Below are 144,179 nucleotides of genomic sequence, written 5' to 3' on the forward strand. Positions count from 1 at the left end.
TGGCAATGAGGTAACTGCTCCCCATTAGAATTCAGCGTTGTCAGAATTTTGATGCAATTAAAGCACAGGAAACTGCACAGGAAAGAGTGAATAAAAAAGAAAATGGCAAAGGAAACTTAAATATTTGAACTTTGGGCAAAAATAAAAAAAAATTTTGTTAGACCTTCTTAGAATAAGAGAAGAAAAAGGATGGATTACTAAACAATGAAACCAATTTAAACTAAGAATGATGCACTGATTATGCAATTGGTTGGATTAAAAACCCCTCACTACTAGGTACCCCAAGACTGAACTAGAGAACTACTGGGCATTCATGTGAATCCATTGGAGCGAACCGCATCTCAGATAAAAAGGACTAAAACTAGCCCAGAAGAACTCCACCACTGCATGAAAGTGACTGTAAGCATTCAAGCAGTACAGCATGACTGACTGTGTCAAAGGCAGCTCTGAGGTCAAACAGAACAGGGAGGCCATCTCAGTGCTATTGCTGGAGTGAAAACCAGACCAGATTGCTTCAAACAGAGTATTTAAATGCACATCATCCTGCACTTCCTCTGTCACAACATGTTCAAAGACTTGAGATCAAATAGGAAGTTGAGAAACAGGCCTATGGTTTCACAAGCACTCTGGATTAATGCCTGCTTTCTTTAAAACAACTCAAAGTGCAATCCTTTTTTAAACAGATGGTGCAAATCCAGAGGAAACAGAATTATTATCACTATTTACAGTGAGTTGAGGGGTCCATGGGGGATGAAGTCTGCTTCCACCTCCTAAGAACCTTTGTAATTTGAACTGCATCTGTGGTAGGAATCTAACCAAATGCTTAGCAACAGAGGGAGAATGTCTAAGAAGGCCACTAATAAACGTGCACATTAGTGTCATTTCCAAGGCCAAACACATGTATTTGCAAGCTTAGAGCAGCAATGCTATTTGTAAAGAAATTCAAATATTTAAAGGAAAGTTCTGAACTGGTAAAGGCAGAGGAATTATCATGGTATGAATGATTTCAGCAGTTATGGGAAAATAGAGAAAAACACAGAATTTGGGTTCCAGTTACATTATGATTCCAGGAGTTGTCACTGGTGTACTCTAAAGGTATTGCAATGTGCTGCACAGTTTATATATACTGTATATATATGTAAATATTTATATCTAGTGGTGTAGTAGGAGTAAAGACTGAGTTCAAATGGTGGGGTTCCATCTGGGTTGCTCTGCTTAATACCAGTGCAAATATGAAACAAATAGACCCTTGATGGTGCAGAATAATAGAACATAAATTAAATTACAGTTGTCCAGGTTCTAATTAAATAGCTCCGTTGAATGGGTTTGGATTGGTGGACCTCTGTTTTGTGGTGGATGTAACCAAAATGAGATGCATCCTTCCACAAACTTCCGGAGTTTATAGGGTTTGAACCATCTTCTAAGTGCTGTAGAGGAAGAAACAGACGATACAGTTAGCGACTGTGCCCCCCTATTAACCCGATGAGCCCTAAAGGTGATACTCCGATGTGCATGCGTGATTATATTGATACTAGCGACTGGGAGCCAGATCAAATCGGGCTACAAATTCTACGTTTGTGAAATCCATACTGCAAAGAATTATTTGTTTTTTTAAATCCTTGAAATGATTTTGTTATCATGGCACTGATTTGTGCTTAAAATGGACCTTCTCGGCCGATAAAATGAAGAGCTTCCTGTTTAAAAGGGGCTGCGAAACATGAACTCAGGTCTTCGGCGCACCTCATTTGATTTTTTCCAGCAAACCAATTTTCAAAACAAGTCGTATTTTACGACTCTAATCAGAGTCGGAGAAATAATTATGTTGCCGTGGTCATTTTAGATCTGAGATTGGCTAAAATTTAACCAATGACCATTGTTAATATCCAGTCATCATTATTCAGTTTGCCAATAGATGGCAGAAGGATGGATGCCAAAACCGAACGTTTATTATGAGGGAAAACGCTTCCCAATCTTTCCCCTCTGCAGCACAGTACAATAAAGCACCAGCAAGGCACAAAGCAACATAATACTTTCTTTTCTTATTCTTTTCTTGCTCTCTTTCTCTCCCTCTCTCTCTGTCTCTTTGCTTCCACTCCTCCTCTGGCAATCTTCATTCACCTCCTCCCGACTCTGGCTCCTGGAGTAGTGGCAGCTGGCTCCTTTTATTCAGGTACTTCTGGTGTCTGAACAGTGTGGTCCAGAAGCACTTCTGGGTAAGGCAGAAGCCCAACAAAGTAAGGCTCCACAGCCCCTGAAGCACCCCCTGGCGATACCCCCAGAACCCAACAGGGCTTACCCGAACTCCAACTCCCATGAACCCCTGCAGGAATCCATGGCACTGCAGCAAACTGGCGGGCTGCCACCTTGTGACCCAGGGGAGATAATGCCCTGTGCATACTCTCTCCCCCTGGTCCTTCCACTATAAATGCGTTCCAGCTGGGAAAGGGTCCTGGCCATATAATATTAGAAAAGCAAAACATCAAAACATTACAAAGGTATACTATTCAATCAAACACATAACAACCGAGCAGATACAACCATTTGCTTTAAAATCAATACAGAGAAAACAAAAGAAAATTAAAATATAGAAGAAAAAAAACCTAAACAAGATTCAACTCAAACCCCAATTTAAATTTTTTTTCCTTAGACACTCTGGTTCATTACTGAGATCTCAATGAGTGAACCTTTAACAACACCAAGGAAAGGAACAAAGAAAAGTAAAAGTAACATGTGATTTTGTTGCAGCTAAAGTTTCCAGGGAAAACGATAATAAGCTATTATACTTTTTTTTTACCGATACACAAGTTATTAGAGTGAAGCAAACTAATATAGCTTTCCAAAAGATCATAGATGTAACATCACATTGATGGCCCTGTTAGCCAAAACTTCTAAATCAATACCAACAAAATTTGTGACATTGTGCTCTGTAAGCACAAACAAAATGTAAAATGTGGCCTTCAGTATGAGAGGAGAAATAAATCAACTTCATGAGTTGAAAACCCTGTAATAATATTAAAAAAGAAGCTTTGAAAGTGCAAGAATGAGAATCATGAGGAATATTAAAGTCATCCAACAATGCAATTCGACACACAGAGATGTGATCAGTTCTGATAAATTAGATACAATTAAAAAAAGTAGAGCTTAGCAAGATGATGATGGAAACATAACTAACAAGAGGTCGTCCACACTGTTTAAACACCAGATGTGCCAATGGGGTAATAGCATGACTATACATTTCTTAAGTTAGAAATATAATGGCCAAACCACCACCACACCCAGAGGCATGTGGTTTCCCAATATAGGGATTAGCAGGTGGGGTGATTTAATTAAGTAAGAAAAAACTTGACAGAACAAAAAGCTTCTGTTGGCAGGTCAAAGCCACATGGATTAACACTTCTTCCTCACAGCTTTAGAGACCAGGGAGTGATTCCCAACATGGTCACAGTCTTTAGAGAGTGTGCACGCTCTTTCTATATCTGCATGGAGCAGTGCATGGTTTGCCTCAGTGAGAGTGGTGAGAGTGCATGTATACCATGAGTGTGCCCTGTGCTTGATGTGTGCCTGTCCTTTGGTTGGTTTCTGCCTGGTAGACATTGGTGTTGCAATTAATTTTCATTGCTTTGCATCCAGTGGTGGATCTACTATGAAAGTAATGAAGCTTAAGCATCAGGTCCACCTAATCCCAATACTATATGTAGTGGTTACATATTTTTTTGTAAATTGTGGTAAAATTTGCAGTGAATTGTCGTGGAACAACCACTTTGAAGAAGATAACAGTGGTTACCTAGAACTCTTTGCTGGTTACAAAGGGACCCCAAGCTTTAGTGCCCCTAAAATTTAGTTCTGCCACTGTTTGCCACCCTGAATGAATACCTGTAGAAAATACTTGGATGGAAAGATTAGTTTCCCTCCATTTCGGTCCTAAGTCATACTTATTGTGTGGTGTTACCAGCACATAGGTTTCCTAGAGTGCTTGCTTTTATCATCTGGTGTTGCATATAATGCATGTTAGCATAGTCGATGTCTGCTGTTGCTCTTCTACTGCTGTCACTAGCCTATGAGAGAGATGGGAGTGAGAATTTCATTGCACTTGAATTTGACCATAAACTTAATACTCTGGAGTGCTTTACATTTAAGGCTGATTTTATTATGGGTTTTAATTATTCTCACTGCCCAAGGTGCCCAAGAGTCCGGCGTATGCTTGGAAGAGTGTTATTTGTTAGTGATTGATAGTGCTTTACTGGATGGAGAAATCCAGATGTGGAATAATGAAAAGACCCATTCATTTCCACTGGGCTGCCTTTCTTTAGCTTCCTGAGGATTTAGACTTCAGCTGAGATGTTTCCTTAATGTTACATATGTAGTCAAGAACTGCTGTTCAGGTCTGAGAGCTGCAGCGAAAGGGCAATGTGCTTTGTCCTACATGGATAGATTTTACAGGCTCAAAGCTCGGAGAGCATTTTAAAATGTATGAGTCCATGTCTAGCATAAATAGAAAGAGGATATGTACTTTGAACAGCGGATTTACTTTTATTATCTGGGATTGTAAAGCTAAGCACTTTCTCCCAAAGTTAATTTAGCAGGCCTCAATGCAAACTGGTTTTTGTTTTTTGGTAAGATTTAACAAATTAATCATTGTCCATACAGTGGGTTAATAACTGCAAATCTATACAATAGTGGAAAGGAGGTATAGTAAATGAACAAAATCTGTAACTCACAGTAAATAAAGGTAATGCATCAGCTACAAATTGTGTTTATGACAAATTTGTTTGAAAAGTAAAAACGTCTTGTAATGTTGTGCTTCAGTGTCTTACCCATACCTGAATATTTTATGTGGACATTTCAAGACATGTTAAAATTACATTTGGCTTTGATAGTGCAGTTGACAATAAAACAGGCTCTAAATTCCATGCATAATAATGCCAGATCTTCATTCAAATCTGAACCACAAGTTTTTAATAAAGCTTAGGCATTTACATATTTCATATTTTGGGTTGATGTTATGTGTATTTTATGCTTTATTGTTGTTTCTGTAATGTATTTTTCTCAAGTCTATAAGTTTTTTTTGTTAATTTAGTATGTGATGTGTCTCTTTACATGTACTGATGTTCCATGTTCTTTGTTGTTGGAGCCCCCAATAAACAGGGCTACCCTGACGCCACCACTCCTGGGTCTTCCCTCTGGCTTAATAAAAGAGCTGAGCAGAGCTAGGAGTGAGAATTATTCATCTATTGTGGAGTTACATAGATTATTGTGTTTTCTGTCTTTCTGATTTTTCTTGATCTCTTTTTGGTCTGTTTAAAGGATATTGATTTGAATATACTGATAAATGTTTCGGATTGCATTTTAGGTAACTCCTGGTTCTCTTTTTGAATTTCGAGCCTTTCCTTGTATTTTTGATTTTTTGTTAATAATTTTTTTTAAAAGATTCCAAAATGCCCTTTTGTTGCACAAAGTAGGGGGTTATGGTTGTGCTACTCCTTTGATATCACTAGAATTCCTGAAGCCTACGAAAAAACGTGTAGTCCCAGCCCATCTTAAATCCCTTCACACCTTTCCATCAGCGTTTTTTGTTTTGTAAATCTGTCGATCAGCACAAGCAGCAAGCAGCCTGCTGTCCCATTCCCCACCTTGACAGAGCTCAACTTGGGCAAAACGTTCTCCCAGCTCAAGGCTCCTTATCTGCATGTGAGGTGAGGTTCCTGGAGTTGTATAGGTTAAATAATACAGTATATCGTTATTTGGAAAACATGTATTTCATGTGTGTTCCATGTCTACAACAATCTGGGTAAGTGTAGGATGAAAGGAAATGTGAGAAATGCAAGAAATGCTGAACAAATACCTAAAGCAGAAACTTTTTCCATGTTATACTAATAATGATGTGACGTGTATAATGTGTGAAGACTTTAATCCAAATATCAAATAAACCCGTGCGCTTATATTCAAGAATATAACCAAAGGAAAAAAAAGCATTCAATTTACTTACCTTACTTTACTTTTCATCAGCTTCAGGAATTCTAGTGATATATTTTGATATATATTATGTTATTTTGCCAGCTTTTTATTTTTGGGCTAGCTCTGGCTGAAGGTGAGCCTCTTCAGAGCAGTTTGGTAAAGATCTTGGTATGCTTGAGTAGCTTCTTTTGGAGACCTCAAGCCATTTTGCCATTGTAGAATATTTCACCTCATGACAACAGGCAGTTGCACACACAGAGCACTGACAAAGAAGAAGAGATTGCAGATTTCCTTTCTATAATAATCCATGTGAGGATCATTTGAGTGGTGTACACTTCTCAGTAAAATCCCATTGCCTGAATATTTCCTATCAAGTAACTGAAAGTCAAATAAAACTAGCTCACAATCTTTTTTGTATTTCATGTAAATGATAAAGTAAGGGTCTAAATACTAAAAGATACTGCTATGAAAAGGAGTTGGAAACATGACAAAAAGGGGTGTGAGGACTCCAAAATAGACACACAAACCCTAATCCCAAACTCCACAGGCAGATTTTGGACTACATAGGCCCAAAATCTGAATTTATCTTTAAAATTTTGAAAAACATTAAATGTTCCAAAATATAACAAAAATGCTGCTTACGGAGAGGAAAACCATAAAAACCTCTTGCTTGGAAGGATGTGGTCAATGAAGAATCTTTATAAACAAAAGATAAAGAAAAGAAATAATAGAAATAGGGCAGAAACATATTAGCATGAATGACAACCAGTTAACTAGTTTAAATCTAAAATCTAACACATTGAATCCAAAGATAATAGTAAAATTCAGGAAACCAAAAAAGTCTGCACAATACTCTCAAAGAGCATTTCTACACATTCCTCAATCAAGCACTAAGGGCCCCCTAAATTCCTAATATCTAGGCTCAGCAATGATGTAAAGGAGGGCCATCCTCCTGAGGAACAAAATACAAGGAACAACAGCAAAATACATACAAACATAATGCTTACAAATTAAAAAAATAATACCATATCAAGACAAAACAAGACCAAGAACAAAATGTATTACAACAATATAAAAACATACATGAGATAAACTTAAACCAGGGCAATGACTCTGATGGCTGAACCATAACAGATACAAGGTATATTGATGTGCATATACATATTCATCTTAACTGTAGTAATTCTTTTCATTATTCATCTCTCTATCCATCTGTGTTCAATTTCTAACGTGGTAAATCCAGCTGAGGAGCACAGGGGTAAGATCCTGCCTTAGCAGCATTGGGTGTAAGGCAAGAACCAACACTAGATGAGCATCAGTCTGTTTTAAGGCACTCTGATGTGCAAACCAACATTTGCACAGGCCAAATTAGATGTTCCTGTTGAGCTAGCATGTATGTTTTTGGAATGTGGGCGGACACCTGGACCACCTGGAGAAAACCCATGCAGACAGAAGAATTCTAATAACACAGATGTGGGTCCGGAATTGAAACCATAACAGAGTTTCTTCCCACTAGTTAGGGATGTACTGTGTATTGGACCAACTCGAAAGTCCTATTTGATGCTGTCTGGAGAGGGAGGTTGGGAGCATACACTTATTACAGGATGGGAAACATTTACTTGACTATAAACCTTGAACTAGAGGCACTAACATTTTAGGAAATTGATTGATTTTGAACCTATTTTTTTTATATTCAATTATTATCTGAAAGTGAATGTTCTGAGTTAGAAGTGTAAGATAGCATATGATCTTCATTAAGAATGTAATATTTTGAATTTTTCCCTCCAAAATGAGGTAAATAAGAAAGGATAACCATGTTTTGTAATTTGTTTGAATGAAGGCTTTGGAAGGGGTGTGAGTACATCTGTCTTATCCTGTCTATGAACCTAAGATTAAAGCCAAACTTATGCTGTCCAGCGGTTCTATCAAACCATTTCTGTGTCCAGGGATAATAATACTAAATTCACTGACCTAAATAAAAGTACAGTCATCCCTCTTTATCCAACTGTTCGTCATCTGCTTATATACCAAATGCAGATTAATGTGCAGAATTATACCCATCAATGATCTCATTCACAATTTTATTGATTGGACTGTTTTATATCATGAAGAAATCAATGGTTGTTGGTTATATGTGTTTAAAAGTATTCCAGTGATATTTGGGGAAATTGGTTGAAGATGTTCAGATAAGAGTACACTCCTATTTTTCTTATTTGGGAAATTGTTTTTTCAATATTTTTTAACTTTACAAGCCGTTTTCAGCTACAGATTAACACTGAATAATGAAGAATGACTATATATTATGCAAAAAGTGTTTTATATTGAAAGTTATAATGTAACATTTGTTCCACTCATCCATTCCTTACTCTAATATAGTCCTTTTAATTTAAGTGGGCATCTTGTAAAACAGAATTATCAGCTTTAGGATTACTGAGATGAGTTAAGTACTCATTTTATTTTACTGCACAAGTCAATCCTTTAACATTCCAAAAGATAAATGTTCTGTGGAAATTCAGATATATAGGACAGATCAAAAGTAGGTATACAGTATTATTCAGACTATTATTCAGACTTCTTTTTTAGGGGTGTTATAAAGGAGAAGGCTTTTGAGAGGAAGCTCCACACCATGACGCATTTGTGTGTTACTGTGTGTCACAGTGTCAGGGACAGGTTCCAGAAACGTTGAAAAATTCATGGGGGTCATTTTGAGAACCTAAGAGACTAAACATGACCCAATTAGTACTGCATACCTGCTCAATACCTGTAAAACAAAGATAGCAATAAAAAACTCTAATAAATACTGTATACCTACTTTTGGCCCACCCTGCATTCAATCCTTTAGTTCTGGGTATAACTGATGAAAATATTGCAGATTGGAGAGATTTCCTCTTCTTTTTAAAAAGTAAAATTACTTTTGTCCCTAAAGCAAGGCAGGTAAGCATTTTGCAGTAAAAAAAATTCTAGGAATGAATAGTACTAAAACTTATCCCACCCTCTAGCCTCCTAACCCCTAACCCAAAATGGATCAGTATTTTGTAAATTTAAAACTGCTGAGATAGTATTCTTCCTTTCTCCAATAACATGCAAATCTGCTTCTTTATAATTGACTTGGTAAACTCAGAAACTGGACTGAGATAAAATAGTCACACAAGTAAACTAAAATCCTCAAGGGAGCTTTTACCTTGGTGAGAAATAGCGATAATCTCTCATTCAGCTTATTTTATATTGTAAATAGTATTTTGTTTTTCCACTCAAAGAGAGACACAGCAGCACATTTTTTGTGAAAATTCTCAGCAGCCTTAGAGTTAGTGAAGAAGTTATGTTTTAGCCTTGAAAGTATTCTTTTGCTGAACAGCATACAGAATTGCTTATTAGATAGCTAGGCTCTGCATTTGCTTGTTAATTCCATTGCTTGCATACCAAATCTCCGCTCAAATTGGGGAATATGGGAATTCTGCTACTGTAAATCAGTGTTGCTTTCTTTTGTAAACCGTGGAGGATGTTCTCCTCATTTTGTGAGTAAACTATTCAAACCATTTATGAATATGGTCGTTGGCCTAGGCTCAGCTTCCCTGGCCATTGGACCTTACTCTTATTCTATGTTAATTAATGTTGACTTATTTTCTTTTCTTACTGTGTCTTTTATTTTTCTATTCTTCATTATGTAAAGCACTTTGAGCTACTTTTTGTATGAAAATGTGCTATATAAATAAATGTTATTGTTGTTGTTGTAGTGAGTCCTCTCCACTTTTGGATTTTCTGTAAAAACTGATCTAAAAAGCGTTATTCTACCTAATTTTTTAAGACAATGGGAATGTAGTGATAATTTTTAAGTAAACTTGAAAGATCTGGTAAAGTTTCTTCTATGACTTTCGTCATTTGTTAATTACTTATTTATAGCTTTTTGCCCAGTTGTTTATGTGTAGATTGATGTAATTTATTCTAATCTTAGCCAAATACTGTAATGCGATCCAAAAATAAATGCTTGATTCTCTCTTTGTGTCTTACACTTTCCACAGTGATTAATTCTACAGTACTGCTGACTTTATCATCTATAGAATATCTACTTGTTTGTTTGAAATAATTATTGATTCTGTTTTTGACAGATGTCAAATTAGCAGGATGTGTTCTACAGTAGAGGGCTTGGTAACACCATACAGATTTAAGTTAATTGAGAATAATGGAAAATTAAAGTAATATTGCAGTTGATCAGGAAGACTAGATGACAAAAGAGTAATCTATAAACAAGAACACATATTAGGACAGAAATAGATTTTAGGAATTTAGGGCTTAGTGAAGAAAAAGCGCAAGTCTCAAGGTGTCATGGAAAGATATGTCTTTAAATTAGCAGAGTGTAGGAGATTCTTATTCTGTCATTTAGGAGCAAGGAGTAAGAATTGGGGATCATATTCAGGGCTGTCAGGTATCATGGGTGCTTCTGATGAAGCAGGATTCAGCAGTGTACCAGGTATGAATCAAGGCAGCTTTTTGATTGACAAAAAATCAAGTCAAGAATGTAGCGATGAGCAAGGAGTCCATAGGACTAAGAAGTCACCATAAACTAGGGTGTGAAATAGTCTTATGGAAGACCGGAGAAGATTAGTGATCTTCAGTTATGACTTAAGGCTCATGAAGAAAACAGAGATGCTACTCTTGTGGAGTTCTATAAAAAGATCTACATTTCTTTCAGCAGACCCACAGGTTCTCACAAGCTACCTGAGAGTAAATACTTTAGTGGATAATGGAAGAAGGATCAAGTCAGAAGAGTTGGAGTTCTGCCCTCAAAGAAGTTGTGGTTATTAGGATTAAGATATGGCAGGAATGGAATGAGCAGTAGCAGAGAAAGCCATGAGTAATAAATACTATTCTCAAGCAGCAACAAACTCAATATGGCTAAAGATGTTAAACATGATGTTTGATAAAGCACACTGAGATATCCAATAATGGCAAAGGGTTACTTGATGAGCTGCTATTATTACTGATAATACCTCTTCATCTACTAGGTGAAAGGAAACCAATTCGAGAAACCAAGTAGACAACTTGCAGGGAAACAACACATATAAGAAGACCAAATGACAAACTAACACATATAGTGGTTGTTTTAGTTTATTTCTTTTAATTTTAAAACAAATGCAACACATAATGCTTGTTCTCTTTCACCACCAGTTTCTGCGATACCATATATTCCACTCAAGCAGAAAAAATACTACTTGCTTTATCAATTATAATGATGCTTATTTTTATTTTATTATAATCTTTTAAATGTTTTACAGGGAAAAGAACTAGAAGTAATAAAAAGTAACATTCTATTTTTTGCAGCTGATATATAATTATTCTACTCAGGGTAAGTTTCTGTTTGGCACCTCATTCATCTGAGAAAGGTGGCAACTCCCTACTATTGCTGATTCACCATTTTCAGAACTGTGGAGGCAAATATTTAATCTTAAACTATTTATAAATTCACTGGAACTGGTCCAAAGAGGGCAGCTCATGTGTCCTTATATATCTGTACAAGTAAAGGCTTTCCACAAGACCTAGTAAACAACCTGAGAACAACCTGATCAATATACATTATAAAAATAAGGCAAATAGCAACCAAATTTATAGGCAATAGGTGGTACTGATGGACATAAATGAGGCTCTCTGGGTCCATGATTCAGGTCAACCAACAGTGAGGAACTCAAATAAGTACATTAGTAATCCCGCAAGTCAATTTAGAACAGAGTGAAATCTCATTTCAATGGACTTGTGTTCCCATAAGCCATTTTGAGGACAACACTATCTGGGCTCCATCTGTTCCCTTTTGTGGTCCCAATATGAGGTTACAGGAGCGCCTAAGTCCATTAGCAGAAGTTCTAACAGTAAAACTCCATCTACAGTGTCTACTGTACAGAAGTTTTATGAGAGTTAAAGATGTCCTTCCAACCAAATGGACATAAAGGTTCGATTCATGATCTGGTGTTTACTTTAAATATTTTTGACAGTTTCTCATATAGTTACTAAAAACATACAGGACATTAGAGCATTTTAGAGAACAAGGATTTTGGCTGTCATGTTGTTTTTTGAATCTGACGCATTTATAATGTGTTGAAAAGTAAATACGTTCTCCCATAGTGCTATCTTTTTTTGTTATAGGTGCACTCATGAGGGACGTATTCACAGGCTACCGGGCAATGTCTCCAGTAACACTTCAAAAATGAAATCTAAAATGAAATGAAATGAATGAAGCCATTCAATCGTGTTTTCTTTTCTGTAAGATTTATTGACTTATCAAGAAATTTGTACTTAAGATGATTTAGATTATTGTAAGAAATCTTGTCAAATAAATTTACATAATTAGCAGCCTTCTATGGTAAATTAAAGCAAAACAACAATTTTATTTAGCATAAAATCTGCCATTGGGCTAACAAAAAATGTATTTGACAAGATATATACTCTCTGTATATAAAATCCTAAGCCTAAAAGTGCAACGATTTTATGTGACATTTTTATGTCACATTTTTGTCAAGCTTTCAATCTGGCTTATTTTAAAACTTACATATACAGTATATGTTTGGTATCATTCTTTTCAGAATTTATCCAACTTTAACGTCATGTTGTTAGATTTTCAGATTCTTATTCCATTTTTAAATTATAAACTAAAATATCAAGAAGGTCGAATTACCACTTTAGTTTTCACGTGACTTTTATTTTATAAAAAAAAGTTTTTGTATCTATTAGATTTTCAGTTAAAATAAATGGATCATTTGTTTAGTCTCTTATAAAAACTTATCAAGCATAGTGGACCTCAGTTTGACGGGAATTCTCCAATCGGTAAGAGAATAAATATTTTATTCTCATTTCATGATTTTTACTCCGTTAAATAATAATTAATTTTTCTTTTACATATTTATAGAATTTCATGATTCAGACTCCTATAAATAATAATTTTTCTTTTGTACATTTACCCATTTTACTAATATTCTGGCTGCAACTGGGGGTTGGGCGCCAAAGGCACCAGGGGGGCTTGGCCCCCCTAGTCTTAAAATAAGCAAAATCATCTGGAATATAAATGTCTTAAAAAGTCAATAAATATTGCGATAAGAAAAACAAGATTTAATGCTGTGACATAAAAACTTTTCTTTGCAGTAAGGAGACCAGAGTTTGTGGCCCGAGTCCTCCCTGTGTAGGATTTGAATGTCCTCTCCGTGTCTGTGTGGGTTTCCTCCGGGTGCTCTGGTTTCCTTCCACAGTCCAAAGACAGGCAGGTTAGGTGCATTGGCAATCGTGTTTGTCTGTGTGTGTGTTCGCCCTGTGATGGACTGGTGTCCTGTCCAGGGTTTGTTCCTGCCTTGCAGCCTATGTTGGCTGTGGTGGGCTCCAGCAGCCCCTGCAACCCTGGACTAAGCAGGTTAGAAAATGACTGACTGTTTATAAAAAATGTTCATTTCTTGGATTTGCTTAGATTTAATTTTTTACAGTGAAACCATAGCAAGTGACATCACCAGTGCAAACCGTTCATCCTCCAAGTTTGTGAGTACAACCTAATACCAGCGTTTGTGTTTGAGCATTTAAAAGAATGACTGTTTTTGACCTTTTCTGTCTCTAAACTAAAATTTACATCTAATGTTTTAGCTTTGGCCCTATTCACTATTTCAGGCATTCTTGTTATGATTCTCTACTTACAATTTAGTTAAACATCCTAGGCTTTGTTACTAAATCTTGTCTTACTGATTTGACCTTGGCTAGTTGTTTTTTATGATCCATCTCCTGATCTCCTCTCTATTTAAAATGACTGCTGCTCTGTGCAGTTAGTGTCAGGTAGTGTGTTAGTGGTAAGAGGTCAGCTAGTGGGAGGAGGAAAGGCACACAGGACCCTCCATGAGAAGTGGATCATCCACCCCGTGTGGTAGATAGGGACTGCCACATGTACAGAAAGGCCCCTTAGGCCTTACATATATACTGCATATATATATACTAGCAAAATACCTGCGCTTCGCAGCAGCGAAGTACTGCCTTAAAATTTTTGTTAAGAAGAAAATTAAACCTTTTTAAACTGAGGGAAAATATACCAATAATTATTTGTTAAGGATCTCTTTGTATACCACATTGTGAGTTCGGCCCTCCGGTTGTAATATGACCAAGTTGTGCGCTGAGCTTACTCTTGAGCATGCAACGTACAGTTGGCCATGTGAACAGTAATCTTGTTTCAAATCTCACAGCTTGGATTGCTGCTGTCATAATCGGTTTGAGTTTCATGGTTTGTTTCAATTACGACAGTATTTGTAGGACTTGTGTTGAAGTGACATTTGGCATCTGTCAAGCGTTGTAAGTATACAACCGGTTTCATCGATAACTTCACATCCAGCTTTTGAGAGTTTAAACATTCATAAGCATCAAAGTGTCCACTACTGAAATCGTCACCTGTCAATCTAAGATGTTTAAATGGCATTGGCGGTTGTCAAAAGGTGTAAAATATTTGGCCATTTCAGTACACTTGAAAGTGACAACCGAACAATTCAGTGGCAGCCATCAACTCACTTGCAGATGCATAGGTGAAGGGCTTAAGCATTTCATTCTTATAGTGCTCCTGTGTAGTATAATTATCTCCTGTACCGTCAGCAGTCCACACCTTGAACCTGTCCCAGTCATTCAATACATAAGACACAATGTTCCTCCGGATATCAAGAGTGAGCCTGATATGGCCGTGCAATATGTAACACAGAGAATGGAAAAGGCAGGTGCCATCTCCAGGCATGGAAACCACTCAGTAAGTGACAGTTCTTTGATCAATGGTGATCACCTCTATAGACATGTTAATGGGGGTACGGTTGGAATGATAAAGGAAATGGGTACCTGAACAATTTAAAGTAAGTCTAAAATACCTAAACAATAACTATACTCGTAATAAATGAACAATAAAACAGTGGAGAAGCCGTGGATTAAATAAAAAGGCTGTATCTATCAGCAGGGAGACGTGAATCTCGTGGCGAAGCAAGGAAGGGAATGTAGAGACTGGAGTGACGGACGGCCTTATATAGGTAGGCAGCCAACAACATGGGATGGGGGACCCAATGCCGCTTCACACGGTGACCGAGCTGCAGGCTATGCATGTATATATGTACGTAAGAAGGATTCAGTTAGAGTTGGGAACCCGCGTACCAAATTTCTTGAAGATGGGCCCATAAGTAACAAAGACTGTTGAAAAGTTCAAAATGGCAGCTAACAGTGGCATCATACCACCGAAATAAGTACGTACATTGGTTTCGGTTAGCGCAGAGAAGCCACCTACCAAATTTCGAGAAGATGGGGCCATAAATAAGAAAGTTCAACATGGCGGACTTTGTCGACCGTTATGGCCGTTACGTGTAGAATTTCAAAATGAAACCTGCTTAACTTTTGTAAGTAAGCTGTAAGGAATAAGCCTGCCAAATTTCAGCCTTCTACCTACACGGGAAGTTGGAAAATTACTGGCATTGAAAAGTTCAATATGGCGGCCGACAGTGGCGTCATACCACCGAAATAAGTACGTACAGCGGTTTCAGTTAGCGCAGGGAATCCGTCTACCAAATTTCATGAAGATGGGGCCATAAATAAGAAAGTTCAACATGGCGGACGTTGTCGACCGTTATCGACCGTTATGACCGTTACGTGTAGAATTTACTTTGCTTAATTTTGTAAGCCTGCCAAATTTCAGCCTTCTACCTACACAGGAAGTTGGAGAATTAGTCAGTGAGTGAGTCAGTGAGTGAGTCAGTCAGTCAGTGAGGGCTTTGCCTTTTATTAGTATAGATATATATTCACCTTTGTTGTTACTTTCATGTTCTCCCCAAGTTGAAACCACAATTTTTTTAATTAAAACCTCATTTTTGGTTATGGCCTTTCAGGTCTTTAACAGTAACTACTTTTACTCTTTTTCTGGTTGTTCTATTTGTGAACACTTTAAATGGTAAACCAGTTTATTGCAAGAAAACTGCATTTGGATAGTAACTGGGGGCTTAGAATGCTAGCTACAACAACATGTATTTATATAGCACATTTTCATACCAATAATGCAGCTCAAAGTGCTTTACATGACAAAGAAAGAGAAAAAAGACAAAATAAATAAGAATTAAAATAAGGGAACACTAATTAACATAGAATAAAGGTAACGTCCAGTGACCAGGGAGGACAAAAAAAGCCAAAAAAAAAACTCCAGGTGGCTGGAGAAAAAAAAATAAAATCTGCAGGGATTCCAAGGCCACGAGACCGCCTAGCCCCATCTAGGCATTCTACCTAACATAAATGATCAGTCCTCACTGTATCCAGGGTACGTGGTCCGCGGTCATGTGGACTTATGGCCTTTAATCCATTAAAGTAGGGACATCATGGTGCTTTGATTAAGTGGTGGTGGCGCAGGTCGCTACCACAGAAAACCGGAAAAAGAACAGGAGAGAAAGTAGGGGTTAGTACGGATTATGAATATGAATACCATGAATAATAATGATAATTAATTAAATATACAGAGCATCAGGATTGAACTAAGGTGAAGCTATGAGAAAGCCATGTTAAAGTAATGTGTTTTCAGCAGTGTTTTAAAGTGCTCCATCGTATCAGCCCGGTGAATTCCTATTGACAGGCTATTCCAGATTTTAGGTGCATAACAGCAGAAGGCCGCCTCACCACTTCTTTTAAGTTTAGCTTTTGGAATTCTAAGGAGACACTCATTTGAAGATCTAAGGTTACGATTTGGAGAGTAAAGTGTAAGGCATTCCGTAATATAAGATAGAGCGAGATTATTTAAGGCTTTGTAAACTATAAGCAGGATTTTAAAGTCAATTCTAAATGACACAGGTAACTAGAAGATGTGGACACAGAAAGAATAAAAAAAAACCAAGACAGCTGACCAATAAAGGTGACTGACAACACCGGCAGGGACATCTTGTGTTGGTACAGTACATGCAAGTGTTTTTACCCCTCAGCCTCTTTCTCATCTTGTAAAGACTGAACCAAATGGGATTCCATGTGTGTTGTTTTTCCCACTGTGATCAATTGAGCTGCTTCTCTCCACAGTTCCTGCTGACCCACTTAAAATGCACCATTGCAAAAGCGAAACTGCTCAGCCGGAGCTCCGGCTATGTGGAAGGCATAATTCATAGCTTTTGTTGCCTCAGTCGGCTGGTATTTAAAAAAGCCTTACCCAGTGAGTCCTGCCTACTGCCAAATATTTTCTGGATCATTCCTAGCATTGCACAGAGCACCTGTATCATTACAGAACTGTCAGAGTGCAGCTGTTCAAATGGGGGGAGCGTGCATTCGATGGCACTTGCTGGGGCAGCACACTGTTCAGTATTTTGTAACACTGTGAACACTGTGGAAGAAGTTTAATTCTACTGTGAAAATACTGAAAAATAGCTTTGTGTTCCTTTTCATGGCATTTACTTGGAAAAAAAAAATATGTTGACTAATAATCTGTGATTGGTATATTTAAATAGAGCCAAATAATTCTATTAATAATAGACATTTTTAAATTTGTATCTTTCTAACAATAATCTATCAATGGCTTCATTCTTTAAAAATGATCATCCAGGACCATTATGATACACACCATGAATGAAATGCAAGCCATAATTTAACATAATGTACACTGTTCAGTGCCTTCTGTTTCTTTGCATCTGAGGTAATACTTTTGTATTACTTTTAAGGTATTTTTATTTCAAAAGTCAGTCTAAGGCGAGAATAGACACCAAGACAGGAAACGAGTCAACGCTGATGCCAATATGATTATACAGTAAACCTCACTCATAAGAAACCAAGCTAAATACATCCATAAAGGTAACATACATGTGATTGGAAACCAGAGTACTCAAAAGAGGTCAGCGTGGACATGGGGAGGTCCTGTAAACCTCACACAGACGTGTGCAAGCAGAAATCAAACTGGGGGTTTTGGATTCATGCAGCAGAATTGCTAGCCACTGTGTGACCACAAATCATTTATATCATGTCAGTCATGAATCACTAGCCAAAAATCATTTATATTATATTATACAGTCGATTCCCGTTAATCGGACCACATCGGGACGCGATCATTTTGGTCCTAATAACCGGCTGGTCCGATTACACGAACATGCCCTATACATGTGCAACCAAGACGGGATGTGCTATAAGTAACATATTAAAATGTCATTATGACTTTTATTGTGCTGCACATGCGTATGGCGAACAAACAAACAAGAACTACGTACATGTACGGTTGCTTACAACTTTGTTTATTGAAAAAGAAATCTACAAATTCTTTGAAATGATCTACACGACACTCAGCATGCGAAGCACAATAAAAAAGGTTACATTACCAAATTCCAGTCAACGTTTGAAGAACTTGTCTAGTGTGATCTGACGCATTCTGTTTACACACTGCACTTGTTTATGCTCAACTTCATGTCCTAATGGACTAATGGACGGTCTGTTTTAGGAAAGAAAGGGCAGGCATGTTCACCCCCACTGGTTTGCACTTGGTACAAATTTTCCGACTTCCTGACCTTTGATAAAAGGATAAATTCTCCTGGGGAGCAAAGGTATCCTCCCGACGTCGCTGACCTGCTTTACATCCGCTTTCCGCGGGCGACTTGTGGCTTCTTTTTCTTATTCTCTGTCATGTTCTTTGGTCCGATTAAACAGAATTTTGGTCCAAATAAGTGAACAATATTAGGCTTTTGTAATATGATCTATTTCGGTTCTTTAGGATTCGGTCCGAATAAGCGGCTGGTCCGATTAACCGGTGGTCCAATTAACTGGAATCGACTGTATTATATTATCCATCCATCCATTATCCAACCTGCTATATCCTAACTACAGGGTCACGGGAGTCTGCTGGAGCCAATCCCAGTCACCACAGGGCTCAAGGCAGGGAACAAACCCCGGGCAGGGCGCCAGCCCACTGCATCACACACACACATACCAACCACACACTAGGGACAATTTAGGATCGCCAATCCACCTAATGTGCATGTCTTTGGACTGTGGGAGGAAACCGGAGCACCTGGAGGAAACCCACGCAGACATGGTGTCTGTGAGCTCACCATGCTGCCATGAACTGGCGCCCTGCCCAGGGGATTTCACTGTCTTTACTCCCTATGCTTGCTGGGATAGGCTCCAGACCCCTGTGACCCTGCACAGGATTAAGTGGGCTTAGAAAATGGTAAGGTACATTATATTATATTAGCCACATATACTTACTGTATATTATATAACTTATCACATATCACTTAAGTTTTCCAAATAGCTAGCTACCAAATATCACTTATATTATATCAGTCATATATATTATATTATATTATACAGTATTAGCCATCCATTAACCAACTTGCTATATCCTAACACAGGGTCATGGGGGTCTACTGGAGCCAATCCCAGTCAACACAGGGCACAAGGTAGGAAGCAAACCCCGGGCAGGGCGCCAGCCCACTGCAGTTATATTATATTATATTATATTATATTATATTATATTATATTATATTATATTATATTATATAACATACCAATATCACTTAATTCAGTCAGAACAGTACCTGTATCATTGCATTTCACTTTTATCAGTCATTGACCTCTATCAACATATTATATTATATTATATTATATTATATTATATTATATTATATTATATTATATTATATTATGTTATATTATATTATCCAACCTGCTATATCCTAACTACAGAGTCACGGGGGTCTGCTGGAGCCAATCCCAGCCAACACAGGGCGCAAGGCAGGAAACAAAACTCGAGCAGGGCGTCAGCCCACGGCAGGGCACACCCACACACCAAGAACACACTAGGGGCAATTTAGGATCGCCAATCCATCTAACCCAGTGTTTTTCAACCTTTTCGCTGAAGTGGAACCCTGCGCGAATGGTTACCTTGCTCACGGAACCCTGTGCAATTATCCACCAGTATGTCTTATATCATTAGGGCTTTTTTAGCGGAACCCTTGGCTAGCACTCACTGAAAAACATTGACCTAACCTTCATGTCTTTGGACTATGGAAGGAAACCGGAGTACCTGGAGGAAAGCCATGCAGACACTAGGAGAACATGCAAACTTCATGCAGGGAGGTCCCGGGAAGCAAACCCAGGTTTCCTAACTGTGAGGCAGCAGTTATTATCCATTCATCCATTATCCAACCCGCTATATCTTAACTACAGGGTCACGGAGGTCTGCTGGAGCCATTCCCAGCCAACACAGGGAGCAGGGCAGGAAACAGACCCCAGGCAGGACGCCAGCCCACCACAGGGCACACACACCAAACACACACTAGGGACAATTTAGAATCACCAATGCACCTAACCTGTATATTATATTATATTATGTTATATTATATTGGTCACCTATACTTACTGGATATTATACAACTTATCACTAATGTCAGAATAGCTAGCCACTGTGTCTTTGCATATAACTTATATAAGTCGTGAATTTATATCTACACATCACTTATACAGGTGAGCCAAAGTGAGGTACCACATTTCTCAAGGTCATTGCGCAAGGTAGATGCAGCTGAGTGGGTTGGGGTGGGGGTCCTTTGATAGGCCCTATGCAATGCACCTTCTGAAGACACTTCAGCATTCCCAATAACAATAATGTCCCAAATGGGAAAACAATTCTTCAGTGGGTGGCAAAATTTAGACAGAAAATCTCCAGGCCATACTTAAACTGTACAAATTCTTGAAAACATTGAAGCTGTAAGGGCATCAATTTTGTAGTCTCCTAAACATTCAGCGCCCAAACATGCTTCTGCCTTAAACATTTCCAACATGTCTTTGAGGAGGATTTTTTGCATGAGGACCTTAATTTCCATCTATACATAATGATGGTTGTGCAGGAACTCATTGAGAGAGACTGGGAGAGCCGCAGAGAGTTGTGTGCTAACATTGTGCAAACCGTTCATCGAGATACCATCACCATGTGCAGCAACGAGGCACATTTTCTTTTGAATAGTTATGTAAATAAGCAAAACTTTCGCTATTTGGCTGAAACTAACCCTCGTGAACTTCATCAGAGACCCCTACACAGTGATCATGTTGCAGTTTGGTGCACTGTTGCAGAATTTGGCATTGTAGGCCCTTACTTTTTTGAAGAGGAGGAGCAGTGGTCACCATCACTTCAGAATGTTACATTGAAATGCTACAGAACTTTTTGCAGTCCCAACTGGAAGAAATGGATGTGGTGGATGAAGCAACAGCTCATATGCCGCTGAGATCCATGCATGTTTTGTGGAGGATGTTTCTGGGAAAGCTGTTCTCCCTGCGCGGCATGGATTGTCCCATTCTTAGCACAATGAGAGAAGTTGCAAAATCAACCAGAATGTTCAAGCAAATTCCAGAAAAAAGCCCAATCTAAATCTGTTAACTAGTTCTCTCGTTCGCTAGCTAAGCAGATGTAAGATACACCACGAGGCTAGTGCGTGAGTGAGGAGGGCCCTGCCCCATTCCCCTTAGCACTCCCGCACAAATAAATTGGAATCGCAAGCGAACTATGATATTTAGCACGATGAGAGAGATCATAAAATCAACCGGAATGTTGAAGCAAATTATAGAAAAAAACCCAATCTGAATCCATTAAGTAGTTCTCTCATGAAAAGCGGACAGACATTATATTATATTATATTATCCATCCATTTTCCAACCCGCTGAATCCGAACACAGGGTCACGGGGGTCTGCTGGAGCCAATCCCAGCCAACACAGGGCATAAGGCAGGAACCAATCTTAGGCAGGGTGCCATCCCACCGCAGATATATTATATTATATTATATTATATTATATTATATTATATTATATTATATTATCCATCCATCCATTTTCCAACCTGCTGAATCCGAACGCAGGGACACAGGGGTCTGTTGGAGCCAATCCCAGCCAACACAGGGCACAAGGCAGGAACCAATCTCAGGCAGGGTGCCATCCCACCGCAGATATATTATATTATATTATATTATATTATATTATATTATATTATATTATATTATATTATATTATATTGGCCACATATACTTACTGGATATTACGTAACATCACATTATCACTTATGTCAGTCTGACTAGCTTGCCAACGTGTCCCCACATACCACTTCTATTACAGTATGTATATCAGTCATAAATTGCTGATGGACTTTTTTGTCTGTAATTATGTTGTGCTGAGTAAGTAGACACTGAAGTTGAGCTCACCTTTGTAAAATCGGCTCCACTCTGTAAGGCATTTCACCATTTAACAGAAACCTGAAGACAAGGCAGAGTCTGAGTTAAACACTTTAAATAAGATGTTATGCTTTCCCTGCACCTCCAAAAAACCAGCATTATTCTTAGTGCTCAAAACCAAACTAAACAGTCTACTTTTTCTTCTTTTGTCTTCAAACAAAGGTTTTTTTAGAGGAATTCTAAAAACACTACTTCTTCACATGAAACAGCCTTGGCGGTTTTCATGTTTCAATTAGGATTTTGCTTTTACATTGATGCTCAATGCTTTCTCTTTTGTGCCTTTGTTTGTGTAACTTGGTCCTTGATGTTTCTCCAAAGTATTTTGTAATTTGAGTTGAAAAGTGCATCACAAAATAAAATTTGGCACTGCATTTTGTGTGCTTTATGATTGAAATTGTTCAGTAGCCTTGTCAAAATTCAGTATCTTTGCTGCTCGGCATTCTTAAGAAGCTCTTCCTCAATATGGAGAATTATGTCTCATCTATAGCATATAATGAGTTATGTAATAAAATGGGATAATCTCCAGCTTCTTAAGCAGAGGGCCTGAATACAGTGAAGCTAAAGAAATTCTAGCACAGTTGACGTTCTTATTACAAGGTTCCTGCCACAGATGGCATGTGCTCTGTTTTTTGTAGAAAATTAGATCTTACATACTGCATATTTTCCTTAATTGTAATGCCTGGCATATTAAGATACCAAGTAGCAATGCAACCACACATCTGTACCAGTGCCATCTGTGTGCAGTCTAAAGACGTGCTGCTGGGTTGACTGGTAAATGACAATTGACCCAGTGGGGAGTGTTCCTCTGTGAATGTGCCCTACAGCCTCTCATCCTGGGATGGTTTGTGCCATCCATATCTTGTTGCTATGGTACAGTATGTTCTGACTTCCTGAAACCCTGCATTAAAAAAGCAGATTTAGAAAATGGATACATGGATTAAATGGACCTAAAAACAACTTGATACCATCAGTTATAACTCAGTTCCTGAGTGATCACCTTATTTTACTTAAACTGGAAGTCAGTTAATTTATTTGCAGCATATGTACACGTGTTGAATTTAAATGTTGGGTATTGATTCACTCCAGAAAGCACTGACTCAGTCAAAAGATTGTAGAAATCTGGAATAAAGTACCACATCTTATATTAAAATACCACTTGTATTATATCACCAGGAACAAAAGCTGGCCGTGGCTTGATAGTTATGACGTAGCAGCAAGATAATTTAAAAAAATGAATATGACGATGACTTGGGCAGTGCCCATCTTGGTCGTGGGCTGCTCCAAATCTCAAAATCACTTCCGGTAAAACTATTTCTATTTTCCTGTCTATTTGAAGATATCTTGAAATGGATTTGAAAAATGAGCAGGAAAATGGACTGGCTCTAGCTACTCCAATCTAGAACAAGGTTATGGAGAAGACAAGAGGATTGTCCTTTCAAGTCATGTGCCCTCTAATGGATATAAAAGGAGTGCAAGTCAGAGGAATGGTCATCTTTTTTAGAGAGTGATGTTCCTTTACCTGAGAGATTGCTTTAATCTCCTCAATTGGAACCTAATCTGTCTGTTAAGGAAAATATTAAATACCAGTAATGGCACACTGCACGATAATGTGCAGTGAATACACTTGACTTGAGCATTCCTAGTTTTCATCCTCTTTTTCTGTACATTTAGTATTTGTTTGCTCAGAGGCTGATGCGCTTGCTGCTTCCTGAGCAGCTCCCTAGCGGCCCACTTCTTCTCTTCTTTCGTCTGCATCTTTTTGCGTTAAAACCGATTAAGTCAGTGTTTGTGTTGCGTTTTCTTTAATTTTTCATTTAAGCTGGCACTTAAGTCTTCAATCTGCCTCAAGAATGATTTAAGATATGAAGAGGTAGAGAAAGTGACGGCGAAGGAGGTAGGGAATGAGAACGGCGCCTTGGAATAAGCTACAGTCCAAAGCAAATCCCTAATGCAGAATATTTTTTCATTGTTTTTTCACTATTTACTTTGTACTGAGTCCATATAAATTGAAAACAGGCCTAACAATATTATTTATGATTTGAAACCTACGGCTCTGCCATGCGCCGCACAGCCACCCTGCTGCCCGCTGCCGAGAGTTGATTCTACAATAAAATAAAATAAAAATAAAAAGAGGAATAATCTTGCAGGTCAATCATCACCCCAAAAGCGATAGTAGCCATCACATAATATATGTGTACCAAATTTCCGGTCAATAGGTCAAACGGTTTGCGAGCTGCAGGTGATTTCAAATCCTGGACAGACAAACAGACAACCACAGTAGCGTATTATATAAGAAGACAATGACTGACTCTTGCTGAGAAACACAGGTTGCTTTTGTTTTTTACAGCAGTAACTACAACGCCTGATTTTGGAAAACTGTCTTGAGTCTTGGTTGAGTGCCCTTTAACTATCAACTAACAAAAGTTATAAACTGTGATCCATGTAGCATATGAGAACGTCTGTGGATTTACCCAGTCTATTAGATTGGATGTTAATTTGGAAGAAGTAAGTGGATAGAACTGTCGAGCATTGTAGGGCTGAATGGCCTCTTCTCATGCAAATTGTTCTTTAAGAAAATGACTATGAGATGTACAAGTTTAGCAGCCATATTATAACAGCTCCAGTAGCTCATCTAACCATTGTTACAACCGCAGTGGAATCAACTCCATTCCAAGTGTTAAGGGGTGCAAATCCAGATTTTACTTAAGCTGGAAGTTAGTTCATTTATTTGCTGCATAATTACACATGTTGGTGTTACATGTTGGTCATTGGTTCACTCTAGAAAAAGTCGACTCCGTTGAAGGATTGTGGAAATGTGGAATAAAGGACCAAGTCATGTAGCTCTAGTCAATACTTTGAAAATTATTAAGGTGTCTGGAGGTGATATTGTGACAAGGTTAGTTACCTCAAGTCAACTTTATTGTCATTATGCAGTATACAGAACAAGGAAAATTGTACTTTTGAGATTCCTTGGTACAGTGGACAAAAATGATTAGAAAGTATACTGAGCATGCAACATGCAGCATATATACCCAGTAATATACAATATGTACATAGTTTTATGTATTTATACATGCTGTTTGTTATGTTTCAGTATTGTTTTTATAATTTACTGTTCATTGACCTTATGACTTGAGGGTGGAAGCAACCACTGAATCTGCTGGAACAAGTTCTAATGATCCAGCACCACTTACCAGAAGGAAGCAGTGAGGAAAGCAAAGTGCGGGACGGCTGAGGTCTTTAAACTGTTTGTTGTATACTTCCGTTTCATACTTTTTATCACAAGGGGGCTGAATTTCAAACACATGTGGAGTGGAGTTAACATCGCCTAGCAAGCAGTGAGTAGCAGTTAAGTCAGGACTACTTTATACGTGTGTTCAGACCCTCACACCTTATACCTTTTCTGACCAGACTGATTCAAGGGCAACATGGGCATGAGACAGAGAGCAATTCTGGATGGGGTGGCCCACTCACATAGACACACACACACTTAAACTGGGCCAGTGAACAGCCAGTGGTCCGCGTAATGTGCAAGTGTGGCTCACAGGAGGAAAAGCAGAATACAGAGAAGCATGAAAGATGGAGAATGAGAGCTGAGATGGGGCAGGGGGACACTACACAAACTACTATGTCACTGTGCTGCCCCCCACTACAACCACTGTAATATTTAAAAAGAACTATTCTTGGCTGTAGGGTGACATTTGTTTTTGCCTTGGAATAAGCTACAGTCCAAAGTAAATCCCTAATGCAGAACATTTTATCATTGTTTTATCACTATTTACTTTGTATTGAGTCCATATAAATTGAAAACAGGCTTAAGAATATTATTTAGGATTTGAAACCTAAGGTGCTGCCAGTGCTTTGGAAGCATTCTGATCTGTGTCTGTTCTATCGGATTGCCTGATTGTGACTAGCAGGCTTCCTGTTTGTGTTTTCTTTGACTCGAAAATCTGGAATTAGTGAATACTGAGGTTATTTTTTCCAATCAAACTGGAGTTAATGAATGTGTACATGCCTGATGCCTTGGATACCACTGTGGCCGTGCCTTTAATCTGATCACAAATTAGTGTTTTTGTTTCTCTTCTCAAATTTTTACCTGGCATAGTTTTGGAAAATTATCAGTTACATGATCCAGAATTCAAAAATGAACAATGCCATCCATTATTTTGTATTAAGTAAGGCACGCCAATATAAATATTTATAGCTGGCAAAGCTGCTGCTGCAGATTAGCGCGGTTAAATATTCTTTCAGAGCACACTTCACCGCACTGATGCTAAAATGAGGGGTAATATGGGCCTGAGAGCATCTGCTGCTCCGACTGGACGTGACTGTGAGTGTGATCCTGCATTGTTTATGTGTTATAGCACCACTGGGCCAGTGAACTCACCATATTTTATTTATGTCAATCTCTGTGTTAAGAGTATTTAAAGATTCTTATTTAAAAGTAATCTTTGACATTTTGCTTCTTCTTTTGTCTTTTTCTGCACCTTTAAATGTATTGCTTTTAAACTCATTGAATTAATTTTCTCGACATCCTTGTATTGTCATGGTATATGAACTGTCCTGGATGAGGCCAGTCCGTTGTAGGCCGCACTATACGCACATCCGCACAAAACAGGACTTAACCTAACATTCAAGTCTTTGTGATGTCGGTAGAAAACTCCAAATATACAGGGGGAAGAACTTAGCAACACCATACAGGCTGTGGCTAATCAAGAAATCAGATCCCTAAACCGCTAATCGTAACACTGCCATACTTCCATCGTCATTGCTATATTATTAAATACATACGTATTGTGCATTTGTTATTCATTATAATATGAAATATTGTACTGTGCTGTTTTGTGTATTGATTTGTTTTTTGTATGTTATTTATTCATTATTAGTCTTGACTGCTTTGATTTGTTCTTTCGTTTCTTGGAGCTTTTCCTTTGGATATCCGATAACGCACTTTGAGCTATGTCTCGTGTATGAAAATGTGCTATGGAAATCAATGTTATTGTGTTGACTGGGCCAGTGCTTTCCTCAAAAGAGGCTATCAGATGGCACAGTATTAGATCATTAATGAATCCTTCAACTGGAAGACACAGTGTGCCACAACTGCTTTTTTTTGGTCAAGAACACCCAGAATGCAAAGGCCAAACCAAGACTGAAGAGTCCTTTGGACTTTGACCGTGAGGGTAAACATGAATGGAAAACATGAGGGCCAGCCTTAGCACTCGCTGTGGCTCACATATACCCGTTGCTCAGAGTTGGGTGGAAGTTTGCATGGAGAAGGTTTTTCTTTAAGTGCTCCTCTGGCTTCAGTTAAACGACTGATGCATCTCATATTTTAACTCACTGCCCAGTTTTAGAATGAATTAATGCTAAGGAAAGGGCTGCATTGCTAAATCATTAGTCTTGTTTTGAGGACTTTAATTTACAATTTTACAATTGTAAATTACAATTTAATTTGCAATTTTCATCTGACCTTTTTTCCAGTTCGATATTTCATTTTAAGATAAGCTCTCCGTTAAAGACAGTTTAACACCCAACTGACTGCTCAATACAATATTAATCACTGGTGCGATTCTAAAAGCGTCTACCTGTATTGCTTTGGTTGCTTGTTTCAGTTTTTTGTTCACTTTATAGTTTGATACTGGGGGCCTCTTCTCAGTGGGAGTATCGTAATATATGCACATCTACTGCGGATATTCATGCCCAGTCCATAACAGCCTATTTGGCTCTTTAATTAAATACTAAAATACTTTTGGGGTCCTGATAAGCAGTGTTTCCTTTTTTCTGTTCAGAATCTGAGTTGCTGTTTGCAGCACATTTGTCTGGCACTCCTATAAAGATAGTGGAGTCATCTTAGCTCAGTCTTAGCACTAATTAGTCATATTTATCAAAGCACATTTAGCACTTGGCAATTGACACTTCTAAATGGGGATGCTTTTGCCATTACGGAGGCAGATAGGTGCCACACATCAGTCTGTGCCACTCTGGTGACTAATACTGCACATATTATAATGGATACTGCATTGTAACAGATGCACAGTCTACAGCCCGGCTGCTCTGTGTTACAGTTCTGAGGAGTTTAAAGAAACAGCAGAGCTGACGGTGCCATAATGGGGCTTATGTGATGGAGGAAGATATCCATTCTTCATCTGTTGCTGGACTGGACTGTACCCCTCTGTGTTTGTGGTTTGTTCTATACCCACAACATTTTCAGTAGGTAAAGTCACATACTGCAAGTCTTTTTATTGTCTCAGGGATGTCACAATGAGTGGAAAAAAAAGTGAGAGGATCATCAGGAACGCATTGATCGGCTGACTTTGGAGTAATCAGAATGTCGCTTTGGAGCATTTTTTGTTATTTTAATATGGTCAAGTATTATTTGTATATTTTTGCCTATTTATGGGCATTTATATGAAATTAGTTTCACGGTTCAAATTGAAAAGACAAACTTTATTTTTGTCACCATTGTATTTTTTTGTTTATGGCAAGTTGAGTTGATTCAAGTCATTGAGTCGAGTCACGTGACCACGTTTGTTGCATTGATGATATCGTGTTATATATCATATAAACGGGGCAACCTAAGTATTTGTCCATATCCCTCAGTGGAAAACATCAACTCTGTGAACTTCATATTGTTAGTTAGTTTCATTTTTCTAGTTGGCCCTAGCAGTAGGGTGTGTTGAATTCTGATTACGACTCCTTTTATGACTTTAAATTACAGTATAGTTGTGTCTTTTTTGCTTCCTGTTCACCTGGTTTAGTTTTGCCATTGCACCTTTGATCCTCTACTCTGTCTGATTTCATCTCTTGTCTTAGTAATCATCTCCCGGTCCTTTGCTTACTCACATTTATCCTCCAATACCTTACATGTCTGTAGCAGGTATGCACCCAACATCAAAAAATAAGAATGCCTATCATCTTTGGCTGAAGGACACCAATACGTCTGAAAAAAACAACCAAAACTTCACCAAAGAAGGAGTTCTTGTCTTGTAAGTTCAGATTTATTGACCTGTAATGTGTACACAAGTCTTACTTGGGTGCCTCCCTCAGACTAGTGCTAGTAGTATAATACCAAGTACAGAAAATAAATGCAACACAGGCATTAAATTAAGCTTCAGGTGTAATATGGTATGTAAGAAATACATTTGAGGCATAGGCCACAGTTTCAGGGTTTGTGCACCCTGACTTGTCAAGGCAAGGTTTAACATTATTGGCTGGGCTGAATGCATTTTAGATGCAACACCCATTCTTGTTGGAAACAACTGGCATCGAATTCTGAAATTGTTTTTCAAAGATAACTTTTGTTTTAATAATAATAAAAAAGTTAATAATAATACAGTAATAATGCATTTTATTCATATAGTACTTTTCCAATTGGTGGATTCACTTAGTTTTGGAAACCTAGGAATCTTTTATCATCCAGGAAGATTTTAAAAAGGAAAAATACGGACCAGAAACTGAGACTAGGAAATTGACTGATTTAGAATTGATATAAAATGCCCTGTGGCAATTAAGGGATCCTGTTTGTGCTCCTGTATTGGCAGAACACTGAATTCTTATGCTAATAAGGTGGAGTATACAATAAATTAGCTGTGCAGAAGGCTGTCACTTAGGATATGCTTATCTTAAGTAGGTGAATTGCATCTTACACGGATATGCGATCTGCAAACAAACGCCATGCCACTTTGTACTTCTGACTAAGCATACCTACTTAAATGCTGTGTACAAAGGTAAAATGGCCTCCTAATCATGCTAATGTGCCTTGATCTAATTTGCCACCCTGCCACAGACCAGCACAGCAACTCTGGTCAGTTAAGAGAGTGGAAGGCAGAAGCCTAACATCTCAATGACAAAGCAGTGTCAGGCTCCTGTTATCAGTTTTTTTCTGTAAAACGTCTCTTCTCTTTCCTCAGATCTTTTCCCAGTTCCCTTCCATGCCACACATACACCTGCCACTCTAGCCCCATCCAGAGCTAATGGACACTTACTGTACACCAAATGTCTGAACCTGCAGTTCCTCTACTACTGAGGAGGATTACAATTATGACAGCACATCACTGGTAGGGTACAGCTAACCTGCCTCATGACGGTCTAAACCCAGCTCAAGTTCCCTATTAGTGAGTGAACAACCCAACGCTTGGTGAAGTCTGCCTCAAAAAGATAAGAAGAGCCGACATCAAAATATCAATGTCGTTATGAATGCTTTGCCTCCACAGGCCAATTATCCCTGTTCTAACTTTTCTGACACCTCCTTCTTGAAAGTCAGAAATCCAGGAGGAATGTGAGGCCCCACTTTCCTGGTATGCACACGTACTGGAAAACAAGATCAAGCAAGCTTTTGCCCTTCTGCTCCACAGGAGGTTTCTGGCCTCACAGACAGCTTCTCCCTGTGAAGAAAATATTTTCTTGCAAAGTCTGCAAAGGCCACTGAGTGAGTTATCACACCATAATATTTTCTTTTTTGTTTAATTTCAAGGACCCAGACAACTCTTATTTTGAAGCTTATTTTGGACTGCCAATGGGTTAATTATGGAGACCCAGAGCCCTAGGACCCCCTCCCCCCAATATTTTCCGCCATCCCTGCTCCATTTATGGCCATTTATAGCGTACAGTTCTTACCTTATTTTTCAATTGGACATATGAACACAACTATAAGGAGGCATTTCCAGGAAAGTTAAGATGGCAAGTTCATCGCATGACCCAGTTCAGAAGGAATTCATTCTGCAGAATGGCTAATGGCAATTTATTGAGTGTGTAATGAGGAGTACGTGTGTGTGCATTTGGCATTGTTTATGGATTCTCTTTGACCTTGTCAACTAAAGATAAAGAGAAGAACTGCACATCATGTGCACAAATACTCCCTCTGAGGAGTCCCTTGCTTTATTCTTGCCTAGCGTATACTCAAATGAGCTAATATTTAAAAGTCAGGAAGAAAAAGTATGTTATTACAACCTCCTCTCAGAATAACTCATGGTCTAGTAAATATGTCAACATTGCTTTATTTGCTAAAGGAAATGAACTAATTTTCTTCTTGTGAGCTTATTAAACTGCTCAATTATATTATGTATCATAGTTAGTTTAAATATAGATTTCTGTGTACAGGATAGCACCACTCAGAGATTCTTTGGCCCCAGGCCATAGCTAGAAAATATAACTTCACTGTACCATTAAGAGGTGAAAGATCTAGACAGTTTGTAACCAATAATCTATACTAATGTTGTTTGTTCATAAAGTTTTAATAATAAGCTCATTAAATGTGCATATATGCATAGTATTCTCAATTAGGTAATTGATTGCTGGATTAGGCTCCTGCTGCCCCACAACACTACCCTGGATTAGCAGGTTAGGAAGATGGATGGATCAACACATAACTCAGCCTGGTGTTGCTGTGGTTGATGCGGCTGCCTAACAACTTCATGGGCGTAGGCTTAAATTGTGGCCCAACTAGGGTCATCACTTCCTCAAGTCCATGTGAGTTATTTCAGGTATTCAAAAGTTCTCCTTCATCCAAAGCATCTAATTGAATCAGAATTCACTTTATTGGCTAGTTATAAAAGTGTATACTAAGAACTTGCTTTGATAGTATTGGTGCAACATACAGTACAAGAACAACATAGAATACAGAAGATAAATATAAATTGATAAAATATGATGCAGCATACATGGGGCAATACAAAAATTAAGAGATAGAGTAGGATGAAAAAGTCCAGGTAGTCTAGGATGCAGCTATGTATAGATACTGAGTAGAAGCTCAGACCTTGCACATGGAGAAAAATAGTTAGGTGACAGGTTGTTTTAACCTTCACTGAACTGAGGTTTTAGCCAGAGGGAAGGCTTTGGAACAGGTGATGCCCTGGGTGAGTTGGATCAGCGTGCTTCCTTACACTGGACTCGTACAAGACTGGAATATATGGTAAGTTACAGCCCATGATTCTTTCACAGGCTCCGATGACGCGTTGCAGGTTGGCCTCAGCCTTAACAGAGGCAGCACCAAACCAGACAATAGATGAGATGATGATGGACTCGATGATGGCTGTGTAGAGAAGTGGACGGTATTGCTTGAGGGACGTTAAATTTCCACAGCTGACATAAAAAGAAGATTCTCTGATGGGCTTTCTTAATAATGCATGTGATGTTATTGTCCCACTTAAGGTTTTGTGACAGCACAGTGCCCAGAAATGTGCTATAAATAAACGTCTACACATGGAAATGTGTCTGTCCGTCTGTCAGGCCCGGAAGTGCGAGGCTACAGCATGACACTCAAAGAAAGTGACTCTGTCGCCAAAGTGAAACTGCCGAGGAAAGAGAACCTTGCTTAGCCACTAATGCACAACCGAGGAAATTGATTGAGTGACGTGCCAGAAACCAAGGTTTCTTTTTACAGCACAGGCTTACACAGCTAGTATACTATAAATGGCTTTGTCATTTTAAAGGCTGAGCCATTTATAGCAAGTGATAGGTGAGCAGGTGACTGCATCCTGCAATCCTGAGTTTTTTTAATGTTACGGTCCAAATTATTATGACTGCATCACAATGTCAGATGTTCCACCTCTTGTCTGCAGATGGACTTTTTGATTCGGCGTCACTGCACTGTGCAATATATACAGTAGGTGAAGCCTTCACGGTCTGCCTTATGCTGAGTAATTGAGTAAGTCAGTGGTTCTCAACATGTGGGGCGGGCCCCCGGGGGGGGCACGAAGTAACAAAAAGGGGGGAGCGAAGATGTGAAAAAAAGAAAACAAGAATCAAAATTATGAAAAAACATCTGTTGAAACCAAAACAAATAAACTTCTGATACTAGAACAATAAACATAGAGTTAGATAAATGTTGATAAAAGTTAAGTAGGTATAATAAAATATGCATCTACATTTCAAAAAAATGTTAGGGGGGGGCACGATTAAAACTGTTATGAAAACTCGGGTCGCAAATACTTAAAGGTTGAGAAACGCTGGAGTAAGGAACTGCAAGGTACCACAGAAAAATGTCAGGGTGCCAACCCGATTGTCCCTGTTTAATTCCAGGGTGAAACAAAAGCAAAAGTAACAAAAATGGGCCCCTACGCTTGCCAATGCAAGAAAGTTTGTTCAGAAACAAAAAAGCTGTCAAGCTTGATTAAGCTTGGAAGGGAGCTCCATCCTGCAGTGCGTTCGATACAAAAGTGACCGAAAAACGGGCAAAGTCAGTTGCCCTGACTGGGCGTCTTCTCTGTGTTGCTGTGTTAAAAAACAATTTAGAAAGCGCATGGATGGATAGCTAATTCACCTTGTGTATACAACATATGACTTTCTCATGAAGAACTGTGAAAAAGGGCTTCCAGAACTCGCCTACAGTAAGATGTTCAGGACAAATGTGATGTCTGAGTTCCATACAAGAGTATAACTCATGTAAAATTTTCTAATGTGTTCAATGCAGATTTACAAATGTACACACATACACACAGGGATAGAATTTCAACTTCCTGCACGAGATGAAAATTAATTTCTGCACCAAGGAATGTGGAGAGGAAATACAGGACAGGCATGACCAGACTCTGCTGTATTCATTAAATGAAATGTCAAATGTTTAGCAACGAAATGAGGTGAAGAACAAAGAACTCTGCTGAACAATCATCTTCCTCCACCCTTGACAGTAATAAAAGAGAAATTAATTTCATCACTTTGTAGCAATTGAAGCATTGATGTATCTTATAATCAGGGAACTGGGAGCTAATCAGATTCAGACTAGTAATGCTAAAACATTTGGTAGTTACTTTCATATAATTACAATTATATCGTTTAATTACATAAACACCTCTTTTTTGACCATTTTTTGCAAATTTCCTTGTGTTAACCTCAAATGTGACAATGTTTTCATTGCTGTCTCTTTTAAGGCTAAAATCTTAAGTCACACCATTTTAATGTTACTTCTAGTAAGTATCATCTCACCTCCCAGTACATGGCTCGAGTTTGATTGTCAACTGCCATGTTTTCAGCATTAATTTTGTGCTTCCCTTCTTTGTTCAGTGTGTAATTTCTCCATTAAGACATGGAATCAACATTTTTCTCCACCACCTTTAACCAGCAAGCAGGTCCTCCAACATACAGGGGAATCTTGGGGGTTGGTGGCAGGACTGCCACTCCAGCCACAGTGAAAAACCTCACGCTGTTCTAGTGTGGTGCTGAGGTGTCACCCACTGCACTCAGGTCCCAATCCAGGTGGTTTGTCGTGTGGTGGGCAGCTTATGCTCGCAGCCTCCTCCTCCTTCTTTGTTCACATGCTGCCTGCCACAGTCCAAAGTCACACGTGGCCAGTGTGGGTTGATGTAGGTGTGTGGTCATGTGCCCAGCGATGGGCTGGTGCTTGTCCACAGTTCATTCCTGCCTATCACTTGATGCTACCAGGAAGGTACCAGCACCTGCTTACACTAAAATGGAATAAGCAAGTTAGAATTAGATAGATAAATCCTGCAATAAAAAAAAACAAATTAACAAAATTATTTTAAAAACTCTTATTATTTGCATTGGTATTAAATGTTGGGTAACACTTCATCTTAAATACTACAAAAATCCATTGTGGAGGCTGGCCTGGACACAGACAGGCAGACACGTTCATGTTACCCACAAACACGTTTATTCACAAAATGCACCACAAAACCCCCAAAGTCCTGGCCACACAATGCCTTACTTCTCTTCTTCAGGCTGCCTCCTTGCCTCCTCCAGCAAGCTCAGTCCACTCCATTCCCGACTCTTCTTCCGAATGAAGGGAGGTGGCCCCTTTTATCCACACCCGGATGTGCTCCAGGTGCTCCCCGGCAATCTCCCACCGACACAAACCCGTGTGGCGGAAGTGCCGGCTGTATCCCCAGAAGCACTCCAGGTGTCCCTACTCCTCTTCCCCCCAGCACTTCCTGACGTGGCGGAAGTGCTGAGGTCCAGGGCTCCAAAGGCATGGGGGCACCCCCTGGCGGTGAACATGGGTCCCTACAGGGTGGAGCTTCAAAGTCGCCCCCAGATGGTCTGGGGAAGGCGCAAGTCCTCTTCTGGTCCTCCTGGGCGTCCCGGACGGGTCACCACCCCAGTCAACTCTGACAGCATCTATTACTCATTTATTATTATGAAACAAGACCTTAACATACTCTTTGTTGGGTCTTCATAACACTTACAAAGCATCAGTAAGAAATTAATTCATCTCTGTAGTGCTGCCAGTGTTGCAGGAGTCAATGTCTTCCTTTGATTTCAAAGTATATGAATTTTCTTCCCTTGATTTTCTTCTACTTTTTAATAAGCTCATTGTTTTTTGGCTGGCTCTGGGTCATCTGACGAGTGGAGCTCTGAGTTTTTCATAAGTGGATCCAGACATACCACCTCAGACATGCCTACGGATTTCTGACAAGACCTTAACAAATACTTCTTTAGGTTTTCATAACACCTACAAAAGCATCAGTGCTTATTTATCTCTGCAATGTGACCAACTAATGAAACTTCACTTTGGAGTGGTCTGAGGTGGCCTAACTGAGACACAAGTCTCTTGACATTCCATATTTAACTGAAGACCTGCGAATCTTTCATATTAACAAGTCATTTTACTATCATGTCAATACGCCACACTGCACAGAGATGTATAACCGATCTACTGATGTTTAATAAGCATTATGAAGACCAAGTGAAGCCTTTGTTAAGGTCTTGTTACAAACGGGTAATTGAGTAATTGATGTATTTCTGCAGTACCTAAACTAAAGTGCTGCCAAATGTTGTTTGAAAATAAAAGTCAAATCAGAGCAAAGCAGCTAATTGGTCATTTAATCAATATCCTTCTAAAACCATCTAAGTTGTATTATATTTGATAAATATCTTGTTTAGAAAGACGCATATGCAAGCTGCAGGTAACTAGAAATACAAATGTGAGGAGTTGTGTTCCATTTTTAACATAACACTAAAAAAATCCGAGAGCTATTCTTGGCTACAGCCCTCAATGTGTCCAATTGAAGTGAACTGTACTAAATGTATTGGCTAAATGGGTCTTTAATTCAGCTGAATGACACAGAAGCCAATATCTGCTTTAAAGTAAATTCATCATGTTTTGCATGACACACTTACAAAGGATCAGCTTCCCCTCTGGTAATGAGGTTTAGCTATTGCTAATCCCTATTACTGAGTTCACGTGTAATGCTTAGAGTGGTACTTACTGTACAATCATACATATGCCAGCAATAATTTTTGAGACTATAATATGCATTATATAGAGCACTTTTGTCATTCTCAGCACAGAACATTATTTTTGCTCATTTGTATGGTCTGTAAGGTGACACAGCTCCCTCCATGGATAGAGCGTTACATCAAAACAAATTGACATAATAAACTGCTGCTTTACAAAGGCTGCAGGAACTTTGCCTTATCATCTAACTTTGCACTATCATGTAGGCTGCTACTTCAAAACCTGCTCTGACCAATGGGCAAAGAGTGGCATCGTGCCAAGTGACCTCATGACAACCCCACCACACACGTTAGGAGGAAGTTAACAAGCAAAGTTGAGAACAATGAAAAGAAATATGGAAATGAAAATACATTCTTTTACTGTTGCCGCACAATTGCACATGTGCATATACTGTATATCTATGCAAAACATGTGAAATAGTGCAGGGCACTGTGTGACTAAAACCAGAGCCAGCTAACATCAGGTCACCTCTTCTAGCATAGGTTTGGGAGAGACATAGAGAATGCTCAGATAACTTATAGAAATATCTTGTTACACTCCAAATTTTCATCTATAACGCTGTATATTTTTGTAGTGCTTAATAAAAAAACACCATATATTCACTTATTCAATAACAGAATATGCTACAGTAACTACATTTCAGGAAATCCCCTTACTTAAAGCAAACCAATGACATTTGGCTGATCAGAGACCAGCAAGCCTAGGGTGAGGTAGATGGCAACTAACCTACCATGAAAGAGAGCAGTGCTGACCGAGACAGGAGCGAGTAGCACATCCTTGATCATCACTCTTAGTACATACAGTAGTATGAGAAGATAAATGCAAACGGAGTGTATGATGAAAAAAAAAAAGAAACATTTGTTTTCATAGACATGGAGCCGAAACTTGACTGACTCAAAATGGTGGAGTTGGTGGTTTTCAAGGTGGTGAAAGGGAAGGGATGGGCTCAGTAGACAGGAAAATGGCTGTGACATCATTGGAGACCAGTCTATCAATCATCTTTTCTACAGAGGGACGAAGAGAAGAGGCATTAAATGATAGTGCCAACCCCTGGTTTGGAGTGTAATTACAACTAAATGGGCACCGAGGTTGTCTCCCAAACGCACATGTGTGACAGTAGCCTTTGACCTGTCTTAACTCGAAAAAATTCAATGAGCTAGAGCAGTGATGGCGAACCATTTAGAAACCAAGTGCCCAAACTGCAATCCAAAACCCACTTATTTATTGCAAAGTGCCAACATGGCAATTTAACCTGAATACCACCTAAAACTGAACACCAGCATAACCAAGGAGCTGGTGGTGGATTTTAGGAGGCCCAGGCCCCTCATGGACCCCGTGATCATCAGAGGTGAGTGTGTGCAGAGGGTACAGACCTATAAATACCTGGGAGTGCAGCTGGATGATAAATTGGACTGAACTGCCAATACTGATGCTCTGTCTGTCTATCTACTGAGCTTTTAATTTAGAAAAGCAACTCATACATTAACATCTTTTGTCTTAAAAGAAAAACATAATAACAGAGCTTTCAATGATACAAACAACTTTTTGTTGAAAGGTAAAAGTTTGCATTCGGTATGCTTTTGAACAATTAATGTGCTTTTTGCTGTTGTATGCATGCTGATAATTTGTCTAACCTTGGCTCATACTTTGTAAGCTTGAGAGCAACACATGCAGCACTCAGGTCATCTGTTAGTCTGTTTCTGGTGTCAGATTTGATTTAATTCAAAGCTGAAAACAGCTGCACAAGCATAAGATGTTCCAAACAAAGTAAGGAAAGCAATCTCAAGTGCCTTCATTGACTTAAGATTATTTGGCAGAGAATTCCACACTTTAAGGATTTTCATTTTCATAACTAACTGTGCTGTCCTTTGTCATCCCTTCGATCCTTTAAGTGTTTCACGCAGGTCTTCCCTATTAAGCTCCGCCCCAAAGCTTCCATTATATATTACGGGGTCGTGGATCAGGTGTGGCGATTAGCAACTCCTGGCAATAATTACAGATGCGGACGACTCCTCACTTGTGCGCTTAAGCGAGGACTGCCCGCATCACAAAGCTCCCGGAAACCGCTCCGGCCACTCTACCATAACCCGCTTTAAGCCGCGAGTGCGGCAACTATCTGTTAAAACTGGCCTTTTCAATTTTGAGCTGTGGACCCGCTATACCACATCCCCTCCAACCCCACCACAAGAATCCAAGACTCAAAAAGCTGCAGTCCGTGCCGCACCCTCAAGCAGCATGTGTGCCGCCCGCCTTACCTCAGACAGGAGAGGAAGGAAGCGCTCCCATTGGGCTGCTGGGCAGAGGGGCGGGTGATGTGAGAAACGTCTTCCGGCACGCGTGAAGAGGGGGAGCGGTGATGGGAGCAGCCCGGCCGCCCGGCCCCGCATTCCTCTGGCTTTATAGTAACGAACTCTGTGCTCGGGCGATGCCGCGCGTGCCCACTGAGAGGGCTCTGAGTGCCCCCTTTGGCACGCGTGCCATAGGTTCGCCACCACTGAGCTAGAGCATCCAAATTTTCAAGACAGCTTCTTTACATTAATTCATTTGCCCATTTGTCTCTCTGTTCATAATGTGTATGGCTCAGGTGCAGAATAATGTTGGAAAGCATCTCTTACATTAAAAATGTGATTAAGGCAGGACCAGCAGTTGAGGATGAGTAATAAGTTGGTAAAATCTACTGTGAAGAAGAAGGTCGAAAACCAAAAGTGTAAGGAACAGCATACTGAGTCATTGGTACAAAGTAACGTGTTACTGTAATTTCATTACATTCCCAAAGTAGTATTCCATGGAACAGTTTAAATTGTTGTAATTGCATTACATTTACTAACTTAACTATAACTTTGTAATACATATGCTTCTAAGGAAATAATATATAAACGTAAATTTGTTGAAGGATAGGAATTCAATCTCACATAAGTCAGGGAACTGCGGTGGACTGACACCCTGCCCGGGATTTGTTTCCTGCCTTGCGCCCTGTGTTGGCTGGGATTGGCTCCAGCAGACCCCCGTGACCCTGTAGTTGGGATATAGCGGGTTGGATAATGGATGGATGGATGGATAAGTCAGGGGAGAGGAGCTAGTGTAGTGTAGTATCCTGACATGCATTTGAATTTATTCTGTAACATTTCTTCAAAGTCCCCTTAAAAACTGAGGAGATGTCTTTGTACAAGTAATTGAATCTTTGAGTTAATGGTTGGTAATACAAGATATAAGTGATTTTGTTTTGAGTACCACAAGCCTTTATAATAGTGTTAAAATAAGCAAGAGTAGAGAGTCACAGAGGCATAGACACCATTTTTTAAATGTACCCAATAAACACTGCTGGTCGCTCGTCCACCAATCAAAAACTGCTCTCGTCTGAGGGCTGAGATATCAGCAAGACTTTTACTGGTTACCAACTCCATGTTTGCAAGTGTTTGATTGGCTGTGCTTTTGGTTTTTAATTGCAAGGCTTTATTTTTAATAAAGAATTCTTTTTGTGAACTAAAGGACCATAGTTGATGGTTCATATGTATATTTAACTGCTGAATTCATATTCATTGTTATTGGCTATTTCTTCCTTATAGAAATGCTGAAAGAAAATGTGGGCGTCATCCTTGTAGTTTCCAATTGATACATATTTGCAAAGGCATAGAGAGTAAAATAAATTAAAGTGCAGGTCGTCCCTTGTGATTCATGGGTTACAATTTGCAGATCTTCCTATTCATGGCTTTGTCATCAATCGAAAATTATTTTGCAAGTTTTGTGAGCTATTACAGTAAACCACAGATGTATCTGTAGCAGTGCTACTTAAATAGACTGCAACTTCCAGCAGTACTACATCATTGGGCAGCTTTGTTGGTTGCTATGAGGGCTGTTGGGTGAAATATGAAGGCACTAGCTTTAAAAGTGAGCCATGACAAGCCAGCAGTATTGCAATTGGTGGTGTCTTTTTGTTTCAATGCTTCACTGCACAATTTTATTACAATCACATCCATCAAATTACAATTTTCTCCTGACTTATGTCCTTGTCCAGTGCCCACTTTTTTGTGTGAGTTCATCTGAGTTGGAAAACGTCTTTGTCTGGGAAGCACTCCCAGACAAACTTTCTACAAAACCTTACATACATCGCCATCCTGGTAGGGTTAAACTTTACATAACTTTCAGGAGGCTGTTCACAGGGGATTTTATTCCATAACTACACCAGCGATTCTCAACCTTAAAGTATTTGCAACCTGAGTTTTCATAACAGTTTTAATTGCCTCCCCCTTAACATTTTTTTGAAATGTAGATACATATTTTATTATACCTACTTAACTTTTATCGACATTTATCTAACTCTATATTTATTGTTCTAGTATCAGAATGTAGTTTAAGTTAATTTGTTTTGGTTTCAACAGATGATTTTTTCATATTTTTGATTCTTTTTTTCTTTTTTTCACATCTTCGCCCCCCCCTTTTTGTTACTTCGCGCCCCTAGGGAAGAGAACCACTGAACTACACCACCATTTATCTGCACTTGTGAAATTGAAATGAGTCGATTTTGTGCATAAAGTTTTGTTGGATTTCTTTTGAATCTGAAAAATTAATTCTTTTTGTCATTCACTATCATAAGTATACACAAATTTATTATAATTGAAATATTGTAAAAGGTTACAGTTCATTAAAGAACTGCTGAACTATGCACACTGTCTGGGGGAGGCCACACATTTTGTCTCGGCAGTCTTACGTGATTTGCTTGCAGATCGATTGTTTTATCTCATGTTCCTCAAAACTTTTTGCATCTTACTTAGTGCAATAAACTTAGAATATACAGTAATAATGGAACTAAAACATATTTGTGGAGTTTCACCATCACAGGGGTCCTGCACCCCTAACCCACATGAATTGCAAAGGCATTTTTTTGTAATTAGTGAATAATGTAATCCCATGATAATCTGAGAGAAGTAACTGAGAAATAACAACAAATTACTTTCTTTGAGTAACTACTCCAGCTGTGGCAGCACAGCACCCTGCCATGACTATAAACTGTATACAGTACATCAATCCACCTCTGAGGATATATATATCAGAATATTTTTAAACCTGTTTAATACATTTTAGAGTTGCAAGAAAATGTACAATAGACTTGCATCCACTGGTGCAAGAAAATCACGGCCCAGTCACATTAAGCCCATGCTCTTTGATGTGACAGAAAAGCTAGAGTGCCCGGAGGACAGCCATAGCAGACAGTGAGAGAACATGTAGACTTCATATGCACAACAACTGGGCACATAATTTGACCACTGGAAGCTGGATTTGTGAGGCAGCAGCATTAACAACTGTAGCACCAGGACACCCAATGGCAATATTGCTTTTTCTAAAGGAATCATTAATGTCATCACAGAACTTCAATTACCATATATACTCGTGTATAAGAAAAATAATAATAATAAAATCAGACCCTGACTTATATGCCCATTCAAAAATACGACACTTCATTTTTTTTTTCACATCTTCCTGCTTCCTCCAATCTCACTCCAGTTTCTCAGACTCATCGAATTTTGTTGCAGCAGCGCAGTTACCAATTTCTTTCGCCACTTTAATGACTTTTTATTTAAAACCAATTTCATATTTTCTTCTGATCGAATGCTCCATCGTAGATAAGGGATGCTGTTACGATAAAGGTGTATGAGGGTGTGAGATACAAAAAACACAAAACAGTGTAAACGTCGCTTCGGAATAGTTCAGATATTATTTTGTGGTCACGTAGGCACAATACATAGAAAAGAAAAAGGCAGTGTGCTCTATTGGTACTCTCTCAGGTGGGCGTTAGCATATCATAATCTTTTGGACCAATAGCGTGAGTTTTCCGCATTCAACTTATACGACCGGCATTATAAAATACTGGAAATTATACATTAAAATCAAGCCCCGACTTATCTGTGGGAGAACTTAAACGTGTATATGCGGTATTTCAACCATATTTCAAACCTCACAGTTTATTTCCACAACAGCGAAGCATTGTATTACAATGATATTTTCTTTTTTCACTTTCAGTATTTTTTCTTGTTACATTTTGGATGAACTAGCAGCCCACTCAGGGTTTATTCTTGTTTCCAGAATAGACTGGTAGTAGGATGGATAAATTCTATTTGTTCTTCAATACATGAAATTAATTTTAAAAACAGGATATCAAAAGCAAACATTAAGTTAAATAGCACCTTATTTGAATTACCTAGAAGTTCCTTCCTCACTTGTTTGTTTCTGAGAGAGTAATTTCCTACTTTTCATAACTAAGAACAACAAGAGAGCCCTTGGCGCTTCCCTCTGGTACAGTGTCGCTCAAATTCTCTGACTTGATGGCTTTTGCCTATTTCTCTTTCTTTTTTATGATATTTGCATCAGTCTCTTACCTGGAAGCTTTTTCTTCTCACTCTGTGGACACAAGACATGTCCTCTTCTTTCAGGTAATCCCAATAACAAGTTTATCTTATTTTGCAGTCCATGTTATGCAAGTGGGCGGCACGGTAGCGCTGCTGCCTCGCAGTAAGGAGACCTGAGTTCACCTCCCAGGTCCTCCCTGCGTGGAGTTTGCATGTTCACCCCGTGTCTGCGTGGGTTTCCTCCGGGTACTCCGGTTTCCTCCCACAGTCCAAAGACATGCAGGTTAGGTGCATTGGCGATCCTATGGTGTTGACACTTTTAGTGTTCATACAAATATTTACACATTAAGTTTACTGAAAGTAAAAACAGTTGAAAGTCAGAGGACGTTTCTTTTTTTGCTGAGTATATATATGTATATATCACAGTCCAAAGACATGCAGGTTAGGTGCCTTGGTGATCCTAAATTGTCCCTAGTGTGTGCTTGGTGTATGGGTGTGGGTGTGTGCACCCTGCAGTGGGCTGGTGCCCTGCCCGAGGTTTGTTCCTGCCTTGCACCCTGTGCTGGCTGGGATTGACTCCAGCAGACTCCCGTGACCCTGTGTTAGGATATATCTGGTTGGAAAATGACCGACTGACTGACTGACAGTTATGCAAGTTATTCTTCTCCATCGCCAAAATTCAAAGCCAAACAAGCTCTATGTTTAAGCCTTCTTTGTTCTTTATGAGAAGAAAAAGCACACTGAATGTTACTAGGAAATTATCAGCAGAATTTAACATTGGATGATAAGACCTCACTCACTGCAAGCTCCCATGACTATTTAAGTTAAGGACATGGATGGGTGGATGGAATGATGGAAGTCTTCATCTTCTCAGTAAATGAAAATGCCTGCATCGAGTGAATAAAATGTAGTCAATGTTCTAATTGACGTGGATTTTGATTTTAAAGAGTGAAGAGCCTCTAGATAATGGATGGAATATTTATTTGTTTGGAACTCACAGAATAAGTTTTACCCTGAAGAAACTGTCGGTGCCACCAGCCAAGAAGTCTGGCTTTGTGTGACCAGTTTTCAAATGTTGTCCTTATGGCATAGGGACGATGTATGCCTCACACATACACACACAAACACATGCAGACAAGTGGGCACACACATCCAGTAACAGAGAAGCGCTTATGATATTCATCCTTCTCTAATGTCGGCATCTTGCCGGTAGTGCTTGCTACTTTCATTAATCTTCACAGCACTTCATCAGAGTCTGTCAATATGTCTGCCAACAATTACTCACCTTCTGATCAAAATTCTGTTATATGCACTAATTTCTTGGTATACCAAGAGTAGTGGTACAGAATACCTGAGAAAAATGATGCCAAGACAAGATGATTCAACCTTCTGGTTTACCTAACTTTTCCAAAATACTGTCCAGAGATGAAGGCCATGTTCAAGTGCACTACCTAAAAATGTCTTTCCCACATGTACGGTTCACAGTGTGAACAAATGCATTCTAACCATTAGCTAAATTTACCCATAATCATCTGCTCTCACCCCCCCATGAAAAGTCTGAATAACACCTGACACCCACCTGACTCATCATAGCATCAAAGTGGATATAAAAATAAAAGTGCAAAGCCATGTTGCAGATTATTTCAAATGGATAGTCCCCCATCAGGCAAGGCACATCAGAACCAGCAGGATTTGTTACTGTCTGGCAGTTATCTGCTTTCACTGATCCAGATATTCTAAAACTGAATCCCAAGGAAATTAAACATTAACATACTCATTTTGTAATACATTAAATATTAATTAAAATGTTAAAGCAGTCAAACTAACAGGCTTCTTTCTTAATATGTGCCATTTTGATACAAAATTGAAAAAGGTACTTACTTGTACACTGCACTAAAATAGTTACTTTTTTACCTAATATGTACACAGTGTATTATGCCTAATAATGCTGCTTCTCGGGTTTTCTGACCTCTAGGCTTGACATGCTGCCTCTTTGGAATTTTACTTTTCATCCATTTGCCTTTCATACACCTTCTTTGTTTTGATTTCCTTAGCTGGCAGGGCCATTCCTGAACAGGACAGAATTTTTTTTTTTTACGGTAAGTAACCCCAATGAATATTTTCCCAACACATGTGTAGTGTTCAGTGAAGATGGAGCATAGCTGGAAATAGATCTTTCCTGTTTTTGGCTCAATGCTGATGAGATATGGTGTAGTTCTCATGATTCTTCAATGGGCTAACTGGGGTTCAGTAAATGAAGGAAAGGAAGGATGGTTCAGTTGTAAACCATACAGAGTTGTTTAAAATATACAACACATCACATCTCATTCTCAAACATGTTTAGTCCAATTAAGGATAATAGGGAAAAAGTCTTCATCCCTGATTCTTCTTCTTGGACATTTTGTCAATAGAATACAGAAGCTGTTAAGACTCCGGCAAATATATATTGAATTTATTGGTCAAAGATATCTCAGGAGCATACCATGGAAGATGTTATTCTTGTATTGTAATGACAGCTTTGCTAACAATTCTTGGTTCAGACAAAGATTTATACATATGAATATAAAAGAGCATCCTTAGCATATAGCTGATAGTATGCAAATTATAAGCAAATACCTTTACTTAAAAAGGTAAGGTAGAATGATCTAAACATGAATAATGGAATACTTTTGTACTGCTTAGACTCAAGGTCAGAGGCTGCTTCCCAGAGAAGCGTCTGCATACTTTAACCAGAGAGACAAAAGTCAATGGAAAGTGGCTTTGTTGTAATGGTAATGTTATGGCCTCATTTCAAGGATAAGTTCAACACAGCTGCATCACTTAGAACAATATTTACTTACTTAACACAGTTAGAAAAAATGATAAAGTATTATTAAAAAGGTTTTCTCAAAAAAGGTTCACAGCGGGCCAGAGCCTACCATGTTAATACTGGGAGCAAGGCAGGAATCAGCCTTGGAAGATGGTATAAGTCCATCGTAGGACCCATTCATGCATACCCCTCACTTGAGCCAATTTGAGGTTTGCTAATTAACCTTTAGGAATGTAGGGGGAAACACCCCAGAAATATAAGGAGAACATGCAAACTCTGTGCAAGGAATCACTTAGGGTCCACATGTCTCTGTGGATTTTTCTCCTACATTCCCCAATATCAGATAACTCCACTCTCTCTCAAGCCGTCCAACCTGAGATGGTATAAGTGGAACCCAAATCTGTGGGATTGCAAGCCACCTGTTCTACTTCTGCATTAAAGGAAATCTCCCTCAGGCTGTGGCTTATATGGCCACTTAGCATATGACAAGACTGCCCCTCAACAGCGACTCTCTCTTTCAGCTGCTCCTGTATGTGATGCGGTGTGAGAGTTGAACCCAAGACACTGCATCTTTGAGACAGTAATTGGGCCACCTTATACAATAATAATAAGGTTTTAGTTATATTTAGCTAATTATTAGCTAAGGAAAAGACAGCATCACTATTTTTAACTAGAGTCGTTACCTGAGCCGATTCTTTTTATTTAAAAAAAAACTATTATGATGATGATGATTATGAATCAGGTTAACGCAATACTCAAGGCCGTCTTAACGGGCACAGTAGTGTGCTGGGGTCCCAGTTTTGACACCAAACCAGAAACATAGATAGGCATGAGAAACTTCGTGGGCCTGTATGCTACTGGGGCCCCCAGCCAGCGCCCATACGTTAAGACGGTCCGACAATACTGTTATGTTTGATTTTCTTTTTTTGGCCACTGCAGAAATTAAACCAATGCCCCAGCAATGGCACTGCAGTTCAAATTATCCTGCAAGCCTCAACTTACTAAGTCTTAACTTTTTTCAGAATCTTCACACCACCCAGAGGCACAAGCAAATAGGTAGTTAATGTGAAGCAGAAGGTCAGTAAGACCTACAAATACTGTAGGTCTCATTTCAATTGATAAGTCACAAGTAAAATTTACCCTCGCTCAACGGCCTTAAGGAATTATTCTTCTCCAGAGAAATATACTGAACAACTCTTTAATACTTTGTCATTATTTCAGAATTATGATAAGCACACTCACAGTGAATATTTGGCCCTGCCATGTTGTCCCATTCAGGTATACAGTGCATCCAGAAAGTGTTCACAGCGCATCACTTTTTCCACATTTTGTTATGTTATAGTCTTATTCCAAAATGGATTAAATTCTTTTTTTCCTCAGAATTCTACACACAACACACCATAATGACAACGTGAAAAAAGTTTACTTGAGGTTTTTGCACATTTATTAAAAATAAAAAAACGGAGAAATCACATGTACATAAGTATTCACAGCCTTTACTCAATACTTTGTCGAGGCACCTTTGGCAGCAATTACAGCCTCAAGTCTTTTTGAATATGATGCCACAAGCTTGGCACACCTATCCTTGGCCAGTTTTGCCCATTCCTCTTTGCAGCACCTCTCAAGCTCCATCAGGTTGGATGGGAAGCGTCGGTGCACAGCCATTTTAAGATCTCTCCAGAGATGTTCAATCGGATTCAAGTCTGGGCTCTGGCTGGGCCACTCAAGGACATTCACAGAGTTGTCCTGAAGCCACTCCTTTGATATCTTGGCTGTGTGCTTAGGGTCATTGTACTGCTGAACGATGAACCGTCGCCCCAGTCTGAGGTCAAGAGCGCTCTGGAAGAGGTTTTCATCCAGGATGTCTCTGTACATTGCTGCAGTCATCTTTCCCTTTATCCTGACTAGTCTCCCAGTTCCTGCCGCTGAAAAACATCCCCACAGCATGATGCTGCCACCACCATGCTTCACTGTAGGGATGGTATTGGCCTGGAGATGAGTGGTGCCTGGTTTCCTCCAAACGTGACGCCTGGCATTCACACCAAAGAGTTCAATCTTTGTCTCATCAGACCAGAGAACTTTGTTTCTCATAGTCCGAGAGTCCTTCAGGTGCCTTTTGGCAAACTCCAGGCAGGCTGCCATGTGCCTTTTACTAAGGAGTGGCTTCCGTCTGGCCACTCTACCATACAGGCCTGATTGGTGGATTGCTGCAGAGATGGTGGTCCTTCTGGAAGGTTCTCCTCTCTCCACAGAGGACCTCTGGTGCTATGACAGAGTGACCATTGGGTTCTTGGCCACCTCCCTGACTAAGGCCCTTCTCCCCCGATCGCTATGTTTTGATGGCCGGCCAGCTCTAGGAAGAGTCCTGGTGGTTTTGAACTTCTTCCACTTATGGATGATGGAGGCCACTGTGCTCATTAGGACCTTCAAAGCAGCAGAAATATTTCTGTAACCTTCCCCAGATTTGTGCCTCAAGACAATCCTGTCTCGGAGGTCTACAGACAATTCCTTTGACTTCATGCTTGGTTTGTGCTCTGACATGAACTGTCAACTGTGGGACCTTATATAGACAGGTGTGTGCCTTTCCAAATCATGTCCAATCAACTGAATTTACCACAGGTGGACTCCAATTAAGCTGCAGTACCTTCTCAAGGATGATCAGGGGAAACGGGATGCACCTGAGCTCAATTTGGAGCTTCATAGCAAAGGCTGTGAATACTTATTGTTCATGTGCTTTCTCAATTTTTTTATTTTTAATAAATTTTCATAAATCTCACGTAAACTTTTTTCACGTTGTCATTTTGGGGTGTTGTGTGTAGAATTCTAAGGAAAAAAATTAATTTAATCTATTTTGGAATAAGGCTGTAACATAACAAAATGTGGAAAAAGTGATGCGCTGTGAATACTTTCCGGATGTACTGTAGTTCCTGCCTTACATCCAATGCTTCAGGCCCTGTAATACTGAACTCTGTGGGAGGATGGGAGGATGACAGATAGTTGAATAAAATGGATCATGTTAAATAAACAGGCTGCTGAAAAAGCATCTACATAAATATTTTACAGTTTGAGCAAAGTAAAGAATTTGATTACATGAAAATGTCTTTTGTGGGTTCTTTATCTAGACAAAAATAGAGCCACAGAAGGATATTTCCCTGTAACAAGTGCTAATTTGTCATAGAGTCCACATACATGTAGAAGTAATAATGCAGGATTTTTCTTGCCACTTCACCAAGCAGCATCTAATAAGCCATAAATTGAATTAAAATTCAGATTATCTTCTACCTGTAGTCAGTGGCATAAATTCTTTTCAACATATCAAAAGCCTCAAGCTTAACCTTAATGTGCAATTTTTTCAAAATCTTCTAACTAACCCGGTCTGGAATTTTCTTTCATTAGGCATTAGATGAGAAAGAGTCATCATGTACACATGACCTTTACATAAAGTTGTTAGTAACCAAAAGATTTTTTTTTCTTCCCCACCCTGTAAAGACGTCAATGGCTTGTGAATGCCTGCTGATAAAGTATGCATCCTTTTGTTCAGATGAACGACTTATGGCACTGACCTCTTTTTCACATGAAAAGACGACTTCTACAAGGCGGGGTGGTTCTTCAACTGTAACTCTTTTCACAGTCTTCCACCGTGGATAACAAAGCACTACTATATATTTCAACCCACTGCCACAGATATACCTGATCTTGGTTAGAAACTCACTAGGCTTCTATGCACAGGTCGTGTACAGTCCATAAATCACTGCAGTTTGGGCTTGGCTGTGAACCAATGTGTCATCACATAATCAGGTTATATTCTCTGAAGATCTTTCCATATGTGCTCATGAGGCTCAATTGATTATCCTTGTTATGAGGACCCAGCTCTTCTCAGTTATATTCAAACACTCCCATCCAAAACCGGCCACACGTACGATTTTTGTTCTATAATTTTTACCTGCATTTGCCTGTACCCATTACTCTATGATGGCATGGTGGCACACTGATTACTGCTGTCACCTCACAGATCCATCCTCCTGAGTTTAAATTCTATGCCTGATCTCAGTTGGTGTAGTGCTTGCATGTACACTTGTCTCTGTGGATTTTTCTCCTACATTCCCCAAAGGCTTGTGAAGTAGGCCGATCAGATAGTAACTCCACGGTTGTTTCAATATGAGTGTGAGTGAATAGGCTTTACGATGGACTGGATTCTTGTCCAGGATTGACTCTTGCTTTGTGTTACATGTTGGGATAGATTTTGATCTTCCATAACCCTGAATTGAATTAGGCAATTTTGGGAATATTAGTTTTACCCTTTTTGTACAGAATGTAAATGACTGACTAATTAATTACATGTATATAGAGCTTTTCTAATCTGCCCAAAGTGTTTTATATAGAGAGTGGGAAGCCATTTCAACCACTACCAATGTGCAAGATTCAGCTGGATGATGTGACAGCAGCCATTCTTTCACCAATATGCCCACAACTCATTAACTATTAGGTAGTGAAGAGGTAAGAGGAATAGTTAGCCAATAAGGGACAGGGGAAGATTTCCAGAGAGCAAGGTGTGAGGCCTCTAAACTAGGGCCAAAAACAGGCCAGCATCCAATCAAGCCTGACCACGGAAAGCTCACAAGTGACTACTCGAGGAATTAGCTTCCACCTCTACCTAGGTAATGGCACTTTGGCTTCAAAATGTTCAAAAATATCAGAATAGTCCCAAAAATAATCAAAATATCTGCAAGAGGAGAGGACAACCATCAACCTCTGGTTTGTAAAGAGCACAGCAAAAAATAATTTTTCTGAAAGAAGGCCTTATTAACAACAAATCAAAAATATCACAAATAGCACAAAAGAGCAAAAAGGATTTGCCAACAAGACAATCCCAAGTAAACAAATTACCAAAAAACATGATCCAAATGAAATCCAATTAAACAGAAATGAAAACTCAGCAAAACCAGTATATTCAGAGAACACAGAGATAATAATATTTAAAGTAAAGACAAAACCACCCTTACAAGAGAGCATTCGAATGAACTGCAAGGGACTGCAAAACCCATGAGCCTTTGCTTGGCTGGGAGCAGTCCCTCAAGAGACTGACAGGTGGCCCCACCTCTTGAGGAACTACCCACAAAACACAAAAACAAGACAGACTATACACACAACAAAACTAAACAGTAATCACAATTGAGAAAAAATTATATAATTATACAAATAATAAATCTAAATAACAATAAAAACATACTCAGTGATAATTACAAAATGTAAAATAAAAGAAAAAGGCATAAAAAGAAGTTTAAGATTTAAACATAACAGTCAGAATGACCAGGCTGTATTGGGCAGTTCAGCTAAGAGATTGGATTACATCTTACTCTTTTTGAAGGATGCCCAGAATCTTTTATGACCACTGAGACTTGGGGCCTCAGTTTTACAACTTATCTGAAGGACAGCATCATTTCTTCAGCACAGTATCCCTGTCACTGCACTGGGGCATTGGGATCCACATAAAGACCACAGGGATGAAACCCCTCGATAGCCTCACCAACACCTCTTCCATCAGCAACCCAAGCTCTTCCTAGTTGGTCTACCATCCAAGTAATGGCTGGGCCCCAACATGCTTAGCTAAAGATGGATGACCTGTTCTGAAGTTCACGTTAACAAAACATACCAATTTTCCGAGCTCACTTTTTCCATTGAGGTGGGTGGCATGGCAGGGTAGTAGATAATGCTTCTGCCTCCTAGCTCTAGGGACACTTCCTGAACTGTTTGCTATGGTGGAGTCCATGCATTCTCCCTTGACCTGTTTGGGTTTCATCATAGGACTTCTCATTTCCCCCAAAGCCCCAAAATGTTCATGTGTAGTTATTTGGAGATAACAATTGATCTGTCATGAGTGCATGTATGTGGATGAATGAGTGAGGTACTCTTATCTCATGGCAAATGCTTCTAGGGTGTACTTTGGGTCTCCACAATCCAGTAATGAAAAAGTACATTTAGAAAAAGTGATCTGAAGGAAAATCACTAACATCTTCCAGTCATTACCAAATTAAAATGATTTCATACCTGGAAACAACAAATACAAACAGTTGCACTCTTTGCTTTATAAGGTTTTAGTTTGCACTACACCACAGAATATGCATCACTGGTAACACAATCCCCCATAATTGAAATTACTTTTCTACATGTTTCAAGTCCCGCAGCCGTCTGTTAGCAGCCCTCTAAATTCTTTCTCTTAATAAGCACTGAGAAAATTCCCCAGCATTTTCTTCATTTAATCATACGTGAGGCCACAGGAACGTTGGCAGCTGTATGTCAGTTACACCCATTTTATGCTTGACTAAAATAACTATGTAAATTGCTAAAAAGTAAGTTTTTGTATTTTCCATAATGATGGAAACCACATGCTACAGAAAGCCAAATCTGTAAAATGTAATATAGATTTAAGAATCCCTGAGGATTATGCAGACATAATAATGTGGAATTTAAAAGCAGAATGGTAAACTTATTTGATTAGGTGAGCGCAGTAAATGTATTTTTTGTAAGTCATTATTAGTGGGCTCTGTGCTGAGGAAAACATTTTAAGCAGTATAACAGAGTAGGGAGGCTCAAGCAGAACTGCACGGGAACACAGTGGAGCTGAAAAGTCTGACTTTACTGTTCTTTAACTTTCCTTGTCCAGCTACTTTACTGTCCCAAAGCGAAAATATAAATACACTGATCAGCCACAATAAAACCACCTGCCTGATACTGTGCTGCCAAAATAGGTCTGGCTGGTCGAGGCATAGGCTCCACTACATCTCTGAAGATGTCCCGTGGTATCTGGCACCAAGACTTTAGCTGCAAATCCTGCAAGTCGTGTTGGGGCCTCCGTGGATCGGACTCGTTTTTCCAGCACATCCCACAGATGTTTGATCAATTGAGATCTGGGGAATTTGGAGCCCAAGTCAACATCTTAAATTCTTTTTCATGTTCCTTAAACCATTTTGTGGCAGGGTGCATTATCCTGGTGGAAGAGGACACTTCCATCAGGGAGTACCATTGCCATGAAGTGGGGTATGTGGTCTGCAGCAATCTATAGAACATTATAGAACATTAGAACACTCTAGACGAGAACAGGCCATTCAGCCCAACAAAGCTCACCAGTCTTATCCACTTATTTCTTCCAAAAAAACAGTCGAGTCGAGTCGAGTTTTGAAAGTCCCTAATGTCTTACTGTATACCACACTACTTGGTAGCTTATTCCAAATGTCTATGGTTCTTTGTGAAAAGAAAAACTTCCTAATGTTTGTGCGAAGTTTCCCGCTGTGTCCCTGTGTTCTTGATGAACTCATTTTATGATAACAGTCTCGATCCACAGTACTAATTCTCTTCATAATTTTAAACACTTCAATTATGTCACCTCTTAATCTTCTTTTGCTTAAACTGTGAAGGCTCAGCTCTTTTAATCTTTCCTCATAATTCAACCCCTGTAGTCCTGGAATCAGCCTAGTCGCTCTTCTCTGGACCTTTTCTAGCGCTGCTATGTCCTTTTTGTAGACCAAAACTGCACACAGTACTCAAGATGAGGCCTCACCAGTGCATTATAAAGCTTCAACATAACCTTCTTGGAGTTGTACTCCACACATCGTGCTATCTAACCTAACATTCTGTTAGCCTTCTTAATGGCTTCTGAACACTGTGGGGAAGTCGATAGCTTAGAGTCCACTATGACTCCTAAATCCTTCTCATAAGGTGTACTCTCGATTTTCTGACCGCCCATTGTGTATTCAAACCTAACATTTACTTCCTATGTGTAATACTTTACATTTTCCAACATTAAATTTTATCTGCCACAAATCTGCCCAAGCCTGTATGCTATCCAAGTCCTTCTGTAATGATATAACGGATTCCAAATTATCTGCTAATCCACCTATCTTGGTATCATCTGCAAACTTAACCAGCTTGTTACTTATATTCCTATCTAAGTCACTTATATACATTAAAAATAGCAGCGGCCCTAGCACTGACCCCTATAGAGCACCACTCTTAACATCGGCCAGTTCTGATGAGGTTCCTCACACCATCACCCTCTGCTTCCTGTGTCTGAGCCAATTCTGCACCTATCTAAAAACATCACCCTGAACTCCCACTTCTTTTAATTTGATACCCAACCTCTCATGTGGCACCTTATCAAATGCTTTCTGAAAGTCCAGATAAATAATATCATAAGCTCCACTTTGATCGTATCCTTTTCTTGCCTCCTCATAGAATTCCAGCATGTTAGTAAAACACAACCTCCCTCTTCTGAACCTATGCTGACTGTTCAGAATAACTCCTGTCCTTGCCATGTGTTGCTCAATCTTATCCTTAACACTAGAATTACCAGAGTCTACGAAAAAACTCAAAAATCCGTCCCACCTTAAATCACTTCTCACCTCTCCGTCAGCGTCCTTTGTCCTGTAAATGTGTGGATAAGCCCCAAACAGCAAGCAGTCTGCTATCACATCCCCCACCCCGCACAGTTTTTTTAGCTCAAGTCTGTTTACCTGCGTGTCAGTTGCTTAGAGTTGTATAGAGTGAGAAGTCAAGCAAAATGGCACCTTTTATAAATACTATATCGTTATTTGGAACACTTGCATTTCATGTGTGTTCAGTGTCTACAACGATCTATGCACAGTAAGCACATCTTTAAAACAGAAATGTTTTTCATGTTTTAGTAGTAATTGACAAAATGTAGACATGAAGTGTATAATGTGTGAAGCCTGAAGTCCAAATATCAAAGAAACACTTTCACAAAAGGTACAAATATAACAGAACAAGTGCACTTTTATTCAAAAATATAACTGTAGAAAAAAAACCCACGTTAGCATGTGACATTGATACACATTTACTATGACTGCCTCCGTAGTGCAATGGTATCAGCTGCTGACTGGGAATCAAAAAGGTCATGAGTTTGATCCCACACAACTCCGTTTTGAGAAGTGAACTGCTCTTATTCTTACTATTTTAGAATAAAAACATACATTTGATTTCAGTCTGTAACAGCCGGTGTAATTTATGATACTTGTAAAGGTTAGCCTTTTTTTTTTATTTTTATTCAGTTTCATTCTCTGCTGTTTTCACATAAAGACGCACTATAGCTCTGCAGTCTACTTGTGACTGCATTCTCGTACCAATGTTTGCAAACTGAAGTGTCTGCGTGCTGTTTTCGTGGCATTACATGTGTATTTTTTGAGCATGCCTGTGTCGGTAAATAACATTAGATCTGGCTTTTATGTAAGTAACATATAAATGTTAATGTTTTGGGCACATGCACCATCCTTTGTTACCTATTTACCTTTATTTATTTACTTACTTCCTAGAGCGTAAAGTCATGAGTGCAGAGCTTCCCATGTACATACACAAAGTACAGCGATGGCAAAAGTGCATTCTTGATCCGATGTAGAATCGTCGTCATGATTTGAGTTTACCTCTGTTATAGCTGAAAACAGCAGTACAAAAGAAACAGCACCATACAGCAACATGTGGGGACTGGCAAGATCGGGGAAAAAAAACACGCGGTCACTGATTACAAACCGCAAGATGTTATGCGAATGAATATGAATAATATGAATAATATTGCACCCATGCCACAAAGTTTTCCAAAATTTACTATACAGGTCATAAAATTAATAATTCCAAATATCATATATACCTATGTTTCTGTTTTTGTTTTTTTTGACATCATAGACCATAAGGTGCATACTAATTCAGCGTGAGCAGGACCACTCAATAAAACTGAATAAAAAAAATCAAGTGACGGTGAGATACGAAGAAGGCAGATTCGCCAGCATTTGTGTTGTCAGCTTTTATTACTCCAGATCAGAGAATGTCCAGTTCCATTGTCTCAAAACACCACTCACATCTCCAGTTATGGGTTCCTAGGGGGGACGGGGACGTTAGTATGTATCGTGACAAAAACATTAACTTTTACAAGTCCTATAAATGTACACTGTGTGTTACAGACGCAAACCAAATATACAGTATGTGTGTACTGTATAATAACAATAAGAGCGGCTCCCTACTGAAAACAGCAAATATAGGAGTGAGTCGGGATCGAACTAGGGACTTTTGATTACAAGTCAGCAAATCTTACCACTACCATGGAAGCTGTTGTCTTTTCCTTGAACCTTTTGTGAAAGTGTTTCTTTGCTATTTGGACTTCAGGCTTCATACATCATATAGTTTATGCCTACATTTTGTCATTTACTACTAAAATATGAAAAATGTTTCTGTTTTAAAAATGTGTTTACGCAGATTACTGTAGAAATGGAACAGACATGAAATGCATGTGTTCCAAATAACAATCTATTTTTTCCACTCTAAAACTCCACTTCACTCCCAGATAATCAATCAAGGCATGAGCTGGGAGAAGTTCGTGTACGTTCTAAGTCGGTGGGGGGATGGAACAGCCGGCTGCTTGCAGCTTGTCTTTCTCAGCACATTTAGAGGACAAAAGACGCTGGCGGAGAGGTGCGAACAGATTTAAGGTGGGCCGGATCTATGAGTTTTTTTGTAGGGTCTGGTAATTCTAGTGTTAATAATTCCTTCCATTAATTTTCCTGTGATGCATGTTAAGCTTACTGGCCTATAGTTGTTTGGATATGCCCTGTCACCCTTTTTATATAATGGAATGATATTTGCCATTTTCCAGTCCTTCGGAATTTCTCCAGTACACAGTGACTTCCTAAAAATGTGTCAAGGGTTTATATATGTACTCACTTGCCTCCTTAAGAACTCCAGGATAAATATTATCTGGTCCTGGTGATTTGTTTGATTTCAGCTTATTTATTCTGAGCAGTACTTCTCCCTCTACAATTTTCAAAACCCTCAGTACTTCCTTAGTACCTCTGGGAGGTTATCCACTTGCTCACTTGTAAACACCTCAGAAAAATGTAAGTTTAGTCTGTATTTTTTAATTCCCCTTTACTATTTCTGATGCACTTGACCTCATCCTTGGCTGTTCTTTTACTACTAAAATACTGAAAGAATCTCTTAGGGCTTCTTTCACTTTATCTGCTATATTCCTCACCAACTGTCTTTTAGCCTCCCTGATATCCTTCTTAATGGTTGCCCTCATGTTCTCATACGCTCTACAATTCACTTTGCAGTCATTAGTCTTATATGCCTTTTGAAGCAGTTTTTTCGTTTGCAAATTTTTTTAAATCTTTATTAATCCACCGTGGAGGTTTTGTTAGTTTCCTATTAATTCCAAATTTAGGTATGTATCTGTCCTGCATTACTTGTAAAACATTTTTAAACCTGTTCCACTGCTCCTCGACTATCTCCACACTTAAAAGCTTATCCCAGTCTATCCTACTTAGACAGTGTTGCATCTGCTCAAAATTAGCCCTACCAAAGTTCAACTTAACTTAGTCTTTGCATCTGTACTCTTACAAAATACTGAGAATTGTATTACATTATGGTCACTTGACCATAGGGGTTCAATCGCCTCTACACCCTCAATTCTATCCTGAGTTAGATGTTACATGTTAAAGTAGCATCCACATGAATGTCAGGAACCAAGGTTTCCCAGTAAAACATTGCTCAGAGCAACACTTCCTCCTCCAGCTTGCCTTCTTCAAATAGTGAATCCTGCTGCCACCTCCTACGTACACATGACCATCCACATGATCTACAATAATGGACAATAATGGACAAGGAACAGCATGAATAATCTAACTGGTCTTATAATCCTGAACACAGCAAGCTGTGATGCGCTGTCTGTTCTGATACCTTTCTCTCATGTCCAGCATTAAAGTTTTCAGCAGTTTGTGCTACAGTAGCTCTTCTATGGGATCAGACTCGACGGGCCAGCCTTTGCTCTCCATACACATCAATGAGCCTTGGGTGTTCATGACCTTGTCGCCAGTTCACTGGTTGTCCTTCCTTGGATGACTTTTGGTAGGTACTAACCACTGCATAATGGGAACACCCCACAAGACCTGCCATTTTGAAGATGCTCTGACCCCAGTCATCCAGCCATCACAATTTTGCCCTAATTTTGCCGTAGCTCAGATCCTTATGCTTGGCCATTTTTCCTGCTTCTGACAAATTCCTTCAAAAACTGACTGTTCAGGTGCCATTATAACAAGATAATCAATGTTATTCACGTTAGCTGCCCGTGGTTTTAAAGTTAGGGCTGATTGGTGTCTGAATTGAATACAATGACCTAAAGATTTAAATTAAAAACAGATAGTTGCATCTTCCTCTTACCACTGAGATGTTATGTTTCAGCAAGGGTGTTTTCCCTGGCTTCTGTCTATTTTCCATTTTTGTGTCTGCTTTATTTATTTTAAAATATTACTTTTCATATCTTTATTGTAATTCTGTTTTTTTGTTGCTTTTTTATTTATTACTAGGAAACTCTTGGTCCTTAAAGATAGTTGATTCATGCACTTTCACAAAGCACAGCACCCCAGGTCACTCTGCCAATGGTACCTTTGTCATCCCCTCATAGTGTGAATGACCGTCTTCTGTAGTTAGACTGTATGACTTCAATTTGTGTTGAAAATGTTTTTCACTGTCATTAGATGTCGCTGAGGTCATTTTCCTGTTGGCCACACCGCTACTTGCTGTGAAAAGAAACCGAAGCCCAATAACGTGGTGGAGCAAGTTTGAACCTCCAAATCATTGGTTGTGTATGATTTTCTGTTGCACTGTCAATGAAAACGATTAGTCGACCTGTGCAATGTGCTTCACTGTCAGCAGAGGTCACCACAGTTATTTTTCTGTCAGCAATCCTGTATGTCAGTGCTCCTGTTCTTTTCCTGTTAGCCCAATTATGCAGAAGAAGTGCCCATACCTCCAATTTGTGCATCATATTACACATATCACATCAAAAACTCTGGAAGGTTCAAGGGCCAGTGGGTAATGTGTTTTTGTGTGACAGACAGACAACTCTTAGCATTTTCTATGTATTTTGTATAGTCTCCTGTGGTCCTTGTACTTTGTGGGTGGGGCCACCCTGATGCCACAACTGAAAGACCACCCCCTGCCTTTACATTCCAAAGCTGAGAGCAGATCCTTCAGTGTCTCATTACTGTTTGGAAAGTGCTATTTGTTTTATAAATTGTATTGCTTTTATGGCTTTTTGGATTTTTTCTCCTGCTCTCAGATTTTGATGACTGGATTGTAGATTAAGATTTATTGCCGTGGGTTGCCTTGTGAGGCAAAAAATTTTTGCATTTGCATTTTTGCTACTTTTGTTCTTGTTTTGTTTATTTAAATACAAGGGGGTGTTCCCCCTGCTCGCTTTGCTCGCCATCCCCTCTTGCCTGCACTACATGCCAACCACTTCACATCTCTGCCACTGATGTTGTGAAGGTGGGGCTGAACGTACCCCAAGGAGACACGGATGCTCCACTGAAGCCCCCTCTTAAACGGTGATACAATGGGAAACAAATACAATTTTTTTTACCTCTCTCGATCAGCTGCTGGCTTGCTGCTTCTGCCATGCCATGTGATCTGCATCTCGCACAGTGCTTCAAACATTTAAAAGCCTGTACAGCAGCTGTCTTTTTTATTTCTGGCACAAAGTCCTGTCTTGCGAGACGTGAGTTCTTGAAATTTTTTAGTTTATAATTTAAAAACGGAATAAGAATCTGAAAATCTAACAACCTCACATTAAAGTTCGATAAATTCTGAAAAGAATGATACCAAACATATATATAGGTTTTGAAATAAGCCTGATTTAAAGTGTGACAAAAAAGTCACATAAAATCATTGCACTTCTAGGCGTTGGATTTTATATATATAGACATATTTATTTTATAAAAACTCTTTGTGGACAACATTTGTAGGGGTTTCCTTTCCTTTGAGAGGCATATTGATATATTTTGGGATATTTCAACTTTAAAATCCTGTTCCTCATTTTTAGGGCCTGGCCAGGCCCATGGCCTGTCTGTGGAGTTAGGAGCTCAGGCTGCCTAAGGTGAGGCCTTTTCTAGGCAGGCTAGGAAAGGCTTTGGTCTGGTTTTCTGAGCCTTTTAGAGACCTCATAGCATTTTTCTATTTTGTGTGTTGCTTCATCACAACTTGAGAGAATGCAATTTCTATCACCTAACCAGTTCTGTCTATTCTACTGCGAGATATGCTATCATACTGTCATGTGTCCTGTACAGGCTGGTGTGGGGTTAGATGCTCCAGGCAAAGTGGTCCAGGGTTTAGATTTGCTGTTACATGTTGCCTTTCACTCTACCTTTATTGCTTTCTCATGAGTATATCACTCAAAATGCCTTGTAAATTTAACAAAATCTTCCTCAGGTTTTAATAACATGCCAAGAACAGTATGGTTTCTTAATGTCTGACTTCCTCATTAGTAAAAATAAAAAAAAGTATGAAATGGCCATACATATGAGAATTAGGTCTTTGCAGCACAACATGTTCGAGCGTGTTGATTTCACAGAAAGGCAATTTGTATATATCACTGTTTGCTACAACTAAATCCCTTCATTTCTTTCAGGAAGAATATGTGTGAATTTGTTCTAATTTCTCGTGGGATGTGGTTTCTCATTGTTCTCATTTCTGCCAATTCACTAAGTGTTAGTTTCATTTTAGTTTCACAGAAATCATTATGCAGGAGCTGGGTTACAATCTGAAAGCATCCATTGCCTTCTGACACCCTTGACTAGGGATGGAGTCCTGGAGTGACCTGAGACAAGTCTGCACCCCCAATCCAACAGTGAGGGGGTCATTATTACTAGTCTACTACGGTAACTGCCAGCAAAACAAAAGAGACATACAACTCCTTAATCAGCTGGCTCTTGCTCTTTTCAATGCACTCATGTAGATGTTGGTGCAAGCAGACAAGCAACAAATTGCCATGGTCAAGAGTATTGTCTTGTAGAGTACACTTGTAGGTAGCATCAGCCTTAGTTAACTTCTTTCCATCTTCCTTTCATCTTTCCTTTCATCCCCCTCAGCTATGGTTGTCTCTTTCATGTACCAAGATGTACAACCCACTCTTGTCTATAGCACTGATCCTGCAGTTAAACTAACTTCCTCCCTTTCCACGCAGTCAGCCTACTCTTTAATACCAAAAAGATTAAATAATTATTAGGACTACTAGTATGTACTACCATGTACCATGACTAATTATAACTTTGCAATACATGATGCCTGTATGGCTATACTATATTATTGCATATCCTTCCATAGCTACTTTATTGATATCCTGCAGTCATTATAATGTTTCACACTGGTCATATAATTTCCTGTAATACTGAAAAATACCCACAAATCTCCAAGCTATCATCACACAGCGTCAACATCAGTCCTTGTGGCTGTCCTTTCTTTTGCCTCCTAGGCTTGCCTCATCAGCATTACTGAATTGATTCTCTGTGGCTACTAGTTGGAGCAGAACTGTGGAGCATGGGCACCATTTTGTTCTCATTGGACATTCCTAGCAGGTAGCATTTCAGTTGTTTAATATTTGCATTGTACACTCACTAACCATTTTCTTTTCTTACTAGTCTACACATCAACTAAATTCTAAAGCCTAAAGTTGCCAACGAAAGCAAGATAGTGGTATGATATTACGACTCAACTTGTGGGCCGCTAAGCTATTTACAGTAGTTGGCTGATGTTAATGGCGTCGTCATGTGAAACATCAATGTCAGTTAGACCTGGCATGTTATTAATGCTGGAAACTCTGTGCATTTAAAGCAATTTGGCAGTCTGTAGGGCCAATCACATTTGTTACTTTGCTGTCAACTAGTGCCACTGAAGTTGTGAACCAATGCCGTGTTGTAAAGCTAATGAATGACTACTTTTCTCACACAATACTAAACAAAGCTGAAGTTTTCATACATTACGTCACATCCTCCACCAGCACTGTTTTTTTCTTTTTTTTTTACCTCAGGTGTCCAGTATAAACTGGTTAAATGCAGGGAGCGAGTTATGAAAGTAAATGGTAGGGTAGATACCATTTGAGGAGGGGTCGGCTCCTTTTCCCCTGGAATGGATACCTGCATATAAAGTGGGGTTATACCACTTGAAGAGGGGCTCTCAGTTTTTTGGATTTAATAAATGTGTGTTCATTTATTTATGAGAATTTGAAAGGGTGTACATGGCAGCTCAGCTGTCTCAGAAACATCACCAGCCCACCGGGAAATCTTACAGTGTCCCAATGACTACTCCACTTCTGCCATTAAAGTTCATTAATCTGGAAGCCTCAGAATAGTATCAGCTTGTATTAAAGACAAAGGTGGTATTTGGATGATAAATATGTATGGGTCACTGATCAGCCCATGCACCAAGGAACTCACAACAGGTACTTTAGCGGCAGATCTACAGTAGATTGCTGTTATCCAGCTATGACCCCTTCTATTTTCACTTTATTAAGTGAATTATTTGATAACTTCTTGTATGAAACATTCTTATTGCTTGAAATCTCCTCTATATACAAATATAAAATCCTAAGCCTAAAAGTGCAACGATTTTGTGCAACGATATTATGTGACGTTTTGATGTCACGTTTTTTGTCACGCTTTAAATCGGGCTTATTGTAAAACATACATATGATTGGTGTCATTCTTTTCACAATTTATCGAACATTAATGTGATGTTGTTAGATTTTCAGATTCTTATTCCATTTTTGAATTATAAACTAAAAAATATCAAGAACTCACGTCTCTCAAGACAGGACTTTGTGCCAGAAATAAAAGACAAAGAGAAGATGAAAAAGGCAGCTGCTGTACAGGCTTTTAAATGTTTGAAGCACCGTGCGAGATGCAGATCACATGGCATGGCAGCAGCAGCAAGCCAGCAGCTGATCGAGAGAGGTAAAAAAAATTGTATTTGTTTCCCATTGTATCACCGTTTAAGAGGGGGCTAAAAGTTGTGGTTTTTATTTTTGATTGAGTAAACTTTCTTTCACAGGAACAAACCATTAAAAAAAATTATCTATTCATAACACCAATGTTTGTATTTAGGTCAGTAGTTCTCAGTCTGTGGGGCGGGCCCCCCTAGGGGGGGCGCGAAATAACAAAAAAGGGGTGAGAAGATATGGAAAAAGAAAACAAGAATCGAAAATATGAAAAATACATCTATTAAAACCAAAACAAATTAACTTAAACTACATTCTGATACTAGAAAAATAAACATAGAGTTAGTAAATGTCGAGAAAAGTTAAGTAGGTATAATAAAATATGCATCTATGATATACCATTAATTAAAAAAGAACAAATTGGTATTAGTGGGCTCCTTTCAAAAAAACGTTAGAGGGGCGCAATTAAAACTGTTATAAAATCTTGGGTAGCAAATACATAACGGTTGAGAAACACTGATTTAGGTGATTTAGTTAGCTGAAGGTCAAGGCGCCGAAAGCACCAGAGGGGCTTGCTCCCCTAGTAGTCTATGAAAGCTGAAGTATACATATGTTGACTGGCTAATTCTGTTTTTATTTATAAGCAAATTGACATTCACATATTATATATATATATATATATATATATATATATATATATATATATATATATATATATATATATATATATATATATATATATATATATATAAACTGACACAAGTATAAGGTGAATATCAAAAGTGTTTTCCTTAAAATAAACAGGTTATTTTTAAAGTAAATAGAACTGTTGCAAAATCTTTTTAAAGATGAAAAAAGACTGACATGGTTTATCTTAATGTCAACAATTCACAAATGTGACGAGACTTTTGATTCCCACTGGGTAAGAATTTTAGGAAAGCATCCATTCAGATGTGACGCTCTATGTGAAGAAACACAGTGAAATATATGAGGAGACAGTAAAGTACAAAAACCCGTTCAAACTCTTGCAACTGTTTTGATCTACATAAGTATAACAAGCTTGATAATATTCAATTAATTAATTTTACAATCATTTCTTTTCGTTGTAAAAACAGTAATCAAAGTCCTAAAACCCCCTTAACATTAAGTTAAATGTCTATTCTTGTCTAGACAATTCTCCCTTATATTTCTTTCTAAACTTTTATGTTGTTCTCCTTCGTTGCAGTTGATTTTTCAATTTTTTTCTTTTACTTTATGCTAAGTTTGGATTTCTCATTTATTTTACTGAACTCGTTCCCACTTGTTGTACTCTGTCTTAAAGCTTATGGCTTCTGTTCTCTTAAGCATTACAGTTAGATGTTAGCACCTATATATGTTTTCATCAGTTTAGTAGAAAGAAGTGTTTAAGTATACAATGCGTTGAAAAGCAAAAGTTGCTACGGTTTTTTACGTCTTCTTTACGGTTTACACTTTTCTCCAATATCAATTTGAGCTGCAGTGTGCTGTGCTTTTGCTGCCAGTAACACATTTTCAATTCCTCTTTTTAATGTATGTCCTTAATCCTACAACTTAACAAGCCAAGCTACAACCAGGAGGTTTCTGTTACTATACATAATCATGATAGTATGAATTGAAAGCCATCCAATCTACAGCTTAGGCAGCACATACCTGATAGAAGAATTTCATGAAAGGAAATGTGTGCTATTTGGCGAGAGCAGTGGCAGCGTAGGCATGTATTCATACGTAAGCTGAAGTCATGTAGAAGAGGACATCCTGGTAGTAAGGAGTGCAAGTCCAGATTCCACTCAGTCTGGAGCCACTGATCAATGTTACATTTGTTGGACAGCGACACAAAACATGACCTTGGAGAAACCCCTCTAAGCACACAGAGAGCACACACACTACAAGCCTGTCCCTGAGTTTCACCTACACGCTTTATACAGTAAACACAATGTGAATGCGCCAAAGGTATTTGGGATAACTTAATGACTTCAAGTGTCACTTCAGTCGTTGTTATGGTATGGTCTTGAATTGGTAGTAAACCTCTCTGTCTCTTTCATCATTCGCTAGAATCTGATTTTTTAAATCTGAAACAAAATATACCACATTGCAACAAAACATCAAACAGTATTAAAATTACTTCTATATTTTAATTTATGCAAATATATTTTAGCATATTGATGTAGGTGTGTTTGGTATCAATATTAATCTGTTCATTTTTATTACTTTTTAGGTTAACACCAACCCAAATCCAAACCCACAAACTTCATCATTTTCACCTGAGTCAATGTTAGGAAGTGAGTAAGGATAAACGTTTCATCATGAAACAATATCCTCTGAATACAAAGGTCACAACAATAAAATGTGAATGTCCACTGATAAAGGATTCCTGAAGAGGTCCCACACCTCCAAAGAGCGAACAGACTCCAGCATGGGAAACCTCAAAGACAACTGAGATTTGTCACAGTGGGTACCCTGCCATCATTTACTGGGCAAAATAATTTCTATTACAGAATTTTCAGTCATGGCACAGACATTTAAAATGACTTATTCAGGGTCACAGTTGTCAGATTTCATGGTCTGACCTTGTGGTTTCCAGTGCAGCGACTCATCAAACAGGTCACAATGCCTGCCCTTAACGTGAAATTCCACCAATTGTCTGATTCATCCTTTGAGAGCTAGTGATCCCCTTTTTGCAGCCATATATTAAAGTGGGGGACTTCCCTCCTCCTTCTCCTCCTGCTGTTCCTAACCATGTCCTGATCTTCACATCTGTGTCTGCGTTTTTAAATTTCATTCCTTACATTCTTGATCACACCTCCTGACCTCTCATACCCCCAGCCAGAGCAACGCTCTTCATTCAACACACCTCCCACCCCTCCACCCAACCCACTGAATGACATGTGCGACAGAGTAGCAAAGGCTTTGGAGCTCAGTAGCAGTAAAAAATGGTAAAACTAAAGCAATCAAGATAAATATTTTTGTTTCTTATTAGCAAGATTTCGTAAAATGTACATGTACCAGCATATATTTAGACACACTTTTATTATATGCTTAGGGCATACATAAAAATGTATTTTCCCAGCTTTGAAATTGGGTGGTATAGTGCTTTGTAAAATATTCAGATATGCACATTTTAAACACATTATATACAGCATATATCCATGCTTGTACGTTTTTGTGGGTAATTTATAAATAGTACCTGAATTCCCTTACTTCATCCAGGACATTTGCTAAGACAGTGGGCCTTAGTTCTAGTGCTGAGGGTTATACGATATTTGTGTGTGTGTGTTTTTTTTCCCATTAGTTCACTCAGGCTCTTTAGCCTTGAACATGCGACCCACATTTGCACGTCAGTAAAACATTCCTGCTGTAGATCAATTCTTGCTTTTCTAGTAACTCGACTTTTGTTGATAGTTATTGCAATTTTAGAGGAAAACATATTCATTTGAATTCAAACAGGTAATTAGTAGGAATAATAGGAATTTGGGTATAATTATTACACCCTGAAGCAGATCCTGTAAAAATGGTAGTTTCAATCAGATTTGAATATAATGCTTTGATCAGTAATCTTGTACCATTGCATTGTTTTGGAAGGTTATGATCAAAAGCAATATACACTGAATCGTGGTTTACTTTTTAACTTATTACATACAGCATTGATATTTATGGGCTGTACATTTATTTTTCCAGTGGAATGAAGTTAACATTTTAAGCATTGTACAGAAAAGAACAGGTGAAAAGAAATAATATAACTATGTACAGTACTCTGTCCACCTCCTCTATATTCTGCCCATGATGGACCCTTTCACTGAGCTGCGCAACTGTTTAAACTGACCAGGGTATGCTATCACCCTCATTTGTACTGTACTGTATTGAGGGCTTGAAATGGGCTGGTCCACCATACCAGCAGTTCTCTGTTTACTTTCTCATATACAAAGTATAAAGTAAAGAATTGTAATCGTCCTAAAATTTGACCTCAAGATTTTGATGAATCTCGTTTTGAACATTGCCCCGGACACAGACAGGCAGACATGCTCATGTCACCAAGCACACGTTTATTTTTCATCTCTGTTTACAAAAGTCTGTGCTCACCAGTCCCCAATACCCTTCAGTCCAGGCCAACACAATGCCTTCTCTCTCTCTTCTCTTCTTCAGGCCACCTCCTGCCTCCTCCAGAGACCTTGTCCACTCTTCCACCCGACTCTTGTTCCCCACTGAAGGGAGGCGGCCCCTTTAAATAAGCACCCGGATGTGCTCCAGGTGTGTTTCCAGCAATCTTCCACAGACACACCCCAGTGTGGCGGAAGTGTCAGCTGTCTCCCCGGAACCACTCCGGGTGTCCCTGTTCCACTTTCCCCCAGCACTTCCTGGTGTGGCAGAAGTGCTGAGGTCCAGGGTCTTCCAGGTATTGGGGTCCCCTTGGTGGTGACCCCGGGTCCCTACAGGGTCGACATTCCCAGCTCTTTACCCGCGGATTCCAGGGCGGTCGCCCCCTCGAGGTCTGGAGGAGGCACAAGCCCTCCTCCTGTTTTCTCTGGCTTCCCGGCTCGGTACCACCTCCATTCCTGTACCACACTCGACATTTTAGACCTCCCTGAGTCTGATTTACTTTCTCATAGGGAAAGTATTGTAATTGTCCAAAAATTTGATTTCGAGATTTTGATTAATCTCGATGTTTTAGACCATTTTTGGAATTATGTCCGTGCGTCTGTCTGTGTGTGTGTGTTTATGTAGACTTGAGTATGCTTACACTTAGGTCAACCAAATTTTACATACAAGTATTAAGTACAACACATAGATTTCTATCAACTTTTGGGCTATTTCCGCTAACTGGAAGTGGTACTTTTTTATTCATGCAGCTGCAGAGTCTGATTTATTCAATTTTACTTTTATAATAACTGTTCAATATATTATTCATTTGATTTGAATTGCTGTTGATGGTTCTTTAATTTACATAATATAAAAATATAATCATTGTCTTGCAGTTTACTCCTCGAATATCCATCCCCATATTTGAGTATACAAGAAAGTCTAGGGGAGACCACTCCCGATTTTTATTTTGCTTTGTGAACCACAGCATAGCAGCACATTGCGGCCTGACCTCCAAGAGGACACCCCAGTTCTCTACAATACTGCATGAATTTTACCATTAGGACCCCAACTCCCAACCCTATTCTTTGCAGTATAGAGTATGTATATAAGAAAAAACAATCCACTCCAGGTGGAATTTATATGTATATTATATCACATTGCAAGGAGAAAAAAGTCAACAGAATAGGGGGTTCCACATGTATCCAAGGGAGGCCACTTGCTAACCACGTCTTCTTTGAGTTTTTCCCAACTCGCTACAGCTTCATTAACCAAATATATTAAGAAATATATATATATTGTATAGGCCAGCCCTAACACAGACAGACGCAGGATACAAGTTCAAAGCACACATAGCTTTTATTTCCATTTTCTTCCTTTGTAAGGAACAGCTTCCCCATTCCCACAAGTACACAGCACTGTCCCAAACACAATACCACACAATAGCAATTATTTTCTCTTCTCTCCACCATTCCTCTCCAGCAAGCTTTGTCTCCCTCTCCCTGACTCTGGCTTACGGAGTTGTGACTGCTGGCTCCTTTTTTACAATCTGATGTGCTGCATTTTATTCACTACTACGGGGCTTCGCCCCCTGCTTGCTTTGCTCAATAAGACCCGGCCTGTGCTATGCGCCAGCTACTTTGCGTCTCTGCCGCTCGTGTTGTGAAAAGGCGAGCTGAACGCACCCCAAGGAGACGCGGTTGCTCCTCTGAAACCCGCTCTTAAATGGTGATACAATGGGAAACAAATTGTTTTTTTTTTTTAAACTCCTTTTTGCTCGATCACCTGCTGGCTTGCTGCTGGTGCTGTGCAATCTGCTTCTCGCACGGTGCTTTAAACATTTAAAAGCCGGTACAGCAGCTGTCCATTTGTCTCACTGCTTTGTCTCTCTTCTCCCCCAGACATCCTCTGCTCCTGTTGGGGGTCCCATTCCTGAGGCACACCCCTACGAAGAGAATGATTTTCTGTTATTTTAATAGAGAGATGGAACTGTCCCCTTCCGACTACACAAGGAGCTCGATTCAATCCTGATGGAGACTTATGTTTGTTTGAAGTGTCTGAATAACGTTTCTGTCTCTAAAACCTCCTGTGCATCTGTGTAACACTGTGAGCCAAATGTGACAGCGTATGTGGATTTCACTATCACCAATCAAGAAATCTTTTAATTCTCACAGGTACACATCTTCATTGGGAAGAAACACTATTTTTCCCCGATGGCAACGCGAATTGGATGATCTACAAGTCTCTGACTGAAAGTTTAAATCCGAACAATATATTCAATCTCTTTTCACTATTCCGTTATATAATTTTCGTTTGCAGTGGCACGGTGGGTAGCGTTGCTGCCTCACAGTTAGGAGACCAGGGTTTGCTTCCCGGGTCCTCCCTGCGTGGAGTTTGCATGTTCTCCCCGTGTCTGCGTGGGTTTCCTTCAGGAACTCCGGTTTCCTCCCACAGTCCAAAGACATGCAGGTTAGGTGCATTGGCGATTCTAAATTTTCCCTAGTGTGTGCTTGGTGTGTGGGTGTGTGTGCCCTGCGGTGGGCTGGCAGCCTGCCTGGGATTTGTTTCCTGCCTTGTGGCCTGTGTTGGCTGGGATTGGCTCCAGCAGATCCCTGTGACCCTGTAGTTAGGATATAGCGGGTTGGATAATGGATGGATGGATGGATGGATAATTTACATTTGTTTGCGCTAATGCGATCTTTACTATCATTTTTTTTGAGACTTCAGAATTTTCGTATTTCCATTATCTCTAACCTGCTCTGCATGTGTATCATGCCAACGTTTTTGAATTATTTACGACGTTCTACTTTGTCATCTACTCTTTGTCTTTTATTTCTGGCCCCAGGTGTAGTTAAATCTCTTGGCACAAAGTCTCGTCTCACAGGACGTGAATGTATCTCTCTGATAAAGTCATGTCTCGTCTCTCTTCCCAAGATTTTTTTATTATAATATAGAGAGATGTGGTAAAGTCACCCCTGCCACCAACAATGCTGTTACCTAGCAACTGTCTTGTCCTAGCTGAGGATATGCACACACCCAGTGACCTTTATTTAAATACTAAATGGCAGCAGGCCCTTGTAGAATTAATGCATGAAAACACTGACAGACAGGAACTAAATGCTTTGTTCTTTTGTGAATAGCAATAATTTCATTGCAGGCAAAACATAATTTATTTTTATTTATTTTTTTGATACAAAACATAGACTTTTGCAGCAAATGTAATTTAGCATGAATTGTTTCTCTCATTGCTAATTCAGTATAGAGGACTAGTGGAGGCAGACTCAGAAGTACATTTCTAAATACCATCAGAGTTTATTGTACAATAAAGGGCAAAAATAAATAAGTAACTGCAATTTAAAAATAGTCAGTCAGACATTCATCTTCCAACCTGCCATATCCTAACACAGGGTCACGGGGGTCTGCTGGAGCCAATCCAAGCCAGCACAGGGCACAAGGCTTTAAAACCAGTTCCAGGTTACTAACTGAAAAATAATACTGATACAAATCTCTTTTAAAATAGAACAAAAAAGAAAACACTATAATTTTTTTTTTCAAAAAGCTATGCACATGCGTATCTCAACAATTCTCCCAGAAGAACTGACACAAGCTTGAGCAGCCTCTGTAAATCATTCTTCCATATCACTCTAACCAATGAATTAACAGAGACAGATAGTTTTGTTATCACCCACACCATCAGGCAATCTTCCCAGTAAGAGAACTCTATAGACCCTATCTAAACCAACCAATATCTGACTGGAGGACCTTGTCCAACACTGTGCAGGAACCACCGGACGGTGTATGTCAACCACTGTCACATGCATGCGCCTCTCTTTAAATCTCAGGCAATCGGCATGTGCTCATGTACTGTATATACCGGTTCCCACACTCATCATTTTGTGTTCTTACACATGAATCTGACAACTGTACCATCGCAATGCCAAACACCCAACCAGGGTTGCCTGATGTGCAGGTTTGCCACTAAATTGGACTGCTTTTAAAAGCATTGTGTGGTTTTTAAGCTAATTTTAAAGTTCACCCATGCTGCCCAAGTTCCCCCCTTCACCGATCTTGAAGTATGCTTGAAACACCAAAGAGGACTAGCTCCAAACTCACTGAAAAAGAAAATATTGTATCAATGGTCTCAAAACTCCAAGGGGGACCTACTCACTCTTCATCACCAACAAAACTTAAATGGACACTCCCGACTCTTTAGTTTTATATTGTGTATTACAGCCTACACAAAACATACTGTATGTCATTCAATAAAAAGTGATATTAGGCAGTTTTTCAGACATCTCTGCCACCAGCTCATTACGACTTGCTTGTGTCTCTACATCATCAATACTGTCAATGATGTCAATGCTGACAGATAGAGAACAGATGTGAGGTGCAAACAGCTGAACTGTCCTCACACCCCCTCCTGAAATGCTCTGTTACTCCATAACACGTGGTGCTGTTGCCACATGTCCCAAACACATGCAAAGAAAGGTACTGAATAAAATAACCTGCTAAAGAAAAGTAAAACAAATACACCTTCACATCCACACAGAACAAGCCCAGTCAGGAACAGCCAGGCAGCAGCACTATTCACTGCACCACCATGCTACTCATAATAATGACTACAGCAGTATCGGCCCCAATATTTACTCTCACACTTTAGTTTAATTACTGCAAAAATGTGTCTATTATTAATTTACTATTATGTTATAAGACCTTAACAAACACCTATATAGGTTTTCATAACACTTACAAAGCATCAGCGTTTATTGATCTCTGCAATGTGACCGACTAACAAAACTTCACTTTGGAGTGGTCTGAGGTGGCTTAACAAAGACTAAGTTCTCTTGATATTCCATATTTAGTATATAACCTGTGAATCCTTCATATTAACAAGTCATTTTACTATCATATCAATACAACACACTGCACAGAGATGAATAACTGATGTACTGGTGTTTAATAAATGTTACAAAGACCAAAAGAAGCCTTTTTTAAGGTCTTGTTACATAAGAGGAAATGAGTAATAAATGCATTTCTGCAATAACTAAACTGTTACCCACTGTAAGTCAACAGACAGGCCGCAAATAAGGTGACCCCATATAACTGGAATGCTCCACACAATAATTGCAAAAATGTTTTTCCAGATACGAGTACCCCAAGATGGCAGAACTTCTGGTCTTTCCAGTAGGAAGAGGCGGATCCAGGCAGACAGACACCAGCAGTGACATCAGAGGTGTTACAACTGTCAATCATCTGGTCTTCAAGAGGAAGAAAGGGAAAAGGCATTAGGACACAGTGACAGGGAATTGCAATCACCAGAGCCCTTAAGCTGTCCCCTACATGACAACTAGAATACACAGATTGGAAAAATGAAGCAGTACCTTAATTTAGTTTGCCTGAAATGGACAGAAGGAATGTTGCTTGATCAGTTGTTCCTAGAATGGTTCACTTGTCTCAGATGTATTTTGCCATTATGTCATTAATTTACAATAATTTGCACTAGAATTCAAGAAAGTGCTCTTTCATGACACCCGTTCACTTATGTAGCTTGGCTTTTAAATAACAGTAAACAATTTCTCAGCAACATTCAGCAACAATGTAGATAGATAGATAGATAGATAGATAGATAGATAGATAGATAGATAGATAGATAGATAGATAGATAGAACTTTATTAATCCCCAACGGGAAATTGTAATAAACAGAAACCTCAGAGCTGTCAATGCATATACAGTATTTTGTATTAAATGTATGCAATTTTAGTTTTCCCAGCTATTGAACCAGAATATTTTTTTTCCTTGGCTTGAATGGAGTAGAATTTCTGTGTTTCAGAATCTGTCTACGTTACAGACACTTTTTAAATAGCTAACCTTACAAAACAAACATTGGGCTAGTCGCCCGAGTTGCTCAAGCTTATTTCGCTTGCATGAACATCAGCCTGCTGTATGTGATAGTGCCATGCCACGCTGTTTTAAGCTTTACCCTGCAATTTTCTGGCTTTGTTCACACAAAGAAATTCCTGGAAAATATACTAGACCTTGACCTGAGAAAGAGTTGACTTAACGTTTCTGGTATTCTAGATTGTGCTTTGTTTGTAAGTATTCTCGGTCCATGAATTTATGGGGCGGCCTGCATGCGTTCAAAGGGACTAGAGATTACAGATAACATAAAAATGAGGAGCGGTCATTGGTGGAGTACTTCAGGGGTCTGTGCCTAGACACTTGCACTAAAATCATTTGGATAATAAACACTGGGAAAGCAGCAAAACTAATTTAAAAAGGCATAAGCAGATAAAACAAGCATTCATTTAACTTGAATAATGCAAACAGAGAACAAGGTTAACTGAAAAGAGGTGTTCTGTTTTTAAAAAAACACACAAGGGAAAGATGTTGTGAGATAACTTCTTATAAATCTGCTGGGACATGCTGTCAGTAATGACCTGGGGTCATCAGGTTTTGGGTCTTTCAACATAATACATCCCACCCCAGGTTGAGCAGTCCCCAATTGGCCACCTGGTGGTGATTTTTGTGAATTCTGTAACTGATATAATGGCCTTCCTCTTCACCTTCCCTGTGATGCCTAGCAGTGTTAGGGCTTACACAATGAGTACCCTGCAAATCCCCTATAACCCTCCTCAATGGGCTGGCAGTTCACATTGTTTCACAAACTCCCGATACTTAAAATATTTCCCAAGGCACTGAGAGTTTCAACCATTTGCTTGCCGGCCTCTAAATAATAATTATCTACTTGGAAAGCTGTCATTGCAATATTTTCTGGGAATCTCAGCTGCTTTCCTAAGTCTACTGTCAGCTGTCAATCTAAAGCTGCAGCTGAAAAGCCTGTCTTTTCTCTAAACTGAGGGTGGCCCTTTTGGCCAGACTTAACAAGTAGATAGTATTCATTGTTGGGTGTTGATGCTTAATTTCAACGATGGCTTTAGCAACATGGTCCACAATTTCCATTAGTACCTGATTGTGCCAACAGTAGTAGTGAACTTCTCCAAGGTCTTTTGGGCAACTGCTCAGAACGTGTTCCAGGTAACTTTTCCTGGTTCTAAGGGGGCAGGAGGGTGATTCGCTCATCCCCCAAACATGAATGTTAGCTGGATATGTTGTATGCCACTTGGACCAGGAAATGGACCCTGTGAAAGTTAGACTGCCAGATGTTTGACCAGGTGATCCACCCAGTTTGTCCACACTCCTTTCAGCTTACTACTGGCTCTTTCTTCCTCCTTGCCTGTACATACTTTTTCCTGAATCATCTGATGTCTTTCTTTGCCATAGGCCTTTCCCACATGGGTCTTTGGTATGAGGCCTAGGCCTGCTTTCCCTATTGCCATTGTGCCCACCAATGGGTTCCTTTTCGTACATCAATAACACTTTGGGGGCCCTAAAGTCTCTGTACTGGAACTCTTCTTTTGTGCGTTACAACCTGAATTCTTGAAGAATGGGAGCTTCTGAGCATTACTCCTCCCATATAGGGCCATGCTGCTCAGACACTGAGGCAAGCCAAGCCACATGTAGAGGTAGCTGCAGACTTTCCTTTCCAGAGACTCAACTGTTGCTAGAGTGTGCATATTTATGGGGGCGACAGGATTCTAGGCTCTAAGTACTTGAATCTTACTTTGATAAGCTAGGCCTCCAGGTCTCCAAAGGTTCTCTGGATGGCTGCAGTATCTCTGAGGCTGTTGTCAAAAACATTCCATGACACTTCACTGGTAGTTCATTGATGGATGGGACGGTTGCTCAAAAGTATTCATCACTTTTCCTTAGTTCAGAAGTGTCTTTGTTTTTGTTGGTTTAAAGTTGATCCTTGCCCACTTGATGACATTCTCTAGGCGTTAAAGGATCCTCCTGCTGCCAGGCACAGATGCTGTAGTGACTGTGAGATTACTTATGAAAGCTCTTATTGGGGGTTGTTAAATGTCAATCTTTGTCACAGGTTCTCTGCATTGCACCTCCACTGATTTTACTACCATATTCATAGCAAGGGTGAAAAGTATAATAGAGATGGGAGCTGATGCCAGTCTGATGTGATAGACCCAGAAGTCTCTCACCTTAAAATTCATGGAGTAATCCAGGATGATGTCCCTGATGTTTCTGGGAATGTAGTATTGGGAAGAGCAGTCTCAAATACCTTGTATGGTATGGACCCAAAAGCATTGGCAAGATCCAGCCAAAACACAACCAGGTCCCCTTTTAACTTTCCAAGCTTCTCTGATGAGTTGTGTAACTACACCAGTGTTCTCCATACATCTAGGCCTTCCAGAAACACATAGAGTACACAGAGGTGCCTATGCCTCTGTTCTTCAAGAGAAACTTTGTCAGTTGCATTGAGAAGACACTCAGTATGCTGAAATGTGAGATGAGTGTAAGGTGATCAATCTTCTTTGAGTTCTCTTCCTTTGGAGATCCTAATGCTCTCTCCACTGGCTAGCAATTTTTCCCCTGCACAATATCACTTTCAAGATCTTACTCATTTGGTGAAGAATTGATGGGCAGTGCTTGTGAACAATGTAAGGCACTCCACTGGATCCAGGAGCTTTGGCTGATCTTGTTCCTTTCACAGAATCTTGAACTTCTTTTCAGCTACGCTAATTTGTAGTGAATTCAACAGTGGAGAAGGGCAAAAGAAAAAAAATATCAAGCAGACAAGCACAACCCTGCTGCTCCGTTGGAACTGGCTTCTTTTTGTTTCCTTGTTTTTCCATCAGACGGCTTCCCCACTCCCCAATCTCTCCAAGTTGTTTTAGTGGTGTCCTGATTTTTTTTTTTTTTTTTGCAATTACTTTATTTCAAGAAACACTCAAGTAAATACAAGATGCAGAACTTAATAAATAATTTCAAAAACCTAACAAAACAAAACACGAATTCAACCCTCACTCAAGAGGTGTTTAGAATGTGTAATGGCATGGCTGGAACCCTGGCTATTTTCCACCATGTGCCCAAGACTGCTGGTATAGACTCTGAATTGGATGAGGCAGGTTGGAGAGTGTTATGTATATATAAGCATGCTGTTGTTTGTTCTTGCAGTTTAATTTTATTTACAGAACACAACAGAATGGAAAGGAAGTACAAGAGATGCACTCAACACAGGCAAGCATTTTTTTTTCCCAGGCAGACACAATAATCCATGCTGCTTTCAATTAAACCTTTGGTTACATTGATTCTTTACCTTATAAGCAGTTTTTGTATAAGGAAAATATAGATAGAGATATCTAGTGATTTATCCACTTTTTCTGAAATATATAGTTTACTATAGAGATACTTTGTTCACACAGAAAAGTGGCTTTTCAACAGATAAACTCATTCATTTTTTTTTCTGTTCCTGCTGCGGTAAAACCGATGTCAACGCCAAGACAGGAAATAACTACAGATGGGGCGCTAGTACATTACAGAGCCCGCTCATTCATTCACACTGGTGAGAGGCTGTCCATTTAGTACCCCGAATCTTCCTAAACTGCAACAAGAACATGGAAAGAATGTGCAGACTTCACACAAGCAGTGATCAGGCAAGGATTTGAACCCATGTCTTGAAAAAAGTGAATCCAAGCTGCTAGCACATTTGTCTCTGTTAGATCCTCAGATAAACTTTCCAAGCATTTCTTTTCACTGTAATTTTATTTCATTTTTATTATTGAAAAGACTTATAATCTGTGGGAATAAATATGCAGAGATGGTGACATTTAAAATTCATCACATACTGCACTCAGCTCTTTGAAATCTGTTATGTCGGGGTTTTTTTTGCATCTAATTGCAATTTAGGATTATAATTGATCCTTCTTTTTTCTTTTTTGTTTTACTGTTTCAAAACAGAAAATATTCTGTAGGACAATAAGAAATAATAACTCTCCTAGTGAAAGAGACGCATAATGTACTCTCTGTTTCTGTAGGACTGTCTCATAGTATTTAACAAAGCAAGAGCTGTCTGTATTTTTAAAAGCCAGGAAAAGCATTTTTCAGAGCATGTCACACTGTACAGTTCACTCAAGCTCTAATACTCACACAGAGATGTTGGCTGAAGCATCGGTGCAGCATTGCAGTACATTTCACATTTGTCAAGGTATGTGTCTTGAACAGATTATAAGAAATACTTTAATTAAAATAATCATTCAGGAGATTATTAAAACATTTTTTCACGGCCATGACACACATTCCACAATAATAGGATATATGGGAAGAAATGTCCTAGAACTAACTGAAGCCAACTTCTGGTACATTTTAAACGGTTTCTGCTCATCCGGATTTGCATAGTAATATAATAAGAACAGTAAGACTTTTAGTTTTACTTGAACAAAGGAAGGGCCCACTCATGTCCACCCTCACACTCCAACAGGGTCAATTTAGACTCAGCAATCAAAACGACACACACATTTGTGGTCACCAGAAAAAAAGAAAAGAGGACAGGAAACAAGAGGTGTTGTAACATAATTATCAATCATTGTGTCCACAGAGGTAGAACGAGTCTAGCACCATTGGGTGGGGGTCTTCTACACACAACATGTCTTGAAAGAACATGGCAGTCTGCTCACTGCAAAGTATTAGTGCAAATTGCAGCCAGACAAAAGAAGTAGCAAAGACATTGACAGAGGAAATATTCAAAATTTTTAACAACTTCAAAATTCAAAAAGACTGATCAAAAATCAGAAGGTAAACACACAAGGAAAATCAGAGGAAAACAATTAACAAATCCAAAAGGGGCAAAAAAAACTGAACTGAACAGATACCAAAAACAAAAATCCAAAACACTTAATTTTAGACAGAAAGAAAGGCACACGCTGCTGAACATGGGAAGGTCAATATGAGATGTTGCAGGGGTATGAAATGCAGCAGTCAGACAAACCACCATCTGAGTGCCCCATTTTATGTCTTCTCACCCTCCATCACATTGCTGTGCATACATGGATGGGGTAGTGGGAAGCCAAATGGTGAGATGAAGAGACACAGGTCATTTCTAACTGTATGCCTCTGTTCACTGTCAATAAAAGCATAAGGTGGTTGTGTAAAGTACAACTGGAATATCTTGTCCATAGGCCTCGGATTTCAGGCTTTATCTGCTGGCCTTATCTGGTTGCTGAGTTCTTTCTTTGTTGGTTGGCTTTGTCTACTACCTACTGTTTTCTCTTTCTAGGGTGTGGCAGCAATTTAATAACTTCATTCAATACTTTGTTTCTTATCCAAGTAAACATGGCTACACCTCTGATTAAGCAGGTTTTATTCCTTCTCTCTCTTCATCTCCATCTCTGCTTGCTGCTGCTAATGTTCAAGCATGCCTTTGTCTTATTAAAAAATCTTAAATCAATTAACATGCTTAAATGTTTAACAAGCAAAGCATATTATATAGCTATGTATATGTATCTAAATGTCAGAAAGTTATATATATATATATATATATATATATATATATAGCAAAATACCTGCGCTTCGCAGCAGCGAAGTACTGCCTTAAAATTTTTATTAAGAAGAAAATTAAACCTTTTTAAACTGAGGGAGAATATACCAATAATTATTTGTTAAGGATCTCTTTGTATACCACATTGTGAGTTCGGCCCTCCGGTTGTAATATGACCAAGCTGTGCGCTGAGCTTACTCTTAAGCATGCAACATACAGTTGGCCATGTGAACAGTAAACTTGTTTCAAATCTCACAGCTTGGATTGCTGCTGTCAAAATCGGTTTGAGTTTCATGGTTTGTTTCAATTACGACAGTATTTGTAGGACTTGTGTTGAAGAGACATTCGGCATCTGTCAAGCGCTGTAAGTATACATCCAGTTTCATCGATAACTTCACATCCAGCTTTTGAGAGTTTAAACATTCATAAACATCAAAGTGTCCACTACTGAAATCGTCACTTGTGAATCTAAGATGTTTAAGAGGCATTGGCGGTTGTCGAAAGGTGTAAAATATTGGGCCATTTCGGGAAACTTGAAAGCGACAACCGAACAATTCAGCGGCAGCCATCAACTCACATGCAGAACCATAGGTGAAGGGCTTAAGCATTTCACTCTTATAGTGCTCCTGCGTAGTATAATTATCTCCTGTACCGTCATCGGTCCACACCTTGAACCTGTCCTAGTCATTCAATACATAAGACACAATGTTCCTCCGGATATCAAGAGTGAGCCTGATATGGCCGTGCAATATGTAACAAGGAGAATGGAAAAGGCAGGTGCCATCTCTGGGCATGGAAAGCACTCGGTAAGTGACAGTTGTTTGATTGATGGTGATCACCTCAATAGACATGTTAATGGGGGTACGGTTGGAATGATAAAGGAAATGTGTACCACCTGAGCAATGTAAAGTAAGTCTAAAATACCTAAACAATAACTATAATCGTAATAAATGAACAATAAAACAGCGGAGAAGCTGTGGATTAAATAAAAAGGCTGTAGTTATCAGCAGGGAGACGTGAATGCCGTGGTGAAGCAAGGAAGGGAATGTAGAGACTGGAGCGACGGACGGCCTTATATAGGCAGGCAGCCAACAACATGGGAGGTGTTGGGATGGGGGAACCAACGCCACCTCACGCGGTGACCAAGCTGAAAGCTATGGACGTATATATGTACGTAAGTAGGATTCAGTTAGCGTTGGGAACCCGCGTACCAAATTTGTTGAATATGGGCCCATAAGTAACAAAGACCGTTGAAAAGTTCAATATGACGGCCGACAGTGGCACCATACTACCGAAATAAGTACCAAATTTAAGCCTTCTACCTACACGGGAAGTTGGAGAATTAGTGATGTTGTAAATTTCAATATGGCGGCTGACAGTGGCGTCATACCATCAAAATAAGTACGTACATTGGTTTCGGTTAGTGCAGGGAAGCCGCCTACCAAATTTTGTGAAGATGGGGCCATGAATAAGAAAGTTCAACATGGCGGACGTTGTTGACCGTTATGACCGTTACGCGTAAAATTTCGAAATGAAACCTGCTTAACTTTTGTAAGTAAGATGTAAGGAATGAGCCTGCCAAGTTTCAGCCTTCTACCTACACGGGAAGTTGGAGAATTAGTGACATTGGAAACTTTAATATGGCGGCGGAGAGTGGCATCATACCACTGAAATAAGTATGTACATCGATTTTGGCTAGCGCAGCGAAGCCACCTACCAAATTTCGTGAAGATGGGGCCATAAATAAGAAAGTTCAACATGGCGGATATTGTTGACCGTTATCACCGTTACGCGTAGAATTTCGAAATGAAACCGGCTTAACTTTTGTAAGTAAGCTGTAAGGAATGTGCCTGCCAAATTTCAGCCTTCTACCTACACGGGAAGTTGGAGAATTAGTGACGTTGGAAAGTTCAATATGGCGGCCGACAGTGGCGTCATAGCACCGAAATAAGTACGTACATCGGTTTTGGTTAGCGCAGGGAAGCCACCTACCAAATTTCGTGAAGATGGGGTTAGCCTTCTACCTACACGGGAAGTTGGAAAATTAGTGACGTTGGAAAGTTCAATATGGCGGCCGACAGTGGCGTCATACCATCGAAATAAGTACGTACTGTACATTGGTTTCGGTTAGTGCAGGGAAGCCGCCTTTTAAATTTCGTGAAGATGGGGCCATAAATAAGAAAGTTCAACATGGCGGATGTTGTCGACCGTTATCGACCGTTATGACCGTTACGTGTAGAATTTCGAAATGAAACCTGCTCAACTTTGTAAGTAAGCTGTAAGGAATAAGCCTCCCAAATTTCAGCCTTCTACCTACATGGGAAGTTGGAGAATTAGTGATGAGTGAGTGAGTCAGTGAGGGCTTTGCCTTTTATTAGTATAGATATATATGTATACACACATTGCAAAAAATGTTTTGCTTTTATTTAGCAAAAATATCTACCAATGGGGAGATTTCTTAAAGTAAATTAAAATATCATAAATACACATTTTTGGTAAGTCATTAATTCTTACAATAAGGAAAACAAGATTTAATGTCATGATATGTATCATGGTATCAGCACACTATATATAGCAGACTGTCGGCGACACTCTTGCTTTGTCCCCAAATCCAAATGATGACCATAAAAGAACAAAACAAAAGGGTTTTATTACCTAAGCAGGTAGTACTAGGTTGTTGTACCGTGTTAGCCATTATGAATGTAGAGAAAAGCCAAGCAAAATGACACCTTTTATTGGCTAACTAAAAAGATTACAATATGTCAATATGTAATCTTTTTAGTTAGCCAATAAAAGGTGTCATTTTGCTTGGCTTTTCTTTACCTAAGCAGGTAAACAGTCAAAACAATTATCCCATAAATACATAAAGGCTTAAAGAAACCATAGCCTTCTGGTTCTTCTCGTTCACCTTTACACTCCTTTTACTCATCCAGCCACTTAGCAATGGCATCCTCCCACCTCCAAGGCCCCTTGCATACTGACTACAGGGGCCTTTTAGCCCAGATCAGGAAATCTTTCCACGTTACCCAACCCACACTCAGAGGTCTGTGGGTAGCCCTCAGGAGCTCCCTTTACTGGCATTAGGCTTTCCTGAAGACTTTTCAACTCACAGAGTGTGATGGTGGAGGGCCAGGCTGTTTGTCCTCCCAATAGTCCTGTGAATCTAAGCCCTAGTGTGCTCTAGTGGTCTGGGGGCAATAACCATTGTTGCCTGTCCTACTGCAATTTATACACTGTGGTCATTCTGGAATTTTCATCTACTGTGGGAAACTGTGAGATACTTCATTTAGGTATTGTTTGTAGGCCTTTATACACTTTTCTGCACCTTATTGGTTCAGTGGACAGTATTGCATTCGTAGATTTGTGACTGAGTGGGTCAAGTTGGTATTTTTAACCCATTTAATTTCATAATGAGCATATTAGATGGATAGGTGTTTCTTTATTTGCATAATATAATGAAGTGAGCATGGCAGTGAGTATGGTGGACTGTAGCTCCATCCAGGATTTGTCTCTGCCTTGTGCCTGAAGCTGCTCAGATATGTTCCACTCCATAGTAACATTCAACTGGAATAAGCAGACTCAGAAAACAAATAGATGGATGGATAGCTGGATGGACTCTAATTTTTGGAAACTTGTTATAAAGACCAAAACTAGAAACATCATACTACTATGGTCTTGTAAAGTTAGGCTTTAGTTAACAAAACCTCACAAAGCTGAAAGATGGCTTATTGAATGATGAGACATTGCTGGTTGGCTTACAGTCACTCAAGTTTAACCTGTCATCAGTCAAACATAATTAACCCAAAGAGCACAGACCACTGCAGGGTTTCAGCCCACTGAGCCCTGGACCCAAAGATATGTCTTATTTTGTTTATCCATGTCTATCAGCAGTATTGGCAGAATTTGTTAATATCATTTTTTTAATCTTTTTGGCAAGACTTTGCAAAGTACACAATTTGGAATTGCAGACAAATTGAAAGTAATTTGATTCTGATCTGTGTTGTATGCAGTGACATTTTCTGCTGCCTACACACAAAGTCACATTCCAGGAGAAGAGATTACTGTATCCCCCTTGGTTTTGAGATATAAAATAAGGGCAGAGTTTTTTTTTTCTTTTCTGAAAGGAGCTCAGAGCAGCAGATTAAACATATCACTTTTCTCCTGTTGTAAAAATAAACAGACATCCTTGATTTGTCTAGGTTTGTGAAGATAAATGACCTTTTAAAAGGATTTGTCATCAATAGCTCTTTATAGTATGTATGGTCGTCTTATTTTCTGTGTGTGTACATATGGTATTGTCCACATTCCACTTCAGAGAAAGCTACAGAGTCCATAGTTCTTTTTTTTTCTTTTATGTACCATTAATGATTTTCATTTTTTGTTATACAACCTTTTCCTCATTTTCTGTACTGTAACTTGTAGAGAACATTCCAGTATTGATATATATAACTTTCAACATTTTTGTGACACTCTTGATGTAGTTTTGTTCATTTACATATGGTGATGCATGTTGTTCCCCTCTAGATAGATAGATAGATAGATAGATAGATAGATAGATAGATAGATAGATAGATAGATAGATAGATAGATAGATAGATAGATAGATAGATAGATAGATAGATAGAACTACATCGAGGATATCACCAAAAGTCAAAAGTTACATCAATACCAGAATGTTAACTAAAGCTGCAGTTCATACTTGTATTCATAATTTCCATGGACATGATGTCAAGGCACAGAAGAAGCTGTGGAGTATCCAATTTAACAACCTAATATCCTTTTGGCCTCTTGACAAAGGTTGCCTAGAAATGGTTCAAAACTTGGTTAGGTGTTTTTGCATTGAGAATTAGCACCTCCATATATGAAGGTTTGCTCTTCTCTTGGAAAAGAGTGACTTGGTCCATAAATGTAAGGGATGAATAACTGCTCTAAGCACAGGAGGTTGAGTAATTACATTGATGTAATGTTCTCATGTAGCTGCAGAGACTGTTAAATCAGAACAATCAAATTGCAATTTTATGAACATTTTTCCATGGTCTTGAAGCAGGAGTAAAGTTAGACTTAGACAAATCATTCTATTTATTAGTAAATCTGCAACCCCTACAACCCCCTCATCATTGGAAGTTCTGCCTCGTGACCAAAACAAAGACTTCATAACTTTTGGCAGCCAGAATGAGGTTCCTGTGCAGGGTTGCTGAGTTTACTCTCTATAATAAGGTGAAGAACTTAACAGTATAGTTGGACCTCAGAATAGAACTGCTGCTTTTTTAAGTCAAGAGGGTTACAGTTTATAGGACTTGGGCATTTAGGAAGATTAAGGCATGTAACACGGACGACCAGCTGTGTGGAGATAAAGGTTTTGGTAGAAGGTGTATGTCTTTTAGCTGACCTGGCAGTGCCTTATAATTCTCTAGGAAAAACTGATTGAAGGGAAAAATCTGAGACTTGGAGACAGCACTTTGAAAAGTCTGACTTAAAGTTTTGCCACAGTGACCCTAATCTGGATGAGTCGATGAAAGCAAGGAAGTGAGTCAATGAGTGAATACTTACTCAAGGCGCTTTACAAGACCTGTTACACAATTATTTCCATTTTAATTTACATCTGAGGCACGGGCAGTCACAGGTCATGTCCCTCAAGGTCACACAATGACCCCAAAGCAGGAACAGGAGCAACAGCTTTATGGTTTAAAAGCAGTAGACTGCACAACCTGCATTTAACACTAGAATCCCTGAAGCCTATGAAAAAACTTGTAATCCTAGTCACCTTAAATTCCTTAGCAATTTTCCTCATCAACGTCTTTTGTTTTCCAAATGTGTGGATCAACACAAGCATCAAGCAGCCTGCTATCCCATCCTCCTCATCGACAGAGCTAAGTCCATCGCAAAATTCTCAGAGTTCAGGTCTCTTTATTTGGCAGTTTGGTGGTTTTAACTCATTGATGGCCACATGTAAATCAAATGATTTTATTTTTCTTTGGTTATATTCTTGAATAAAAGTGCACATGTTTATTTGATATTTGGACTAAAGTCTTCACACATTATACACTTCTCATCATTATCAGTATAACATGGAAAAAGTTTCTACTTTAGGTATGTGTTCAGAATTTCTTGCATTTCTCACATTTCCTTTTATCCTACACTTACCCAGATCATTGTAGACACGGAACACATACTGTATAAAATGATATACTCTATTATTTACCCTATACAACTCCAGGCACATCACATGCAGATAAGGAGCCTTGGCTTGAGCTGGGAGAACATTTTGCCCACAGGCTGAGCTCTGTCAATGGGACAGCAGGCTGCTTGTTGCTTGTGCAGATTGACACATTTATAAAACAGAAGACACTGATAGAGAGGTGTGAAGGGATTTAAGGTGGCCCGGGATTACAAGTTTTTTCGTAGGCTTCAGGAATTCTAATGTTAAGCACATATCTTTGCGTCTGGAGATGTTTTTAGTGTCTAAAATAGGCATGTGCAAACTGATCATGTGACTTTAAGGAAGATGAAGAACAATAAATGCTATAGTGAGAACAAAAGAAAGCAGAAGTATCCATAATGAGAGATGTTCCAACAGGAAATGTGATGCAATTGCTATTATGGATGTGTTAACAAGTGTGAATTGTAAAGCAGAATAAAAAGATTAGCTCAACTTTTGTGACACAGGTCACACATTTATCTGAAGCAGTATAACTGTCATTTGCATTAGCAACTGTTTAATCTAAGTGTCAATTAAAGCAGTGTGGGTGGCCAAAAATATTTTTTATTGAATTGAAGCAAGAAATCAACCTTTATTTAAAGATAAAAAACACGTTTTATGATATTCTGGGGGTAGTTACACAAAACTCTTCATATAAGGATAACACAGTAGAAGTCAAAGGCTCAAATGAGAAGCTACCTCAGCCCATGAACCAAGTTTTTTTCTTCTTTTTTATTGTTGCAATGTATAATTTACAATTGCAAATTGAATTCCTTAACTACTGCTTACCACATATTTAACATCCTTCCATTTTCTGAATGTTCTTTTTCTAGAGCAGCTGCACAGGGACTCAGGCCTGACCTTGGCAGAAAATGTGGCATTGACAACTCATGCACCCACTCTCACTAGCTCATACTTATTTAGCCAATAATAGAGCAGAGAAAAAGGCTATAGGACACAGCACCAACCCCTGGAGTGGCAAGTAATTGCAATCATCAGAGACCTTAAGCTATATCTTATGCACACACGTGTGACATCGTCTAGATTTTTCCATTTTATTTAAATGATATAGATGAAAGCACTAGTAGAGAATTCTGATGCAGGAATCACCCCAAGTGGTATTAAACATGTGTCATATGTAGCAGGATTTTTGAAAAGGCTTAAACTTGTCTGATATTCAAAGGAGACAGTAACTGATTAGATAGTGGATAACATTTCATTGTTACATTTAGGCTTTATCACTTTAAGTGACTCTTCCAGTGATTTTTTGTTGTAGCCTTCATTTACATAATCTTAGCAAGGTAGATGGTGGCACTCTGTCAATAAGGCAGTCACCTAATATGATATACCACACCACTTACCCCAACTAGTCTGTAACATGCTCCAATAAAATCGAACAGGACTGGTTTTGTCTTTAGTTGTAGGAATGGACTCTGTGTGCAAGAGAGCTGACAGCCAAAGAATGGTCATCCAAAAGTATAATACATAAAATACATGACCAGGAATATTAAACACAGGGGCTCACAAAGAGAGGAGGAGCTTGTATGTCTGCAGAACCATGACAGAACAGAATGAAAGGAAAAAGCAATAGTGATTGCAGCTGATTCTGGTGCAGCTGTTAACCCTTCATACAGTGCCGGCTCTGTCAGGCAGCATATATTCACTGTCAGAAAAAGGGGTGAGCAGGATTGTGCTAGGTGGTCAACATTCAGTTGGTAAATGTGACATGGGCTGTGCTTTTCAATGTAAATTGACAAGGTCCAGATACAAGATCAGGAATTGTGGTTGGTAAGTCTGACATACCTCAGATGTCGCTAGATGTCACGTGATGTGAAACCGGATATATCTACAAGAACAGCAACACAGCCTACTTGGCATGGGAGGACAGAAGTGACTGACCTATTTTACATTTATTAAATTTAACCATCAGATAACAATTCTTTTACATTGTTAAGTAAGTATGCAATCAGTTTACATTAAAATTGTTGTCTGTTGCATTTCCCGGCTGTTTTGGATGAAGAAGTTCTCTCTCATCCACAAAATGAATTTAAGTTACTCTTCATCACTTGCATTAAGCCAGCTTTGCACATTGGCTGTTTGTGTGCTCAGAGGACTCTGTGGTATTTGAAAAAGCAAGAGTATCCAGAGAAGGATTAGTACAAATAAACAGAGCAAGCGAGAATTAAAGGGAAAATACAAGCAGCTGAATACAAAGAAAATCATTAGACAGTTAGCCAAGGAGTGTAGCAATGTTAAAAAATACAGATACAAAGACTAAAAAGGCAATAAAATGAATGGATCAAAAATAAAGTGAACATCACAAGCCGGCTTGAATGCATTCACAAGCAAACAAAATGGCTTCAGGTGGGTGTAAAAGAGCAGCTGTCACGCAAATAAAACATGAGCTGTGGATGGGGGGCAATTCTGCACGTGGTTGGTGTTATCAATGGTGAACTTCACTTAGGGAGTGTAAGCAAAGGTGTAATGATGGCTGTGACAAACTGATCTTATTCTCTGTGATTTAAGTTACACTTAGTCCTATAAATGTGGCCCTAAAATCTCATACACATAATGTACCTTTTTGCTTAACCGGGATGTTCCAGCTCAGGATTGTAGGGAGCAGGAGTCTATCTCATTACAATCAGACACAAGGCAGGCAGGAAACCACCCGGAATGAAACATATGTCTGTCACAGAGCACAACAAGGATGAAATGGAGAATACCTGCTGCAGAAAGAAGGGAACAGCATGAGGTTATTTAAGGCTGGTTGCACAGACCAATTTACAATTTAACTCGCACATCTGTAGGATGAATGTGGAAAACCAGAGCACTCTGAGTAAAACTCACGTGGATATCTGAGAACATATAAATTCCATATACATGGTTACCAGGCCAGGATTTGAACTCAGGCTAAAGAAATCAGGAAGCAGCCTCACTAACCACTGTAGACCCCTGGGAGTTTGGAGCCTACCCCAGTAGCAAGGAGGGCATGTTGGCATCCAAGCCTGGAGAAGACACCATAGTCTTTCAAAGGCCCACTTACACATACTCATATTCACAACTTAAATGTGCATCTTGAAGACGTCGGAGGAAGACCGGAGTACCCATAGAAATACCCACACAGACACAGGAAGGACATAACCCAGCTCTGAGATTTGAACCCAAGACATTTGATCTGTGAGGCAGCAGCATTAATCAGTGCACTACCACACAGCCTAATAAATAATTAATAGATTTATATTTAAAGAAAACGGATGAGCTTAGTCGGATAAATGCCTTAACTAAACATAGATGTATTTAATATGAGGCCATTATTAAAAACAGTAACCGGGGTGTACAGCATGGCAGATTTGTACTGAGGTTGCCAAGCTGCTTGCTTCTTAAACAGCATGCAGAGGAAGCAGCTACTGCCTCTTGTCTTCTAAAATGAGCTTTTTTTTCTAAATGTTTAGAATGATGTCTTTACTATATAAAGGACCACCCAGCTGCAGAGAAATAATCTCCAGTAGTAATATGCCAGGATTGTGTTTTATTGCTCCTGTTAACCATTTGATGAAGCAGCTTTAATTAAATCATGCCTATTTTATTAAAATGCTGTACCTCTAGAAAGTGAAGACAGAGCGTCACACTGCAGGGCTGAAACAAAACCATTCCACATATTTTCCGCGCGTTCCAATTTTCCATGCGGCAGACTAAAAATAGGATGTGACCCTTTGATGTTGTTGCTCCAGTGTGCAGCCCTGTTTCCTAGTCTGTTCCTGAGACCATGTGGCCGCTCCCTTCCGAAACACTGAGAACATAAAAAAAAATGAATAAAGAGCTAAGTGTTATATAATGAAATAATAATGATAAAGCATGAAAAGAAAATAATTTTAAAGACGTCTCAAAAGAGGTGGAGCCCACTTTCATGTGCACAAACTTAAATACGCAGATGTCCTTGTTTAAGTGGTCTAGACTAGACTATGCTTTAGACTATAGCATGAAAATTATAAGGGCATGCAAACTATTTCAACTGTTTCATCGTTTATTGACAAGTTCATTTTTATGAATTTATTCTGTATATTATTGACTATTGGTGCACTTCCCAAATGTGAAGAACAGTAATAGAATTACAGGTTGAACTGAAATCTAGCCCAGCACCTGTACCATGCACCATGCAAACTTTTTTGGATTTTGTATGATGGTTTGTGTCCAGCATATCTGGCTAGGAAGAAGTTGTCAGGGCATCAGGTTAGTGTAGGACAGCCAAGAGTCCCATAGAGAACTACCTGAAGCTTCCAGAGAGAAGCCCAGGTTAAATGCACTTGTTTTTATTAAATAAGCCCTTTTTCACAAACAACAACAAAATTATTTATTTTCTTTCCCCCAACCATCTACTCCTCCAATCAGGCATTGTCCTCTTCTACCTAACTCTGCCTCACCAGGATGAGGTTGAGTGTCTTCTTTTATGCCAGACATGAGAGTACTTCCTGTGGCCTCATAATATATTCTGGAATCACTTCCAGGTTAGGTAGAACCTCCTTAAAATAAAGACTTCTCCTTTCTGCAGCACCCTAGAAGTCCAGTAGAACAGCTCATTGGAACTACAACTCCCATGTTGCCCTGCGGTTGTGCGTTTGGGAGGGATGCTGCTGTCTAACGTACTGGGGAAAGAATTATTCTGGACACACAATCTCCCCCTGTTCATCCCTAATGGCTTCATTACTAGGAAAGGTACCAGTAATCAGCCTGCCCATACACATCATTCCAATACAGCCTTCTGTCCAAACATGGAAGCACACTCCTTCCTGGCCAGGATGCCACTTCATCCACTCTGGCGCCTACATAAGGAAAATATAGTTTTCAGTTATGGACTAACAAGAGGCTAGGAGGAATCCTCTGATGCATTGGAGGGCATCCCACCAATTTTGACTGGAAGAATTTGGATTTTAGTGTATCTTTAAGAAAATGGAGAAACTCAGCAAGGTCGGTTGACATCTTGGGGGACAGGGATACCATGGGCTGCTGGTGGGAATCCAGGTATGATATCCCTGAGCTTGGCCAGAAGTTATCCCAACATTTGACACACTTTGAAATGTGACTCAGGAGGTGAGGTGTTGGTGATGGTAGGTGGGTAAGTGGGGAAACCATTCCATTAAGCACATCGGGGAGCAAAATGTGTTTCGCAAGACCTAAAGTGACGGAAAGATTTTGATTTCTGTCCTGTTAGATTTGTCTTTTGTGTATTCCCGGTAATTCTCCCTCCCTTGTGGTTATTTTGTTAATATAGTTGTTTTTTTTTTTTGCTTACTTTTCCTCAGCTATTCAGGTTCTGGAGCGATGATATGAGGGCCTTCTCCTATCACATATGTATTTTGCAACCTTGTACAGATTTCCTTTTTCAGTTTTATTTAAAAATAATCACACAGAAACAAAACGTTCATTTGCAGCTGCAGAGAAACCATTTCGTAAGAATGCATCTTGGTTTTTTGATTCAAAGATGAGTCAGCAAAGACACCGATGCAGCATTTGGTGTACGGTACACTCTGTTGAGGTTCACCACCAGTCATTTCTTTTTTAGAGCGTGCTAGACTTGTTCCCAGCCATCAATCCTTTAAACACTGCCCTCTGAATACCTGCTGTGGTGCTCCAGATACCAGCAGAAAAATAAAATCTCCTGAATAGCTGGTCTGTACTCTTCACACAGGCTAACAGTGTTTTAACATTTTAAACTGTTAAAGTCATAAGTACTTTGATGAATAAAGTGTCAGGCATTGTTATTGATCAGCCATATAATAATTAATAACACAAAACCATAGAAACATAAGGCTATATAACAACTCCAGTCTATGTCTGGTAGTTCAGACCACAACAACTTTAAAAACAGCATGGACAACATGGTGGGTCCAGGAGCCTGACCTGCTTTCCAGTCTCAGAAATTATAGAGTTTCCACCTTACAGGATTTGATAAGTACTCCAGTTAATTTTCAACTGTGTCCAGAACCAGCATGGGGAAGAGTAAGTGTGCTATCGATTGGTATTCCATCCTGATTAAGTTCCAGATTTATACTCCTTGCTGCCAGTTTTTTCTCCCTGTAATTCTTTCAGCTTTGTCCCATGTTCCATGAGCATCCTTAAGTAAATGTGCTGTGCTCTGTCTCTTCAATATTAAGGAATGTATTTCATTTCCATGCTGCACAAGGCGCCATGCAAGTACAGTAGTAAGACCATTGTTTTCCTATTTTAGCACTGTGAATTCTGTCTGGTTAAGTGACTCACTCAGGGCCACACAGTGAATCAGTGGCGAGGAGTCATCTCAGTTTATTCTTATTTAGTGCACCTCCAGTTCTATGCTCAGCACAATGTACAATATTATACCTATTGCATGGAATATTTAGATTTCTATAAATGTTGCAATAAAATGTATTAATGATAGTATCAATGTATAAAATGTATTAGTGTATTGCTGCTATATTTATGGTACCGAAGAAAATCGTGGAATGTGCTTTTGTTCAATATGGCAGTGATGTTTGAGCTACTCACCAGAACGTTTGGTAGTGTAATGCTCTTCTTCCAACTCTAATTCCTCCTGATTAGCAGATGTCATGATGACAGAAAAGAACAACAGGCAGAGGCGTCAATATTCTTTCCCCTTGAATTTTGGCTTTGTGACATACAGTTACACAGCCTTGCTACACATTACCTGCATCTCCTAACACCTGCCTGCCAACTCACTTTTATAACCCCTGTGTCATCACAGTGACCTTTAACCCCAACTTTCAGAAATTTTATATATATATCCATCCATCCATTATCCAACACATTATATCCTAACACAGGGTCACGGGGGTCTGCTGGAGCCAATCCCAGCCAACACAGGACACAAGGCAGGAACAAATCCCGGAGAGGGCGACAGCCCACCGCAGGGCACACACACCCACACCCATACACCAAGCACACACTAGGGACAATTTAGGATCACCAAGGCACCTAACCTGCATGTGCATGTCTTTGGACTGTGATATATACATATATATATATATATATACACAGTATATATTGTCACAAAGATGAGACATATTCCAGATAAAGATTTGGGGCAGCCACCCGTATAATCTCGTATCCCGGCTGCAAAGTCGTTCTTTTTATGAAAATACAGCACTAAAGTGCGTACAAATGAGTCCAAAACAAGACTGAGGGAAAAGGTAAAAGGGGCAGGCTTTTAAAGGGGAAGACAGGAAGTGAGGTCATAAGGATCAGGCACGTGGTCTTCAATCATTGGATCACACCCGGACATGACATCAGAGGGGCCAGAGCTGGTAAGGTCTACTTCCATTGGCTCGGTCCCGGAAGTGACGTCAAGAGAGCCAGGTGGAATCCCCCGGGAATAGTCTACAGGCAAGAGAGAAAAAGAGTCAGTGCACTCTGCCACATCCCAGGATGCCTCCGAACTGCCTTCACTCAAGCCCTTTAGCTGCCTCCAATGCACATGTGTGTGACAATATACACTCACCTAAAGGATTATTAGGAACACCATACTAATACGGTGTTTGACCCCCTTTCGCCTTCAGAACTGCCTTAATTCTACGTGACATTGATTCAACAAGGTGCTGAAAGCATTCTTCAGAAATGTTGGCCCATATTGATAGGATAGCATCTTGCAGTTGATGGAGATTTGTGGGATTCACATCCAGGGCACGAAGCTCCTGTTCCACTACATCCCAAAGATGCTCTATTGGGTTGAGATCTGGTGACTGTGGGGGCCATTTTAGTACAGTGAACTCATTGTCATGTTCAAGAAACCAATTTGAAATGATTCGAGCTTTGTGACATGGTGCATTATCCTGCTGGAAGTAGCCATCAGAGGATGGGTACATGGTGGTCATGAAGGGATGGACATGGTCAGAAACAATGCTCAGGTAGCCTGTGGCATTTAAACGATGCCCAATTGGCACTAAGGGACCTAAAGTGTGCCAAGAAAACATCCCCCACACCATTACACCACCACCACCAGCCTGCACAGTGGTAACAAGGCATGATGGATCCATGTTCTCATTCTGTTTACGCCAAATTCTGACTCTACCATTTGAATGTCTCAACAGAAATCGAGACTCATCAGACCAGGCAACATTTTTTCAGTCTTCAACTGTCCAATTTTGGTGAGCTTGTGCAAATTGTAGCCTCTTTTTCCTATTTGTAGTGGAGATGAGTGGTACCCGGTGGGGTCTTCTGCTGTTGTAGCCCATCCGCCTCAAGGTTGTGCGTGCTGTTGGCTTCACAAATGCTTTGCTGCATACCTCGGTTGTAACGAGTGGTTATTTCAGTTAAGTTGCTCTTCTATCAGCTTGAATCAGTCGACCCATTCTCCTCTGACCTCTAGCATCAACAAGGCATTTTCGCCCACAGGACTGCCGCATACTAGATGTTTTTTCCTTTTCACACCATTCTTGGTAAACCCTAGAAATGGTTGTGCGTGAAAATCCCAGTAACTGAGCAGATTGTGAAATACTCAGACCGGCCCGTCTGGCACCAACAACCATGCCACGCTCAAAATTGCTTAAATCACCTTTCTTTCTTATTCTGACATTCAGTTTGGAGTTCAGGAGATTGTCTTGACCAGGACCTCACCCCCAAATGCATTGAAGCAACTGCCATGTGATTGGTTGATTAGATAATTGCATTAATGAGAAATTGAACAGGTATTCCTAATAATCCTTTAGGTGAGTTTGTATATATATATATATATATATATATATATATATATATATATATATATATATATAGTGACGGACAGCCGGGTCCCATGCCCGGCTGCGACGCCCCTGCTGCATATGTTCTGGGGGAGCCACCATCGACAGCTCAATACCTCCCCCAGGACGCTTGGTGGCCGCCTCCCCGGCCGTTATTTGTTTCCCAGTCTCCCACGTGGCTCCATGGGACATGGAGTCCTCCACAGCCTGGTTGGGAGATGGGGTGGCCGCTAGGGGGTGCTGCCGAGAGACAACAACCAGGTTGGACAAGTTATCAGCCCCACCCGGAGGTGCAATCGGGGCCAGCTGGTCAAGCACCTGGAACACTTCAGGGTGGGCTATAAAACTGGCCAGCCTCCCTTCATTCATGGCCAGAATTGGGAGGAAGATGACGAGGTTGCCTGGGAGGAGTGGTGGTGCGAGGAAGGGTTGTTTGAGCTGTGTTTTGTGCTTTTGGAACTGTGCTGGGCCTGTGGGACACGGGGAAGACGTGCCCCACGGCTGAAGAAAACTAATAAAAGCCTGTTTGTTTTACACGTGCCTCTGCGTAAGTCTGTGCCGGGTCGGGCGCTATATAGCGCCTTTTACTATATATATATATATATATATATACAGTATATATATATATATATATACTGTGTATTCTTTTTTCTTCTAAACAATTTCTTACCGTAGTAGTATTATCACATATGCAGAGTACAGTGAAATTCTTGCACATCCGACCAACATGTAGCATATCACCACTCTCCATCAAAATGAAAAGCTGGAATGTATTAAAATACAGATGTTTAAACATAAACAAAGAAACTTCAAAAACAGAAATACTATATATTAAGTCCTGGGTAAGCAGCAGTCTGAAACAAGAACACAGGCAAATGATGACAATGTTATTAAGATAGAAAATATAAATTATAGCAGACAACATGGGAATAATAAATAGAGAAGTTAATAATGGCCAATCAAAACTTGAAATTCAGTAAAATAGAAAGCTATATTGCATCAAACTACACCAGCAAAATTACCTATTGGAGCAATGCAAAAATTTTCAGTATTGTTTTAAATGTTGAGATGTCTCTAATGTCGATTGTAGATCATTCCACAGGCTAAAGGCTCAAAACTCTAAACTAGAAACTTATACATTGCTGTCCAGCACCTTAGTAACCAAGCCACACTGTCCAAGACTCTATTTACCAAGATGAAGCTGATCCAAGCAGTCACACTGGAAAAGCCATCATGATAATATTCTAGCACTGTTGACTCACAAAATGAGTTCTGGGCTTGAAACCTTCACACAATTGCTGTCTGCAGGAAGCTTATACATTTTCCCTGTGTCTTATGGGTTTTTCCTCAGTGTACTCTTTCCACATCCAAAAGATGTAAGTGCTGGATTGATTGACCGGTCTTTTCTGCCTTTCACACAGAGCTACTGGTGTGTGCTCAAGCTCAAAAATTGAATTTAGCAGATTTTGTATATTCAGCTGGTAGGTTTGATGCAGAAGACAGGAAAACTTGAAAAAGACGATCCTAATGGGAGTAGCCAAAAAAGAAGAAGATGTTTTAAAATCAAGAATCCATGATATTTCACTGATTATGTAATCCTCAGTTGTTATTTTTGCATAGCAACAATTGCATATATGCCTAAGCTAGGGTTTCTTAAACTTTTTTTTTGTCATGACCCCATCTTGCCCTTTTCTATGCCTGGATGATTGGTAGTTCATCCACCTTGGAGAACTGTGGTTGATCATCAAAACTTAGGGATTGTCCTCCTTGGAGAATCATGGACAATTGAGGAAGATCGTCAGAGCAATGTTGATTACTTAATAAATCTGCTGCGACCCACCATGACCCAATTTGCAAACCATCCACAATCCATTGCCATTAAATACAACAGTAGCTCGCAACCCAAGACCAGTGACCCATAGTTTAAGAAACCCTAGTCTCAGCCAAAGCAAGGAAATACTGAAGCCGTTAAACATGAAGTGATAGAGTAAAGATTAATACAAATGTCTTTTTCCACCTGTTTGCTGTTATTGAAGAAACTTTGTTCTATGTTTTATCTTGTCATCTATATGTCCATTTGAAAAACATTACGACTTACCAGCCCTTTTCCGTTTTACAGTAAACACTTAAATGTTTCAGACTTTTTTGTTTTTCTTTGAAAGCAGTATGCCTTGGTTTTGAATGCTGCATTCATCAGGTTACTCTTAAAAGTCTTTGTAAGATGCTACAGTATATCAATTATATGTTGACCAATCTGATTAGGGTTTACTCCATTAAAAATATCACAAAAACATTAGGGGCGCAGTGTCTGTCCCATAGGTCCATGGACTGCAGATCACTTCCAGGCCAAACACTATGTGAAGGTCCCATGTTCTTCCCATTTTCACATGGATTATATCCAGTTGTCTTTACTTCTCTAAGCTGTCCCATATATGCATGAGGATGACTCAATCCACCCAGGTCTGATTCCTGGTCAATATTTTCATGGTTTCACATGCCATAATTTTATAATGGGATGATTGAGAAGACTGACAGTTGGTTTCATTTTTGTATATCACTTTTGAGGCTTATGTGAAGCACTATGCGAAAGTTTTGTAAAAGACACTATATACAATAACATGTAATTATTTCATTTGTTATTGTGTTCAGCAGTGAAGATTTTCTAATGACTGATTAACTTGCAGCAGCACTGCTTGAGCGCCTTGCTTGCTTGAGCGCCCGCCCTGGTCGATGTTTCATTATAGCGCATCTTACTTTATTTGTATTCCTATGGGATGCGAGTGCATAGGCAGAATCATAATGAAGTCGTATCCCACAATTCGGCACTTTTACAAAAGAGCACACAGGCTGTCATGAGCTGCAAGAAAAGAAACCCTCCAAGGGCTTCAGCAGCATTACAAACCACACTAATGATCCTTCAGGACTGGAACTGTTTTGTTGTAGGCCAATGTTAATTGATTAAAATTCAGAAATATTAAGAATGGTAATTTGCACTGTTGTGTGTGTTAGTTTTTTCAAGATTCTGATGAGTTCAACTTAAGACACAATGGATTGTGTTAGCTTCTCTCAAGGTCATTGTCTCAGTTTTATTATGCATAAAACACTGTTTGATTTTTTTTTTTTTTACTTTGATGTTTTTCTGATGTTATTCATTTTTCTGAATGTACAGAAAATGTTTTTTTCTTTTCTTCAAATAAAGCAAAGTCATCTTTAAGTTTCTCTAAATATGAGGTTTAAGACAGCCTTTAATATGTGCCACCTTGGAAGCCCAATACTTTTTCATTCTGATCAGATTATTGTACATCAACTATCATCTTAATGATTATTGTACATCCTTCTTCTTCTTTCGGCTGCTCCTGTTAGGGGTTGCCACAGCAGATCATCTTCTTCCATATCGTCCTGTCTTCTGCATCTTGCTCTGTTAGCCCCACCACCTGCATGTCCTCTCTCACCACATTCATCCTAATTTGATGTATTTCAACACAGAGTCTATCCCAACAGCAAGAAACTCTGGCTAAAATGCTGGCCCATTGCAAGAGACGCTTTCTCATGTTCTGCCAATTCAGTCACAAAAAACAGCCATTAAAGTTATGATCTTGGGATATGGAGAAAAACATGGTGAGAACATACAAAATCCAAAGAGACTTTCGATGGGCATGAAGCTGAACACAATCTCCTGGAGCTGTAAGGGAGCCGCACTAACCACAATGTTTCTGTGCTGCCCTCTTTGCTGTTCTTAAAAATGTGAGCAGTTGATTGGCATGTTTACGCTACAAGATATACATAAGTCCAAAGGATGTTATTCTGCCAGAGTTCAGAGGTCACAGACCTACACTGCTAATGGTCATGCAGATCTGTTTTACCACACTGCAGGGAAAATAACATTGGAAAAAGATACTCCAAATGAGGCAGGAAGAAGAACACAGACACTTGCCTCACAAACTTACAGACACTTTACTTCTGCAATGCCAAGAAAAAGAAAGGAGGAGTTCATTTTAGGTTTATCACTCCAATGCCAAGGAAAAGAAACTGACATGGAGGAGTTCAAAGTATATCTCACAAAGACTTTGAGAAAACACTTGGGAAGGTTGCAACTGATACCTTTCTTTTCCTGTCTCTGGATTTTCAATTATTGTAGAAAAATTAAAGTTTAAAAGAAAAGAAGCTGTGTGCCATGGTAAAAGATTGCCTTTTGGTTTGTGTGTGTTTGATAAATGACAGATTAAACTGCAGTTTGCAGCAGGAGAAACAACTTTACTATAGGACAAACTGTTGGGATTAGCATTTCTGCCAGCTGAGGTGCTTCTCAAGGCGCTTTACAGCAGCACTGTATAGACAGATAAAACAGCCGGTGTCCAATGTGTGACAGCATAAGGTGACTCAAAGAGACACCAAGGAGGTCTTTGTATACAGTATGCACAGACAACAACAGAACAGATCTGATGACGATCCAGACCTGCTCTCCGTCATGGTTGAAAGCAGCCAACAATTTTGCCTTAAGACTTAAACAAAAAGTTTAACTCTCCATTAGACACTTCTTTCAAAAAAGTTACATTAAAAAAAAATTAAACTACAGTTATTCACAGACCCTCCACAAGTAAGAATGACACATCAATAGATGCCTTTTTTACATTACCTGAATTAATATTTGCTGTTTATGAAAGTTTATGAGCCACTACGAGCCCACTTAGGCTACATTTTTAAATACATGACATTGGAAATGATTTTAAAGTGCATGTATTTAATGTAGTCTACTAACACATAAGTAAATTCTGTTCTAACTCTTATTTTTCAATACAGTCTGTGCCAGTCCATATAAAGCTCTAGGTGGAGGAAGGCCCTTCTCTTTGTCTGGAACATGCACCCCCTGAGTTATCCCCTTGGTTGTCCATAGTGTTTTGGAAAGGTCCAGAGCGAGTGCCACTTGAGTAACATAAACAGCACCCCTATATAGTGTTCATTCAGCATTATTAGATGAATGCTAACCCTAACTCTAACCCCCTGTGTCCAGAGGATGCACCGCTTGAATTACCAAAACAGAATCCTTCAGTGTCCACAGCACAGCAGTTATTGCTGAGTGTGTGCCACTTGAGCTACATAAATGGTGCCCTAGGTAGCTGCCAATGCTGCCTAATAGATTCACCAGCTCAGAATACGATTCATTGGCACAAAAATATTTAATAAATAAAAACTAAAAAAATTTAAAATACTCCAACTTTCACATTAATTTAATAAGTCAGTTAAACATACCTGAATGTTATGCCATGGATATATTTACTAACCTTTTTCCATTTTAGCAAAACACACATATCCATTTTCTGTCTACAGCCAGGAAGTATCTGACTCTGTGCACCTTGCAGTACTCTGCCTATCAGCCCACTTCTACTGCCCACTATAAAACACCAGTGGTCGCTTATTCTGCTGTCTTGCAAATCAATGCAACATCTACTGCTGAAGGCTGCAAAGGTGTGGTATTGAGTATATTATTTGCTGAAAACCCTCATAATCCTCCAACTAAATTGGCTTCCCTACCTGAGACCCAGCTCTTCATTGTTTTGTTTTTTCTTTTACAGTAGATAGATAGATAGATAGATAGATAGATAGATAGATAGATAGATAGATAGATAGATAGATAGATAGATAGATAGATAGATAGATAGATAGAATTGTTTATACCTAAAGGGAAATTATCTTTTCCCCCCAGCAACATAGAATATAAAGTCACAGTGCAAAACAAAAAAAAACTGCAACTATTAATGTAATAACAAGATCCATATATTATACAACAATACAAGAATTATTCTCATTTTGTCATTGTGTCTATCATATCTGTCTATGTTATAATAGGACAGGAGGAGATACTAAACAGTCTCATGGCTGCCGGCAAAAGAGAGCCCAAGTAGCTCCTCTTACCATGCTATGCTCGAATGAACTGCAGGCTAAATGTGCTCCAAGATAAGAAGTCATGAAGAGTATAGAAAGAGGTAAGCATACAGTAATGATCTCTTATTTTAGCATCATCCAGTTTGGTAGCCTAGAGTCAATCCTGTAATTCTTCTGGTGTTCATGATCAGTTTTATACATACATGTGTGTCCATCCATTTACTTAATTCACTCAGATACTATAAATATATATTTTACAACTGCAACGCAGAAAGGCTAAGCAATCACACAGTGTACCAGTATTGCAGAATGAACTAGCACCCTTGTGTTTTAAAGCCCAGGGCTTTAACCACTTGGCCACACTCTGTAAAAGGCAGTTCAAGGCTGACAATGGACGTTTTAAGCATTTATCAACCTTTACTGAACTCATTTAATTCAAAACCACCGGAGAGCCAATGGAATCAGGCCTGTTGGGGATTGGAACTGGTGTGGTATTGAGGTGTCACCCATTGCACGGTAGCACTTGGGTCCTCATCTGAGGTGGCCCATTGGGGTAGGAATGTGGAATGTCTCATCTCCCCAGCCTGATAACCATCTTCCTCTGCTGTTAGAGGAGCTTCATAAACTCCACATTTCAGTGGCAGCACTATCTGAGGTGCACAGACCTGGGACTGGCCAGATCTCTGAAGGTGGGGACATATTTTATTGGTCTGGTTGCTCTGATGGCTATCATGCTCAGTGAGTAGCTGCTTCTGTGGTGGATTGTGTCTGATGTCACTCCTTGCAAAAGTGTATTATAAGACTCAGATTAAGGCAGTCTCTGAGTGCCTTGTCTTTTGTCTCAATGTATGCTCCGACAGTGGTGAGTGATGTTTCGGTTAGGGAGACATTTTATTCAGAACTTTGCTCGGTGGTTGACAGGTGTCCACGACGCTAATCTGGTCATGGGTGACCTCAGTGTGACCACTGGCACTGACAGGGCTGGCTATGCAGATTGTGTCAGTCTCCATGTGTCTGGTGACCGTAGTGAAAGTGGCTCCATGCTCCTTGACTTTGCCAAAGGTCAGGGACTGTGGATCAATGGATCCTGGTTTCAACACCCTAAGCCGCATCCTTGGACTTGATACTCCAATACTGGTGGTGTGGTAAAGGAGATGATCATATCCTCATGGGTAGATGCTGGAGGCTCATACAGAACTGCAGGGTCTACAGAAGTGACCAGTTTGCTAATTCTAATCACAGACTTGGTTTTTTGGTACTCTGAAGATCCAGCTCAGTTCCAATAGGTTACCACCTACTAGGAGAATGAGGCTGAACCTGACCAGACTCTAAGATCAGACTGTTTCTAATAAGTGTGCACACATGTGACTACTGATTCTAATGTGATGTGGGAGACCTTCCGTGACAAGACCCTGAAGGTTGCTGAATCTGTGAGCAAGTGACACACCATCTATGGTCTAGCAACCAATATCCTGCTTACAGAGGAATCAAAGCATTACGCACATCCAAATCTGTTCCTCTGAGAATTACAGTCAGGGTGGGTGATGGAATGGTCCTTATGGATGCAGCTGCAGTTGTGACCTGCTGTCCTGGCTACTTTGAACAGCTGTTTAAAGCTAGGGTGTTAGACATCTTTGGGTCTGTGGTTCTTAGTGCTGATATTCTAATTAGCTGTGATCCGCCCAATCTCACAGAGATTGCACACGAGGTGAACCAGCTGAAGGTAGGGAAGGCTGTAGGGATCTGTGGTATCCAGGGTGAACTTCTCCAGGCTAGTGGTAAGGCTGTCCTCCTGGCATTGCAAGCAATCTTTTATTCCATTTGGGAGATGGGCATCATCCCAAATAACTGGAAAACAGGACTTGTTGTCCCTATCTGGAAAGGGAAGGTTGATCGCCTGGATTGCAGCAACTACATGGGGATAGCACTCCTCTCTAAGTGTCAGGTAAGGTACTTGCTAGGATAACTCTCAATGGGATTGCTCACATACCAGCAACCGGAGCAGTTTGGTTTCATGCCTAAGAAGTCTACAATCGACCACATCCTGGCACAGAGGGTTCTCATCAAATGCAAATGCGAATAACAGCAGAGTTTCTTTGCAGTCTTTTTCAATTTTTGTAAAGTGTTCGACTCAGTTGATCATGTTGCCATGTGGGACATCATAAGACTTTACAGCATCCCCCCAAAGTTGCTGGATGTCATGGCAGGCCTGTACATTGGTACTGTGAGTGTTATGCAGAGTGGAGGCAGAACCTCTGCATTCTTCTCAGTTGATTCTGGGGCTCATCAGGGGTGTATTCTTGCTCCTACCCTGTTCAATGCTTGCATGGACTGATTGCTGGGCAGGGTCATGGGGTCCAGCAGCTGTGGGGCATCTGTTGGTGAAGAACAGTTCACTGATTTTGACTTTGTCAATGATGCTGTGATCTTTGCAGAGTCAATGGAGGCTCTAATTGGGGTTCTCAAAAGACAGAGCAAGGAGTTTGAGTGTCAGGGGTTGCAAGTGTCCTGGATAAAAACTAAGATCTAGGTCTTTAACTCACAGTCATCAGCAGAGCGCCTGCCTGCATAGGCATTCATGTCTCTAGCGACTCTTCCTATGAAGTCAGTAGACAAATTGGGAGAGCACGGGGGTTCATGAGATCACTGGAAAGGGGTGTGTGGTGCTCCCAATATCTTTCCAAGAGGACAAAGGTCCAAGTCTTTAGAGTCCTGGTGCTTCCTGTTTTGCTATATGGTTGTGGGACATGGACACTATCCAGTGACCTGAGGTGAAGTCTCTTTAGGGAATCCTTGGGTACAGCTGAAATGAGCAATTGCTCACGGAGTCCCAAATGAGGCAAGTTGCATGCATTGTGAGGGTGCATCAGTTATGGTACTACAGCCATGTGGCACGATTCCCCAAGAATGATCCGGCTAACAGGATCTTCATTGGTGAGGACCCGGGCGGCTGGAACACCAGGCTGCAGCAGATGGATGACCATTTCTAGAGGGTGGGGCTGGACCAGGTGTCTGCCTGGGGGGGTTGACAACTGAAATCCTGATGTGTTTCATCATGTGGTGGGTGCAGCAATGTGCTGTACCAGCGCATCCATTTTATTAAGCACACAATATTACAAAAAAAAGCCAAGACAAAAAGGTGTCTTGTGTACTTGCTCTTTATTTGGCTGACTCCTTTACACAAGGTGACTACACTTCATTTTAAAATGATGCCTGTGGTCTAAATGTGATGTTTACTTCTCAAGGTCTAACCTTTTCTAAAAGTCTTATTTGTTAGGTTTAGTATTAAGTCTTTAATGCAATCCCCAAATCTGAGCCTTCAGTTACACTCCATTTAGACATCTAATCATGCATTTGCACATTTCCAGCTCTGATTCTTTTATTACCTTTATCTGGCTTACATTTTGATGGTTTTGACAGAATCCAAGCGCTTCCTCGTAGTTTGCACATTTAACAGACGTTTCTACTGTAAGTATGTGGTTGTGGGATTTTAAATTCTTAATTTTATTTATTCATATTTAAATGCTGTCAATGAAAGCAGATTTCTGTGGTGTGCATAACTCAAGTGCTGAGCCTGCATTTATTAAAAAAAATGTGCACACGAAACAGATTCCAACAAGATTCATGTTGCATTCCCTTAACACTTTAATGCTTGAGAAGATCATTTTTGGCTATAGTCTGGCTTGCAGCACCAACTTATCCCTCTCTCTGTCCATCTGTCTGTCACACTCTGTCTTCAATGCACTAGGCTGACAATCCTGGTAACCAAAAGACCTAAGAATGTGTGGGCTTATCCCATTACCCTTTGCCTTCTTTTCTCAAACAGGGTCCCTATTTATAAACGTAAAAGTGGACTTGTACAAGGGAGCTGTGGGAGTCCCTTGTCAAGGTGATGTCAGTGGAGACCTCTGTTAATAATAAAAATAATAATTCATTACATTTATATAGTGCTTTTCTCAATACTCAAAGCGCTATCCACACAGGGATGAACCGGGAGGTGAACCCACAATCTTCCACAGTCTCCTTACTGCAAAGCAGCAGCAGCACTACCACTGTGCCACACACCGCATCATAAGGTAATGCTTGTTTGAATTGGGTGCCCATATGCTTGAAATTCTTCATTTTTATTTATTTTTTAACAGGGTTCAGTGAAGAGTATTTGAAATTTAAAAAGTGTTTAGGCCCTTAATTAGTAAGCTAATAGCCATATGCTTAGAGTTTATGTGTGTGGGCTGCAGGAGGCAACAGAAGGTTAAGAAAGAAGCCCAACAGGGGAGAGAAAAGAAAAGTTCCCTGGCATAAGTGGAAGTGAGGCCCTGTTTGGTGTAGCTCGATATACCTGTAGTTGGTTTAATTTCCACTTCTGCCACATTGTGCCACTGTGGTTGGCAAACAGTGCAGAAGCAGCTAAAAAACAGAGACAAAGGGAGTCACTATATATGGAAAGAATGCTGTTTCACAGGCTACGTGGTCATATCACCCACTGCCTTTTTGGAGATTTCCCTTTAGTTCAAAGTACAGTTTAAGCAAAAGAAGATTAAGAGGTGACATGATTGAAGTGTTTAAAATTATGAAAGGAATTAGTACAGTGGATCGAGACTGGTATTTTAAAATGAGCTCATCAAGAACACGGGGACACAATTGGAAACTTGTTAAGGGTAAATTTCGCACAAACATTAGGAAGATTTTCTTTACACAAAGAACGACACTTGGAATAAGCTACCAAGTAGTGTGGTAGACAGTAAGACATTAGGGACTTTCAAAACTCGACTTGATGTTTTCTTGGAGGAAACAAGTGGATAGGACTGGCGAGCTTTGTTGGGCTGAATGGCCTGCTCTCGTCTAGAGTGTTCTAATAGTTGGCAACTTATAAACCCAATGTTGTTAATTTGCATCCCACCTTAGGGTGGGCAGCTCAAGAGCAAGAGTGAGAGCATTGTCCTCACTAATGACAGTCACCAACAGTTACTTACCTACCTGTGCTATAACTGGAAAAAAAATCTGTAAACAGTTTTAAAGTATTCTGATGTTACATGTCACCTTGGACAAGGGTGTCAGCCAGGTATACAATAATAAGAGCAATTCACTGAATTAGATGTGATTGTTTTACTTTCACCATTTCATTGTTTGAACTACAATTAGTGCACAAAAAACTGGAATGAGGGGCATGAAGTATGATGAAAACAGGAGCTGAGATCTGAATTAATAAAATAATTTGCACAGTCAGGTAGGAAAATGTCAGGCAGGGCTTAAAAGAGCTCCACTATTGGAGCTTCAGGAACAAAGACTGGTCAGGTTGTCATTTTAATAAAGAGCACTATTTAAAGTGACAGTAACTATGGTCAAAAGCACATAATACATGAACCTGGGATTCATTGGTGCAAGTGGAAAAGCTCAGCTGTTGTGAACAGCTAAAATCCAACTGGCTGAAGGGTTTGCTCAGCAGGTAGGATACTCATATGGTGAAGGTGCCAGCAGTCAGAACTCACCTGCCTATTCAAGATGCAACATAAAATAAGGGAGCAACATTTTTGTCTTGAGTGTCAGCAGGCTATCCATTGAGAACTCCTGGGTTCAAAATGGCCATAATGGTACAGGACAGCTTTCTCAAGAAACACACAAAGTTTTTTTTGCAGAATTAATCCATGTAACAGATTGCCAAGAAACCAAAGATTTCATACAGAGGTGTTTGTTACTGTCTCAAGAGAAGATGGCCAACTACAACTAATCAGGATAGAAGGAGAAAGGGAAGGCCCAGATGCATAACTTCATATGAGTATAAAAATATCAGAGTGAGTGATTTGAGAACTAAACACATTGCTGGTCCTCAGTTGACTTCTTTCTTAAAAACCAGTGTCTGCAAAAGAGAAAAGATGACCCCAGGATGTTCACCATAATGTTCTTTTCCCATCAACGTCTGTGTTCTTTTGCTCATTTTAACCTTTTCTTTTTATTTTCAGATATAGCTTTCTCTTTGAAACGCTTCCTGTAAGGCTGGCAGTTATACCCATTTGCAGGTCTAGTAATGTCTTGGCTGTATTTTGAAATCAATTTAATGGTAGAAAACGTATCAATTTCTATCAAAAACATGAAAATTCCTGGGTGTTTGCAAACATTTGACTGGTAGTGTATACAATACATACTCCTAATATTCCCAGAACAGACACCAGCTCTCTGTGCCCCTGAACTGGATGAACACATTATTCAGTGGATGAACGGATGGAGAGACAGACAGATGGATGAATGGATGGATGGACGGATGGGTATACTATACATATTCTTCTGCACTGGTTTGCAACCTTGGCTGTCCAGTCTGTATGATAGTTTATAATAATTCTTGACCTTTGAGGGAAGTTATCTGAAGCTTAATTTATATTCTTTGTTTCAGTAATAATGTATGCTAATATGCAGCCTTTTAAATTAACATGCAGTGAAAATGCAGGCTCACAAAACCTTCATGTGAAGTGAAACGCCAGTTTAAAAAAAGCCAGCAGAATCCATTGAGTGTAAATGACTAAATTTAAAGATCAGCACTGCTGTGCATTACAAACAGCTCCTCCCCTGTCCTTGATCTCTGGACCCCAAATTCAGATATTTTCAGTTTTCTAATACTGCACATTATGTAATTTGGAGGGTTTAACATTACTGATGATTTATGGAAACGCGTCATTTTGCAGCCCTGACCCATTTCCCTTTTGTTATTGCTCTTAATGTTCGCTCCCTAGTCTGTTTGGCTAGCTTTAAATAGAGCTTCCCTAGTAACTGCTGTTGCTAAGAGGCGCTGGAAATTCCAACACATCTGACTGCTCTCCCTTAGGTCCTTAATGCAGCCGAGTTTGTTTATTTGAAGCTCAACGCTGTAACTAGTCAGTTTCTCGGTAATGGCTATTTTTGAATTGATTAAATAAGTTTAGGAGCATTATGGTAGCACAGTGGTTAGCACTGATGTCTCCCAGCTACACACACTTCAGTTCACTTCACAATGGAGTCGCTTTGGTTGTAGAGTTTGCACATTATTCTTACACCTAAGTGGATTTCACAGGTGCTAAGATGCTTCCATATTCTAAACAAGTGTGTGGCAGGCCAACTGGTTTATTTAAATTAATTTAAATTAGATTGAGTGAGTAATAATTGTAATAATATTGTCAGGTGTTCCTGGTAAAGAGCTGGTATCCATCCATTATCCAACCCGCTATGTCCTAACTACAGGGTCGCAGGGGTCTGCTGGAGCCAATCCCAGCCAACACAGGGCGCAAGGCAGGAACAAACCCTGGGCAGGGTATCTCCTCCATGTATTTAGTTCCTTCCTTTTTTCCAGATAAGCACCAGCTCCTGATGAACTTATAAAGGAAATAAAAGCTTCCCTTATCTAATCCTATTTAGTATTGTAAGGTCATGGGGGGCAAAGCTTACCCCAGCAGCATCAGGTGCAAGGCAGGAACCAACCCTGGGTGAGTATCAGTCAAAAATGCACATCCTCACTCACTCACACAGTCATCAATTAACGCATTAATCTGTGGGATGATCTGTGGATAGAGGGATGGGTGGAAAGTCTTCAGGGGACTTGTGAGTTTAAATGGAAAGTAAAAATCCGATCAGATTCCATGGTGGCTACTATAAAGCACGCAAAGTTCTGCAAATACTGTGTGGGCACAAATCTGTGTCTTTGTTATCTCTTACTTTGGCTTTGTGTCATCTTTAAGTTAGTGAATAAACACTTGATGAGTTTTGCAGGGAAAGGATTTTCATGTTTACTTTGAAGTTCCCATCTCACTGTACATGCCACTTTCTTTATAGAATCTCTTTCATCTGAATGAGGTTTGAAAGTAAATCATACCCACTCCCTAAAAGACCCTTATAAAGCAGTGGAAGCAGCTTTTATTTGGAGTTGTACTTGAAAGAGAAAGTACAGTAGAGTTGTGTGGGTGTGAAGGCACATGTAGGGGGAGGTGGCAACACAAATAATTAAAGGAAACATGCATTAATTATGTAATTGATTGATTATTTTGTTCTATAGTACATGAATCACTGTAAAAGCAATGCAAAAAAAATCTCAAATACAATACTTTAAGAAAGGTCTCAGTGTAGTTAAAAACCTAACTCAGGATTGGAAGGAGCCTGAGGCTCAAAGGACGAACTCAGAAAATGCAGAATGGCAGGCCATTCACAATCACAAATCACACTTCAGAAATCTACAGTCACTAATCAACCTAGTAGCAGTCCTTTGAACTATAGAAGGAAACCACCATACCTAAAGGACACCCATGAAGTGCAAAAATATTTCATAATAAGACACTCATGCTGGGAAACTTAATGAGGTCGCAGAGCTAGTACAGAAATCCATCCATCCATTATCCAACCCACTATATCCTAACTACAGGGTCACAGGGGTCTGCTGGAGCCAATCCCAGCCAACACAGGATGCAAAGCAGGAAACAAACCCCAGGCAGGGTGCCAGCTCACCACAGGGCACACACACACACCAGGGACAATTTTGAATCGCCAATGCACCTAACCTGCATGTCTTTGGAAGGAAACCCACACAGGCATGGGGAGAACATGCAAACTCCATACAAGGAGGACCCGGGAAGCGAACCTGGGTCTCCAAACTGCAAGGCAGCAGCACTACCCACTGCACCACCCTAGTACAGAAATAGTCCATCTAAACTTAACGATTTGTTGAAAAATTGTAATGAAATTAATATTTCACTTTTTATAAAGAGCTATAACCAATCCTGATAGGATACCAGGTCATCGCAGGACATATCAGGACAAACTTACTGTATATAGTGATCAGTATGGAGTCATCATTCAACCTTAAGCCCATGTCACATTATGTGACTCTTCCAGTGACTTTCCCTCCATTTAGATAATTTTAGTGATTGAGTGGCAGTAGGCGATGTGCTCCCATGAAGCCAGTCACATAATATATATACTCTGTAACTCGCTCTGACTGCCTGTGACTATCTCCAAAAAATTAAGGATATTTGATTTTGTCTTTAGTTGTAGGGATGAGCTATGTGTCCATGACAACTAATAAATGCTCAACTGGAAGTTCAATAAATAGAATGTAATGACAAGGAATGAACACGGTGTTTTGGATCTCATAAACAGAAGAGAAACTTGTCTGTCTGACATTTATTATTGGCTGTCACTAAAAGCAGTAAGTATGACTGTGCTAAAAGGTTGCCACTCACTTAGTAAATCTGACATGCTCAATGATTTTTAGTCATTTACATTGACATGGCCCAGCCACACGATCAGCAACTGTAGTCAGCAAGCCTGGCAAGCCCTACGACTAAACGTTGTGCAATTTGACATCAGCTTGGGAGAGCAGAGTGCCCAGAGAAAACCCATGATGTTAGGGAAAGAACCTGCAAGATCAATGCAAATGGCAACCAAACTGGATCTGAACACAGGACTCCTCAGCCACCCTATGGCATTGTGCCCCACTGAAATTAAAAGTAACAAAAACAGAAAGTTGCTATAAGGAAATTGTGGCTATGGAGTAACCCACCTTGTTACCTTACTGTTGTGTAACAGTACAGTATAAAAAAAGAATATTAATTACACAGATCAAAGGAGTAAATAACAAAGCTTGTTGAGGAAATTTAAGCATTGTAAAACAACACGGAATAAATAACAATACAAAATTTAAAAAACACAAATATATCTGGTAATGAATTCCTGCATTATATGGAACCAGTAACAGCGCACCGCATGATAACATGCAGTGAATATACTTTACTTTCTTTCTCTGTACATTTAGCATTCGTTTGCTCAGAGGTGATGCGCTTGCTGCTTCCTGAGCAGCTTTTCTTTTCTCCACCCTAGTGGCCCACTTCTTCTCTCCTTTCATTGGCATCTTTTCACGTTAAAACTGATTAAGTCAGTTTTTGTGTTGCAATTACTTAGTACGTTTTCCTTAATTTTTCACTTAAGCTGTTTTCAGTGTGCCTCAAGAATGATTTAAATATGAAGAGGTAGGGGAAGTGACGGCGAAGTTGGTAAGGAATGGCCATCCTGCTGGCTGCTGACGAGAGTTGATTCTACAATAAAATAAAATAAAAATAAAAGAGGGATAATTCCAAAACTCTTCGCTTTTAATATAAAGCTGTTACAGCTAATGTAACATATACTCTATTTCAGTTCAGTTCAGGGTTGGTCTTTGATGTCTCTGTATACATAAGGAACTACTTCAAATTAGCTTCTTCATTATGTTGCTGTCTGAGCTAGATGGAAGATGGGAGCTGAGCTACATATGAAACTTCTTTGTGTGACTTAGAAAACTAGAACAATCTACACAAGAACAGGCCAACAAAGCTCACCAGTCCTATCAACTTAATATTTCCAAATAATATCAATTGTCTGCTACACTACTTGTTATCTTATTTACATATATCTATTGTTCTCTGTGCAAAGAAAAAAATCCCCTTATATTTAAGATTAATTTCCCCTTAACAAGTTTCCAACTGTGCCCCCATGTTCTTGATGAACTCATTTTAAAATACAAGTCTCAATCCACTATAATAATTCTATTCATAATTTTAAACACTTCAATCATGTTACCACTTAATCTTCTTTTGCTTGAACTGAAAAGACTCAGCTCTTCTAATCTGTCCTCATAATTCAACCCCTGTAGCCCTGGAATGAGCCTAGTTGCTCTTCTCTGGATCTTTACTAGCGCTGCTATGTCCTCTTTGTATCCTGGAGACCAAAACTGTACACAGTACTCAAGATGAGGCCACACCAGTGTGTTATAAAGCTTGAGCATAACCTCCACACATTGTGCTATACTGTCTAACCTAACATTCTGTCAGCCTTCTCAATGGCTTTTGAACACTGTCTGGCAGCTGATACTGTCAAGTCCACCACAACTCCTAAATCCTTCTCACTACTATGTACTATTGATTTTCAGATGTACGATTCTAATACTGATAGCATTCTTTATTAGTCTGTGTCTCACTTGCTGTAATGTTATTTATAAAATAAATAAAAAAAATTATAATGTGTACAGAACCAGTGAGTCACACTGGGTAAACAAATGATACAAATATATAATAATAATGATAATGTTATTAAACAAATATTAAAAATTGGTTGCCAGCTGGTCCAATTGTGAGCAAAATATGTGAGCAATTGTAATTTATAGTGATTAAATGTTAGAAGGCTTTTCTCATATGGAGAGCCATAGACACATGGAATAAGTTATCTAGCAGTGTGGTAAATGGTAGAACTTGGGGGAACTTGAAATCTTGACTTTTTTGAGATCTTGATGAGCTATTCTAGTCTGAATGACCTGTTCTCATTAAAATATTGTTTTATATTCTTATGTTCTAAAGCAGCTTGCACTCTTGAATCTGTGACAATATCAGAGTAACAGTTTCCTCCAGGAAGTGCGTAGATCATGTTTGTGTTTGTGTGGTCTGTGCTACTGCTGTGTATTACTGGCTATAGGTATGGTCTTTATGGGATTGTGCATTGTCACGGTGTTGCTTATAATGATGTGATGGAGTTGTTGTTAAATAAGTGCCTCTTGTGCTAAAACAGATTCCTAGAAGTTCTGTTACAAGGCAAGTTTTTCATGTTCAAGGCTAACCAGCTTCTGTTTTTGGAGCTTATGCTAGCAGCTACAGGTAGGAGACATGACCCAGCTTCATCAAGGTCACCAGTCCATCACAGCACTGAACACACTGACACACTCCCCTGGGGGCAATTTAGACTCACTGATCCATGTAACAGCATGTCTTTGGACTTTGGGATTACACCAGAGTTCCCAGAGGGAATCTTTCTTGACAATGGGAGATTGTGGAAGCGCCATACAAAGGGCACCTTAGCCAGGAATCAGACTATGCAATTCTAACATAACGTAAAATACACATTTTCTAAGACTAATAATTTAATAAGTCATTTTGTGTTAAAACTGTAAAGCATTCCTAAGAGCCGCACTATCCAAGTGCTGCCTTGCTGGTTTGTTGTAATTCATGGGTGTAAGTCACAGTAGACAAGTTGCTTAAGGCCAGACATTATGAATCACAAGGACTTTCTGGTTGTTTATATGTGCATTTTCTGAGGTGATTGATTTTAGTTTTAAACAACAGGGCTGAAACACTTTCTTATGCATGCAGATATCATTGTCTGCAGATCAATCTTGTGATGAGCTGTTAAGAGTCAAAATAGCAGCTGCTTTCCACTATGTAAATGTACATGTACAGATAGCATCATTTAAGCACCGTTGATTTTGTAACCTCAGGCTTCAGTTCAGGTCAAGTCAGTGATTCCATCATTGATAATATGCAGTGAGTGGTTATTTTCATTATCTGCAACGTAAACCTATTTAAGGGGACGCCCAGGGAGCTAATGCTGAGTCAGCACTGAAATGCTGCATGCTCTAGGGGCACTGGCTAGCATAAGATATATATTACAAAACATTTGTTGATTGAAACAGACATACAGTAAAAATAAGAAATCTACCTATGCAAGATGAGGGAAGTCAATTGTACACAATTTAATTATATCTCACATAACAGAAACACAATCACAACACACTGTTACTTCCACCAGCTGTTTATGCTTTACCTTAAATGTTGGCCTGGTGGCGCAGTGGTTCATGCTGCAGAGATATGTTTGGATCTCCAGCCAGAGCAATGCATCTCCAGCCTGGTCGCAGCATGTTCTCCATGTATCTGAGAGAGTTTTTAACTGGCATCTCTGAAATGGCCTGGAGTGAGTGCATGAGGTGTGCCAAGTGACAGACAAGCGCTGTCTCCTGGGCTGGCATACACCTTGATAATGGTGCTGCAGGGACAGCTTTCATGACCCAGAACTAGATTAAGAATGTCTGAGAATAAGTGTTAAATTTTGGTGAAAGAAAAACCTGCAATATCCCTGATTAATGCATTTGCCTGGCACATTTCTTTTGAGCTTCATGATTGACAGCACAAAGGCAGCAATGACTAAAAAAGCATGGGGATGGACAACCAGAATCCATTGTATGGAATGGACTGTGGGCGGCATTCTTGGTGGGCTGGTATTTGTGGTTTTGTATAAGCCAGGCTGGCATGTGGGTGAGATGCTCTGGCCTGTTGTCATGCTCTGGTCAGTGGTGGGGGGCTCTGTGTTTTGTTTGAGAGTGGCAGAGTGTCAGGCATGCAGTTGTCTAGCCATTAGAGACAATAAACATGAAAAGATGGGGGTCACAGCCAGGGAGTCCCTGTTTAACTGTTGATTTGGTGTTTTTTGTTTAAGTGATTGTAAGTTGTGATTTCTTAGTCAAACAGCACCGGGTGCACAGAAATGCATTCGCCAGGGTCCCTTGCTGGTCAAATGACGATGACTTCCTGTTGCTTCATTTAGGCCAGCAAGAGTGGAAGGGGGGAAGTGTGAGAGAAGCGGACATGATGTCGGTCATTTTTCTGTGAGTGAGAGTTCATGTGTCCAGGGAAGGGGAACAGAAACTTACTACCCACAGTGTAACCCACCCTAAAACCCCTTGGCAACCTGATAAATCATTCCATGAATGACACTTATAAAACTTGTAATGTAGGCAATATAATAAAAAATAAGATGGATATGGATATATGAAATCTTATTTGTGAGGATTTATAATTTTTTTCAGAACTCGGCAAGACATCATCAATGTAATTCTAAAATAAAGTTTTGGACAGGACTTTTTAACTGTAAGCAGTGATGACTGAGTGCCAAGTTACACGGATTGCTTTTGAAGCACACTATTGTACTTGTTACATTATTTTCATTCATTTGACTGAGTTGGGTTCCTTTTTAACTGAAGAAGCCTTTTTTACTTTCCTCACTTTTTATAACTGTAATACATTACCTTTTAGTACAAGTTTGAAAATGAATTAACTTGGACTGTGGAATTTCTTTTATTTCATGTCAAACTCAGTGCTTGCCATCTCAGTTACTGTATAATTTGAAAGCATTGAAAAACTACAGCCACACAGATATCATCTGCTTAAAGATGAAAGATGTAATTTTGGACTACCCACTGATCCTTCATTTTTTCCAGTCAAGAGACCATTTATCAAAGGGCTTCTGGTTCAGATTAAAATACTTCCTCAAACACACGTGCGTCCTGTCTCCGATTTACCTCTTTCTACTGTGTTGCATGAGGCACTGCAATGGGCCAATGCTCTTCTAACTCCTGTCTCGTGCTTGTTGCTGTCATTCTAGGTTCCATAACACTCTTGTAATAAATGAAGAATGGAACTGAAAATAATAATAATAATAATAATAATACATTTTATTTATACAAGGCGCCTTTCAGAGAACTCAAGGACACAGAACAATAAATAAATAAATAAATAAATAAACACATTATAAACAACTTAAAACATCAGAAAATTTAAAAATTAAAACCAAACAAAACCACTATAATTAGGAGGAAGAAGAAAAAGCCATTTTAAACAAATGTGTTTTAAGTTTACATTTGAAAGATGAATATGATTTGATATTTCGGAGATCCGCAGGTAATGAGTTCCAGTGCTTGGGAGCAGAACGGCTGAAAGCTCTGCTCCCCATGGTGGTTAGACGGGCGGGAAGAACGGTCAGATGGGTGGAGGAAGAGGATCTAAGGTTACGGGAGGGAATGGCAACATGTAGAAGGTCAGACAGATATGGAGGTGCGAGGTTATGGATGGCCTTAAAAGTTAGTAGCAGAATCTTAAAATCAATACGAAACTTGATCGGGAGCCAATGAAGCTGCTGCAAGACCGGAGTAATATGGTGAAAAGATGGGATTCCAGTGATGATACGTGCTGCAGAATTCTGGACTAACTGAAGCTTGTGAAGAGATTTATTAGGGTGACCAAAGAGGAGTGAATTGCAGTAGTCCAGCCGAGAAGTGACAAGACTATCAACAAGAATGGCAGTGGTATGAGGAGTGAGGGAGGGACGAATGCGATTAATATTACGTAAGTGGAAGTAAGCAGACCGGGTGATGTTATTAATGTGACATTGGAAAGATAGAGTATTGTCGAGGATGATACCCAGACTCTTGACCTGAGATTATGGGGAAACAACAGAGTTATCAATAATAAAAGAAAAATTATTGGTTTTGGATAATGATGATTTTGAACCAATGAGGAGAACCTCCGTTTTATCACTGTTTAATTTAAAAACATTTGAAGAGAACCAGGATTTATTTTCAGAAATGCAGTCAATAAGTGAGGTTGGTGGAAAAGAGGAGGTGGGTTTACCAGCAAGGTAGAGCTGGGTGTCATCAGCATAACAGTGAAAATTAATGTTATATTTGTGAAAAATATTGCCAAGGGGAAGAAGGTAAATAATAAAAAGAAGAGGCCCCAGGACAGAGCCTTGGGGCACACCAGAAGTAACAGCGGTGGGTTGGGATGTGAAAGTTTTAAGCTGTATGAACTGAGTGCGGCCTGAAAGGTAAGATCTAAACCAATCAAGTGGAGTGTGAGTAATGCCAATCAAAGATAATCTATTAAGGAGAGTGGTATGACAAATAGTATCAAAGGCCGCACTCAGATCAAGAAGGATGAGAATAGTGATTAGACCAGAATCAGCAGCCATAAGGAGGTCATTAGTAATTTTAACAAGTGCCGTTTCTGTACTATGAAGGGGGCGAAAACCAGACTGGAACTTCTCATATAGATTATTGTGAGACAAGTTGGTGTGTAGTTGGATAGCTACTATTTTTTCAAGAATTTTGGAGATAAAGAGCAAGTTAGAAATGGGGCGAAAATTATTGAAATTAGTAGGATCACAACCAGGTTTTTTTAATAATAGAAAATAGAGATATTACTACATTTTGTATATTGATGTCTCTGCCATGACCAGGCCCAAGCCCAGGTAAGAAAGAAGAATGGTTAGGTGAAGAGTTAGCTACAACAACCTGTAAAGATAAATGCTAGTTAAATCAGCCTTATGTGAGTAACATGCTTCATGGTTGTTTCCTGCCTTGCACCTAATGTTACCAGGAAGGCCTCCAGTTCCCAAACCCTGTACTGCAAAAGCAGGACCTGAAAATAAACTGAATTATGGTGGGCAACAATTAGCTTTGCTTACATAAGCTGACAAACTGTGCATCTCAATCACTATCATGCTAAACCACACAACATGACCTCCTGTACTTCCTTGTCTTAGTAGCCTGAGAAGAAAACCTGGTAGACGTAACATGAGTTCATTCTGCAAGGTCCTGCTCAATGTAGAACAGCAAACATTAGATTATAGCATGATTTTTAAGGAGAGTATCATCTCAAGGGTCTCCACAGATGTAGTACAGTACAATTATCATGTTCCAGATGTGAACTGAAGCACCTTTTCATGACTGTTTTATTAGTTCGCTATACTAACAAGGACTTGCTCATCCAGCTGTCAGTACGGGACAGGAGGACAAGATGGATGTGAAGATGCTTCCTTGTGTAAGGTTCACCTGCATAGGATTTTGATGGATCTTATATTTACATAATGGTCATCTGATTACTGCCATGATTTTTTCCATTCAGATGGAACTGCTTTTGTTTTTTGCAGTTGACGCATCGTTTGCTGGTGCCACCGTTACGTTATGTACAGGCTAAATGACTTGAGTTTGAGATGTACAGAGGCAGCCATATAGTTTACAATCCCGTGTCTTAACAACTAAGCCACACTGCTTGCAGTAGCCACCCAGATGTGGAACAGCAGCACCATTAGCACAACTGCCATGACTTTACAAGTGCAGACCCCTAAGGCCTAAAGACTTCAGTGATGCTACCCAGTTGGACACAGCTCACCCAGTATAGCCAAGCCTTTGATATTTAATGACAAAAAGATGTACTTGAAAAATACAGTACGTGTGAGTGAGTGTCCTTTCTATCTTTACGTGCTGACAATACAAAATGACTTAAAAACACTCTGGGCAGTAAGTATCACTTTAATCCATGAATAGTCATTCTTTTTTATTGCTTTGTTTAGCACATTTCTGATGTAAGTGCATGCCTAGGTTTTTCAGTGCTGAGACTTGGCTGCTTCCACTAATTTAACTTTTCAGTAAAGGAAGCCATTTTGATAGTCATAAGATGCCCTCTAGCCCCCTTTTTTATTCAGATATTTATTTAAAGCGATCCCCAGAGTAACATTTTCCGCAGTGCTCATTTTAAATGCAATGCTTCACTCACATGCCTTTCTTTTCTATTTTTTTTTCACATTTCCTTCATTCTAATTTACAAAGATTTGAACTTCCGTGGCTTCTTGCTCCCTTTTCGCCTTTAGAGAGGTCTTGCCTCTAGCCTCATAAGATTTCATTTTAAGAGCACATTTTTTAATTAAAACTGATGGGACTGAAATGGAATGCCTCCTCACCAGGTAAGTAAAAATGTCAAATTTCCCCTTTATGCATAAAGCAGGTTAGTGTAGAGCCATAAAATGATTACCTTAGAGGATACAGGCCTGTACTGATGTTCTGTAAAGCAACTGAGCAGTAAGAGTGTGCTACACAATGAGCCAATAATGCAGCACTGCATTGAAATGGCAGGAAACGTTCAAGTTCTTAGTGCCATTCTGCTTGTATTCTGCTGTTCAGAATGAAAATGTGTTATTACATCATTGCAATCATTTGGCTGAACTCATTTTTCTATTACAAAGCCAAAAGAGCTGGACCCTGTATGGGCAATATCAGGCAAGTGACCAGTTTGTCACAGGGTACACTCACAAACACCTCTGTCCATACCAGGCCAGCAAACCCAATAATGCATTTAAGGGAAGTGGGAGAAAACCCACACAGACTGTGCCTGGCCAGGGTTTGAAGCTTGAAGTCCTCTGATAGCAGTACTGTGCTTCTACCAGGGTTCTTCTCCATCTCATGTCCTCAAGTGAAGTGACTGTCTGCGAAAATAGGTCAGTAAGCAGCATCTTATCCATCCTTAAGTAGCACACTTGTTTCATTGAGTTTAATAATAACTTAACACAGCATTGTCATACCTGGTTAATCCAATTCAGCGTGAGTTCCCTGTGAAGTCTGGCAAATACCTGATCAACAAGCTCCCTTTGAATGCATTCGTTTTCCTCCAGGTAGTCAGATTTTCCTCTCACACCCCCAAAGATGTGCAGGTTCGGTTAAATCGCCTCTGTGTTGGTATGTAAATGTGTTGGCCCTGCAATGGACTGGCTCCATGTCCATGGTTGTTTTCTGCCACACAGCCAAGTGCTGCCAGGATAGGCACAGACCCACCACAACTCTCCACTGGACTACATGGGTCTGAGTCTATTATACTAGGTTACGTTCATTTGTGTAACCTAGCACAAGAAGATTTGAAACTTATTTTACATGTTTATTTAATTTGTTTTTTGAATCATTTCATTTTTCTGTAGTGTACAACTTTACATTATGACTATTGATATGTCTGGACACTGTCACACACGTGCAACTAGGAGCGAGCCGAATGGACAAAGCGGAGGTAATTACCCGCCAGGCCAGGGGATGGCAGGGTGCTCTAAACCTATTTCTGTTATCTCTGCAGACCAAATATGGGAAAACCTGCCTGATTTAATGTAACTTCCTGTTCCGGTGCCCAGACTGATGTCCCTTGCTATTCCGGTCAAATGACATCACTTCCTGTTCACAGCATATAAAACCTCCATCTTTCCAAACCAGTTCAGTTCAATCCTGGAACTCAACCGAACAACAATTTCTTGTTTTCTTTAAACCTTTTGCAGCCAGGGACAATATAAGGGTGGCTGCCCCAAACCTTTCCAGTGTGTTGAGACTCATTCTTTCTCAACACTTAAATATGGGTTTTGTTGGGTGAAGGAGGGCCTCCACTCTATGATATGCTATCCTCCCCATAGCAGTATAAGTCAACAGACCTGTCTGCCTAGATGAGTTGGAGGAAGTCCCATTAGCAAGGATGGATAAGCATTCACGTCTGACATGAAGGCCCTAGATTCACAGCCAGCCTCTCCAAGTGAAGATAGGAAACAGAGATGGACTCTGAGCTATTCCCTGCCAGTCAATGAGAGCTAACCTCACTGAAAGGAACTGGTCTGCTTTTTTAACCCTAACTTGAGGAGTTGTAAGACATCAATGCTAACCACTATGCTGTTCTCAAACATGTTTGCAATTTGTAATTGCTCTTAGTTCTTTTAGCTGTGAAGCTTATGAAGGGCTGTTGCCTCATCACTCACTTTCTGGGGATGCTGGATGTGCACACCTTCCACATTAAGACATTGCAAGGGAAAAAAATGAAATATTCAATAATAGGTGCTCCTTGGACCACCCACATGCCGCACCCTGTAAGTGTCGTGCTCCATTGAATTGTGAGTGTCTGAGCGTCTACTCTAAAGGTGGTCCGGTGTACTATAACCTTTTTCAAGGTTCCTGCTAGATATCCACACCGTCACATGAGCCAGCATCAGTCATTTGAGCTTCATTGCGCAATGGCTCTGGATGAGTTCTTCGACAGTTTACTAGCTATATATGGGTCCACAATTTCAGAATACAAATGGAAAGAGTTTAAAAATAAAGACACTCTTTCCAGGGAATAGCTACTAGTGTTTTGTCAAATTTATTAACCTGAATCTGATCCTTTATTGCTTTTGCCTTTTCATCCCTGGTGTATCTGTGCAATCCAAACATTTTAACTTAATTAGAGGCTGCAAAGTGACATTTAGCTAGCTCCCATTATGCATTTATCAGATAAATCACTGAAACACACATACTGCACCATTACCTTTCAAATGGTGTGGAGGGAAAGGATTTGGAGAATCTCTGTGTGCTGGGACTAAACACCAGTGAGTATGGTGCTGGCCCTGCAGTGGAGGCCGGTGTGTAAGGCCGTTTTGTCTGGTGACGCTGTTTACATTTCCCTTTTGTTGGGAGCAAATGTTCTGTTTGCTTTTGAAACTGGCACACTGCCAGATGATGCATTTCAAAATGCCAGTTTGGAGAAGCAGTCACCCTTCATTGCTTTGGAAAATACAGAAAAACATGTTGGTTTGTGCCAAGACGTCCAGTCTTGTCAACAGCTTATTATTGAAGGTGAGCTGGTGCCTAACTAGGCTCCTTTGGGTAGCTTGTGTTTTGTTATCATTTCCTCATACTTACACCTTCATACACCCACATTATCGTCGATGGAATCTGAGGAGAGCTGAAGCAATTGGTGCAGGAACTCATCCTGAGTTCAGAAAGACAATAAGCACTATGGTGCTAAACCCTAGGTTGTGGCATCTGTCCCCTTCTGTGTGAGTAATAGGAGTGAAAGAATAATTTGAATACAATTACAGTATGTTTTTGGTGGTTTCTCACTTTTATTAATTGCATGATTTTTACCTACAGGTGAAGTTTTTTGGGGAACATTACAAAATAATATAAATAAACATAAATTTGTACACAGTGTTTACGATTTGCAGTGCACACATTGATTATGATCACACTTTAAGCACACCATATACACATCTTATCGTGATAAAATCTGCTGGCAACGGTGTCAGACAAAGCCACAGTACAGCACAGATGTCCCAGCTACAGCAGGAGAAGAAATTATTGAAATATTTATTCTCTTGTACAAAATTACAGTCTGCCACTCTAGCAGTGCAGATTACATGTTTTGCTTCTTGCCAAGTAAGCAGTGAACCATTTTTATGCTTGGCTTGCTAAATCCTCATTTAACCTTCTCATTTGTTTTTAATATTTTTTTATAAGTCTTTCTCTGGGAACACTGGTTTTTCTTCCACATTTAAAAGATTATTAGCACCCTGTTTATAGTTGTTTCCACCTTGGATCTAGTGCTGCTAGGGATAGGCACTGGCTCCCTTTGAATCAGAACAGGATAAGCAGGTTAGAAAATGGATGGATGGGTATTTATAAGGAGCACTGTGGCTTAACAGAGAACACTGGCACCTCACTGCACAGGTCTCCCTCCTGGGTACCTTCAGTGTGAAGTGTGGATCTATGATGTTCACATCCACTATTTTAAGTGATGTGGTGTGCTGCTGTCAGGATAATTGGCAGCTCTAATTTAATTCAGTGTGACACTGGGAACGAGAAGGTGGCCTGCCAGGATCTGAAGCCTGCCTCGCACCCAGTGCAACAGGAGCATGCCCTAGTTCACTGTGAACCTGTAATGAGTAAAAGGTGGTAAAAAATTGGATTTTTAAATGAATATCACAAAGGTCTCTATAGCCTTGAAATGCTAAATTTCCAATATATAAATGTCCTAAATTGTCATGGCTTTACTGAGGTTTGAGTCATTAGTTTCAATCCTTAAACAAACTCATTTTTATTTTTTTCCAGTTATCTAAATATTCTAAATGTCTTTATTTGATACTCATGACTGTGTAATCGGAAAAAAGTAACGATCTGAAAACACGGACAATAGAGGATGACCTGTCAGGATTTATTATAAGATTCCTTTCACAACAGTAAGTCAGTTTATAAAAACCGTAAACTGAACATTAAAGACTGATGAGAGGCAGCAAAGCAGAGTTACCAACAATGCTGCAAAAAAGCAAGTTTTAACGACTGAAATGTGTGAATACTGATCCAAAATGTAAGTGAGATCCGAGCATTAAGAAGAGTGGAGTTCATAAGATAATATTTGCATTTTTATTTTCAAAATATTTTTTTAAATCATATGGAATTTTAATTTCATTTTATATATTGTTGCATTCTGAGGTTCTGAATTACACAAACAGAATAACACGCTTTACTCCTCACAGAAAAATTACAGATCCCAACACAACTTAAAAGCTTTAAAGAGTGCTTGATTACTCTTCCAGTTAGTTGACTCCCCTCACAGTATGTAACATTCAGCAAGTTTCAAAGACATCTTTGTCAGAACCATTTCCTGTACTGGGGCAGGTAGGCTCCATCCGACCACCAAGGCATTCTGGACAGAAAAACCGCAGCCAAGGAAAGAGTTCTGGCATGAAGACTTCTGATTGGCAAACAGTGTAAAGGGTATTGGATTAAAAGTAACAAGCGTTAGGTAGTCAGATTACTTAAAGTAACATAATTTAATGCAATACTAAAATAACATATGCATTACTGTGTTACTGCAGAAGCGTATTCCTGCCATACCAAAATAAAAAAACATACTGCATTATCCTGCAGAAGTATTGCCTCAGCCCAGTTTAGGGTTACAGCGAGCCAGTGATTATTGCTGCACCACTGGGTATAACGTAAGAAGCAAACATGGTGAGCTAACAGTATGCCAGTCCCTTGCAGGCACAGCTGCACATCCAAGCAATCCATTGGCAGAGACGTATAAATAAACTGTCAATTATGTTTTAATCCATTTCCTGGCCGGGACGCCACCTTGATGGAAGGACAGGGGTGGAGAGTATCTGAAAGGCACTAACTCCCCTGGGATGCTAGAGAGCAGCCCTCCTGGGTGGCTGTGGCAACACAGATTCCCACAGGGCACACTGGGACTTGGACTTTGGTACAGCCCTGTTGGGTTCCTTAGGGGCTGCCAGGGTGAGTTGCAGACTCTTACAGTGGACTTCCACCACACCTGGGAGTGATTCCAGGTAATGCTGATGAGCCACCTGGAGCAAAATGTTTTTCTTAAATAAAGTGCACAAAGCACCACACTCGCCACAATTCTCCACTAATCCAATAATCAATAATCACAAATAATACAATAAAAATCCTCCACTCCCAGCAGCTTCGTCACTCAACCTCCCAACTACGGCTCTCCTTGCTGGGTCTTTATCAGTCCTTTATTTATTACATGACCCGGAAATGTTTCTCCTCTTCTCCCGGGTCAAACGCCACATCCTCAGTCCTCAAGTAGCCCGGAAGTACTGTGGGCTTCCGTGCTCGTGACCCTGAAGTACTTCCGGGTTGTAGTAACAGTAGGAGTCCCCAGGTTCTTTGTGAGCTCTTCCTGGCAGCACCCAATGGCACCCATCAGGGCTGGGGAAATGGACTCCATGTCCCAGGATGCCCTGAGGGAATCCGGGGAACCGTTGCTGTCCAGTGGAGCTGCCACCTAGCATACTGTTGGAGGCAGTGCCCTGAAAAGGCTGCCTTCGTCCATTCTTCTCTTCCAGGGACGTCTATCACACCCACCTATAAATAAAGGTATGCTGTGTGACAATTTGTGTGATGGCTGTCTGTGTTGGGATTAGGGCGGCCGTACACGCCCCGGTGGTCCACACCAGCCACTTGCTATAGATATTTTGAAACAATGTGATAGGATGACATAGCAGACAATGTTCATACCACAAATTATTGGTGGTTTCATACTTCACAGCACATGAAGGACTAAACGTACAGTATTTGTAAAACGCATGAACATTATCAAATCTGGTTGTTTTTCTGTTCAGTTTCATGAATGTTCATATATAAGCTTAGGAATTAATAACAAATGCTGGCCAAATAATCATGCAATTTTTCATACAAAAGAAGAAAAAGAAACACAAAAATAACACACTGTAACACATCACATTTTATAAGTAGTTACATAGCATATTTAGTTACATTTTGTTGCAAATAATGAGTAATGCAACTAAGTTGCTTTTACAAGTACAGTAATGTTTCCCAACAGTGTTGGCAAATAGGCACCGCCGACATCTCAGCATAAAAGGAAGGCTGAAGGAACCTAATAGAAGTCTGAAAGATAGCAAGTAAGCACCAATTCTGAACTACAGCATGCTGCTCATTTTGTTATTTGACTGCAGCCACATGGCGCGTAGTGTATTTCATTTTCCCCACATTACATGAACATGTCAAGGAGAAAAGGTAGTGTAGTCATAGACCCAGTTTGAATCGTGTGCCAGGTTGCCGTCTCTGTGGGGTTTGCATATTAAAGCTGTGTTTCTGTAAGTCTTTTTCTAGATAAGCTGGTTTTCCTCCTACATCTCAAGGACATGCATGTTAGGCTAATTTATTTTTATAAATTGACTCCATTTACGTGAGCTGTGTGATGGAACAAATCTGTGCCCAGGTCTGCTTCCTACCTTGTGCCCTGTGGCTGTGAATTGGATTAAGTGAATTCGAAAATGTTGTTTTGTTTTAAGTTATTTTATGTGAGGCTGTGAAATTTAGTAATAGTAGTAGTAGTAGTAGTAGTATCATGTGTACAGAGTTGGGAGTCCCTGTAGAATGTTATGTGTGATTTTATTGTTTCGGCCTTATTTTCACTTATTTTCAAATAAATAAGCTGTCTGCTATTCTGTTAAGTTGAGTATTTTTTGTGTTACATATATAAATCCATTGTGGAAGTTGACCCGGACACAGACAGGCAGACACGTTCATGTCACCCACAAACACGTTTATTTACAAGTATTTACAACAATTGGTCACTCAGACCCAGTCCAAAATAGTGCACACAAACCCCAAAGTCACAGTCCTGGCCACAATGCCTTTCTTCGGGCCGCCTCCACAGCTCCGCGTGCCTCGTCCTGCTTCTACCTGACTCCAGCCTCGAATGAAGGGAGACGGCCCCTTTGACCTGGATGAGCTCCAGGTGCTTCGAACACTCCCCCGTTGGCCACGCCCCAGCGTGGCAGAAGTGTCGGCTGTTCTCCCGGCAGCTCTCCGGGTATCCTCCAAAGTCTTCCCCCAAGCACTTCCTGGTATGGCGGAAGTGCTAGGGTAACAGGTCTCCAAGGCATTGGGGCACCTCCTGGCGGTGACCACGGGCCCCTACAGGGTGGAGCTTCCATGACCCTGTACCCGTGGCCCCCAGAGCAACCAGGAAGGCGACCCCCACGTGATCCAGGGTGGGCGCAGACCCACATCCGGTCCCTCATGACGTCCCGGCCGGGTCATGGCCCCTGGCATCCCTGACACTACCCATCCATTATCCAACCCGCTATTTCCTAACTACAGGATCACGGGGGTCTGCTGGAGCCAATCCCAGCCAACACAGGGCACAAGGCAGGAAACAAACCCCGGGCATGGCGCCAGCCCACCGCAGTACATATATATAGAATATAGTTAAATATCTCAGATAATCATTAATGACTTGTAGGCACTCCAGACAGTGACAAACTAAGGTGTCTAAAGAAATGAAAGCAATCAACTGTAAGGAGCAATGCATTGTGTTCCCCTTGTATCGTTGCCCAGTATTTGTCTGTACTGCTGATTTTGTGTAATTTCCTGGATCACACCCTAATGATTTGATTTGTCCTTCTGTGTCTTTTTTATTTACGTTACGAGTCAAATGTACCCAGTCTTGTGAACTGTCCTTTCCTCAAGAAAAATTTGTTTTGTAGACTAGATCTTCAGATTACTAGAGTATATTCAGCCTTTTCAGTTTTCTGTCTAAAATACCCTCAATGTCTATTAAATTGCCAGGAAAGTAACTCTTTCTAGTATAACTAATAAACTGTCACATAACAACAACCTGTGGCTTGCCATCAGAAATTGACCAAGTGTCATACAAAATGTTGCTTGGTTACCTAAAATACTGAAAAAAGTGTTCATTAAAATGCTCAGATTTCTGGGAAATCCTCCTTTCAGACTGCCAGGCAATTCTCAGAGCTAACAAGGAGTCTAATTAAGCAACAAGTTCAAGAGCAGGTATGAATTAGTCACTCATTTCAAGGTTGTAATGAAAGCCCGGGGCCACCAGGGCCCTTTAGGACTGAATCTGCCTCCCTTCACTTTAGGCAATTAACTCTCAGCAGGAATAACTTATCTCGCCTAAAAACATAACCATTTTCATGTTTTAGTTCTGCTCCCTGTAGTTCACTCTTTATTTACTGATTTTTTGGGCCTGCATACTGACTACTCTATATGAAATGTGACATCCATGTTGATTCAGTTCACTGCTGTGTATTCTGCTATGACATTTAGAGTCTTTAGCCAGTGTCTCAAGTTTCTTGTTATTTATCTAATATAGGAAATTTCCTGGACCAGAATTTGTGATGGTGCCAATTGAGTTTTAACAGTGCACTGCTTGCTGATGCTCTGATAAAGCTGTGTACAGTTAAGGATCAGCCCAGGTCAGGGCAACAAGGAGCAAAATCACATGCATGGGGGGACCTGCTGGAGAAAGTGGACAACTAGAGTGAGGCTGTGAAAATGACAGGTGCCAACTGGTGGAGCTCTGGCCTGTTGTGGCTTACTCACAGTTATTTTAGCCCCTTATCCAGAAGGGATTTAACCCTCGACGGTCTTATGAGCTGGGGTTTAAAAGGGCCTTCCAACAATAGCGTCACTGAACTTGAAGCTAGGTGTGAAAGCATTGCCAAAAGCTCAGGTGGTAGAAGGAACAAAGGGAGGGCAGATGTGGCGATAGAGATAATGGAGGATAATGTGTTTTGATATGTTCTGAATAGCATGACCCCATTAAAGTGAGGGACACATATTGTTTAGTTAGGCAGCAGATTACTTGTTTCTTTATCCATTTTGATATTGTGTTCACTCATTATCATTTTTTTATTTGTGTGCTGAATAAATGGCAAAAAACTGTCTAATTCATTCACTCATGGCATTCATCTAATATCAGATTTTGCATTAAAGCTACTTTTAAAACATCAGTAGCAGAGCAAATGCCTTTTCATGGCACTCATCCTTTTATTCCTTGGCATTTATAATAGATGTACTGCTTTAAAACTACAGGGTCTTTTATTTCTATCTAATCCTTGCACTCACAATCTTTGTGGAGTCTGCATGTTCTCCCAATGCTTGTGTGGTTTTTCTTTCAGTGTCCTGCAAAATCCATGACATGCAGGATCGACCAGTTGGTGACACTAAAGTGAGTTCAGATGTGTATATTTGTGTACAGGTATATCCTCTGATGGACTGGTGTCCACTGCACCCCTGATTACTTTCTTACTTCCCCCCAACCCCATATTGGAGTAAGTAGATATCTGGGAGATGAACAGAGGTTCCAATCTGAATAAAGGTGTGGCAACCAGGCAATCATTTTGTTAAAATTATAATTAAGGGCATTTCATGCTACATCTTAAGTAGGCACTCTCAAGCATTATGAGCAAGTCCATTGTGCTATCATTGAGAGACAATTAAAATAGAATGGACCATGACTCTCATTTTTAAAAATGAGCACTTCTGCTTGAAGTGGGACTGTTTCACAGATTTTCAGGGAAATCCAGGCACTATACTGTGCCAGGTTCATTCTGCATTTATTCAGTACTTCATTTTAATATAAGAACAAAAAATTTTCAAACACACTTAAACCAGTTCAGGGTTGCAGGGAACCAGGGCTTTTCCCAGCAACATCTGATGCAAGGCAGGAACCAGCCATGAATGGAGTGCCATTACATCACAGGGTCTGTTCAGACACACACACACACACCCTGACACACTCAGACACAGACAGGCTAATTAGGATCACCCATCATTTATAAATCTGCTGTCAACACATTGCATCATGGCCAGGGATGATCATAGCACCACGCAACCCATGTCAGCACAATTAGTGAATGAACCAATTTTGTTTTGGTCTTCTACTTATGGGTCGCTCATTAAGAGCAAATGACATTGTTTTCTAAAGGTAATAATGTATTTTTTTCCACACATTGAAAAGGAATTATGTTTGACAAGTGCTGCTTTACAACGTGCATGGCAGAAATGTATAAGGTAAAAGGTTGCAATAAATAAGCTACAACAACAGCGCCCAAGAAAAACAAGCCAACATCCCATTGAGAAGCCTGGCAAATGTAAAAACAGATTAGGTTTTGTTGAGCCATGGATTAGGCTTTGCGATTCTCTTAATGCAGGCCTCAGGTGATAGCAAAAGTGAATTTGAGAACATCAGCACTCATCCAGGACAGCTTTCATTAATCACGCTTCATTTAAAACCAATTTCGGTATCGTACATGAAAGCAAGAGGAAAAGAAAAGGCACAAGGCCAGTGGGTTGTTATGAATTAAATCCACCTTTAAATGCCTTGATTATGGCAGCTTTCAATGTTATGTGTGCTATGATGATTCACTTGGGCTTGGTATTTTTGACAGTTGTAAAAATAAAACTAATAAAAGTATTCATTCATCGTGATAGTGGCTTGCTTAACGTCTAAAAACAGTTGAGTTGATTTGGGCATCTCGTAAGGAGGCTCCAGTAGTTCCTCTGACGACAGGGGATGAACACTGAAAACTGCTAAAGTGATTGCTTTTCCTGGACTGTCCAGGAATTCCTCTAGAGGAGCTCAAAACTGTTGGTGGGGAAATGTAATCATCTGATTACTCCACAACCCTCAAAAGTAAAAAGATGATGAATACATTGAAATCAAACACTTTCCCCAAAGCAGCAAGATAACATAAATAGGGGCGTGTGTGCATATTATGGAGGGCATTATTATGTGCTGCTTCATCAATTATTGATTTTCTTGTGCTTTCCTAAACTTTTAATAGTCTTATTGAATGCTATTGGGGTTTAATTTCATACAGAACTTCCTTGGATTATTCTGTCTTTATTATTTAAGTGTTGTGGTGTATGGCCGGCTGTTTATCCCGGCCAATACCCCCAAGCTGCCAGGTGGAGCCCTCCCTGCAGTATGGAGGTTCCCCGAAGACCAGCAGGGCATCTTGGACATTGCAGTTTTTATACGCAGCCCTGCTGGATGCCGTGGGGGCCACTAGGAGATGCTGCAGGGGGGAACAAAGGGTATTTACCCTACGCCCCAGAAGTACTTCCAAGTCACATGGACAAGGGGAATGACGTGCTTCCGGGGTGAAGAAAAGGGCTTTTTACCTGACCCGGAAGTGATACAAGATCACATGGACTGGGGATTGAGAACACTTCCAGGTCAGGGAATATAAAAGGATTGTGGGAGCTCCCAGATGGCGAGCTGAGCTGGGTGGTAGGAGGGCAACGCATCTGGGAGTCAGAGGATTGGATTATTGTATTTGTATTGTGATTATTGGATGAGTATAGTGGAAGAGAGGGTGCTTTGTGCACTGTGGCAATTTAATAAAGTCATCATTTGGACTTTTACCTGGTGTCTGGAGTCGTGGACAGGGGTTCAAGGGAGCGATAACGCCCCCTGTTTGTCACAGTGTATTTATGATTTTGAATTTAGATTCATGCCATTTCTGTTATCATTTTGTTTCCTTATGGTTGCAGCCAGTTTATGTTACTACTTTGCCTGTCACTATGGAAAAGTCCCCAATTGTGCAGCATATGACATGATAAATAAACAAACCCTCTTGTACATTCTGATTTTTTTGGTCTTTTTGATCTCTCAGTGGAATTTTTTACTTGATTTCTGTCGCTTGCATTAGGCTTTTGTTATTTCTCCTTTTGACTTTACAGTTTAGACCAGTGCTTTGTTCTCTGACTACATCTCATCTTCTGATTGTAAAATCTTTTGCTGCATTTTCCAATGTACTATAGCATACAAACACATGTTTTGAAAGAGTACATTTTGTTTCCACACTTTTCAAAGGACATTAAACAAAGAAAAGCATAAAATATGTCTAATTGTGATGGCATGAGGAAATCAAGACTGCACTCATGAGAATGTGCAGCATGAAACAAATATTGCGTAAATAGCTGGAAACTGGACTTTTCAATTAGACTCTCAGGAAATGACTGGAATTCAACTCAAGACAGAATGCATTTATTTCTTAATATATGCAAGACGAGATCTAGTTCTGTTTAAAATTTACATTTCACGGGTTTTCCCAGCGTCACCTTGGCTAGTCCCTGCTGTTGCTGATTTTAAGTCTCTTTTCTATCTGTATCTGTGTTTTTATTTATTTGAATCATTTCTAAAGTTGTGCCATGTTACATTTGATTGTCTTGATGTTAATAATTTCCTTTTTGTTTTGATGGTGGCATCCCCACTTCACCATTTTGGGTCTCAGTTTTATTCACAGGAAATGTCATTTTTGATCTTGTCACAGGCACAGCATCTTGTTAACTATTGTTCTGGCTGTTACAAGGCATGTGCCAAAATTATGCAATTGTGTGATGTCAGTTTCTTTTGTAAGATTGCAGCACCACAACACCCTCCAATTTTGTTTTTTAGGTTAGTCAGGGATTCAAAATCCATGTTGGGACCTTTGGGAGAGTTTTTCTGACTTTGTTTTTGGCTTTCATTATGTCTTTGTTGCTTGGTTTGGCTTGCTTCTCTGGTGTTTGGAATCTCATCTGCTACTCAATCACAACTTATCCATTTAGCTAATTCATCTTCTGGCTTCCTTGTCTTATCATTTGGCCTGTGGGGTTCCTGTGCCCTGCCAAGATCCTTACATCTACTTTTAAGCACCCATATCTCTAATCCACTTGTTTGCAGAAATGTACCCACTTAAACATTACAGGGCTTCAGTTTTCACCTACTTATAAAATATGATAGAAGACCAGAGTGTAGTTAATTGTCTGTCATGATTGCAACATTTCACAATTTTTTTTTTGACAAAGCTTAATTTCATTCCTGTCCTGGTTATGAAACACGTCACATGACTGCGATCACTGCATGGGAGGTAACAGTATAAATATGGTGGCATTTACCGTATGCGTTATCGATGAGTGTATTCATGACTTGTAGCGCATAAACTCTATTAGTAATAATTAGTTTCTATACAAAATAGGCCCTAGCATCAGGTTTTGCTTATGGTTACTTTTGAAATCCTTTTTAACCTCGAAGTCAATTCTAATTTCACCCTCAGGTTTTGTTTGCCTGATCTTTCAAACCTCTCACCTATGATTCTTGCATTCCACTACTATCATTTTTGCCCATATTTTTTTTTTTTTAATTTCACAATAATAAAATTGACATTATTGAAGAAATAAAAAATATTTCCACATATTGTGACCACTCACTAATGCCATCGTCAATGCAAATCATTAACAAACTAAACTGTAAAGGAACATTCTGATTCTACCATACTATCTCCTCCTGTGCCTTTCTGCTATTTGGTGGGGAAGCTTTGGTTTTCTGAAATAAACCCTTTGTTATTGTTATTGTTATTGTTATTGTTATTATTGAATTAAGACTTACTATGCTTATTCTGGACCACTTTCTAACATCATTCCCCGGGTTTATTATCTTAATACTTTAAGATTGCTGAAGATTTATATTTTAAGTTTATAGTTTGTTAATGATTATATTTTAGGCATATAGTATTTAGACTATATTGGCAATAGATATCTCTACTTTTTAATCCTAAAATGCCGCTGCATGGGGGCTTGTTTTGCTTTGGACGTGCTCTGTCTCTAGGTATGTCAGAGGACCGGGACTTTGTGAAGTGGGGTCCAGCCTCACATGGGGAGGCAAAATGGGGGAGTGGGGGGATAAAGGGGAGAGAAAGAGAGCGCGCTATATCTATATCTAATCTATCTTTTTAATGCTAATAATTATAACTACCAACAAAACAATAGGCTGCATGGCAATAACTCTTGGGGAAATAGGAAATTAAGGTTAAAGCTGTCTCACTTCCAGTTAAGACTATAAAATGACATCTAAAATTCAGAATCAATGTCGCCATGATGGGACAGTTAACTTTGTGAGCTGGAATGTTAAAGGCCTGAATCACAAATTAAAGAGAAAGAAAGAATTCTGTCACCTAAAAGGTTTAAACGCTAAAATAGTATTTTTACAGGAGACCCACATACTAAGCAAGGATCAGTTCCAGCTGCAAAAGGACTGGACTGGCCAAATGTTCTGTTACAAAGAAAACTAGAGGTGTGGGAATTCTCATACATAGAACAGTCTCATTTGTGGTATCAGATGTAGTATCTGATCTTGAAGGGAGATATGTGATGGTCATGGGCAACTTATTTAACTGTAAAATGATTTTGATAAATGTTTATGCACCTAATGTCGATGATAAGGAATTCATACAAAATTTATTTGCATCCATTCCCAATGTGAACACTCATAAAATTATAATGGCTGGGGACTTTAATTGTGTTTTAAATCCACTCTTAGATAGGACTTCTATCACAGGGGGGACGACATCTAACACTGCAAAGATAATTACAAAGTTTATAACTGACCACAACTTATCAGACCCTTGGAGGTTTCTAAACCCAAACTCAAGAACATATTCTTTCTACTCACCAGTACATCATTGCTACTCAAGAATTGATTATTTCTTTATAGATAATAATTTCTTGCCTACGATTAAATCTTGCAAATACGATGCTATTGTTATTTCTGACCATGCACCTCTGATCTTGGAGCTAAAGTCACTATGCCCCACACACTCACCTCGCAGATGGCGTCTCAACCCGCTTCTATTAGCAGACGAGAATTGTACAGAATTTATATCCAAACAAATCAGTTTCTTCCTAGAGACAAATACATCCTCAGAGGTTTCTGCAGGAATACTCTGGGAAACTCTAAAGGCCTTCTTAAGAGGACAGATTTTTTCATATCTTTCCCACAGAAATAAATTAGAAACCAAGAAAGTATCAGAGCTAAAAAGAAAAATTACTAGAATAGATGAAGAACATGCCAGGCTTTCAAGCGAGGCTCTGTTTAGGAAAAGGCAGGCTCTGCATTCAGAACTCAACCTCTTCACAACTAAAGAAACTGAACAACTAATTTATAAATCCAGACATCATTACTATGAACACGGAGAGAAAGCTAATAAGCTTTTAGCTCAACAAATCCACACGCAAGAAGTTCCCACCAACACGAACGGAGACGAACTCATTGACCATAAAAATATAATGCACACATTTAGTGACTACTATAAATCCTTATATTCTACTGCGTTTAAAGAAGACAACACGCAATCTAATACATTTCTGGATACATTACAGGTATCACAAATAGATACTTTTAGTGTGGAGGAACTGGATAAACCTCTGGTGCTATCAGAATTACTAGACGCTATAAAGTCACTTCAATGCGGGAAAGCAGCAGACCCTGAAGGATACCCTGTAGACTACCATTTTGGACCCTGTAGAATTTTATAAGAAATTCTCTGCTCAGCTAGCTCCCCTCCTATTAGCAACATTTACAGAAGCTAGAGACAATCAAATTCTACCTCAAACTTTTCGCCAAGCATTAATCACCATCTTTCCTAAACAAAATAAGGACTTATTACAATGTGCATCATACAGACCAATTTCACTTCTGAATAATGATGTTAAGATACTCTCAAAAATCATAGCTTGAAGGATGGAGAAAGTGCCGCCTTAAGTAATATCACAAGATCAAACTGGATTTATCAAGGGTCGACACTTAGCTTCCAATCTTCGATGCCTGTTTAATGTAATATACTCACCAACAAAGTCAAACACCCCAGAAATATTATTATCATTGGATGCAGAAAAAGCATTTCACATGATTGAATGGAAATACCTTTTCACTACATTAGAGAAATTTGGGTTTGGCCCGAACATTTGTGCATGGATCAAACTACTGTATACCAATCCAGAAGCTTCAGTTTGTATTAACAACATTTGTTCAGACTACTTTAAACTAGAACGTGGTACCAGACAAGGATGCCCCTTGTCACCACTGCTATTTGCAATCGCCATTGAACCACTGGTGGTTCACTGTCGAAATGCTGATCAGATAAAGGGGATTATCAGAGAAGGACTGGAACAGAAAATCTCTCTATATGCACATGATATGATACTGTATATATCAGACCCACAAAATTCTGTGCCTGCAGTCTTAACAGCACTCACAGAATTTCAAAAGATCTCTGGTCTCAGAATTAATCTGAATAAAAGTGTACTCTTTCCAGTGAATTCTCAAGCATATAATATTAGATTAGACACCCTTCCTTTTATCATTGCAGATCAGTTTAAATACCTAGGGGTTAACATCACAAGTAAACATAAAGCTCTTTATCAACAAAATTTCACCATCAGCATGGAAAAAAATTAAACAAGACTTGCATAGATGGTCAACCCTTCATCTCACTCTAGCTTGAAGAATTAACGTTGTTAAGATGAATATTCTTCCAAAGCTTCTTTTTTTATTTCAAAACATTCCAATATACATCAATAAATCATTTTTAAGCAATTAGATTTAACACTAACTTAATTTATTTGGAACTCAAAAAATCCACGTATCCAAAGAGCGACCCTACAAAGACCCAAGGCAGAAGGTGGCATGGCTCTACCCAACTTTCAGTTTTATTACTGGGTAGCAAACATACAAGCTATAAAAACCTGGAGACAAATAGATGAACATACACAGGCTTGGTCCGCAATAGAAGTAAAATCCTGCAGTACTTCTTAAAAGAAGCTTAAAAGAAGTGGTGAGGCGGCCTTCTGCTGCTATACACCTAAAATCTGGAATAGCCTGCCAATAGGAATTCGCCAGGCTAATACAGTAGAGCACTTTAAAACACTGCTGAAAACATATTACTTTAACATGGCCTTTTTATAACTTCAATTTAACTTAATTTAACTTAATCCTGATACTCTGTATGTTCAATTCTTCATAATAACTATTTATGGTGGCTCTAAAATCCGTACTGACCCCTACTCTCTCTTCTTTTTCTTTTTCCGGTTTCTTTGTGGTGGTGGCCTGCGCCACCTCCACCTACTCCAAGCATCATGATGCTCCAACAATGATGGATGGATTAAAAGGCAGTAGTCTACGTGACCATCATCATTAAGTCCTTCTGTGAGAAACCTAAATCCAAAGAGGACTGTTTCATTTATGTTAGGTAGAATGCCCAGAGCGGACTGGGCAGTCTAATGGTCTGGAATCCCTACAGATTTTATTTTTTTCTCCAGCCGTCTGGAGTTTTTTTTGGTTTTTCTGTCCCCCCTGGCCATTGGACCTTACTCTTATTCGATGTTAATTAATGTTGATTTATTTTGTTTTCTTATTGTGTCTTTTATTTTTCTATTCTTTATTATGTAAAGCACTTTGAGCTACTGTTTGTATGAAAATGTGCTATATAAATAAATGTTGTTGTTGTTCTTTATATACCCTGCTTTGTGCCCCAATAAATGTAAGTTATCGGCAATATACTGATAACCCAATTGTGCTTCAGTCACTCAGAATATAGAACCAATGTAGAAAGCATTTTAAGATGAAGAAGCTTTTATCTGTGGCACCTCTGCAAAAGAACCAGCTCTTTTAACCCTCGCAAACATATGCAGTTTTTAATATCTGGAAAAAATTTGGGATTAACTTGCTTAGAGATCTTTGTATAGATAACATTTTTGCATCCTATGAACAATTACATTCCAAATTTAACTTTCCAGCTACACATTTCTTTCACTATCTTCAAATTAGGAACTTTGTTAAACAGAACCTGCCCAATTTTCCTCATCTTGCACCCTCGTCCATGCTGGAAAAAATATTGCTCAGTTTCAAGGACTTAGACACCATCTCTGCAATATATAAAATTATTTTAGTCACCTTCCTATCAAAGATCCAAGAGAACACTGGGAAAAAGATCACTTAATGAATATATCAGAAAAGGAGTGGAAAATAGCAATGCAGAGAATTCACTCGAGCTCCATATGTGCAAAGCATACAATTATTCAACTCAAAATTATATATCAAGCACATCTGTCTCCCCTAAAACTCTCCAAAATGTTTCCAGGGCAGGATCTAACCTGCAAATGCTGCAATCAAGTCCCCACCTCACTGGGTCACATGTTTTGGGCCTGCACCAAATTAACATCATTTTGGACCAAAATTTTTAATTACCTTTCAGACAGCCTGGGTCTCACAATCCCTCCAAACCCATTAACAGCTGTGTTTGGTGTTCTTCCAGATGGGTTTAAAGTGGAGAACAACAAACAAACTGTGATTGCAGACTTATTTTGCTAAACTGGAAGAATCCTAACTCTCCTCTTTTAAGTCAGTGGGAAACCGATGTGTTATACTATTTGAAACTGGAAAAAATCAAATACTCAGTTAGAGGATCTGTACAGATTTTTTTCAAAACATGGCAGGATCTAATCAATAATATTTTAGAATAAGCACTTAAAGCACAGAGGAAGCAATTATCTCCGCATTTCTTATTCTTCTCCTTTCATCGCTATTGGCCTATCAAACTCATCAGTTTAGGTATGTTTACAAGTGTGGCACCCAGCCGGGGCAGGAGCCCGGCCGGGACGCCCAGGAGGACCAGAGGAGGGCTTGTACCTCCTCCAGACCGTGAGGGGGCGTCCGTCCTGGTTACGCTGGTGGCCTCGGGTGAAGGGCATGGAAGCCCAGCCCTGTAGGAGCCCGTGGCCACCGGCAGGCGGCGCCCCGCTGCCTAAATATCCCGAGAGCCCAGCACTTCCGCTGGGGGGAAGACTTTGGGAGACACCTGGAGAGCTGCCGGGAGGACAGCCGGCACTTCCGCCACACTGGGGCGTGGCCAAGGGAGGAATGCCGGGAACACCTGGTGCTCATCCGGGAGCTGTATATAAGGGGCCGTCTCCCTTCATTCAAGGCTGGAGTCGGGTGGAAGCAGGACAAGGCAAGAAGAGAGTGTGGAGGCGGCCCGAAGACAAGGCATTGTGTGGCCAGGACTGTGTTTGGGGTATTGTGCACGTGATTGGGTCTTAGTGACCATTGGACTGGGTCAGGAGAGAAAGACACAGAGACTGTGTGGCCTGGACTTTGGGGGATCGGTGCTGGAGGCACTGGGGTTGTGAGTGCAGGTAGACTTTGTAAATAATAGTGTAAATAAACGGTGTGTGGTGAAATTATGATGTCCGTCTGTCTGTGTCCGGGCCAGTGTTCACACAAGCCTTAAGTTCTACCCTGTTGGCCATGCTCTCTCTCTCGGGGGTGGGGGTTGATTTGTTCTCAATCCTATTTTTTGTAAAAATTGATCGATTTGTATGGAATGATTACAATAAAATTAATAAAAAAAAGAAATATTGCATGTATGTTGTACACATTATAAAGGGGGAAAAAAACAAAGCTGTGACCCTTTAAAATTTTGCATATAGTCACACCACTCCTTTTGTAAAATTCTGTAACCTTTTATTATAAAAACTAGCTGTCCCCCACGGCTCCGCCCACGTGGTAGTGAAACAGGAAAAACTTTAGCAATCACTAAACAAAAAGGTATCGCTAGCTAAGCAGAGGCAAGGTATGCTCCAAAACATGGTGAGAGGTAGACCAACTTGAACGGAGGCTGGCGTGTGAGTGAGGAGGGTCCCATCCGGCTCCCCATTCCTGATGTCCCGCGTAATAGTGAAACAGGACAAACTTTAAAAATCAATAATCAAACAGGTCCAAAACATGGCAAATGGTAGACCGACGAACAGAAGCTGGAGCGTCAGACATCGTGTTTCCCCATCGCCTTGGCCCACAGCCTCCATCTTGGATTATTGCAAATAAATCGCTCCTGCAAATTATAGAAAAAACCCGATCTAAATCTGTTAACTAGTTCTCTCATGAAAAGCAGACAGACATAGAGACAGACAGACGTTGGATTTTATATATAGAGAGATGACACCCAGTTCATCTGCAAAGCAATGAAGTGAATCCTTTTCCCATTCATGGAGCCCTGCAAGTGTCCTCTGAACATTAGAAAACAAAGTAATGGTAATGCAACAGGAATGGAAATGATTAAGGTAATGACTCTTTCTCGCTTGTTTCTTTATTATTATTATTTTTTCCAAATTTACACTGCTGTCAGACATTCTTCCAATTATTTAATAAGGCTATTACAAGGTATTTGCTGTTCACCTAAGCCTGCTACCAAAACAAAAATAGGTCCCTATTCAGGGTAAGGAGGGAAGCATAATGGCTTTAGAATCCCATTCAACTCACCAGAAACTACTGCTTGTTTGCTCTTCCCTGTGTTGCCATGGTGCAGGCAGTTATTTCTGTTTATAAGCAACAGCTGGTTTAGGTCATCCCCTTGAATTTCTTTTCTTCCTGTCTTTCTTTAAGTAGCAGATGAAATGCCCCTAGAAACAGATTTAAAAATATAATTCCTAATATCTATTTCGAGAGAGATAAGCATGCCTTCAGTTAGGTCAGTTTGGATAAAAACAATCAGATAGCAAAGACAAATCTCTATGTAACTGATCAGTTAATCAAGCAATGCCTGTTTGAATCCTTACTCTAATACCGCTTGCAAAATGATAGTCTAAATAACACATATTCTAGTATCAACTTACAGTACATCTAATGTATTGCCTGCACAGTGAAAGATTACATAATTACACACTATGTACAAAATTACAAGATGACCCACAGAGTGCCTTGATCACATGCCACAAATAAAAATAGACAACACTTTTGAGTCAGCAAGGAAGTACATACATGAGCAGACATGAGGGGACCCTTTATGGCTAACAGCTAGTGAGACAAGTCCCAGAAATAATAAGAATCTGCCTTCATTTTTTTAGATAATTAATACAAGGGCCTGACAGAGATATCTCACTTGAAAAGAAAATTGTTGTGTAGCTATGACACGTGTGTTGGAAATAAATGTTCTTAACTATACTTAATGCACAGTGGAGGACAAAACTTGTAATGGGACTCCAATGTCTTAAGCATCAAAGCCTTAAAACAGTGATTCTTAACCTTTTTGAGTCATAGACCCCTTTAAGAATCTAATGAAAGCTATGGACCCCCTTCCCCAGAAATATTCACATAAACACAGCTTTGCATGCAATGAATATAATGTATGCTATTTATCGAGATTTGATTGTCTCATACATATATGACATACACAAAGTATTATTAAACTTTAAAGTAAACAATCTAAAAAAATTAGTCATTTATTATGTAAAAAGTAATGGCCACTCGTTATAATTATGAAATACAATCCTCTTGTCTGTGGTGGGTTGGCACCCTGCCCGGGATTGGTTCCTGCCTTGTGCCCTGTGTTGGCTGGGATTGGCTCCAGCAGACCCCCGTGACCCTGTATTCGGATTCAGCGGGTTAGGAAATTGATGGATACTCTAAGTATAGGGAATATAAATGTTCATTTTTATCTGACCCTCACAGACCCCCTAAAACTCATCCATGGACCCCCTAGGGGTCCACGGATCTTAGATTAAGGACCCCTGCCTTAAAACATAATGAATGAAAGTGGCGCATCTCCTTTCTAAACTTTTGAAACAATTTCCAGATAGTCTTCACACTGGAACTAATCTCACAACATGAGCCTGTGTACAAAATGGAGTAAGTTGAAATATTGAGTTTTACCTGTAAAATTTGTTTTGGACAGTAAGTTAATAGCCATGTTGTGTTACCTCTCCTTCCGACTTCTTCTTTTGGCTGCTCCCATTAGGGGTTGCCACAGTGAATCATCTTCTTCCACATCTTCCTATCCTCTGCATCTTGTTCTGTTACACCCATCACCTGGCATGTCCTCTCTCACCACATCCATTAAGCTCCTCTTAGGCTTTCCTCTTTTCCTCTTGCCTGGCAGCTCTATCCTTAACATCCTTCTCCCAATATACCAAGTTTCTGATGGTCCACAAAAATCAAGCACGTATCCTCCCAAAAAGCCTGCACTTTTCACTATGTCAGTTGTGATTGTGCTTGTAATAGTTTTACGCCAAGCATTGTTACACTCTCCAACACTAAACGTGGTTATCTATGGCAAAACCTCAAGGTTGAGTTAAGATGTAGGCAATATTGGTGCCTACAAAGGACACAAAGATGTATCCCACAGCATAAAGCGCATTTAGGGGTCTGTGGCAATGGGCATATTTTTTATTAAAAACAGTGTGCTCAGGCTCATTGCGAGGCATAGGAGCACTGGAAGTGTGGTGGAGCAGCCCCGGAGTATTGATAATGAAATTGGCTAATCACACATTTATGTCCAGATGCGGTCAGTGCAGCCAGTAATCCAAACACCTACACCTACATTTGTAGGAAAGGACCTGAGCAGGATAAACAGGAAAGCAAGAAAGGAAGAAAAGAATAAAAATTAAGCAAAAAATAGAAAAAGGAAAGAAGAGGCATGATAGTGGTAGTGGGGGTGGTGTAGTGAGGAGGCATCCGGAAAGGTGAACAGCGCTTAATGGGCAGGGTCACTCCTGCTGAATGGCCCAAGAGCCAGGAGCATCAATTGTTTCAAATGGCAGGGACATTAGCCAGACTGAAAGATGACTGCACTTGCCTGTGGACATCTCCTCTTGCTGAAGAGACCTTAAATGGTGAGCAGAGGAGATGCTTGTTTAGAATGGATACAACAAGGCTCATATAGGATTATATGGCAGGTGATGCCCATCACGGCAATCACAGGTCACAAGGGAGGAACAATCCCTCCCTGTATAGGTCACCAGTCCATTGCAGGGTGAATACAAACACACAAACTGACACACGCATTAGGGCCAATTTGCCATTGCTAATTTACCTAACTTTATGACTTTTAACCTTGGCTTTTAATCTATTTTTGGATTATTTATTAATTTGGTGTTTAACCTCCACAAGAACACTGTTTTTTTGGATTATTTATTTAAAGAAGAATGCACTGCACTTTGGACACTGATTGATGATTTGTAATAAGAGCACTGAGTGCTTTTAACTGGAAGACTTTATTATCACTGTATCAGCACAATGAAATTGTAAAAGCTGCACGTGTAAACACTGCAAGTACACCAAACAATGACAAACAAATAAAATAAAAAGCACAATCCTATAAGAAATAAATATCATACATAAATAAGGGATGGCTGCTGTGTGTGTTTCCTCATTGCCAAGTCACATCTCTATCAATGTCCCAGGTTTAAGGGGAGTATGCCAGCTGCTGGCACCCCAGACAACACAAGATCATCAATCAAAGCACATCTGTTGTAATTTTTGAGAAAGGACTACCAGCACACCACTACTACAGGATACAATTTTTCAAACCATGTCCATTAACATAGGAAAAACATCCATTCATCTGTCTGTTTCCAAACCACCTTAATAGACTGCCATCATATCAGTGGTTGATTGCTGCCTTGCCTGCCATTGCTTCTGGGAGAATCTGTACCATCTTATTACCCTCAAGTGGATAAGCGAGCTTGGCAAGTGGATAGATGAACGTTTCTATGAAGATGGCAAAGCATTCACTGTAAAAAAAAATGACTGGGCAATGTGAATAAGAGTCTTGTTGTCTTTTAACTAAAACATCTTCCTTTTTCTGCTTTACAAAATACATCTGAATTTCTCCTGCATCATTTTCCTCAAGTATTTATGTCAGTGATGAGCTCTATTAAACTAACAGCTTGTGCTTCTTTGACTTCTCACATATGTACTGCTTCACTTGTGAATATATTTCCACAGAAACTGTGACTCAACACCCGGATCCAGCCACAGGAAGAACGTTCAAGCTCTATACACATGGGGATCAGGTTAGGATTTGAAGCAAAATTCAAGGCTTTTCATCACCTTTATGTGTAACATCTTGCATTAATTTATTATCTGACTTATTTTTCTTTTCTAAGTAACATAAAGACATGCCTTTTGGGTTAATGGGTGATTGCAAATTGGCTTTGTGTGAATGCAAATGTATCTAATGATGGATTGGTGTCTTATTGATGGTCTTATCTGCCTTGACCTCTGATGAATTAAGCAAGATCAAATATAAATGGATGGATGGATGGATTGATGAAAAAACAGCAAAAAGTTTAGTAAACAACATCAGTCCAAATACATGCATGGTCACTAAATTATTTCTGTAAACAGAAATCAGGTTGTCAACCCTCTGGTTCCCAATTATGATTATCTGCAGTAATTTCAGTCTAGTTGAGTGTGAGCATCTTTTACAATTACAACAGTTTCAAAGTCATCTAGACAAGGCACTGTGCTACACATCAATTTAATTTGGGCAGTGTTTGCCAGAAAAAACATCCCCAGCATGCCATCTATCTATACTTTAGTCATCCAGCAAAGGAAAGTGAAAGTGATTTGACCTTGCTGAAGCCATCAGCTCAATGCCTGATGCTTTAACGATTAATACCAAAAATATTTCATCTAGTAAAATGATGTAGACGTGCAAGAGGGGAACTACATGGAAAAGATTAATGTTGTAACTTTGTAGCGGTTAGTTTGTGTTTTCTCCTAAACCTTTCATCACACCTCATTGTTTGAAATCTCTTCTTATTAAGGCTGTACCAAAGCCAGGATACTAACTGTTCCTTGACAGTCTGTCCATATTTCATTTTCTTAATAAGACTTTTCCAGTCTTTGATTTTTCAAGACCCTCTAAAATTCAGTTTGGCTGATGATTAAGAATAATCTGGAGTATCAGCAGTGACCACTAGTTCATTTCAGACCCCATTTTTAATCTGCTTACTAAGGTAAATCATAACTTTCAAGGCAAACATTTATCCGTATTTGACTGTAGTAGCACTGGTGGTTAATTTGCCTTTTTTATCCAATGTGAGTTAGATATTTGTTTTACAATTTTTTTTAGTTTTTTGATCAGGTTTCTTGATTAAATAAAAAGAATACACAAGTATGTGTGGAAAAATGTGTGCACCCAAAATATAAAGTCACTACAATCAAAAATAAGCTCTATTGATTATCTTCAAATCATGTTTGTCCGCAAATTTTTCTGTTAAACTACTAAAAAATGACATGATAAAATGTAATCAAACGGCTGTTTATAAAGTGTGTCACATGTGTCACAGGTCTCCTCCATGTGCTCTGATACACCTTTTTTCCATCAAACCACACTTCTCATGGGTTGATTCCCCCAGTTGTGCTTTTTCACTCTATATTTAAAATATTTGGGTTGGAGTGCAAGTGTTAACGAAAACCCATATATCTGTTCTTTGACTGCAGTAAATACAGCCATTTGCTGGCCAGACATACAATATCAAATGGCTAAACAAATCAATACATCAATAAATTCCTCAAAAAGGTCAAGTTCACATTGTTTTCTTAGCTCCTCATATAATGATAAAATGTCAAAGAAATACAAAACTGAGTCAAGTCTTCTAAGATTACTGGGAAAAAGGAGCAAAACTGAAACTGTAATATGTCCATAGGAAGCCCATTGAAGACACGGTGTAAATGTAGTAGGATCATTCACTATGATATTTTGTGTTTAAACTAAAAAGAAGAACCATTTGAATGTAACTAAAAAGAGCTAAATACAAAGATGAATAAAGATTAGCAAACACTAAGAAGGCCACTGCCACCAGATCCTGATGAATGAAAGAAGATCACTAGTCAGACAAGGAGTGACAGCAATGGCCATTAGTACCGGGTCAGTGCCATTATTACTTTGTGTATGCATGGTTGGGTTCTAAGAATGTGACAGCAGACATTTTGTAAGGCACTTTTCTGTTTCATATCAGCTGTTAATTGGCACACCATTACCTTAGTAGCTCTTTGTATACTTGCAGTAAGCTATGGTAAAGGTTTTCTTTTTTTAAGGATTAAGGTAGAGGTCCCAGTAAAAAAGCAAAGATCGTAGAATCAGCCGTGATATTCATTATTTAGGTCTGAAGGCATTGTTTTAATTGTGATAAAATAAAGATGAGCAGTACAGCAGAATCACATGTTGAGCCACATGTCACACGACATGAGGTATGTCAGACTATAACATGTCAGTATGGCCTTTACATTCATCCAGATTCATTCCTCAATCCAGACATTCAGGATAAACTCATTGCATCAGTGTATATATATACAGTGGTGTGAAAAACTATTTGCCCCCTTCCTGATTTCTTATTCTTTTGCATGTTTGTCACACAAAATGTTTCTGATCATCAAACACATTTAACCATTAGTCAAATATAACACAAGTAAACACAAAATGCAGTTTTTAAATGATGGTTTTTATTATTTACGGAGAAAAAATCCAAACCTACATGGCCCTGTGTGAAAAGTAATTGCCCCTGAACCTAATAACTGGTTGGGCCACCCTTAGCAGCAATAACTGCAATCAAGCGTTTGTGATAACTTGCAATGAGTCTTTTACAGCGCTCTGGAGGAATTTTGGCCCACTCATCTTTGCAGAATTGTTGTAATTCAGCTTTATTTGAGGGTTTTCTAGCATGAACCGCCTTTTTAAGGTCATGCCATAGCATCTCAATTGGATTCAGGTCAGGACTTTGACTAGGCCACTCCAAAGTCTTCATTTTGTTTTTCTTCAGCCATTCAGAGGTGGATTTGCTGGTGTGTTTTGGGTCATTGTCCTGTTGCAGCACCCAAGATCGCTTCAGCTTGAGTTGACGAACAGATGGCCGGACATTCTCCTTCAGGATTTTTTGGTAGACAGTAGAATTCATGGTTTCATCTATCACAGCAAGCCTTCCAGGTCCTGAAGCAGCAAAACAACCCCAGACTATCACACTACCACCACCATATTTTACTGTTGGTATGATGTTCTTTTTCTGAAATGCTGTGTTCCTTTTACACCAGATGTAACGGGACATTTGCCTTCCAAAAAGTTCAACTTTTGTCTCATCAGTCCACAAGGTATTTTCCCAAAAGTCTTGGCAATCATTGAGATGTTTCTTAGCAAAATTGAGACGAGCCCTAATGTTCTTTTTGCTTAACAGTGGTTTACGCTTTGAAATCTGCCATGCAGGCCGTTTTGCCCAGTCTCTTTCTTATGGTGGAGTCGTGAACACTGACCTTAATTGAGGCAAGTGAGGCCTGCAGTTCTTTAGACGTTGTCCTGGGGTCTTTGTGACCTCTCGGATGAGTCGTCTCTGCGCTCTTGGGGTATTTTGGTCGGCCGCCACTCCTGGGAAGGTTCACCACTGTTTCATGTTTTTACCATTTGTGGATAATGGCTCTCACTGTGGTTCGCTGGAGTCCCAAAGCTTTAGAAATGGCTTTATAACCTTTACCAGACTGATAGATCTCAATTACTTCTGTTCTCATTTGTTCCTGAATTTCTTTGGATCTTGGCATGATGTCTAGCTTTTGAGGTGCTTTTGGTCTACTTCTCTGTGTCAGGCAGCTCCTATTTAAGTGATTTCTTGATTGAAACAGGTGTGGCAGTAATCAGGCCTGGGGTGGCCACGGAAATTGAACTCAGGTGTGATACACCACAGTTAGGTTATTTTTAACAAGGGGCAATTACTTTTTCACACAGGGCCATGTAGGTTTGGATTTTTTCTCCCTAAATAACAAAACCATCATTTAAAAACTGCATTTTGTGTTTACTTGTGTTATATTTGACTAATGGTTAAATGTGTTTGATGATCAGAAACATTTTGTGTGACAAACATGCAAAAGAATAAGAAATCAGGAAGGGGCAAATAGTTTTTCACACCACTGTATATATATATATATATATATATATATATATATATATATATATATATATATATATATATATATATATATATATATATATATATATTTATATACAGTTAGGTCCATAAATATTTGGACAGAGACAACTTTTTTCTAATTTTGGTTCTGTACATTACCACAATGAATTTTAAATGAAATAACTCAAATGCAGTTGAAGTGCAGACTTTCAGCTTTAATTCAGTGGGTTGAACAAAAAGATTGCATGCCTTCCATGCGCCTTCTCCAACACAGATTGGAGCAGAATAGTTCTTTTTCATCATACCAAAAAAGGCATTGCAAAAATGAAGAAAAGGCATTTAAAAATATTTTTTAAAAAAATCACAAAAAAACTAATTTATTACCAAGAATATATTATTGTCTGTCCCCATCTGTCCAGATGAGATGACTTCTCCACCCATCTGTTTCCCAAATACTTCCCTTCTCTACCCATTTCTGTTTCCTCCAAGTGTATGACACTTTTTCTCACTGTCAGTTGAAAGCGTGTTCAAACTCACTCTCCCAAATCTAAAATACATTTTCTTGTTCTTTTTCCTGGTGTTGGTGTTGACAGTCCAGCTTATCAT

Source organism: Polypterus senegalus, chromosome 1, assembly GCF_016835505.1.
Source record: "Polypterus senegalus isolate Bchr_013 chromosome 1, ASM1683550v1, whole genome shotgun sequence".
Taxonomy (NCBI): Eukaryota; Metazoa; Chordata; class Cladistia; order Polypteriformes; family Polypteridae; genus Polypterus; species Polypterus senegalus.